This window comes from Lepidochelys kempii, chromosome 13 (assembly GCF_965140265.1).
Source record: "Lepidochelys kempii isolate rLepKem1 chromosome 13, rLepKem1.hap2, whole genome shotgun sequence".
Lineage (NCBI taxonomy): Eukaryota > Metazoa > Chordata > Testudines > Cheloniidae > Lepidochelys > Lepidochelys kempii.
The window spans coordinates 35,964,183-36,108,361 of NC_133268.1; the positions used below are offsets into that span (position 1 = coordinate 35,964,183).

The 144,179-nt window shown below is 43.1% G+C and overlaps 7 protein-coding genes and 3 pseudogenes across 7 annotated transcripts in view; 8 read left to right on the plus strand and 2 right to left on the minus strand.

Annotated features, from left to right (window-relative positions):
• Positions 1-1,294, minus strand: part of LOC140896628 (uncharacterized) — a 5,490-nt gene extending 4,196 nt beyond the window's left edge. Inside the window, 1 exon segment of the mRNA XM_073308540.1 lies at positions 1-1,294. This exon segment is cut by the window's left edge and continues 115 nt beyond it. Within this exon segment, the coding sequence (XP_073164641.1) occupies positions 1-888 (888 nt within the window). The 5' untranslated portion in view covers positions 889-1,294.
• A 5,856-nt stretch (positions 1,295-7,150) lies between these two features.
• On the plus strand, positions 7,151-8,128 carry LOC140896742 (olfactory receptor 1M1-like). Its single transcript, XM_073308790.1, has one exon. It carries the CDS (start codon positions 7,151-7,153, stop codon positions 8,126-8,128), a length of 978 nt encoding a protein of 325 aa, XP_073164891.1.
• Positions 8,129-12,354: 4,226 nt separating this feature from the next.
• LOC140896629 (olfactory receptor 11L1-like) lies at positions 12,355-19,279 on the plus strand (annotated as a pseudogene).
• Positions 19,280-23,251: 3,972 nt separating this feature from the next.
• On the plus strand, positions 23,252-24,208 carry LOC140896743 (olfactory receptor 6N1-like). Its single transcript, XM_073308791.1, has one exon. The coding sequence runs from the start codon at positions 23,252-23,254 to the stop codon at positions 24,206-24,208; it is 957 nt and encodes a 318-aa protein (XP_073164892.1).
• Positions 24,209-27,867: 3,659 nt separating this feature from the next.
• Positions 27,868-28,828, plus strand: LOC140897378 (olfactory receptor 5V1-like). The gene has a single exon (XM_073309944.1). The coding sequence runs from the start codon at positions 27,868-27,870 to the stop codon at positions 28,750-28,752; it is 885 nt and encodes a 294-aa protein (XP_073166045.1). The 3' UTR covers positions 28,753-28,828.
• A 23,502-nt stretch (positions 28,829-52,330) lies between these two features.
• LOC140896744 (olfactory receptor 6N1-like) lies at positions 52,331-53,287 on the plus strand. The gene has a single exon (XM_073308792.1). It carries the CDS (start codon positions 52,331-52,333, stop codon positions 53,285-53,287), a length of 957 nt encoding a protein of 318 aa, XP_073164893.1.
• Positions 53,288-57,171: 3,884 nt separating this feature from the next.
• Positions 57,172-69,797, minus strand: LOC140896745 (olfactory receptor 5AP2-like; annotated as a pseudogene).
• A 20,392-nt stretch (positions 69,798-90,189) lies between these two features.
• Positions 90,190-91,125, plus strand: LOC140896746 (olfactory receptor 11A1-like). Its single transcript, XM_073308795.1, has one exon. It carries the CDS (start codon positions 90,190-90,192, stop codon positions 91,123-91,125), a length of 936 nt encoding a protein of 311 aa, XP_073164896.1.
• Positions 91,126-98,759: 7,634 nt separating this feature from the next.
• LOC140896747 (olfactory receptor 11A1-like) lies at positions 98,760-99,706 on the plus strand (annotated as a pseudogene).
• Positions 99,707-112,262: 12,556 nt separating this feature from the next.
• LOC140896748 (olfactory receptor 11A1-like) lies at positions 112,263-113,210 on the plus strand. Its single transcript, XM_073308796.1, has one exon. The coding sequence runs from the start codon at positions 112,263-112,265 to the stop codon at positions 113,208-113,210; it is 948 nt and encodes a 315-aa protein (XP_073164897.1).
• The last annotated feature ends 30,969 nt before the right edge of the window (positions 113,211-144,179 follow it).

Consider the following 144,179-nt stretch of genomic DNA (forward strand, 5'->3'; position numbering starts at 1 on the left):
CAAATAAATTACCTGATCTAGGCACAGCTGCAACTTGGATGGGGAAGCACGATGACCCTTATTAGCTAATGCAGTAAGCAAAACAACAGAGTCAATTAAACATGCGTTATAATCTGAGGCAGCGATTAGCAAATCATCCACATACTGAACCAGGACAGACGAACTAGGCAAAACAATGTCTTTTAAATCCTCGGTGAGAATCCGGGAAAAAATAGTAGGGGATCCTGAGAACCCCTGGGGAAGACGCGTCCATGTTAGCTGCTGACCCTTCCAGGTAAATGCGAATAAATATTGAGAATCAGGGTGCAAAGGAATACTGAAAAATGCTGCACACAAATCTATGACAGTAAAGCAAGTGGCTGACTGAGGAATTAGCGTTAGAATAGTGCTCGGATCAGGGACAACTGGATGGGGGGCTATAACATAACCATTTATAGCCCGAAGATCCTGAACAAATCGATAGACTGGACGCCCGTCTGGTCCCGGTTTAGGCTTCCTTACTGGAAGAATGGGAGTATTACAGGGCGAACTGCAAGGGACTAAAACCCCCTGAGTTAAATAACTGTCAATAAGGAGTGAGATGCCTTCTTCCGCCTCCCTCGGCAAGGGGTATTGTTTTACGGACGGAGGCGGTCCTCCCCCTGTTTTCAGACTCACTGGAACTGCTGATTTAAGAAGACCCACATCAGTAGGATTTGTGCTCCACAAAGCGTGGGGAACACTGGACAATTCAGAGGGCACACCAGGAATAGGGGTAACCGATGTCATAAGAGAAGCAACCGCCGAGTCCGGGACGGACATGCGGAGCCCCTCGGGGGCGCAATATATATGTGCCCCCAATTTGCCCAGCACATCCCGCCCGAGGAGGTTTGCGGGGCCCTCCGGCATTACAACAAATCTATGTGATAGCTTTAAAGAACCAAGCTCGATAGGGACAGGGTAGGATAAAGGGGCTGGGCAGGGATTACCTTCTATACCCTGCACCCAAACCTTGGTATCGGACAGAGAGCCCGGAACAAAAGTTAAAGTGGAGAGAGTGGCCCCAGTATCTACTAGAAAAGGCACAAGGTGTTCCCCAACCTTTAAATAAATTTGTGACTGTAATCCCAAGTCCCATTCCAACTCTCCCAAAGTTCCCAAAACCTCCGCCTCTAGTCACTGGGGGTTAACAAGGTTCTGGGGGGCGTTAGGGGGAAAAGAAGGATTAGCCTCTACCTGGCTCTTCCAAGGAGCCCCTCGGGGAAGCAGGGGACACTCCCTCCTCCAGTGCCCTGGTTGTTTACAATAATTACAATTCCCCTCCCTCATTCTATCCCAACCTCCCCCTCCTCCTGTCCCCCATCCATGCCCCCTTCCCCTCATCTCTCCGCGCCCTCGCCAGTGCTGGTTTCCCGAAGGAGCCTGCAAGGCAGCAGCTAACATACTTACTTCCTCCTTCTTCTGTTTACGTTTTTCCCGTGCTTTTTCCTCGTCCCTGCCGTTAAACACAAAGGTGGCCAGGCGGACAACCTCCTGGAGGGGTTTTCCTGGCCAATCGGGCACATGCTTAGAAAAATATTTTTTTATATCTGATGCTGCCTGATCAACATAAAAGGAGACCATCATAGGACGGTTTTCCTCTGCCTCAGGGTTTATACCGCCCCCATATACACGAACTTGCTTGGACAACCGGGCCAAAAAGGCGGGGGGTGCTCAGTAAGCTCTTGCCGACATTCGCGGATTTTAGACCAGTTAGCCGTTTTACTACCAGCTTTACGTACAGCTTCTAAAAGGCCGTTTCTACCCGCCTTTAAAAGGCCCATCGGAGTAGGCACGTTAGGATTCCAATTGGGATCAGTCAGGGGCCAAGAAGCCTGGGTACTATCCTCCCCTGCCCAGCGCCTATTAGCATCCAGAATGGAATATTTCTCGTCAGGGGTAAAAAGTGTGTCCAGGATTACCTGGACATCTCCCCATGTAGGATTAAATGCGGTAAATACAGACCGAATGGTTTGCAGAACCTTCTCTGGATCGTCACGCAGGCGAGGCATCTGCTGTTGCCATGTTACTAAATCGCCTGGGCCAAAAGGGCGGTGAACATAGGGAAAAGCAAACCGTTCACTTCCGTCCGTATTATGAGTAACAAGGGGTTGCTGAATGGGGGAGCTTGCAGAGTAACCGGTGGGTCAATGGTGGGCCCGCACGGGCAGGGGGGTGGCGAGCAAGGAGATGATAGGCATAAGTCAGAAAGCCGAGGGTAAGCCGGGGGAGGGGCAGAAACAGGCCGGGGAGGAGAAGAAACAGGCATAGCACAGAGCGGGGCTGAAGACCCCTGAGATAGATAGGAAAAGGAGGAGGAAAGAGGACGTCCTTTCGCACGCGCATAAGCCCAGTTGTCCCATACATACCACTAATCCATTTGGGCTGGAGCTTTGTCCTCCAGCCTTCTTCTAAGCGTTGTTAATGTATCCCCAGCAAAGGACCCATCCGGTGGCCATTCAACAGATGTTTGAGTTGTTAGTGCTGGCCACTCAACCTTACATAAAATAACAGCTTTCTTCCTGCCTAACCCATGGGTGCCAGAGATATTCCCCCAATTCTCGAGAATTTCAGCTAAAGGGGTCCCCTTACTTACACTCTGCCCAGAACCCATAATGGGCTACCAAAAGAACACAAAATGTGCCACCTTATCGCCTAAGCGACGGCTCACACCCCCGCCCCCCCTCGGAGTTCTCAAAGGTGAACTCACCCTGTGCCGGCTGGAGCTGTCCGAGAGGAGGAGTGTAGTCTCGCTTGTTGGGGCGAGCCTAGAGTCCCTTCGTGGTCGCCAAAACTGTTACGAATTACACCTGGTAGGACACGCACACAAGTGCTATGAATTACACCTGGTAGGACACGCACACAAGTGCTACGAATTACACCTGGTAGGACACGCACACAAATGCTACGAATTACACCTGGTAGGACACGCACATAAGTGCTACGAATTATACCTGTTAGGATACGCACACCAGTGCTGCGAATTATACCTGATAGGTCACGCACAGTTCGAATCTAGGCTGAGGCACAGAAACAAAGTCCACAACTGCAGAGTTCCCAAAAGACACTAAGTTTATTACGCTCGAGCGTGGTGCCCCCCTGCTAGCCAGGAGGGGACCCTGAATGCAAATTATGCAAAGGTTATATATCTTTTAGCAAAGCATATTGCCCTCGTGCATCGGAAACCTTAGCCAATAAACAAACCCTTGTCTTATCTACCACCTATCCCTGCTTGGTGCATTCCTCATGCTATACCAGTATGTTAATTACACAGCATGGTCCTAAATCTATGCATCAGTAACTTTTATTATCAGGATGGGAGGCCTCACATCAAGGCCAAGAGACAGGGAGTTAGAGACTGACAAAAACCAGATACTGGGAGTCAAGGCAGGCTGGAGACAAGGAGGAGGATTTTCACAGGGATTCAATATCTAAGGATTACTCCTCCTGGTGTATGATGTGCTGGCATTTAAACAATGGTGGGCCCCAAACCAAAATGGAGTCACATGTGCTAACTTTTCCTTAACAGGTTAGTAATAAGACTGTCCTTGTACCATTGTTTTTCCTTTCCAAAAACAAATATTAACTTTCCTCTATGCAATAATTTCAGATTCCCAGCAGCAGAAATATCAGGGGAGATTACATCATCTCATAGGAAGGAGAAATTACCACCCAGGAGAGACATTAATTGCTGTGAAAGGGAATAATAACAAAATATACCAAGAAGCAATGTAAGATCCGACATCCAGATAGGAACCCAAAGCTCAGTTTACTGAGATAATTGAAGTGTATCAATAGTAGAAGAGAGTGGAAAAGACTACAATCTTACCTCAGAAAATCTGAAGGAAGGGTTAGGGTCAGGGTGCAGCTGGCAATAGGTCAACAGTGTGACAGGTAAAGCAGCACAGTAAAAATGAAAGAATCTGATTTAGAAAAGAAAAATACCTGCTCAGGTCCCCCCATATAGGGAAGAATAGGATTTTGCTTGTTCAATCCAGGAGGGAAGTAAATAAAGGTAGATGAGTCATAGCAAAACATGCCTAAGAAAGAGCAATGAATGGCTCTCAGATTTAGAACAGAAAAATGGCCATGCTGGGTCAGACCAAAGGTCCATCTACCCCAATATCATGTCTTCCAACAGTGGCCAATGCCAGGTGCTTCACAGGGAATGAACAGAACAGTTGATCATCAAGTGACCCAATCCCTCTCACCTATTTCCAGCTTTTGGCAAACAGAAACTAGGGACACCATCTCTGTCCATCCTAGCTAACAGCCATTGATGGATCTATCCTTCAGGAATTTTTCTAGTTTATTGGCTCCTTTTGTGTGTATTTTTCACCACATGAGTTTTATTGCTTGTTAAAATTTTGAAACAAAAATATAGTCTCACTTCTCTGTGCATGTGTGTTTTTCTGCATTTCCATTTTTCTGTCATGCACTTATGTTGTACCAGGGTCAATGTACCATTGCTGTAGACATAGTGCATATGGGTGCATCATGAATCAATGGATGAAGAGATCAGAAGCTAGGATATATTAAGAATTGATATATTAAGATTTACCAAGAAGGCCACATTTGGAGTATTGCGTCCAGTTTTGGGCCCCCCACTACAGAAAGGATGTGGACAAATTGGAGAGTCCAGCGGAGGGCAACGAAAATGATCAGGGGGCTGGGGCACATGACTTACAAGGAGAGGCTGAGGGAACTGGGCTTGTTTAGTCTGCAGAAGAGAGGAGTGAGGGGGGATGTGATAGCAGCCTTCAACTACCTGAAGGGGGTTCCAAAGTGGATGGAGCTCGACTGTTCTCAGTGGTGGCAGCTGTCAGAACAAGGAGCAATGGTCTCAAGTTGCAGTGGGGCAGGTCAAGGCTGGATATTAGGAAACAATATTTCACTAGGACGGTGTTGAAGGACTAGAATGGGTTACCTAGGGAGGTGGTGGAATCTCCATCCTTAGAGATTTTTAAGGCCCAGCTTGAGAACACTCTGGCTGGGATGATTTAGTTGGGGTTGGTCCTGCTTTGAGCAGGGGTGTCATAAATATAAAGGGAAGGGTAAACCCCTTTAAAATCCCTCCTGGCTAGAGGAAAAATCCTCTCATCTGTAAAGGGTTAAGAAGCTAGGATAACCTCGCTGGCACCTGACCAAAATGACCAATGAGGAGACAAGATACTTTCAAAAGCTGGGAGGAGGGAGAAAATCAAAGGGTCTGGGTCTGTCTGTGTGATGCTTTTGCCAGGGACAGAACAGGAATGGAGTCTTAGAATTTAGTAAGTAATCTAGCTAGATATGCGTTAGATTATGATTTCTTTAAATGGCCCAGAAATTAAGTTGTGCTGAATAGAATGACTATTCCTGTCCGTGTGTCTTTTTTGTAACTTAAAGTTTTGCCTAGAGGGCTTCACTATGTTTTGAATCTAATTACCCTGTAAGGTATTTACCATCCTGATTTTACAGAGATGATTCTTTTTTACTTCTATTAAAAGTCTTCTTGTAAGGAAACTGAATGCTTTTTTCATTGTTCTAAGATCCAAGGGTTTGGGTCTGTGGTCACCTATGCAAATTGGTGAGGATTTTTACCAAACCTTCCCCAGGAAGTGGGGTGCAAGGGTTGGGAGGATTTTGGGGGGAAAGACGTTTCCAAACAACGTTTTCCCAATAAACCCAGATAAACGTTTGGTGGTGGCAGTGGAAGTCCAAGGGCAAAGGGTAAAATAGTTTGTACCTTGGGGAAGTTTTAACCTAAACTGGTAAAAGTAAGCTTAGGTGGTTTTCATGCAGGTCCCCACATCTGTACCCTAGAGTTCAGAGTGGGGAAGGAACCTTGACAAGGGCATTGAACTAGATGACCTCCTGAGGTCTCTTCCAACCTTAATCTTCTATGATTCTATTATTCTAAGTGTGTAGGAGAAAAAGCAGGAAGAGATTTCAGAGTTTTTGTCTCTGATACCTTTGCTTTAATAGCAAGGATCTGCTACTTCTCTTTAAACATATATGTATTTTATTGCTCATAAAATTTGGAAAAATAAACAACCTCTCTCTCTCTCTCCATATATTCATCTCATTCTGTCTATATATCTCTGTAATTCTCCAGCTTTTCATTTTTCTACAGGCACATTCTTCCTTCTGGATAAAAATGACTCTCTAATTTCTCTCTTGATGAGTTTTCATTTTTATTTCCCTTACATTTCTTTATATGGGGTTGGATTCTGATCTCAGTTGCACTTTTGTAAATCCATATGAAGCTGATGCAATTTACCCTGGAGTAACTGAGATCAGGAAACAGCCTGTGATGTGTGTTTAGGGGTTTTTTTGTGCATCTTTGTCTGTTTCTCAGCTCCATCTATCAAATGGTGCAAATTTTTCTTTGAATCTACTGTGCTAGAGGACAGCTGGATAGACCTTCAGACAAACCACAGCCTCTTTGGTGTTTCAGTTTGTGTCTTACGGGGTATATCTATACTACATCTGGGCAATGTAATTCCCTGCTCTGGTAGACCTACACACACTAGCTTTGATTGAGCTATTGTGCTAAAAATTGCAGTGTAGCCTCAGTGGCACAGCCTAGCTGTCCGAGCCCGATCCCACCGGCAGTCCCAGGTACGTACACAGGTGGCTATCCCAAGCCGCTGCCTCTAGTGCCATGTTCTCACTGCTCATTTTCTCCTGCTAACTTGATCAAAGCTAGTCCATGTGTGTCTATCCAAGCTGGGAATTACACCTCCCTGCTGCAGGGGAGTCGTACCCGCGGTTGAACTCTAAACATCTTTCATTTCCAATCTATTGATTTTTGTCATATCTTCTAGATTTGTTGATGTGACACTGATGTGATAAAGATACTTCAAAATCCGAACTTAAAAGTCTCTATTTAGAGTTCAAGAGAGCTTATGGGTCTCAGATGGGACATTTCTGTAGTTCAATAGGGTTCCATGCTCTTGGTTCACCTATATTGGAAGCTCAACTTCTTAATGATATGAGTCTTCCTCTGTTTATTGACAACTTCATTTTTCCAGTGGAGAGATGCAGTGGCATGAGGTTAACTACTCCAGCTTTCAACCATGTAACTGACAGCACAACCTCACTGCGTGTACTCCATCAAGATATAATGGTTTTGTGTTTCTAGATACATATTATGGAGAAAGCGGAAGGAAGAAATGAAACCCTGATCATGGAATTCATCCTCTTAGGATTTGGGAATGCCCCCGAACTGCAGACCCTTCTCTTTCTGCTGTTTCTAGTGATCTACATTGTGACTATGGTCGGGAACATCCTCATCATTATCCTAGTTGTGGCTGATCAGCACCTTCACACTCCCATGTACTTCTTCCTGGGGAACTTGGCCTGCTTGGAGATCTGCTACACCTCCACCATCCTGCCCAGGCTGCTGGCCAGTCTCCTGACTGGGGATGGAACCATTTCTGTTAAGTGCTGCCTTGTGCAAACATATTTTTTTGCTATCATAGCAACAACAGAAAATCTGCTGCTCGCAGCAATGTCTTACGATCGGTATTTAGCAATATGCAATCCACTCCGCTATGCTGCTCTGATGAATGGCAGGGTTTGTTTCCAGCTAGTGGCAGGGTCCTGGGTATATAGTTTTCTGGTCAATGGCACACTAAATTATTTCTTGTTCCCATTAACATTCTGTGGTTCCAAAGAAATTGACCATTTCTTTTGTGATTTTTCACCCATGATAAAGCTGTCTTGTGGTGACACCCAGACTCTGCAACTGGCGACATTTACTGTCTCTACCATTGGGACACTTGTGCCTTTGCTACTGACCCTGACATCCTACATTTATATCATCACGGCCATTCTGAGAATCCCTTCCACCACAGGGAGACAAAAGGCCTTTTCCACCTGCTCCTCCCACCTCACTGTGGTGACAATTTTATACATGAGCGTGATTACTGTCTATGTGTTTCCAACAAGCAACACTCCCAAGGTCCTACACAAAATATTCTCTCTCTTCTACACAGTCCTGACTCCCATGATCAACCCTGTTATCTACAGCCTGAGAAACAAGGAGGTCAAAGAGTCCCTGAGAAAAACTATTCTGAAACAGGTTGCTTTCAGAAACAGACATAGAAGCTTAAAGGAAAAAATTTAGCCTATAGTAAAATAGAGATGAACTGATACAGTTTCTTAGACATGGCCCATTTCATTCCTTCAGAAAAGGGTTACCCCTTATTCATCTTTCTTTCTTTCTTTCTTTCTTTCTTTCTTTCTTTCTTTCTTTCTTTCTGTGACTCTGCTACATTTTGAGCATTCATCTTTCATACAATTAATGCACATTTCTTTATAGAAAACTTGATACTGTAAGAGACATTCTTTTTGAAAAGACAAACGTTTCAGTAGAGCACTCTGCTTCAGTCATCCGTACATGAACACTAGGGCTCAAATTCTGCAAGGAACTTAATATCTTTTGAGTGCTTCTGGGTCTCTTCCACACACCATTGATGCCAATGACATTAATTCTCCAGTGATTAGGATCATCTCTTGTCAATTATGCCTCTGAAAAGTAGGTAAACAATGTTGCCGCTGCTGTGACTGAAGAGCTTTGATTAGGTAGTATTCTCTGCAGATCTGTAGCTGGGTAAACAAAACATGAAAGTCTGTGGAGGGTTGGGAGTCTCAGTGTCCTGCCATGTAAAATGTCCTGCCTATTCATCCATCTTTGCATGGTGAAGGCAACATTAACATATCTATTTCTATATTGATACTGACATCAATATAGACATCGATACATATATATAAAATGCTAACAGAAAATGTCTGGCCAAAATTTTCAAAGCTCATAAGACCTGATTTCCCTCCCCCACCCAAATAAAAAGAAATGAATGAATTAAAACGAACGGGAAATGAGCACCCAAAAGCACTAGGCAACTTTGCCAATCTCAGCCTAAATAGTGTCACATGGGCCTCCCTTGCCACACACGGTAACACCCTATACACATATAAATATTTACCACCAAGGTTTGACCAAAAAACTGAATTAAAGAATAAATTCTCACGGAGTCTTCCTGACTCTTTTTCCTGGTACTTTTTTCATAGTAAGTCTCAGGGCAGATCGGCACGAGGGGGAAAAGCTGATCCAAGCGACGCAATTTGAGTTACATTAGTAGCATAACTCAAGTCAACATAGCTTAGATCTACTTACCACAGGATCCACACTGCCCTGGGTTGATGGGAGAAACTGTCCCATCAACTCCTCTTAGGCTATGTCTACACTACTGCGGTAAGTCGACCTACGCTACGCAACTCCAGCTACTGACTGAAAATCTCCAGTCGACTTACCTTACTCTTCTCATCGGGGGTAGAGTACAGGGATCGACTGGAGAGCAATCTGCACTTGATTTGGCGGGTCTTTACTAGACTCGCTAAATCGACCACCAGTGGATCAGTCTCAGAGCTTCAGTCCCTGACGTAGTGTAGACCTGCCCTTACTCATTCCGGTGGAGTACCGGAGTTGATGTCTGAGCGATCGGCAGTTGATTTAGTGGGTCTTCAGTAGACCCGCTAAATCGACCCCCGGTGAATCGATCGCCACGGCGTCAATCCCGGCTGTAGTGGAGGCCATCATCATCACCACTAGCATCTCTCTTTCTCTTGGAAAAGAGAAAGGTTTTATTGTTTGTTTGTTTGTTTCCTTCTTTTGTGGAGAATTTCAGCTGAAAATGTTAAGTTTTCAGCAGTTTTTAGCTAAAAATGTTTGGTTCTTTGTTGCCAAAACCAAAATATATGGGATTTTTTGTGGACTTCTCTGAACAGTCATTTTTTCTGCTAAAAACAAAAAAAACAAAAAAACCTGCCAGGCTCTAGATGCTGATTGAATAGATAGCAAATGTTGCAATTGTAATTCATAATTATTGTTAGGGGACTTATTCCTTCACTCACTTACTTCTCTGGTCCTTCTCGCATGAACAGAGAGCAACAATACCCAAAGTCCAAAGGTGCAAACAATTCGATGTTTATTGGGGTGAACTTCCAGCAAGCATGAATCCAGTTTCCTTCCTTAGTGTCCCCCTTCTCAACTCTGACACCACAGAGCCTTACACCTGTGTCCCTGTTCCCATTCCTACCCTTAGCCAAACATGATTTCAATTTCCCCACCCCCATTCCCTGTTCCCATTTCCCCCTTTAGCAAAACATGATTCCAATTTCCTTACCCCCATTCCCTGTTCCCATTTCCCCCTTTAGCAAAACATGATTCCAATTTTCTTACCCCCATTCCCTGTTCCCATCTCCCCCACCCACACACCCACCCCCTCACTTCCTGATTGACTGCAGACTATATAGTAAAACTTGAGTTCGGCTTTGCTATACCTTAACCAATCATTTTCCTGAAATTTAACTAACCAATCCTAACATATTGTAACATGATTATGTAACCAATTATATCCCACCACCTTAATTAGTTTACACCCAGCAAAATTAATTATACAGCAGACAGGAACAATCACAGAACCAGACAGAGATTATGCAGGCAAACAATAGCAAAGTGGGAACTATAATGACAAAACAATACAGAAGTGAGGATTTCACATCCCAGCTAGTGAGAAGTGAGTTCTTGCCAGACAGGATGCTATCAAACTAAGTTTCCTTTTACATTTTCTAGGCACTTCCCTTTCTCTGGAGGCCATGGGCACTATTAGGACAGGATTGTATTCCTAACAGCCAAATAGCACCTTCTTTCAGTGTGACTAGTTTGGAATGTGAGGCTGTGACCGTTCGCTTCCCAGCTTACGGCTGCCTCTGCTGCTTAGCCAAAGGCCTTGGCCTAAGAACAGGGCCTCAGACTGTCACAGTAAGAGAAGGACCCTGCACAGGCAGACAGTGATTTTGATTCTTTCTTGTATACCTGTATAACTAGCCAAGTGATAAGAATACACCTAAATTCTTTGAGTACAGGCCTTTACCGACAGGCCTGAATATCTATACCCTAACAATTATATGCTTAAATTTGCTCTCTATATTAATACCCTAACATATTTAATTTAAATAGCAAACTTACTGTTTTGGTCTCTGGAATTTTTCCCAGCTTTTGATGAAATTTGGTCCTCCAGTGCTAGGTATTATTTCTCATTAATCTAATCTAATCTAATCTAATCTAACCTAATCTATCTACCACTGTATTACCTTAGATCCTTTACCCTAGACAGCTACACCCTATTGTTTGTGTTGGGTAGAACTGTCTGAGAGGGGCTGGGAAGGGAGATGGGGAGGAGGTACTAGTTACCAGAAAAAGTTACCAGAAGCCTGATGTTCACTAGCATTCAGGCCCACCCATTTGGTGGTCCAGGTAAAGGATGCTCTCTGATCCTCTAAACCTCCAGCCCCCAAGAACACCACAACCCCTAATCGATCCCTCTAAACCCTAACCACAAGGTCACTGCCTCACGCACCCCTGAATCCAGAACCTATGTAATCACATTGATTCAGATATTAATGGAAATTAAAGCAGATTAAAAATTTCCATTTGGAACATTTTTATTACAGAAAATAATGTTGATTGAAATCAGAACTTGCCATGTGTATATGTCAATTTCATTGTATTTTTAAAAAAAAAGTAACCATAGAAGTTTAAAAGTGTAATTTAAAAATAAAAATGGAAACGAAATGTGCTGGTATGAGTCAATGAGACCTGTGCTCCCAGTTACACTTTAGGAGCTTCTGGGCCCCCTCCCCATTCATTTCGCTCTACCCCTCAGGAACGGGGCTAGACAGCAGTCTGACTCCGGCCATGGGGGCCACCCCAGCCCTGGGAGTGAGGGGCGGCGCCGCCCCGGCTTCCGAACCCCACAGGCAAAGCCCGGCGGGAACCTCAGACACTAAAACACCATCATCACACTCGGATGGGTATCGGAGGTTCTCTGATACAGATGCTACATTTCTTTAAAGTACTCATTAAAAATCAACTGTAACACATTACTGTATTTACTTGTAAGTTCTCGGGCAGTTCATAAGAGTCGCAAACAGTAGAGGGACATTGTAATTAACCTAAAACCAAGCACTGCAGACACTGAAAAGCTGAGCTAAGATTACATTGAAAAGAAAGCCACGTTTGTTCCAGTAAGAAATGTCCAGTTAGGCAACCGACCAGCGTTAAATCTAAACGAAACGATCCTTAAATCTAATCAGGATTGACTCAAAACAACAATTACCTATGTTTTCTTACTGAAATGAAAAACAGTTTAATACAATCTGGAAAAAAAGAAATATTTTGGGTGGATTTTTAGCGATTTTGAGTAGGTGCACAGACGATAGTTAAGGTTTATAAATAAGGTTTTTGAAAGGCGTAGTTTTTAAAATGTCGAAATAAAACTTGAAGGGCTCTGTGTAAGCTGGAAGTTTGTCTCTCTCACCAAGGGCAGTGGGACCAGTAACAGATATGCCCGGACCCGCCTTGTCTCTCTGAAACAAACCTGAGGCCGTGTCCGCACTGACGAGTTGACAGCAGCGTAGCGGAGCCCGCCGCTGAGCGGAGCGCTCCCGTAGCCAGGTTTTGCGGACGGAAGTGCGAGCATAGCGTCGGTGTCAGAGGCCCTCCGGTAACCAGCCCCGTGTGGCGATGGTGTTTCAGTCTCTGTGGTCACCAATCAGATGAAACGGAACGTTAAAGGCAGGTGTTTCTGTCCCCTTCCTGCTGCGAGCGCAACGGGGCCCGGCTCTGGAAGTCTCCATGAGCTGCGATCCGCGCGGCGTCCCCGGAGGCAGTTCCAGGAGGGCGGGGCGATTCCCCGCCCAGCCCGGCCAGGGGCCGCGTTGCCCTTTTCACTTGGCTCATTCCGAAGGCTTGGCCCGGAGCCGTGACACAAGGTTGTGTGAGCTGGGTACACGCTGGGAAAAGCCCTGAGTGGGGGGACTCAGGCAGGTGCAGAGAGGGGAGCGGAGCCCGGAGGCCCTCCAGCCTGGCTCGCTCCCTCCCTCCCCTCTCCACCTATTACCTTGTGTACCCCGCTGCGGCTGGGCTGAATCTCGCCCCAGGGGGCCCAGCCGAGGGACACCCCGTCTCTCTCTCGCTCTCCCGGGGGTCTCTCCCGGAGTCAGGGTCACCGTCCACTGACGGAAGAGGTGCCTGGAGGTTGCGGGGAGTCTCGCTTGCTCAAGCGGAGATGACCCCCGTCCAAGGCAGAGTGGCGCCTGCCGACACGCCCCGCTCCGGCGGGGTCTGTACACCAGCTACCTCGTCCCTGGAGCGCAGGGTCTCGCCTCTGCCCACACGGAGGGGAGCCCTCATTGCTCAGTGTATAACAGGGGGGTCGCATATAGCCTCCTGTACAACAAGAGCAAGAGCCTTGTGTCCAGCAAGTATAAATGGGACTGGTTCCCCCCGAGCTTTGTCTGTGGGTCCAGAAGCCACGGGTGGGCGCCGCCCCTCACTCCCAGACTGGGGTGGCCGCATGGCCGGAGTGAGACTGCTGTCCAGCCCCGTCCGCATGGGGCACAGAGAGAGGGGGGTTTGCTGAAGAAGCCCTTGCCCCTGTGATGATTGGGGTTGACCAGATGGCCTGATTTTATAGGGACAGGCCCGATTTTTGTGTCTTTTTCTTATATAGAGGCTCTTATTACCCCCACCCCTCCCGATTTTTCACACTTGCTATCTGGTCACCCTTATAGCGATCATACATCCCCCATATAGGAGGAGCAGCTGAGACATGCCCATATGATAACAGCAGGGGGTCCTGAGAAAGTCTGGCCTCTGGAAAATTCCTTCCTGAACCTAAACCTGGTGATCAGTCTCACCCTCAGCAGGTGAACAAGGCCCAGTCAGGCATCTGGAAAGGACTGACTGGGTCTACCCCAACTCGTACCCGATAGGGGTGGGGGGGGGGATTGTTAAAACTGTCCACACACACACAGTGCGGGGGCGGGGGGCAGGGTGGGGACGGACTGCTGAGAAGCTCCTCAGCTGTGATTGGGCGCACGGGTCAGGTCCCATGGTCTCTCACCCACCACATTTCAGTTTCAAAGTTCACATCTTTTTTATTTATTTATTTATTTACCTCTCTTCATTTCTTTTCCTTTGAGATTCAGAATAGGTGTCTAGTTTTCCTCTGAGGGCGACATGTGTTGGCGTTGTCGGTTGCTGCTCCATGGGGGGTGGAACGACCACGGAGGGAAGTAGCAGCAGTTTCGTCACATGGAAGGAACACGGGTGTTTATTCCGTCTGGGATCATAAATGAGCTAGTCCCTTTCCCTTCCCTCTCATCTCAAGTGCCCATCGCGGGCCAATGGTACTTGCTACCCTTCTCGTATGGGGGATGAACAATGCATCCAAAGAGACATTAACATTGTGTGGGAATGGATGCAGGACAAAATGATACAATTAAGGCAGTAAAACCAGGCATTATGGGTAGGGTCTCCTTCCATATATAGATTCTGAGTTAGGTAGGTTAAAGGAATCAGGATAGAAAATAGTCTTGTTGGACCATATCCTGATGCAAGAATCCAGAGTCCAAAGGTTGATGTCTGCAATTCAAGCTGCCCCCTTCATCCCCCGACTGGTGCCTCATCTTAGAGGTGGAAAACTTCCTCTGTCATTTTCTAAAGTTTAATGTCTGTTAATGTCTGTTCATCAGATTTGGAGATGGAAACCGATGTGATTACTTTTGAGGTCATTTTGGGAGTGATTTTAAAAAGGTATCGGGAGCCTAGTTGGATTTTTCAACAGCATTCTCTAGTTTTTCTTTAGTTTTTGGTGCCTTAGGGTGTTTCTGAAAATCCCCCTATGCACGTTAATACCTTTAAAAATGGCTATTTTTTGTTAACTGAAATCAGAACTTTGCTATGTGTGTATATATGTCAGTTTAACTTTTTAAATAAAAATAATTGATATAAAATAAAAATTAATGTATAATAATGTGTATACATAATATGATAAAATAAACCAAAATAAAATATCACCACTTTTACATGGCCTTCACTCAGTGTTTTGAATACATTATATCCTTGCTCAACATTTGTTTCATTTCAAATTACTTTTTTTCAAAAATGAAAATTTCACTAAAATTGTTTTTTTTTTAAATTTTCCCCCCAAATTTATTTAACAAAAAGTATTTTTCAGTGTGTTTAAGTTTGGGGTTTTCTTTCATTCTTTCACTGAATACCAAAAAATGAAAACATTTTGGTTATCCAGTTTTCCAAAATTCCATATTTTCATGGACAATTTTGATGTTTCCCTTTCAACATTTTTCATCCAGTGCTTGCTACAGTAAAATGCCTGTCATATATGATTGCTGAGAAAATGAATTAATTGTTGATTTTAATAAATCATTTTGAGGGAAAAAGGAATGTTTTATGGCTCCAACTCAGGATAGACTTTAAGGATGTGCTTAACTTTAAATATGTGCTTTAAGTCCTTTCTAAGCAAATTCAGTGACTATTTAAATCAAGAGGAGTTTTGCTAAGATTTCACCCATTAACTCCAACAGGACTTCAGAACATGATTAAAGTCAAGTCCATAGTAACTTGTGTCTTGAATGTAATCATGATTTTTTTTTTAAATCAGGATCTATGTACTTTATGCTAATTATCTTATTTTCTTCTCCTAACGGGATAATGCTAAAGACACTGAATAGACAATGATAACTTCTCTGAGTAATTTTTAAACCAGCCTAGCAAAGATTTTATATTGTTTAGGTTGGTTTAAAAACTTTAAAGCAATTATTTTTTTCTCTATTGAATTCTATAGGCTTCTAGAGTTTTGTTTTTTAAGAGAAACTTTACTAGTTTTATCTCTAGGCTTTTAGTTTAAATGTTCAGGGGCTTTTTATTTATCTTATTAGTGATTGCTCGTTACGGAATCATTTATAATTATTAAGATGCAGAGGAAATTTCATTATAAGCCGTAACATGGGATTCTCAAATGGGGCCCTAAAGAATTTAGGCTCGCTACTGCTACAGAAATTAAATGGGAATTAGGGGTAAAATTTTCAAAAGCACCCCTAAGCAGCTTAACATTCTAAATCCCATTTTCAAAAGTCACCTAGGCACTCAGACACACATTTTAAGGGTATGTAGGGTGCCTAGTGTGGTTTTCAAAAGCACCTATATCCCTAACATCTATTGATTTAAAATACCTTTATAATACCTCAATACCTTTAAAACTCTGGCCCTTCGCCTAAGTCTTATTGACAGTCAATAGTACTAAGGTTCCTAAGTCCATTGGGCTATTTAAAAATTTGAGTGTAAAGTAGATGCAAAAATATTACCATTGCTGCTGGAGAATAGAAACATCCAGTCTGGAATTTCCCCCCACAACTTTTAAATCCCTTTGCAAAGGAAGGAGAGAGCAAGGCTCATATACCTATATAGAATTCAGTGCTTTCCGTCTGGATGTTTTGACTGGAAGGTCTGTCAAAATATTATTTTAGACTGATACAATTTCAGTCTTGAAAGCAAATTAGATGCCATTGATATTATTTTTACTAATATGCATTTGTGCTGGGCTAATAAAATGTTGTGCATATTGAAACTGAGAGAGAGAGAGAGAGAGAGAGAGAGAGATCAGCTGCTTTAAGAAATTTTTGTAAACACAAGATGATCTGGACAATGAATAAAATAAACAACAATATTTTTCCCACCAGTGCAACCAAACATATCTTTGTGTTTCATGGTGTTCACATCAGGTATCCCCATCAGAGCTAATTCTGTGGCTGAATTTTAGAAAGAACAGAACATTTGTATGATCTGTTATAATATTTTCTGCAATTCCAGCTGTGCCTTTGATAGTGATGTATCCTGTGGAAACCCTGCATTTGAAGAACACTTCCTTGTCAGGTTAAAAAGTGAAACATCAGCGAACCAGATTAGACTGTATTTTATTTTATTTTACTTGGGCTGTGCTGTGATATTAATTCCTGGCATCAGAAGTGTAATCTCATTTTAGCAGCCCCTTTGTTCTCTAATATATCAGGACTCCCATTGGATGGGTTTAATCCTCCATCCCCATGGAAATTTTTTCATTTTTCATTGAAAAAGCCAAAACCTGAAAATTGTTTCTTTGGTGGAGAGTGGATGTTCTGGGATTTTCAGCAACTGAATGCAAACCTATTTGTCAATGTACTAAATATTTTCAGCCAAAGGCTGCTCAAAATTGAAACATGTTCATATTTAAAAAAAAAAAAAAGTTTGGGGTTTACAGATTTCAGACGAAATTTGGTGAAAATCATATACTTTCCATGAAGACTTTCAGTTACTCCAAACCCCAGTATTCCATTACAAAATCTTAATCAGTCCTAATCCAAAGGGAAATGAAGCCGTTTTCTGATTTTTTGAAGTGTAGTGGCGTTTCCAGAGACACACAGTTTTTCTTTGCTCTGTTAGTGAAGAAGATAGGTACTCACATCTTAAATAACATATCACAGTAGTCCTGATACCAAGCAACCTGGACAATTTCCTGGAGGCTTGATCAAGTAACAGAAAATTATAGAATTGTAGGGCTGGAAGGGAGCTCAAGAAGTTTTCAAGTCCAGACCACCTGGAAACCAAGGAAACCTGGACCATCCCTGAGAGCTATTTGTCTAACCTTTTCTTAACCATCTCTAATGATGGGGATTCTATGAAGAGAGGGCATAGATTTTTGAACATTTCTGCAATTAAACTGATGACATTTCAGTTCACTGCGATATTCAACTTATATTGCAGAGTTTGTTAGTTTTCATCTAGTTCGACAATGAATTGACTTAAAAGTTGAGTTTATCTTTAAAATATATTAACAAGTTTGCTTCATTTCCCCTAGATACATCCCAGGGCAAATGCTAACTGTAGAAATCAAACGTCCATTGAGGAATTTGTCCTCCTGGGATTTGGGAATCTCCCTGAACTTCAGATTCTTCTCTGCTTCCTGTTTCTAGTGATCTACATGGTGACCATGGCTGGAAATATCCTCATTGTTGTGCTAGATGTGGCTGATCAGCGCCTTCACACCCCTATGTACTTCCTCCTGGGGAACTTGTCCTGCTTGGAGATCTGCTACACCTCCAGCATCCTGCCCTGGGTGCTGGCCAGTCTCCTCACGGGGGACAGAACCATTTCTGTTAGTGGCTGCATGACACAATTTTATTGTTTTGGTATCCTAGCAGCCACAGAATACTATCTGCTAGCAGTGATGTCTTACGATTGGTATCTAGTGATCTGCAATCCACTCTGTTATGCCACTCTGATGAACGGCAGTGTTTGTTTCCAGCTAGCGGCTTGTTCCTGGACAAGTGGCTTTCTGAGCAGTACCACAGTAATCATTTTAATGACTAAAATAAAGTTTTGTGGCTCCAATGAAATTGACTATTTCTTTTGTGATTCCACACCCATCATAAGACTATCCTCTACTGTTCCCCAGTTTCTAGAACTCACCATTTTCATGGTCTCCTGCGTCAGGTGACTAGTCCCATTTCTATTCACATTGGCATCCTACGTTTGCATCATCAACACCATCCTGAGAATTCCTTCCACCACCGGGAGGCAAAAGGCATTTTCTACCTGCTCCTCTCACATTGTCACTGTCACAACATTTTATGGGACTCTGATTATTGGCTGCATGGTTCCAATTGCCCACCATTCAAAGGACTTATACAAGGTATTTTCTGTCTTCTAAACAGTCCTGACCCACATGGTCAACCCCCTCATCTACAGTCTGAGGAACAAAGAGGTCAAAGAGGCCCCGAGAAGGGCTGTCAGTAAGTTTCTGGCTTTTGCAAGACTTCAGACTGTAAAATTAACAGATCTCTGTCAGTGACCAGAGCAGGAGATTCTGGAAGACTGGCACCTCTCCCCAATCAGCTAATTTTGATCTTTGCAGTTGTAAAATAAGATTGAGATTTTTAAAAGGGACTTTAGGGGTTAGGAGCACTGTATTCCATGCTTTGATTTTCCAGAAACTTTTGGAGGGTTACTTAGGGTGATATCTCAAAGGAGTTGAAGGGAGTTAAACACCTACATTGGAGTTAATCACCAAAGGGATTTAATCACCTAAATTGGAAGTTGGGAGTCACCTAATTCCTTCACATTTCTTTGAAAATCCTGCCCTAAAACTTTGGCAGACACGGATTTCACTGAATTTTAGGACTGATACTTGCTGCTGCTGCCTTTAGGGAGCAGTATTCGTATGGTATGCTTTGGCTGATATTTTTCTTTTCCAGGTGATGGAGGATAATTTGGGGAGAGGGGAGAAGGAAGGGGGAAACAATGATTGCATGAGTGAGAAAAATAAATCTGAATTCAAATGCAATGTTAACTGTTGTAGATGCCTGTGGAATTACATCATGCTTCTCTTTGCAAATCTAATAATAAAACAGGGCAACTGCATAAAAGTTTGGGTCAATATTTTTTTGGTCTTTGAGTCATATTTTAAGGTCAGAAGGGACTCTGATCTAGTCTTCATGACACAGGCCAAAGAACGTGACCAGCCATCTATGTTTCCCACTCCCTCCTATCTGGACTTTTCAGAGTCTCTGATTACCCTAGATTTACTGAGCTGGTCAGTGGAGATGCACTGATTCACAGAAACTCTGGACTCTTTCTTTTAAGGCATATTTCAACATTGTGGGCCTGATTCAACACTGGCTTACTTAGTCTCTATATATGCTACTTTTCATTTGAATCAAAGCCTTCTGGTAGAGGAAATTCTTTCCAGCAGTTTATAGATAGACCCATTGTGACTGAGATTTCCAAAGAAACTAGGAAGACTTTCTAAAGAACCGGTAAATAACAGGCCACTAAATTTCACCCAGTTACCCCTGTGTTGAGGCCAATAACTTACAGATTTATAAATTACCAATTTATAAATTTATAAATTTACCGATGAAGTGGGTATTCACCCACGAAAGCTTATGCTCCAATACATCTGTTAGTCTATAAGGTGTCACAGGACTCTTTGCTGCTTTTACAGATCCAGACTAACACAGCCCACCCCTCTGATACTTATAAATGTATAGATTCCGGGGCTAGAAAGGACGGTTGTGATCATCTACTCTGACTTTTTGTCAGTCACTTGCTGGTTTTAACTGGAGTAAATGGTGGATTCTGTGTAACTTGAAATCTTTAAATCATGATTTGAAGACTTTAGTAACTTAGCCAGAGGTTATGGGCCTCTTACAGGAGCGGGCTGCTGAGCATCTCTGGTCTGTGATGTGCAGGAGGTCAGACTAGATGATCATGATGATCTCTTCTGTCCTCAAAGTCTGTGAGTCTAAGACTCTACTTGGCTCTCTCACACATTCACTGTGTGTCTTGGAGATGCTGTTGAATCTCCCCTTGCCTCAGTTTCCCTTGTGCATAATGATGCACTTGGATGCTGGGAGAATAAATCCATGAATGTGTGTGACACTCCCTGATGCCACATTGATGGGCATATTAGAGCCTAGATAACGAAAAATGTGAAGTCACTAAGATGTGTGTGTGTAGACATTTGTGTCTCCATAGCAGTCTGGGACCTGAGGCTAGGCTTTTCACGAGTGTCTACATGATTTAAGAGCACAGGTCCACTTGAAAGTCAGCGGCATCTCGGAAAATCCCAACCATGAACTGTACACTGAGTACATGAACAGGTGTCACACCCTCCCTTTCTCTGGCCACCCTGAAGACATGGGTGAGGGACTCCACTCTTTTTTTTTAAAGAGTCTCCTAAACAGCGATTGGGTGGGAAAATCTGCAATAGGTTTCTTGTAAGCATCTCTTCTTGGACTGTGGCACCATAATTGGAGGTGACCAGTGACCTCATCACCTGCATGTAGTAAGGAAGGCCATTTCCTTGGAGGATAGAAATTTGCCTCCATTCACTCTGGTGTTTGTACCGTCGACAGTGCTAGCATGTTATTGAGTTTTCCTTCTCATTAATCAATGTTAGCATCAAGGGAGATGTCGCCTTCCCACAGAAAGGATAAAAGTGAAATCTTGAGAGGGTCTCTCTTGTAGGAACTGGGCACAAGGCAAATAGCACCATATAGAACACTCGGAGTAGATCTCTTTCCTGGCACTGTTAAAGAACGTGAAGCAGATGATGGTAGAAGATAAACTGCAGAACCAGTATCCTGGTCTCTGAATCACTGGGAAAAGGGGCAGTATCTGAAAATCCGCCTCACTTAGAACAGATTTAAAGGTAAAACATTTCCACCATTTCTGTTTCAATTAAATCATGGGATTTTGAAGTGGCAAACATGAGCTTCTCTGCACCGTACTCCGGCCACCTCACCGTGGTGGTGGGGAAGAATGGTCTTTAACGGGCTAGGAATATTCAATGTGCTGTGTCAAAACTATGTCTTATCATGCTTCTTCTTCTCCGGAATCACTGGGAATGTTGATGAATGTGAATAATTGACTGATCTGAATAATTCCATAGACCAGATTAAAATGAGGAGTAATTCCATTATTATATGAAACAGAATTAAAAGAACATACACAATTCAAGAAGGTCTGAAAAAATAGAGAAGAGTTCAGAGATAGATAGATAGATAGATAGATAAATGTGTATGGGGATAGGTCTTTCTTTCTTTCCCCATACACCTCATCTATCTATCTATCTATCTATCTATCTATCTATCTATCTATCTATCTATCTAACCATTTCCATATACCTTTCTCCTCCCCCTTTTTCTCTCTCTTTCTGTCGTCACTATAGACTTACTGCAGAGTCCAAATATTTTTTTTTAATCCAGAACATTGAGCTGAAAACTCTAGCTATAATCGCAGACTTGGTGTAATCCCATTTAAATCAATACAATAGGTTCTCTCATTTAAATCAGTGTGAATCAGGGGTGACTAATTTCTCCTTGCATTCACACTGGAAGTAATGGAGTTATTCTCAGGGCAGTGGCCAAGAATTTCAAAATTGTCTAACCATTTTGTGGTACCTAAATATTAAGAAGGCTGAACTGAGACAACTCAAAGATGCACTTTCTGAAAACCGGATGCCTTGAACATATTTCAGGCAGAACATCCAAAATCTATGGTCCCTTCTTGACCACGGTATGGAGACACAACCAAATCAAAATCCTAAAATTCTCCCACCATAGTAAGAGGAAGATCCTATAGTTGGACAGGAATATAGGAATGGATCCAGAATGGAGGAGTTCAGTGGTCCATATAATCAATAGCCTCTATTTGACAGTGGTCAGTATCAAATGCTTCTGAGGAAGCAAAGGAATTATATAACACATTTCTTTATTATCCCAGACAGATATTCATTGCTTTATGCCCTGAAACAAAGGTATTTATTTTGTTTATGAAACTATAGATTATGTAATGTACCTGGACATATTCTGATTATTCAAATCAAAATCCAAGTCTTGTGTTGATATTAAGACTGGTCCAAAACTTTCCATCCAAAGTTTTCTGTAAAATTGAGATTTTGATAAAACAAGGGCTTTCACCAAAAGGCTCTGCTTTCCTGCAAAATTCTTTCATTTTTACATGAAATGCCAAGAATACAAAATAAGAGAGAACACTTTCAGGCAAAAACAGGAAATGTTTTTTTGGTGTTGAAAAATGTTCAGTAATTTTCAGTCAATTCAGTGGCCAAAGCAAAAATAACTGACAAATATTTTTTTAAAAATGTTTTGAGGTTTTAACTTTTTTTTTCAACTAAAAATCAGCATTTCCTTGGGAGAAAATGTCTGTTGACATTGTGAGGGATGGGACACTGAACAAAACACTCCTCTGATCTTCTTCAGTGTGTTCCATTTTATAATGCCTAAGTATAATGATGTTCAACACTTCAAAAATGGTGACGAGAAAAACAAATATATTAAAAGGGAGAGATAGGGAGATAAAGAAAGAAATCAGGATTGAGAGGACAACTCTTAGAAGAATTGTGTCTGACCCTCCTTTAAAGAATGGGTGACATTAGGGGTTATTAGTTCATAATGGTAAATGTTTATCTTATGAAACAAGAAAAAAAACATGATAAGTAGTGAAGCCTCAGCCTAGGAAATTATTTCTGCTGTAAAATATTTGGAGTTTAGGGTACCACTGAGGATTTATAAAATTAAACTTTCAGAGTTCTGTCAGGGGTATGGATTGGTAGAGAATTTGTTGATCTCTTGGAGAAGGTGGGAAACTAGAATGTGCATGATCCAAAACAGAAGGTCAGAGATGCACCAGCGATATGGACACATCACCAGAAGGGGAAGTAGAGGACTCAGCATTTGTGCAATGAAATAGAAACAGTACATTGAAAAGTACCCTGATGTTCTTCAACTGCCAGTTCAGTTTGTTTTCTCTTTCAAGGTAGAACCCATGGCAGACACAGAACTAGGAAACAAAACGGCTGTCAAGGAATTCATCCTCCTGGGATTTGGAAAACTCTCTGAACTGAAGAGCTTTCTCTTCCTGCTCTTTCTACTGATCTACATTGTGACCCTGGCTGGGAACATCCTCATTGCAGCATTAGTTATGGTTAATCAGTGCCTTCACACCCCCATGTACTTCTTCCTGGGGATTTTGTCCTGCTTGGAGACCTGCTACACCTCCAACATTCTGCCCAGGGTGCTGGCCAGTCTCCTGACTGGGGACAGAACCATTTCTGTTAGTGGTTGTTTTGTACAGTATTATTTCTTTGGTGGCCTGGCAGCTACAGAATGTTACCTCTTATCTGTGATGTCTTATGATCGGTATTTAGCTATATGTAAACCACTGCATTATGGAACTGTTATGAATGGCAAGTTTTGCCTCCAGTTAGCAGCAGGATCTTGCATCATTGCCTTTGTGGTTGTCACCATATTAATATGTTTGATGTCACAATTAACTTTTTGTGGCCCCAGTAAAATTGACCATTTCTTCTGTGACTTTACCCCAGTGGTCCAACTGTCCTGCAGTGATACCTACTTGATAGAACTTGTTGCTTTCTGTTTTGCTTCCATAGATATCTTTCCCCCATTTCTATTAACTCTGACATCCTATATCTGTATCATAGCCACTGTCGTAAGAATCCCATCCACTACTGGGAAGCAAAGGGCATTTTCCACCTGCTCCTCTCACCTGATTGTAGTTACAACCTTCTACGGGACCCTAATCATGGTGTATGTCGTACCAAAAACACATACACTGAGAAACCTGAACAAAGTGTTCGCTGTCTTCTACACAGTCCTGACTCCAATGCTCAACCCCCTCATCTACAGCCTGAGAAACAAAGAGGTCAAGGAGGCTTTGAGGAAATCTCTCAATCGATTTGTGGCTTTTGTGAGAATTTGGTGACACTGAGCTAACTCATTTAGGTTACACTAAAACGTGATACCCTGAGCTGTGTTTTTGAATCTGAAAGGCAATCAATCAATGTCTTGTTCCCTATCATAGTCTTGGCAATTTTGGTTCACTCTTAAGAAACCACTGAAATAAGCACCATCTCTGTCTGCGGCTTTCAGGATGGTGTTTTCAGGAAGATCACCGATGGATTGTAGTTTCTGTACGAGTTTTCTCATGAAGTTGATAGATTTCCACTCCATACGGCTAAATTCAGTGCCTTGCATGACAGATTTCAGAGGAGCAGCCGTGTTAGTCTGTATTCTCAGAGTAAATGTGGGAAGATAAAAACACAAAAGAGTAAAGTTCAGAGAGAGAGAGAGAAGCAACCAGCTTTACCATAAAAGTTATTTATTGAACAATAGTGATAACTACACAAGGAGGGCTAAACCAACATAACATACATTATTAAAGGTTAATACCTGAGGTAGAAAGGAAAACAGAGAGAAAGAGTACTTGTGGCACCTTAGAGACTAACAATTTTATTTGAGCATAAGCTTTCATGATCTACAGCTCACTTCATCGGATGCATTCAGTGGAAAATACAGTGGGGAGATTTATATACATAGAGAATATGAAACAATGGGTGTTACCATACACACTGTAACGAGAGTGATCACTTAAGATGCCCCATCATCTCAGGCATTGGCACCCTGACAGCAGGATTGTCTGGCTATGTAGACTCCCTCCTCAGGCCCTATGCTACTAGCACTCCCAGCTGTCTTCGAGACACCATTGACTTCCTGAGGAAACTACAATCCATTGGTGATCTTCCTGAAAACTTCATCCTGGCCACTATGGATGTAGAAGCCCTCCACATCTACATTCCACACAAAGATGGACTACAAACCGTCAGGAACAGTATCCCCAATAATGTCACAGCAAACTTGGTGGCTGAACTTTGTGACTTTGTCCTCACCCATAACTATTTCACATTTGGGGACAATGTATACCTTCAAATCAGCAGCACTGCTATGGGTACCCGCATGGCCCCACAGTATGCCAACATTTTTATGGCTGACTTAGAACAATGCTTCCTCAGCTCTCATCCCCTAATGCCCCTACTCTACTTGCGCTACATTGATGACATCTTCATCATCTGGACCCATGCAAAAGAAGCCCTTGAGGAATTCCACCATGATTTCAACAATTTCCATCCCACCATCAACCTCAGCCTGGACCAGTCCACACAAGAGATCCACTTCCTGGATACTACAGTGCTAATAAGCGATGGTCACATAAACACTACCTTATACCGGAAACCTACTGACCGCTATTCCTACCTACATGCCTCCAGCTTTCATCCAGACCACACCACATGATCCATTGTCTACAGCCAAGCTCTACGATACAACCGCATTTGCTCCAACCCCTCAGACAGAGACAAACACCTACATGATCTCTATCAAGCATTCTTACAACTACAATACCCACCTGCTGAAGTGAAGAAACAGATTGACAGAGCCAGAAGTGTACCCAGAAGTCACCGACTACAGGACAGGCCCAACAAACAAAAGAACAGAACACCACAAGCCATCACCTTCAGCCCCCAACTAAAACCTCTCCAACGCATCAGCAAGGATCTACAACCAATCCTGAAGGACGACCCATCACTCTCACAGATCTTGGGAGCCAGGCCAGTCCTTGCTTGCAGACAGCCCCCCAACCTGAAGCAAATACTCACCAGCAACCACACACCACACAACAGAACCACTAACCCAGGAACCTATCCTTGCAACAAAGCCCGTTGCCAACTGTGTCCACAGATCTATTCAGGGGACACCATCATAGGGCCTAATAACATCAGCCACACTATCAGAGGTTCATTCACCTGCACATCTACCAATGTGATAGATGCCATCATGTGCCAGCAATGCCCCTCTGCCATGTACATTGGTCAAACTGGACAGTCTCTACGTAAAAGAATAAATGGACACAAATCAGATGTCAAGAATTATAACATTCAAAAACCAGTCGGAGAACACTTCAGTCTCTCTGGTCACTCGATTACAGACCTAAAAGTTGCAATTCTTCAACAAAAAAACTTCAAAAACAGACTCCAAGGAGAGACTGCTGAATTGGAATTAAATTGCAAACTGGATACAATTAACTTCAGCTTGAATAGAGACTGGGAGTGGATGGGTCATTACAGAAAGTAAAACTATTTCCCCATGTTTATTCCCCCCCCCCACACACTGTTCCTCAGACGTTCTTGTCAGCTGCTGGAAATGGCCCACCTTGATTATCACTACAAAAGGGTTTCCCCCCCTCCCTCTTCTGCTGGTAGTAGCTCACCTTAAGTGATCACCCTCGTTACAGTGTGTATGGTAACACCCATTGTTTCATGTTCTCTATGTATATAAATCTCCCCACTGTATTTTCCACTGAATGCATCCAGTGATGTGAGCTGTAGCTCACGAAAGCTTATGCTCAAATAAATTTGTTAGTCTCTAAGGTGCCACAAGTACTCCTTTTCTTTTTGCGAATATAGACTAGCATGGCTGCTACTCTGAAACCAGAGAGAAAGAGGGTGATCTCACCCATTCCATGAGGTTTGAACTGGTCAGGATTCCCAGGTGATGGTGGTAGCTCTGGGTCCTGAGTACTGGAGACAGGCAGTGCCCCCAGCACGATCAGTCAGGAGAAGATGGAGTCCCATGGAACTGATGCATAGTTTGGATCTAAGCATCAGAACACTTACTTGGGCATAGGTAGGGGTTTTAGTAGAGAAAATACAATGATTCAAGGGAGAACACTAGATTTGTTTATGGGTAAACTGATGACTTAAGGGTTTTCTTTAGGCTAGATAATAGAAGCTGATCAGTCTTGGCTATGGGTGGTGTTTTCTTCCAGGGAGCTTACAATGCAATTAGGCTGCTTTAGTATTTTGGATATCAGTCAAGGATTTATTACTAGAATTGGTCTGATAATTGCTGAGCTGGGTGTGTGCAGGTGTCGGTTCATTAACATCTGGAGCAGAGAGTCCCATGATGCAGTGCATCCCAATTTTTCTGATCCCAGAGTTCAGTGCGGTTCTCTGTTTTCCATTCTGTATGCAAATTGAAATGTCTCCCTGTCCCATCTTTCATGCAGATGAGGCTAGGGGAGTTGTCTCTGTTTTCCATTCTGTATACAAATGGAGATGTCTTAATCTTTTCACCCTTGTCAGGAGGGGTCTAGGTTTGTCTCCCATCCAGCCTTCATTGCTCTCTGCAAACCTTTTCTCTGATCGATTTTGGTTCAACAAGAGACTGGTGGTGGTGGGGGGTGTCTTTCATGAGTCAGACAGGCTACATACTACATCCTGGTTTCCCAAAAACACAGAGCTGACTGGTATAACCCCATGGAAAATGTTGACTTTTCACTGAAAAAGTCACAACCTGAAAATTGTTTTTTGGTGGAGGTGGGTGTTTTGTTTTTTGAGGAACTGAATGCAAACATATTTCTCAAAGCACTAAATATTTTCAGCCAAAAGCTGCTCAAAACCAAAACGTGTTCTGATTTTAAAAAAAGTTTTGGATTTATAGATTTCAGATGAAATTTGGTGAAAAGCATATAGTTGAGTTTATCTTTAAAATATATTAATGAATTTGCTTCATTCCTAGGTACATCCCATGGCAAATGCTGACTGTAGAAATCAAAGGTCCATGGAGAAATTTGTACTCCTGGGATTTGGGAATCTCCCTGAACTTCAGATTCTTCTCTGTCTGCTGTTTCTAGCAATCTACATGGTGACCATGGCCGGGAACATCCTCATTGTTGTGCTAGATGTGGCTGATCAGCACCTTCACACCCCCATGTACTTCTTCCTGGGGAACTTGTCCTGCTTGGAGACCTGTTATACCTCCACCATCCTGCCCAGTGTGCTGGCCAGTCTCCTCACGGGGGACAGAACCATTTCTGTTAGTGGCTGCATCACACAATTTTATTGTTTTGGTATCCTAGCAGCCACAGAATACTATCTGCTAGCAGTGATGTCTTATGATCGGTATCTAACAATCTGCAATCCACTCCGTTATGCCACTCTGATGAACGGCAGTATTTGTTTCCAGCTAGCGGCTTGTTCCTGGACAAGTGGCTTTCTGGGCAGCATCATAGTAATCATTTTAATGACTAAAATAAAGTTTTGTGACTCCAATGAAATTGACCATTTCTTTTATGATTCCTTACCCACCATAAAACTGTCCTTTAGTGATACCCAGCTTCTAGAACTCACGATTTTCACGCTCTCCTCTGTCGGGTCACTGGTCCCATTTCTATTCACATTGGCGTCCTACGTTTGCATCTTCAACACCATCCTGAGAATTCCTTCCACCACTGGGAGTCAAAAGGCATTTTCTACCTGCTCCTCTCACATTGTCACTGTCACAACATTTTATGGGACTCTGATTATTGGCTACATGGTTCCAACTGCCCACCGTTCAAAGGACTTACACAAGATATTCTCTGTCTTCTACTCTGTCCTGCCCCCACGGTCAACCCCCTCATCTACAGTCTGAGGAACAAAGAGGTCAAAGAGGCCCCGAGAAGGGCTGTCAGTAAGTTTCTGGCTTTTGCAAGACTTCAGACTGTAAAATTAACAGATCTCTATCAGTGACCTACAGCAGGAGATTCTGGAAGACTGGCACCTCTCCCCAATCAGCTAATTTTGATCTTTGCAGTTGTAAAATAAGATTGAGATTTTTAAAAGGGACTTTAGGGGTTAGGAGCACTGTATTCCATGCTTGAATTTTCCAGAAACTTTGGAGGGTTACTTAGGGTGATATTTCAAAGCAGTTGAAGTGAGTTAAACACCTAAACTTCACTGGAAGTTGTGTCACCTAATTCCTTCACATTTCTTTGAAAATCCTGCCCTAAAACTTTGGCAGACACAGATTTCACTGAATTTTAGGACTCATACTTGCTGCTGCTTCCTTTAGGGAGCAGTGTTTGTATGATACGTTTTGGCTGATATTTTTCTTTTCCAGGTGATGGAGGATAATTTGGGGAGAGGGGAGCAGGCAGGGGGAAACAATGATTGCATGAGTGAGAAAAATAACTCTGAATTCAAATGCAATGTTAACTGTTGTATGTGCCTGTGAGATTACATATTTTTTTTCCTTTTCAAATCTAATAATAAATAATAATAAAATAGAGCAACTGCATAAAAGTGTGTGTCAATATTTTTTTGGTCTTTGAGTCATATTTTAAGGTCAGAAGGGACTCTCATCTAGTCTGCATGACACAGGCCAAAGAACTTGACTTGCCATCTATGTTTCCCACTCCCTTCTATCTGGACTTTTCAGTGTCTCTGATTACCCTAGATTTACTGAGCTGGCCAATGGAGATACACTGATTCACAGAAACTGGTGCTCTGGACTCTTTCTTTTAAGGCGTATTTCAACATTGTGGGCCTGATTCAACACTGGGTTAGTTAGTCTCTATATATGCTATTTTACATTAGAATCAAAGCCTTCTGGTAGGGGAAATTCTTTCTAGCAGCTTATAGATAGATCCTGTTAGGCAAGAGTTCAAATTCAGTTAGCAGCTGAGACAGAAACCCACATAACTAACATGCAGGAACACTGGAAGCCCAAGGACACTGGCAGCTGTAAACACTTGATAAACTTGTATGGTCAAATGTCTGCCCAGTAACTTGGCTCTTAGAACAGAACAAACCCTGCCTTCACAGCCCTCCGGATATCTGTAAACACTCACCCCTCCTCCACTCCATCCCTTCACTTTAAGGTAGTCATAGATAATTGATGTAATTAAAATAGTTTTATGTGTATGTCCTGCTCCTGTCAATGTCATGTTAAATGCTTTCTTTCTCTCTGAAACCATGTTTGTCTCTGTAAGTATAAGATATGTGCAAATGGAGTGATAAGAAAAAGTATATAATTGGTCACTGTGGTACTACACTTTTGAAGCTGTTCTGTCAGTCTTCCCGGTACCGTGAATAAACCCCTTCAGTATTATCTGTGCCTGCCTGATTCCTGGGGAAAAGAATCTCCTTGCTTCACAGTTTGGCATAGCGAGCAGGGTGTGATCGGGAATCCTCAGAGAGTTTCTCACAACCAGGGATAGAGGTGAGTATCCTTTTACTTACCACCTCTAGTGCACACCTTGGTTTGGGACTCCCCGAGACACCCCTTAGCACCTTTTTTTTTTAATATGAACCACATATAGGATGCACAGAGAAGAGGATGGAACAGGATTTTGTTTGTGGCCAGGGTTTTCGGGTTGCAGGGATCACTGTAAGTGAAGGCTGCAGTACAAGTACTGAGCACCAGAGTGTTCTTCAGTAGTGCTGCGTACAAGAGTGTGCTCAGTCAGTTCCCCTGAAATGCCGCTTGAGTGGGTTTCAGGAAGCTGGGTAATAATGTTGTATGACTGGCTCCAGGGTGTATCAATGATACCCTCTAAAGGAGGGAGAATCTTTGATTTTATAAAACATGGGACAGTTCAAAAGACTATGGCAAAGGATGGATGGAATGAGGGTATGAGTATGAAGGATAGCATGTTGTGGTGGTCTGGTCAGATGAAAGGAAAGTTAGAGAAAGGAATTGTGATACTGTATTGTGAATATGAAAGAAAGTTACGGGAATTGGAAACGCTCCAAAAGACTCTTACATCAGAGCTGAACAAAAAGACAGATTTAAACCACAGATTAAGTGACCTTCAAGCAGAGAACAACATTCTAAAAGCAAAAATAAAAGAAAGCAGCTCCTCTGCATGCCAGATTGCTGCTAGCATACAACAGAAGGGTAATTTTACTGACCCTGGTTCAAGCAGTGAGACTGATAAAGACCAAAACTAAATCAATTGGAAACACCTTGAAAAACAAATCCAGTATTGGAACCTGGCACACATGGGGAAAAACTGGGATAATTGGCCTCCTTTTAACCCAGACTTAAGTGACAGCACTCCCCTGACCCCTCTTCAAGTAACCACGCGGTGGTCAGGGCCAGAAGATAACAGAGTGGCTCATAATACTTATAAGTACACTCCTCTCAGCACAGAGAAAATGAGGGGCTTACTGAAAGATCTCCCTGATTTAAAGCCCAAAGATCCAAATTTGGTATTTTGGAAAAAAAAAAGTTAGATGGTTACCACGTATACATTACATCCCTGGGATCTTCAGATCCTAACTAAGGCTAAATGCCCTCACCTTTCATGGGTCAAGGTCCCCTCAGAAGAGCACTGGAATGGTACTTGGGCCTCTGTCAAATTTGTATCAGAAAGTGACATGACTCGTGCCTGCACTGATTTTAAGGAAGCTGTCCAAAATGCCTTGGGGAATGGAGCCGGTAATTGGGGACTAATCGTGGGATGTGTACAAGGCAAGTACGAACCTGCTGCTCAATATTGTGAGCGGACATGGGAAATGTATTTAAGTAATGCAGGCACTGGCGATCCAAAGAAAACTGATCAGGCATTTCTAAAAATGTTAAAGGAAGGTTTTAACTCCCACCTGCAAATAGCCCTAACTTGGGAGTGAATCCAGGCTCTGATTATGAATCCATCTGTATGTGGGCCTCTGAATGTGAAGCCAGTCAAGCTAAATATATAAAGAGCAAGGCTACTCGCATTCCTGTGGTAACAGCAAAAAGTAAATTATCCTGTTATAATTGTGGGTTTCTCGTGCATACCCAGCAGAACTGCAGGTGCAAGATCCAAAAGTCCAGTCAGGGACAGAATCATGGTCAGCTGAATCCCTGCAGTACCTCACTGCCCTTTCAATCTGGTCCTGATCCTGCCCCCACCGCCTCCCCTACCTTACAGTGTTTTGTATGTGGGGAGACCAGACACTGGGCAGCTGGATGCCCAAGCCGAGTAGCCCTGGGCAACCATCCCCAACAGGTATCTCAACCAGCTGCTAACCCTTACTAACACCTAAGAAAAGAGCAAATGGCCAGGCTTTTAAATTCCATGACCTGCTAGGATCCAGCAGCCCCCTTACTCATCAGTACTGCTGATGCAGATATAAATCTCTTGAGGCCACACCTACAAGCCTGGATAAGGGGCCAGTCATGCACAATTCTTGTGGACACGGGAGCATCTGTTTCCATTACTGACCTCCCCCTCCCCACTACTAAACAGTATTTTACTATTTCAGGGGTAGGAGGTGCACAACTTATGTCTTATAGACTGTTCTTGCAGAATCTAATCTTCTGGGCTCAGTCTTTTTATGTAGCTCCAAATGCAGAGGGGACTATTTTGGGCACGGACGCCCTCTGCAATGCAGTGACTCTTAACCTTTCTCAGAGTACAGGTGCCTTTGCTGATAAACTTCTGCATATGCATACAGTTCCTCTCCATAATGATAACTCTCTCACTTCTGTTGCAGCTGCCAAATCCATGGCTCTCACTTGGGACACCTCTAACGCTTTTCAAGAATTATGTTCCAGGTTCCCCTCTGTTTGGGCAGAAAATAAGCTGTCTTGCATTTTGGTGCCAGCTCATCGCTGCCCACCCATACAGGTTACCAGTCAACTCCCTCCACCTACCAAGCAATACCCTCTCAAACCTGAGGCTGTGGACATGGTAGGTGACATTGTTCACTCTTTACTTCAGCAAGGTATATTGGTTCCTTGTGGGAGTGCACCCTCGTAAACCCGCACATTACAATTGCACACTTTAATCTTCTTAATCCTGCTACTTTGATGCCGACTAAGGGGAACCTCATCAGTGCCCTCTTTCTGAGGATACTATTGTTAAGGAACCAACTGGGTAGCTCAACCACCTGCTGCCCTTCTTCCCATGAGGGCAACCCCTCTCGCTAGTAGAGGAAGTAAAGGAGGACTTGTGGCACCTTAGAGACTAGCCAATTTATTTGAGCTTAAGCTTTCGTGAGCTACAGCTCACTTCATTGGATGCATACTGTGGAAAGTGTAGAAGATCTTTTAATATACACACAAAACATGAAAAAATACCTCCTCCCACCCCACTCTCCTGCTGGTAATAGCTTATCTAAAGTGATCACTCTCCTTAAAATGTGTATGATAATCAAGGTGGGCCATTTCCAGCACAAATCCAGGGTTTAACAAGAATGTCAGAGGACGGAGGGGGTGGGGGTAGGAAAAAACAAGGGGAAATAGGTTACCTTGCATTATGACTTAGCCACTCCCAGTCTCTATTCAAGCATAAGTTAATTGTATCCAATTTGCAAATGAATTCCAATTCAGCAGTTTCTCGCTGGAGTCTGGATTTGAAGTTTTTTTGTTGTAATATGGCAACTTTCATGTCTGTGATTGCGTGACCAGAGAGATTGAAGTGTTCTCCGACCGGTTTATGAATGTTATAATTCTTGACATCTGATTTGTGTCCATTTATTCTTTTACGTAGAGACTGTCCAGTTTGACCAATGTACATGGCAGAGGGGCATTGCTGGCACAGGATGGCATATATCACATTGGTGGATGTGCAGGTGAACGAGCCTCTGATAGTGTGGCTGATGTTATTAGGCCCTGTGATGGTGTCCCCTGAATAGATATGTGGGCACAGTTGGCAATGGGCTTTGTTGCAAGGATAGGTTCCTGGGTTAGTGGTTCTGTTGTGTGGTCATAGAATCATAGAATCATAGAATATCAGGGTTGGAAGGGACCCCAGAAGGTCATCTAGTCCAACCCCCCGCTCGAAGCAGGACCAATTCCCAGTTAAATCATCCCAGCCAGGGCTTTGTCAAGCCTGACCTTAAAAACCTCTAAGGAAGGAGATTCTATCACCTCCCTAGGTAACTCATTCCAGTGTTTCACCATCCTCTTAGTGAAAAAGTTTTTCCTAATATCCAATCTAAACCTCCCCCATTGCAACTTGACACCATTACTCCTCGTTCTGTCATCCGCTACCATTGAGAACAGTCTAGAGCCATCCTCTTTGGAACCCCCTTTCAGGTAGTTGAAAGCAGCTATCAAATCCCCCCTCATTCTTCTCTTCTGCAGGCTAAACAATCCCAGCTCCCTCAGCCTCTCCTCATAAGTCATGTGTTCCAGACCCCTAATCATTTTTGTTGCCCTTCGCTGGACTCTCTCCAATTTATCCACATCCTTCTTGAAGTGTGGGGCCCAAAACTGGACACAGTACTCCAGATGAGGCCTCACCAATGTCGAATAGAGGGGAACGATCACGTCCCTCGATCTGCTCGCTATGCCCCTACTTATACATCCCAAAATGCCATTGGCCTTCTTGGCAACAAGGGCACACTGCTGACTCATATCCAGCTTCTCGTCCACTGTCACCCCTAGGTCCTTTTCCGCAGAACTGCTGCCTAGCCATTCGGTCCCTAGTCTGTAGCTGTGCATTGGGTTCTTCCGTCCTAAGTGCAGGACCCTGCACTTATCCTTATTGAAACTCATCAGATTTCTTTTGGCCCAATCCTCCAATTTGTCTAGGTCCTTCTGTATCCTATCCCTCCCCTCCAGCGTATCTACCACTCCTCCCAGTTTAGTATCATCCGCAAATTTGCTGAGAGTGCAATCCACACCATCCTCCAGATCATTTATGAAGATATTGAACAAAACCGGCCCCAGGACCGACCCTTGGGGCACTCCACTTGATACCGGCTGCCAACTAGACATGGAGCCATTGATCACTACCCGTTGAGCCCGACAATCTAGCCAGCTTTCTACCCACCTTATAGTGCATTCATCCAGCCCATACTTCCTTAACTTGCTGACAAGAATACTGTGGGAGACCGTGTCAAAAGCTTTGCTAAAGTCAAGAAACAATACATCCACTGCTTTCCCTTCATCCACAGAACCAGTAATCTCATCATAAAAGGTGATTAGATTAGTCAGGCATGATCTTCCCTTGGTGAATCCATGCTGGCTGTTCCTGTTCACTTTCCTCTCATGCAAGTGCTTCAGGATTGATTCTTTGAGGACCTGCTCCATGATTTTTCCAGGGACTGAGGTGAGGCTGATTGGCCTGTAGTTCCCAGGATCCTTCTTCTTCCCTTTTTTAAAGATTGGCACTACATTAGCCTTTTTCCAGTCATCCGGGACTTCCCCCGGTTCGCCACGAGTTTTCAAAGATAATGGCCAATGGCTCTGCAGTCACAGCCGCCAATTCCTTCAGCACTCTCGGATGCAACTCGTCCGGCCCCATGGACTTGTGCACGTCCAGCTTTTCTAAATAGTCCCTAACCACCTCTATCTCCACAGAGGGCTGGCCATCTCTTCCCCATTTTGTGATGCCCAGCGCAGCAGTCTGGGAGCTTACCTTGTTAGTGAAAACAGAGGCAAAAAAAGCATTGAGTACATTAGCTTTTTCCACATCCTCTGTCACTAGGTTGCCTCCCTCATTCAGTAAGGGGCCCACACATTCCTTGGCTTTCTTCTTGTTGCCAACATACCTGAAGAAACCCTTCTTGTTACTCTTGACATCTCTTGCTAGCTGCAGCTCCAGGTGCAATTTGGCCCTCCTGATATCATTCCTACATGCCCGAGCAATATTTTTATACTCTTCCCTGGTCATATGTCCAACCTTACACTTCTTGTAAGCTTCTTTTTTATGTTTAAGATCCGCTAGGGTTTCACCATTAAGCCAAGCTGGTCGCCTGCCATATTTACTATCCTTTCGACTCATTGGGATGGTTTGTCCCTGTAACGTCAACAGGGATTCCTTGAAATACAGCCAGCTCTCCTGGACTCCTTTCCCCTCCATGTTAGTCCCCCAGGGGATCCTGGCCATCCGTTCCCTGAGGGAGTCGAAGTCTGCTTTCCTGAAGTCCAGGGTCCGTATCCTGCTGCTTACCTTTCTTCCCTGCGTCAGGATCCTGAACTCAACCAACTCATGGTCACTGCCTCCCAGATTCCCATCCACTTTTGCTTCCCCCACTAATTCTACCTGGTTTGTGAGCAGCAGGTCAAGAAAAGCGCCCCCCCTAGTTGGCTCCTCTAGCACTTGCGCCAGGAAATTGTCCCCTACGCTTTCCAAAAACGTCCTGGATTGTCTATTCACCGCTGTATTGCTCTCCCAGCAGATATCAGGAAAATTAAAGTCACCCATGAGAATCAGGGCATGCGATCTAGTAGCTTCCGTGAGCTGCCGGAAGAAAGCCTCATCTACCTCATCCCCCTGGTCCGGTGGTCTATAGCAGACTCCCACCACTACATCACTCTTGTTGCACACACTTCTAAATTTAATCCAGAGACACTCAGGTTTTTCTGCAGTTTCGTACCGGAGCTCTGAGCAGTCATACTGCTCCCTTACATACAGTGCTACTCCCCCACCTTTTCTGCCCTGCCTGTCCTTCCTGAACAGTTTATAACCATCCATGACAGTACTCCAGTCATGTGAGTTATCCCACCAAGTCTCTGTTATTCCGATTATGTCATAGTTCCTTGACATCACCAGGACCTCCAGTTCTCCCTGCTTGTTTCCAAGGCTTTGTGCATTTGTATATAAGCACTTGAGATAACCTGTTGATCGCCCCTCATTCCCAGTCTGAGGCTGGAGCCCTCCCCTCAGAGGCATTCCTGCCTGTGCTTCCTCCCGGTATCCTGCTTTCCCACTTACCTCAGGGTTTTGGTCTCCTTCCCCCTGTGAACCTAGTTTAAAGCCCTCCTCACTAGGTTAGCCAGCCTGCTGGCAAAGATGCTCTTCCCTCTCTTTGTAAGATGGAGCCCGTCTCTGCCCAGCACTCCTCCTTCATGGAACACCATCCCATGGTCAAAGAAACCAAAGCCTTCTCTCCGACATCATCTGCGTAGCCATTCGTTGACTTCCACGATTCGACGCTCCCTACCTAGGCCTTTTCCTTCCACGGGGAGGATGGACGAGAACACCACTTGCGCCTCCAACTCCTTTATCCTTCTTCCTAGAGCCACATAGTCCGCAGTGATCCACTCAAGGTCATTCTTGGCAGTATCATTGGTGCCCACGTGGAGAAGCAGGAAGGGGTAGCGATCTGAGGGCCTGATGAGTCTCGGCAGTCTCTCCATCACATCGCGAATCTTAGCCCCTGGCAAGCAACAGACTTCTCGGTTTTCCTGGTCAGGGTGGCAGATAGATGACTCAGTCCCCTGGAGGAGAGAGTCCCCGACCACCACCACCCGCCTTCTCCTCTTGGGAGTGGTGGTCGTGGAACCCCCAACCTCAGGACATAGCATCTCATGCCTTCCAACCAGCGGAGTCTCCTTCTGCTTTCTCGCCCCAGACATATCATCTGGTCCACTCTCCGCAACGATACCTGTGGAGAGAACATAAAAGCGGTTAGTTACCTGTGTCTGTGTTACTGGAACCCGGACATTCCGCTTACCTCTTCTGGAGGTCACATGTTGCCAAGCTTCTTCACTGGCCTCTTGGCTTCTCTGTGCAACCTGCTCTATATATTTAGAGCTTTGTGCCCCTAGAAGCCTATCCTGAGTTTTGTCCAGAAAATCCTCAGTTTCTCGTATGCAATGCAGGGTTGTTATCTGTTGCTCCAGACCTTCAATCTTCTCTTCCAATATGAAGACCAGCTTGCACTTTGTACAGACAAAGTCGCTTCTGTCCTGTGGAAGAAAGACAAACATGGCACATCCAGTGCAGGTCACAACAGCTGAACCCCCCCCTTCCATATCACCTTCCTACTACGAGCTTCCTCAGAGCAGTTTGCAAGACGTAAGCCTCACTGGGCTCACTCCAGGCGAACTCCCAGGCAAACTCCTGCTGTGAGCTGCTCTGCTGTCCCCCGCTGCTCAGCTGGTTCGCGAAGCTCTGGCTATTTTTAAACAGCCAGGCTTCCCTGATGCAAACAAACAGACACCCTACTGCCCGCCCCCTGCAGGCTAGCAGCCAATCAGACACTCACTCAGGCTCTCACACTGCCCTCTCAGCAAACACACGCTCAGATACTTCCTCAGCAAGCAAACAAACAAACACACACACACTCGGATACTTACCAGTCCCAGGCAAACTCCTGCTGTGAGCTGCTCTGCTGGTATGTGGTTGCTGGTGAGTATTTGCTTCAGGTTGGGGGGCTGTCTGAAGGCAAGGACTGGCCTGTCTCCCAAGATTTGTGAGAGTGTTGGCTCATCCTTCAGGATAGGTTGTAGATCCTTAATAATGCGTTGGAGGGGTTTTAGTTGGGGGCTGAAGGTGACGGCTAGTGGCGTTCTGTTATTTTCTTTGTTAGGCCTGTTCTGTAGTAGATGACTTCTGGGAACTCTTCTGGCTCTATCAATCTGTTTCTTCACTTCCGCAGGTGGGTATTGTAGTTGTAAGAATGCTTGATAGAGATCTTGTAGGTGTTTGTCTCTGTCTGAGGGGTTGGAGCAAATGCGGTTGTATCGCAGAGCTTGGCTGTAGATGATGGATCGTGTGGTGTGGTCAGGGTGAAAGCTGGAAGCATGTAGGTAGGAATAGCGGTCAGTAGGTTTCCGGTATAGGGTGGTGTTTATGTGACCATCGTTTATTAGCACTGTAGTGTCCAGGAAGTGGATCTCTTGTGTGGACTGGACCAGGCTGAGGTTGATGGTGGGATGGAAATTGTAGAAATCATGGTGGAATTCCTCAAGGGCTTCTTTTCCATGGGTCCAGATGATGAAGATGTCATCAATATAGCTCAAGTAGAGTAGGGGCCTTAGGGGACGAGAGCTGAGGAAGCGTTGTTCTAAGTCAGCCATAAAAATGTTGGCATACTGTGGGGCCATGCGGGATCCCATAGCAGTGCCGCTGATTTGAAGGTATACATTGTCCCCAAATGTAAAATAGTTATGGGTAAGGACAAAGTCACAAAGTTCAGCCACCAGGTTAGCCGTGACATTGTCGGGGATAGTGTTCTTGACAGCTTGTAGTCCATCTTTGTGTGGAATGTTGGTGTAGAGGGCTTCTACCTCCATAGTGGCCAGGATGGTGTTATCAGGAAGATCACCGATGGATTGTAGTTTCCTCAGGAAGTCAGTGGTGTCTCGAAGGTAGCTGGGAGTGCTGGTAGCGTAGGGCCTGAGGAGGGAGTCTACATAGCTGACAATCCTGCTGTCAGGGTGCCAATGCCTGAGATGATGGGGTGCCCAGGATTTCCAGGTTTATGGATCTTGGGTAGTAGATAGAATATCCCAGGTCGGGGTTCCAGAGGTGTATCTATGCAGATTTGATCTTGTGCTTTTTCAGGGAGTTTCTTGAGCAAATGCTGTAGTTTCTTTTGGTAACTCTCAGTGGGATCAGAGGGTAACGGCTTGTAGAAAGTGGTGTTGGAGAGCTGCCGAGCAGCCTCTTGTTCATATTCCGACCTATTCATGATGACAACAGCACCTCCTTTGTCAGCCTTTTTGATTATGATGTCAGAGTTGTTTCTGAGGCTGTGGATGGAATTGTGTTCCACACGGCTGAGGTTATGGGGCAAGTGATGCTGCTTTTCCACAATTTCAGCCCATGCACATCGGTGGAAGCACTCTATGTAGAAGTCCAGTCTGCTGTTTCGACCTTCAGGAGGAGTCCACCTAGAAGTCCTTCTTTTTGTAGTGTTGGTAGGGAGGTTTCTGTGGATTAGTATGTTGTTCAGAGGTATGTTGAAAATATTCCTTGAGTCGTAGACGTCGAAAATACAATTCTAGGTCACCACAGAACTGTATCATGTTCGTGGGGGTGGAGGGGCGGAAGGAGAGGCCCCGAGATAGGACAGCTGCTTCTGCTGGGCTGAGAGTATAGTTGGATAGGTTAACAATATTGCTGGGTGGGTTGAGGGAACCATTGCTGTGGCCCCTTGTGGCATGTAGTAGTTTAGAAAGTTTAGTGTCCTTTTTCTTTTGTAGAGAAGCAAAGTGTGCGTTGTAAATGGCTTGTCTAGTTTTAGTAAAGTCCAGCCACGAGGAAGTTTGTGTGGAAGGTTGTTTTTTATGAGAGTATCCATTTTTGAAAGCTCATTCTTATGGTCCTCCTTGATTATCATACACATTGTAAGGAGAGTGGTCACTTTAGATAAGCTATTACCAGCAGGAGAGTGGGTTTGTGTGTGTGTGTGTGGGTGGGGGTGGGGTGAGAAAACCTGGATTTGTGCCGGAAATGGCCCAACTTGATTGTCATACACATTGTAAGGAGAGTGATCACTTTAGATAAGCTATTACCAGCAGGAGAGTGGGGTGGGAGGAGGTATTTTTTCATGCTTTGTGTGTATATAAAAAGATCTTCTACCCTTTCCACAGTATGCATCCGATGAAGTGAGCTGTAGCTCACGAAAGCTTATGCTCAAATAAATTGGTTAATCTCTAAGGTGCCACAAGTACTCCTTTTCTTTTTGCGAATACAGACTAACACGGCTGTTACTCTGAAACCAGCTAGTACTGGAGTTTCACTTTGAACTCATTACTGTAATGACTATGTCACTGGGGGAAGGATGTGTAGTCCCAGCTCCCCTCTCCTGATCTCTGACACTGCACAGGAATATATCAAAGGCCTAAATGAAGTCTTGCACCCCCTAAAACTAACTGTCCAAGACCGACAAGAAGCCCGGAACCCTCCAGAGACCTCCTCCTGGATGGACGTACAGAGGGCGCTCCGGTGGCTGGACGAGTTAATTCCTGACGACGACCAGCAGGAGGCACCGCCGGGTGAGTCCCAACCTTTACACCACAACAAAACACTTTTGGATGATGCCCTTATGGTCTCTGTTCAGTTTAAATATGTTTTATCCAATTTTTTGGCACCCTTGCAAAATGTATGCTCAGAGCACCACAGCTTCCTGCAATGGCTGCAGGATCAGCTACAGTTTCTAATGCACCAGTATGTTATTCGGGCCCACACAGCCAAAAGACAAAAATGTAGCATGTTAGGTGATATTGGAGGATTCTTTAGAAGCACCAATTCTATACTAAATACCCTTAACCTAAACTCTGAAAGGTCATACAATTCTTGGGTCAAAAGCCAAACCACCCAAGCCCTTAGATATACAAACACAGATTTATCCTATGCTCTTACTGAAATTGATGTAGCAATAAAGGATTTTTACCAAATCATTGAAAAGACCTCAGACTCTATAGTCATTCTGGCCAAGTCACAAGCTAAAGGCTGTGCTTGTGATATGTTAGCTCATGACCTATTTAATATTGCAAAAGAAGACATGCTAGATGTATGCCTGGGTTTCCCCCCTTCCCATACCCTTTCTTCCCTTACCCTTGCCCACATTGCAAGCATTTCCACTCAACTCATTGTGGCCTCTTTACTTCCTCCAGACTCACCCTTCTCCTTTAATTTCCTCCTTGTGTATCCCTCTGTTATTCCTACTCATGTGTTTCCTTCTTCTTTCTGTTTCAAGTGTATTGGATACGTAACTAACAATACAGTGTACGGAGTAGGACTGTCTGGATACCTGGCACCATCTCCCCATAATACCACACTAATGACAACATCAGACTGCTGCATAGAGACGGATAACTATATCATGTGTTCCTGTTCTACTCTCCGTCCTTTAACATCATCCACTTCTATCATCCTTCCTCTTATAGATGCTGAAGCTGCTGTGCAAGTATCCACCACTCAGTGGTGTTTTAGCACTGCTGCATCCCAATATATATATGGACCCCTGCAGTGCCAGGCAAACGCTTCCATGTGCATGCAGATTACTGACTCCTTTACCCTAGGTGATGTGCACCTCCCCGGCAGTGTGTTCACTGGAATGACAACAGCTCCACAATCCACTGTGACTGAGATTTCCAAAGCAACTAGGAAGACTTTCTAAAGAACCGGGAAATAACAGGCCATTAAATTTCACCCAGTTACCCCTGTGTTGAGCCCAATAATTTATAATTTATAGATTCCAAGGCCAGAAAGGACTGTTGCGATCATCTAGTCTGACTTCTTATATAGCCCAGGTCAGAGAACATCCTCAAAATAATTTCTAGAGCAGATCTTTTAGAAAAACAAACAAACATGCAATCTTGATTTAAAATTGTGATGGGGAATCCAAAACCACGGTTGGCAAATTTATCCAATGGTTAGTTAATCTCACTGTTAAAAATGTGTAACTTATTTCCTGTCTGAATTTGTCTAGCTTAAACTTCCAGCCATTGGATCGTGTTAGAACTTTCTCTGCTAGATTGAAGAGCTAACTATTACATATTTGTTCCCTATGTAGATACTTATAGACTATAACCAAGTGTCTCCTTAACCTTCTCTTTGTTCATCTAAATGGATTGAACTCCTTGAGTCTACCATGACAAGGCAGGTTTTCAAAATGTTTAATCGTTCTCATGGATTTTCTCTGAACCCTTTCCAATTGATCAATATCCTTCTGGAATTGTGGGCACCAGAACTGGACACAGGATTCCAGCAGCAGTTGCACAAGTGTCAAATACAAAGGAAAAATAACCTCTCTACCCTGACTCAGGATTCCCCTGTTTATGCATCCCATGATCACATTAGCTTTCTTGGCCACAGCAGTACACTGGGAGCTCATGTCCCCCATCCTGTAAATAAGGCCCACATTCTTTGTTCCTAGATGTATATGTTTTCATTTAGCTGCATTACAACACAGATTCTTTGCTGGCACCCAGTTTACCAATGATCCAGATGTCTCTGAACATATGACCTGTCCTCTTCATTATTTACCACTTTCCCAGTTTTTGTGTCATCCTCACATTTGATCAGTGATGGCTTATGTTTTCTTCCAGCTCTTTGATAAAAATGTTAAATAGTGTAGGGCCAAGAAACTATCCCTGCAGGACCACACTGAGAACACACATACTCAGTGATGAGTCCCTGTTTATACATTTTGAGACCTACCACTCACCCGCTTTTTAAAACATTTAATGTGTGCCATGTTAACTTTATTATTCAAGTTTTTTTAATCAAAATATTGTTTAGTCAAATGCCTTACCTCACTCTAAGTATATTTGGTCAACACTCTTACCTTTATCAACCAAACTTGTAATCTCATCAAAGAAAGATAGTTAGTGCAACAGGATCTGTTTTCCATAAACCCATGTTGATTGGCATTAGTTACATTGCCTTTCTTTAATTTTTTTGCATTTGACTAAAGCATAACTTGTGTTTAACTAAGTCATATCTTCCAAAAATGCATCCAAGATGTTAAGGGATGGAAAATCCAGCACTTTCCTTGTTTTTTTTTTCTTTTTGCAATGGTTAACGTCCTTCATTGCTAGAAATTGTGCCTTATTTTTCATTTGAATTTGTCTGGCTTCAGCTTCTAACCATTAGTCTTGTTCTGTCTGTCTCCACTATATTAATGAGCCCCTTAGTAACTCTTGTTGTCTCCCCAGAAATGTACTTATATATGGTATTCAAGTAATCTCGCAGTCTTCTATTTTATTAGCTAAACAGACTATTCTCCTTAAGTCTCTCACTTCTAGGCATTTTCTCCAGCACTTCAAACTTCTTCTTTTCCATATACTTATCTAATCCCTTGACCCCTCTGAAATGAGACCAGGAACTTGCAGGCATGACCACAGAATCATACGGACCATATGGTCAATGATAATATGAAAGATGATAGAAACCATCATAGGGCCCCACAGCAAAAATCACCTCTCGAGTGAATGAATGCCACTGTGACAAAAAGATATTCTGAAATGTTGCTAAAACTAGATCTGGGCGAATAACTGATTTTTCATTTCTCAGAAATAATTTTTAAAAATCAGTTTTGGTCAAAGGGCATCAAAAAATGCCAGAAAATGTTGCATAGAAAATGTCAATAGTAATTTAGTTTTGAGTCAAACATAATGTGTCTTTCGTTTCATTTCATTTCTGGGATCTTTTTAACACAAAGGAAAGGAAATGAAGGATGCCTTTCACAATACAGTTGGCAGTGGTGACACTGCACTCTTTAGAGCTTTTAGCCCAGTGGTGAGGGCACTCACCTGGCATGTAGGAGACTAAGGTTCAATACCCCCTATGCCTGGGGAGAAAGGATTTGAACTTTGATGGCTCACAGTACTGCAGAGTGCTCCAGCCACTGATCTATGGGTTACTCATATATGTTGCACAGGGATTCTTTCCTGCAAAGTAACCAAGCCAATCCAAAAATGTGTAATGCAATTTATAATCAATGCAATGAGATTTAGCAGAAGCTGGGCATGGGAGACGTCCACCATGACAATCTGTTCCATGGCATGCAGGAGGTGCTGGGAGGTAGGAGGAGGAGCAGGGATGGGGCATGCTTGGGGAAGGGGGTGGAAAGAGGAGGAGAAGAGGTGGGGAGGGGATGGGGGCTTGGGGAGAAATTGAGCTCCCCAGAGGTAGAGAGGAAGTTGGCATCTATGGCCCAGAGGGTATCTCAACCATGCCCACCTCACTTTAGTAGAACAGCACTGAGATGAATGTATAATAAAACCAGATTAAGTGTATTAACAAAGAACAGACATTTCAGGGATCCTGAGATCATAGACACAGAAAATGGTTACAAATAAAACAAAACATATAATCATGCCTTCTCATGACTAAAATGTAACTCAACAGGTTATAATGCTTGTCAAAGACATTTTTCTCACCTACAGCTGCTTCATAGCGTCACCAACCCACATGGCTGAGGAACGGCTTTTCCTAGACGCAAAGAGCGCTGACCTCTTTTCCCCCTCAGTGATGGATAACAAGATGCCCTTTTGTTTCTCCTTATATTCACCAAAGTTAATTTTCTTTGTCTCAAGAGTTAGGATGACCCCCTGGGTTCTGACTCTAGTGTGTCCTCTGGTGTTTTAGTGCCATGCGGTTTCCTCAACCTCCTGATAACTGGGGTTTACAAATGAAATGCCCATTGTCTCTAGCGCATCCTGCTTGATTTATGATCGAGACGCAGGCAAATCAACATTCCTTTGTCCAGGACAAGCATGTTTCCCAACTCTTCCTCCAAAACACATTACAGGAACATATTTCCAGCACACATTGATTATTCTTTACACACCATCCATCCATACATAATGCAATGATATTAATGGCCAACATGTCACCATCTTTCATTTGATACTTCACATGACATTCTTTATACATAAATATTATCACATAAGAACATAAAAACAGCCATACTGGGGGAGAACAATGGTCTATCTAGCCCAGTATTATGTCTTCCAACAGTGACTGGTGCCAGATGCTTCAGAGGGAATGAACAGAACAGGATAATTATCGAGTGATCCATCCCAGTTTCTGGCAATTGGAGGCTAGAGACACAAAGAGCATGGGGTTGTGTTCCAGACCATCCTGGCTAATAGCCATAGATGACCTATCCTCCATCAGCTTATCTAATCCCAGTTATATTTTTGGCCTTCACAACATCCCCTGGCAATGAGTTCCACAGGTTGACTGCATTGTGCGAGGAACTACTTCCTTATGTTTGTTTTAAACTGGCTGCCTACTATTTTCATTGGGTGACCCCTGGGTCTCGTGTTATGCGAAGAGGTAATAATGACAGCAAAGTGTTAGGTGTAGTGAGTATGTCAGGACTAATATGAGTCGCTGCACAGTGGGTCCTCTGCAAGTTGGCACTGAGGGGCTCTTAGCACCCCAAGAATATACTGCACTTGGCCAGTCTGGAGGTAAGAGAGACATGACAAAGTTGAGAAGTCAACTTACAACTTTCCCACTGGATGCAGATAGTGAGACCCACCTTGGTCAAGGCAGTTCTTTAGGGACCTTAAAATCACACATGAAACCAGCTAGATGCCCTCCATTCCTCCCGCACACCACCATACTGTGAACTCAGATCAAACTGGAGTGCAGAAACTCTCAGTCAAAATGAAGAGTGGATGGTTCTCAGTTTAAATCAAGACAGTGAGACTTGAGATACTCAGGCATCTTACCCTATGACTGGAGAACTGTAAATATAGAACCTATATTTAAGAAAAGGGGGGGGGGAGAAATAATTCAGGAAACTACAGGCCTGTTAGTTTGATCTCAATTGTTTGTAAGCTCTTAGAACAAATATTGAAAGAGAGGGTAATTAAAGTCATAGAGGTAAATTGTAAATGGAATCAAATACACTATGGTTTTACTAAAAACTTCCAGCCTGAATGTCCTCTCTCATCCTTCCCAGGGTGGAACAGAAGATACAATGTGTGGGATTTTCATGAGTTTCTACGTGATTTAAGAGCACAGGTCCATTTGAAAGTCAGCGGCATCTCGGAAAATCCCAACCATTCACTGGTATCTTACACTGAGTACATAACCAGGTGTCACACCCTCCCTTTCTCTGGCCACCCTGAAGACATGGGTGAGGGACTCCACTCTGTTTTTTTAAAGAGTCTCCTAAACAGCGATTGGGTGGGAAAATCTGCAATAGGTTTCTTGTAAGCATCTCTTCTTGGACTGTGGCACCATAATTGGAGGTGACCAGTGACCTCATCACCTGCATGTAGTAAGGAAGGCCATTTCCTTGGAGGATAGAAATTTGCCTCCATTCACTCTGGTGTTTGTACCGTCGACAGTGCTAGCATGTTATTGAGTTTTCCTTCTCATTAATCAATGTAAGCATCAAGGGAGATGTCGCCTTCCCACAGAAAGGATAAAAGTGAAATCTTGAGAGAGTCTCTCTTGTAGGAACTGGGCACAAGGCAAATAGCACCATATAGAACACTCGGAGTAGATCTCTTTCCTGGCACTGTTAAAGAACGTGAAGCAGATGATGGTAGAAGATAAACTGCAGAACCAGTATCCTGGTCTCTGAATCACTGGGAAAAGGGGCAGTATCTGAAAATCCGCCTCACTTAGAACAGATTTAAAGGTAAAACATTTCCACCATTTCTGTTTCAATTAAATCATGGGATTTTAAAGTAGCAAATGTGAGCTAAGGCTTCCCTACACGCTACTCCAGCCACTTCACTGGGGTGGTGGGGAAAATGATCTTAAACAGGCTAGGTATATTCAATGTGCTGTGTCAAAACTATGTCTTATCATGCTTCTTCTTTTCCAGAATCACTGGGAATGTTGATGAATGTGAATAATTGACTGATCTGAATAATTCCATAGACCAGACTAAAATGAGGAATAATTCTATTATTATATGAAATTGAATTAAAAGAAGATACACATACTAAGAAGGTCAGAAAAAAATACAGAAGGGTTCAGAGATAGATAGATAGACAGATATAAAGATAGATAGATGTGTATGGGGCTAGATTCTTTCTTTCTTTCTTTCTTTCTTTCTTTCTTTCTTTCTTTCTTTCTTTCTTTCTTTCTTTCTTTCTTTCTTTCTTTCTTTCTTTCTTTCTCTCCTTCCCCATCTATCTATCTATCTATCTATCTATCTATCTATCTATCTATCTATCTATCTATCTATCTATCTAACAATTTTCATACACCTCTCTCCTCCCCCATTTTTCTCTGTCTGTCTTTATTTCTCTCATCACTATAGACTCCCTGCAGAGACTCTCTCTCTCTCTCTCTCTCTCTCTTAAATCCAGAACATTGAGCTGAAAACTCTAGCTGTAATAGCAGACTTGGTGTAATCCCATATAAATCAATATGTGAGGTTCTCTCATTTAAATCAGTATGAATCAGGAGTGACTCATTTCTGCTTGCATTCACACTGGAAGTAATCACGTTCTCAGGGCAGTGGCCAAGAATTTCAAAAATTTCTAACCATTTTGTGGTACCTAAGTTTTAAGGAGATTGAACTGAGACAACTTGAAGATGCACATTCTGAAAACCAGGTGCCCTTAACATATTTCAGGCAGAACACCCAAATTCTCTGGTCCCTTCTGGATATCTTGACCATGGTATGGAGACACAACCCTGAATTTCTACAGAAAAAAGAAAAAGAGATACAGTAACTCCTCACTTATTGTCTTCCTGGTTAACATTGTTTCATTGTTACATTGATGATCTATTATGGAACATGCTGGTTTAAAGTTGCGCAATGCTCCCTTATAACATTGTTTGGCAGCTGCCTCCATTGTCCACTGCTTGCAGGGAGAGCAGCCATTGGAGGTGGTGGAGGCTCGGAGCCAGGGTGGGCCGGCAGCCACCCTATCAGCTCCCCTAAGTTCGCTGTGTGGCAGCCGCCCAGCAGGCTACCAATTGCTGGCAATTCAGGTGTCCCACCCCGCACTGTCCTGTGCTGCTCCTGCCCTCTGCCTTGGAGCTGCTCCCCGGAGCCTCCTGCTGCCGTGCAGAGGGTGGAGGGGAAGAGTGGTGCTAATGTCAGGGTGTCCCCCTCCCTTCACTCCTGCTCCCCCCGCTCCTGTACCTTATCTCCACACAGCGTGGGGTGGGGGGGCGGGAGGAGAGGGGAGGACTCAGGAGGGAGGGAGCTTGCTGTCTCAATTTGCTTATCTACTTAAAAAGGCAATGTACTTCGCGTGGGGTCAGCGTACTTTAAGGGGAAATACGTCTCTCTCTCTCACACACAGGGTGTGTGTCTCTTTCTTTCTCTGACATGCTGACTCTCCTCCTTCCATTCCTGCTGCCTTGTAGAGTGTGAGGCTACATTAACAACAAAGTGTTAACTCTTGAGGGCTCAGCCGAGTGCTAGTTCATCATTTAGCAGCAAGACATCCCCTGGGAAATATCCCACCCTCTTCCACCCTCTTACTTCACCACCTCAACCAAGCTTCACAATCAGCACGGCTGTGTACAGTATTAAATTGTTTGTTTAAAACTTATACTGTATATATGTGTGTGTGTGTGTGTACATATATATATGCACACAAAAAAATCCCTGGAACCTAATCGCCCCTATTTACATTAATTCTTATGGGGAAATTGGATTCGCTTAACATTGTTTCGCTTAAAGTAGCATTTTTCAAGAACAAAACTACAACGTTAAGCGAGGAGTTACTGTAAAGGGAAAAAGTAGAAAAGGGCTAACATATATTTGTCTCGGTTTTCTAAAAGATCTCCTCTAGTTCAAAGAGGAATGAATTCAGGAAAGTCCTATGCCTGTATGTCCAGACTGCACATAATTTCAGGCCCAGACATTGTAAGCAGTGCAGTCTGGATGCTCAAGTGCAGGCATGGAAACACTGAGACCTGGGTTTACAATGCACTGTAGATATATCTTATGAGATGCAAGGTCAGACTAGATCATCACCGTGATCCTTTCTAGTCATATAATCTATGAGTCAATGAACCCAAGTCTGATAAATATAAATCTGCAGAGACTGAAGAATTAGAAGGAGCAGACATGAGTTTGTTTATAACTCTTATGTGAGAAGAGAAGCTGTGGGCAGCTTCATATGTTACACTTCATAGTAACACCAAGCAACATTGTTGGTAGCTAAAAGGGGTCCAGACACACTCTGGACATGAAGATGTCACAGGCAGGAGGTCAAATGTCTTCATTAACACTTAAGTCCTAAAATTCTCCTACCATAATAAGAGGAAGATCCTATAGGTGACCAGGAACATAGGAATGGATCCAGAACGGAGCAGTTCAGTGGTCCATATAATCAGTAGCTTCTGTTTGATGGTGACCAGTATCAAATGCTCCTGGGGAAGCAACAGAATTATATAACACATTTCTTCATTGTCCCAGAGAGATATACATTGCTTTAAGACCCGAAAAAAAGGTATTTATTTCTCTTATGAAACTAGATTATCTAATGTACTTGGGCATATTCAGATGATTCAAATCAAAATCCAACTTTTGTGTTGATATTAAGACTGGTCCAAAATTTTCCATCCAAAGTTTTCTAGACTGGAAAACTGAGGTTTTGATAAAAAAACAGCTTTCTCCAAAAGGGTCTGCTTTCCTGCAAAAGTCTTTCACTTTTACTTGGAACACCAAGAACACAAAATAAGAGAGAAATGTTTGAGGCAAAACCAGAAAATATTTTGGTTTGGGGTTAAAAGATGTTCAGTAATTTTCAGCCAGTTCAGTGGCCAAAGCAAAAATAACTGACAAATGAATATATTTTTTTAAATGTTTTGATGTTTTAACTTTTTTTTCAACTAAAAACCAGCATTTCCTTGGGAGAAAGGATCAGTCAATTGTGAGAGACAGGACACTGAACAAAACACTCCTCTGATCTAGTATGACAGTTCCCATGTTCTATTTAATAATGCCTAAGTATAAAAATCATCAACTCTTCAAAAATGGTGAAGAGAGAAATCAGTGTATTAAAAGGGAGAGATAGGGAGATAAAGAAAGAGATCAGGATTGAGAAGTCAACTCTATAGCTTAGAAGAGTTGTGTCCGATACTTCTTTTAAAAATGGATGACATTAAGGGTTATTAGTATATAATGGTAAATGGTAAATTTATTGGTAACTGGTTAAAGGATAGGAAACAAAGTGTAGGTATAAATGGTCAGTTTTCAGAATGGAGAGAGGTAAATAGTGATGTCCTCCAGGGGTCTGTTCTGGGATGAGTCCTATTCAACATATTCATAAATCATCTGGAAAAAGAGGTAAAAAGTGAGGTGCCTAAATTTGCAGATGTTACAAAATTACTAAAGATAGTTAAGACAAAGGCAGACTGTGAAGAGCTACAAAAGGATCTCTCAAAACTGGGTGACCTGGGCAAGAAAATGGCAGATGAAATTTAATGTTGATAAATGGAAAGTAATGCACATTGGAAAGTATAATCCCAACTATACAGACAAAATGATGGGGGTCTAAATTAGCTGTTACCACTCAAGAAAGAGATCTTGGAGTCATTGTGGATAATTCTCTGAAAACATCCACTCAGTGTGCAGTGGTAGTCAAAAAAGGGAACAGAATGCTGGGAATAATTAAGAAAAGGATAGATAATAGGACAGAAAATAATGTTAGCTCTATATAAAACCTTGGGACGCCCACATCTTGAATACTGCGTGCAGATGTGGTCGTTCCATCTCAAAAAAGATATATTGGACTTGGAAAAAGTTCAGAGAAGGGCAAGAAAAATTATTAGGGGTATGGAACGGCTTCCGTATGAGGAGAGATTAATAAGACTGGGACTTTTCAGGTTGGAAAAGAGATGGCTAAGGTGAAATATGATTAAGGTCTATAAAATCATGACTGGTGTAGAGAAAGTAGATAATGTTGTTTACTACTTCTCATAATACAAGAATTAGAGGTCAACTAATGACAGGGCCGTCCCTACCCATACTCAAAGTATGCTGCTGAGTAGCGCACCAAGAAATTTGGGGCACCAAATTTCCTGGTGCCCTATGCAGCTGGGTGTTGCTCCAGCCCCCTGCTCTGCCTCTTCACCATGGCCTCCACCCCTGCTACATCCCAGCCCCACCTCTTCCCACCCCTGCGCTGCCCCAGCCTAGCCCCCACTCCCCTGAGGACTACAGCAGGGGTTGGACCTGCACTCACCAGCGGCAGTAAGTGGAGCAACCCAGCCCCAGCCCACTCCACGCTGCCGGTGTGTTGAGGGGCGCAGTTTCCCACCTGCCCCCCAAGCCTGCTCCTGCCCCCCCCAGGAGGCCTGCCCCCCCACAGCCCTCAGGGGGGCTGTGTAGGGCACCAAAATGGCTAGGGATGGCCCTGTCTAATGAATTAATAGGCAGTAGGTATAAAACAAAGAAAATGAAGCATTTCTTCACACAGTGCACAGTCAACCTGTGGAACTCCTTGCCAGACAATGTTGTGAAGGCCAAGACCATAACAGGGGTCAAAGAAGAACTATATAAATTCATGGAGGATAGGTCCATCAATGGCTATTAGCCAGGATGGGCAGGAATGGTTTCCCTAGCCTCTGTTTGCCAGAAGCTGGGAATGAGCAACAGGGGATGGATCACTTGATGATTACCTGTTCTGTTCATTCCCTTTGGGGAACCTGGCACTGGCCACTCTTGGAAGACAGGATAATGGGCTAGATGGACCTTTTGTCTGACCCAGTAGGGCCATTCTTATGTTCTTATTAATGTCTATTTCCTGAAACAAGGGGGAAAAAAAGCAAACATGATCAGAAGTGAAATCCCAGCCTAGGATATTGTTTCTGCTGTAAAATAATAGGAGTTTAGGGTACCACTGAGGATAAAAAAATGAAACTTTCAGAGTTCTGTCAGGGGTATGGATCAGTAGAGAATTTCTTTGATCTTTTCTTGGAGAAGGTGGGAAACAGGAATATACATGATCCAAAGCAGAAGGTCAGATGATGCATCAGCCATTCGGACAAATCACCACAAGGGGATATGCGGGACTAAGCCTTTGTGCAATGAAATAGAAGCAGTACATTGAAAAGTACCCTGATGTTTTTCAGCTGCCAGTTCAGTTTTCTCTTCCAAAGGTAGAACCCATGGCAGACACGGAACTAGGAAATGAAACGGCCGTCAAGCAATTTATCCTCCTGGGCTTTGGAGACCTCCCTGAACTGACGAGCTTTCTCTTCCTGCTCTTTCTACTGATCTACATTGTGACCCTGGCTGGAAACATCCTCATTGCAGCATTAGTTGTGGCTGATCAGTGCCTTCACACCCCCATGTACTTCTTCCTGGGGATTTTGTCCTGCTTAGAGACCTGCTACATCTCCACCATCCTGCCCAGGGTGCTGGCCAGTCTCCTGACTGGGGACAGAACCATTTCTGTTAGTGGTTGTTTTGTACAGTATTATTTCTTTGGTGGCCTGGCAGCTACAGAATGTTACCTCTTATCTGTGATGTCTTATGATCGGTATTTAGCTATATGTAAACCACTGCATTATGGAACTGTTATGAATGGCAAGTTTTGCCTCCAGTTAGCAGCAGGATCTTGCATCATTGCCTTTGTGGTTGTCACCATATTAATATGTTTGATGTCACAATTAACTTTTTGTGGCCCCAGTAAAATTGACCATTTCTTCTGTGACTTTACCCCAGTGGTCCAACTGTCCTGCAGTGATACCTACTTGATAGAACTTGTTGCTTTCTGTTTTGCTTCCATAGATATCTTTCCCCCATTTCTATTAACCCTGACATCCTATATCTGTATCATAGCCACTGTCGTAAGAATCCCATCCACTACTGGGAAGCAAAGGGCATTTTCCACCTGCTCCTCTCACCTGATTGTAGTTACAACCTTCTATGGGACCCTAATCATGGTGTATGTCGTACCAAAAACACATACACTGAGAAACCTGAACAAAGTGTTCGCTGTCTTCTACACAGTCCTGACTCCAATGCTCAACCCCCTCATCTACAGCCTGAGAAACAAAGAGGTCAAGGAGGCTTTGAGGAAATCTCTCAATCGATTTGTGGCTTTTGTGAGAATTTGGTGACACTGAGCTAACTCATTTAGGTTACACTAAAACGTGATACCCTGAGCTGTTTTTGAATCTGAAAGGCAATCAATCAATGTCTTGTTCCCTATCATAGTCTTGGCAATTTTGGTTCACTCCTAAGAAACCACTGAAATAAGCACCATCTCCATCTGCAGCTTTCATTTGTTCATAGATCCTTATATTTAAAAGCCAGAAGGAACCATTATGTGCATCTAATCTGACCTCCCATACAAACAAGGGCAGAGAGTCTCACTCAATGATCCCTGCATCCCAGGAACCTGGTGTGAAACTAGAGCATGGATCTGGAGCTGCTGTGTAATAATTTACTAATGTTGTATGTTGGCCTGGTTACTGACACTGTTTTCTGTATGACAATATGGGGTTAACTCAACAGGCGACTATTTAAAAAAAAAAACAGGCAGGATGGAAAAGGTAAGGCACCTTTCCACAAACCCTTCAGGGACAGTGCCAAAATTATTAACTTTGATGATTTTGGCTTGCTTTCCTATTGAGCCTACAGGACTGCTTTGATATGGCTCAAAGTCCTGTGAACACAGAAGATTGAAAGAACTGCAGCAGGCCCTAAGGATTCCTCTATCAATTGTGGGTAGTAATTTAAGGGGAATCAGAGTAATATACACAACACCACAGTGAGGGCATCTAAAGATGCTAGGTATTCCTAGGTCAACATCAGGCCTGGTGGGGCTTTAGAAAAGACACAACTGTATATATCCTAGATCCCATTGATTTACAATAGGACTTAAGCACATACATCACTTAGGTGTTTTGAACATTTTATCCATAGTCTATATCATTATTGCCTTTGCACATTGGAATACTACATACCCCAGCTATGTAGAAGCTACCATTTGCTGTGGGATGCTTCTTTGAAAGCATCTTCTTGTTGTCATCTCTTTCCCTGAAGAGAATTGGTTTGTTTTCTCCAGCTCTTGGGGATGAATAAGGTTATCTTTATATTTCTCACTACAAAACAAAGTAGACAATTGTTCTTCCCAACTAACCAAACAGAAATACCTAATCTAAAATACTTTAACATGGACCCAGTCTACCTCCATTTGGAATAATGTTGTGCATCAAAGCTTTTCTAGCAACAATTCCCACTCATCCTTATTTCACGAAAGACTATGTGGGGAGAACATGAAATATAATGATGAATCATGATTTTAATGCTTGGAAGGATATTTGTCTATGTTATAATGGTTGGATGGAATGAAAATGTAACAGTATGTACAATGTCAGTGATAACAGGCCAGATTCTGACCTAAGTTAGACTGTTGGAAACAGGAAGGAAAGGCTTTGACTTCAGAGTTCCATATTCAGCTGGAATTGAGATCAGAATCTGATCCTAAATGCACTTAAATTGGTGAGATGGTTGATCCTTTCCCATCCCTCACCCCCAACTGTCTCTCGTGCCCATTATAGAGTATAGCTGCCCCTTCCCTGTCCCTACTCTCTGCTGCCCCTAGTTTCCATTATACAGTATAGCCACCCCTTCCCCATCATTACGCTCTGTTGCTCCTTATCAACCATTCCAGGATAATAATTTAGGTGATCCCAAGTTGTCAAACTTTTTCAGGCACTCAGGCAAACTTTTCCATACCCCCATCAAATGTTTCACACCCCTCTTGGCATGCACTCTGGTCAATCAGTGCTAAGGTCATGGCATCAGTCCCACCCCAAGCATGTGTAGGGAGGTACAGGCAGGCCTTCGGGCAGCAATTTTTCCTCTCCCCAGGTCAGTCAAGATTGAGATGGGTCCAGGAATCATACTACTCAATGTATGCTGATACCTCTCCCCAAAAGCCAAGCATGTCAGGTGTTTGTTTTTATGTCTTGCCTGAACCATCCTGAATCACTCCCCCTCACCTCCACTGAGAAGCACCTGAATCAAAAACATTTGGGCAGAAAACCCCATTGTACAACAAGGCCAACATGATATGGGATTAATAAATTATACCATATGTGTCACACCCAGCATGTGTTCCCAACTCTCCTAAATTTCACTCCCATGATTTGGTCAATGGGCCAGGCTCTGTTCAGTGGGCAGTACATGAGATCTTGGTCCTATTGAAGTAAAAGCCAAGACACAACTTCACCTGTCAATTTTAGCAGAAGAAAGGACCCCTACGAGGCTGTAGAATTTCACTAAGTGATTCCTATGTCAAACACAGAGTATATCCGTGAAGAGATCTCTCATCATGCAATAACTTTCCTACTAACAGCTAGATTTGGCTAAGGATTTGAAGCTGGTGTTTCCCGACCTCAAAACAAGAGCCTTGTATATAGATCAGTGGTTTTCAATTTTTTTTCATTTGCAGACCACTAAAAAAATTCAAATGGAGGTGTGACCCCTTTTGAAAATCTTAGATATAGTCTGCAGACCCCGAGAGGTCCACAAACTACTGGTTGAAAACCATTGATTTAGATCATCATGCCACTTGCTAAATGCTTACTGAAGTCTAAGCTGGCTTGAGCTGGTGGATTGTAATGTGAAGAAAAGAGGGAAGATTTTATGTTTGTGTTGTGTGTGTCATTTTGTTTTGCTTGTTGACCTTTGATCAGTCTTGATTTCTCTGCTGCCAAAACTGATATCTGAAAATGAATGCTCATAACTGCAGATATTATGAGAAGTGTATTAACTGAAAGGAAAGACAGACACAATAAATAAGACTGATACTTTGCTTTGTTTTTGTTTCATTATAATGGAAATATTAGTCAAAATATTAAAATGCTACATAGACAACCACCATGGACATTTTCATAAAAATAAAGGGAAGGGTAACCACCTTTCTGTATACAATGCTATAAAATCCCTCCTGGCCAGAGGCAAAGTCCTTTTACCTGTAAAGGGTTAAGAAACTCAGGTAACCTGGCTGGCACCTGACCCAAAATGACCAATGAGGGGACAAGATACTTTCAAATCTGGAGGGGGGGGAAAGGCTTTTGTCTGTCTGTGTGATACCTTTGCTGGGAACTGTTCAAGCCTCCCCAGGAAAGGGGGTGTAAGCACTTGGGGGGATATTTTGGGGGAAGAGGAACTCCAAGTGGTCCTTTCCCTGTTCTTTGTCTAAATCACTTGGTGGTGGCAGCATACTGTTCAAGGACAAGGCAAAGTTTGTACCTTGGGAAAGTTTTTAACCTAAGCTGGTAAAAATAAGCTTAGGGGGTCTTTCATGTGGGTCCCCACATCTGTACCCTAGAATTCAGAGTGGGGAGGAAACCCTGACAGACAGCCATCGGTAAATGATGTTTTCACCGAGTTATATATTTTAGCACCTTCAACCCTAGAATGGATCTTGTCTGTTGCAATCTTGGTCAGATTTATCTACTCCATTTCAGATCCTCCACATGGTGGGATTCATTATTTAGCCTCCTTTGCACCCCTGAGACACCCACTACCCCCCACAACCCACCCCATGCATCCCACAAGTGCGAAGTGAAGCAAACACCTGTCCTAAAGTCGATGCAGTTGTCTGAGAACTCAATACATCCCAACATTCTTTTATGATGGTGCCGGATGGTTTGAGTGTTCATCAACCTAGTTGCAGCCCAACCAGACTTTTTAAACCATAGGGATTAATTCTCATTTAATGAATCCCATCTGATGTCTTGTGATCACCATGGAGCAGCCAATCAGCTGGTTGAACCAGCATAGCTCCATTTACTTCTACAGAGACGGTGCTGAGAATTTTGTGCAATGAGTTTACTGAGAGCTTTTCTGAAGGCCTCCTTGACCTCATTGTTTTTCAGGCTGTAGATGAGGGGGTCGGCCAGAGCTAGATGTGTCCTAAATAGTGCTTCCTGGCTAATAAATCCAGACTGATTTATTCCAATGCATTAAAACACGTGAATGCAAGATACTAAGAGCAAACTTTTCTCAGGGCCTCCTTGACCTCTCTGTTTCTCGGGCTGTAGATGTGGGGGTTGGCCAGGGGAGCAAGGATGGTGTAGAAGATGGAGAACACTTTGCTCAGCTCTCTCAGTGTACTGTTTTTTGGCATCACATAGACGATAATTATGGTGCCATAAAAAATTGTGACCACGTCAAGGTGAGAGGAGCAAGTGGAAAAGGCCTTTTGCCTCCTGCTGGTGGAAGGGATCCTAAGAATGGTGATCATGATGCAAACACAGGATGTCATGGTTAAAAGAAACGGGATCAGGGTTTCAGTGGAAGAAAGTATCTGAGTCACCAGGGTGGTCATAGAATCATAGAATCATAGAATCATAGAATATCAGGGTTGGAAGGGACCCCAGAAGGTCATCTAGTCCAACCCCCTGCTCAAAGCAGGACCAATTCCCAGTTAAATCATCCCAGCCAGGGCTTTGTCAAGCCTGACCTTAAAAACCTCTAAGGAAGGAGATTCTACCACCTCCCTAGGTAACACATTCCAGTGTTTTACCACCCTCCTAGTGAAAAAGTTTTTCCTAATATCCAACCTAAACCTCCCCCACTGCAACTTGAGACCATTACTCCTTGTCCTGTCCTCTTCCACCACTGAGAATAGTCTAGAACCATCCTCTCTGGAACTACCTCTCAGGTAGTTGAAAGCAGCTATCAAATCCCCCCTCATTCTACTCTTCTGCAGACTAAACAATCCCAGTTCCCTCAACCTCTCCTCATAAGTCATGTGTTCCAGACCCCTAATCATTTTTGTTGCCCTTCGCTGGACTCTCTCCAATTTATCCACATCCTTCTTGTAGTGTGGGACCCAAAACTGGACACAGTACTCCAGATGAGGCCTCACCAATGTCGAATAGAGGGGAACAATCACGTCCTTCGATCTGCTCGCTATGCCCCTACTTATACATCCCAAAATGCCATTGGCCTTCTTGGCAACAAGGGCACACTGCTGGCTCATATCCAGCTTCTCGTCCACTGACACCCCTAGGTCCTTTTCCGCAGAACTGCTGCCTAGCCATTCGGTCCCTAGTCTGTAGCTGTGCATTGGGTTCTTCTGTCCTAAGTGCAGAACCCTGCACTTATCCTTATTGAACCTCATCAGATTTCTTTTGGCCAAATCCTCCAATTTGTCTAGGTCCCTCTGTATCCTATCCCTGCCCTCCAGCATATCTACCACTCCTCCCAGTTTAGTATCATCCGCAAATTTGCTGAGAGTGCAGTCCACACCATCCTCCAGATCATTTATGAAGATATTGAACAAAACCGGCCCCAGGACCGACCCTTGGGGTACTCCACTTGATACCGGCTGCCAACTAGATATGGAGCCATTGATCACTACCCGTTGAGCCCGACAATCTAGCCAACTTTCCACCCACCTTATAGTGCATTCATCGAGTCCATACTTCCTTAACTTGCTGACAAGAATACTGTGGGAGACCGTGACAAAAGCTTTGCTAAAGTCAAGGAACAACACATCCACTGCTTTCCCCTCATCCACAGAGCCAGTTATCTCGTCATAGAAGGCAATTAGAATAGTCAGGCATGCCTTGCCCTTGGTGAATCCATGCTGACTGTTCCTGATCACTTTCCTCTCCTCTAAGTGCTTCAGAATTGATTCCTTGAGGACCTGCTCCATGATTTTTCTGGGGACTGAGGTGAGGCTGACTGGCCTGTAGTTCTCAGGATCCTTCTTCTTCCCTTTTTTAAAGATGGGCACTACATTAGCCTTTTTCCAGTCGTCCGGGACTTCCCCCGATCGCCATGAGTTTTCAAAGATAATGGCCAATGGCTCTGCAATCACAGCCGCCAGTTCCTTTAGCACTCTCGGATGCAACTCATCCGGCCCCATGGACTTGTGCACGTCCAGCTTTTCTAAATAGTCCCTAACCACCTCTTTCTCCACAGAGGGCTGGCCATCTTTTCCCCATGCTGTGTTGCCCAGCGCAGCAGTCTGGGAGCTGACCTTGTTCGTGAAGACAGAGCCAAAAAAAGCATTGAGTACATTAGCTTTTTCCACATCCTCTGTCACTAGGTTGCCTCCCTCATTCAGTAAGGGGCCCACACTTTCCTTGGCTTTCTTCTTGTTGCCAACATACCTGAAGAAGCCCTTCTTGTTACTCTTAACATCTCTTGCTAGCTGCAGCTCCAGGTGCGATTTGGCCCTCCTAATTTCATTCCTACATGCCCGAGCAATATTTTTATACTCTTCCCTGGTCATTTGTCCAATTTTCCACTTCTTGAAAGCTTCTTTTTTATGCTTAATATCTGCTAGGATTTCACCGTTATGCCAAGCTGGTCGCCTGCCATACTTACTATTCTTTCGACACATCGGAATGGTTTGTCCCTGTAACATCAATAGGGATTCTTTGAAATACAGCCAGCTTTCCTGGACTCCTTTCCCCTTCATGTTAGTCCCCCAGGGGATCCTACCCATCCATTCCCTGAGGGAGTCGAAGTCTGCTTTCCTGAAGTCCAGGGTCCGTATCCTGCTGCTTACCTTTCTTCCCTATGTCAGGATCCTGAACTCAACCAACACATGGTCACTGCCTCCCAGATTCCCATCCACTTTTGCTTCCCAGGTCAGGCTGATGTCACTTTTGCTTCCCAGGTCAGGCTGATCCCACTTTTGCTTCCCAGGTCAGGCTGATGTCACTGCAGGAGAGTTTAATCATTGGGGTGAAATCGCAAAAGAAATGGTCAATTTCATTTGGGCCACAGAAAGTTAATTGTGATACCAAAAATGTTATTATTGTACTGCCCAGAAATCCACTGATCCAAGACCCAGATGCCAGCCAGAGGCAGTTCCTACCATTCATGTGGATGGCATAATGCAGTGGTTTGCATATCGCCAGATACCGATCATAAGACATCGTTGCTAGGAGGTAACATTCTGTAGCTGCCAGGAAACCAAAAAAATGAAGTTGCGTGATGCAGTCACTAACAGAAATGTTTCTGTCCCCGGTCAGCAGACTGGCCAGCATCCTGGGCAGGATGATGGAACTGTAGCAGGTCTCTGGCAGGACAAGTTCCCCAGGAAGAAGTACATGGGGGTATGAAGGTGTCGATTAGCCACAACTAGGGCAATGATGAGAATGTTCCCACCATGGTCACAATGTAGATCACTAGGAACAGGAGGAAGAGAAGAACTTGCAGTTCAGGGAGATTCTCCAATCCCAGAAGGATGAATTCTCTGATGAACATCTGATTTCCCCACTTCCTTTCCTCCTTTCCATGCAGCTATCTCAATAAAGAAAAGTAATAACAATATACAAATATACCAGAATAACTAGAATCAGTATTCAGCCAGTTCACCTTAAAATGTCCAAGAAGCAAACTCAGTCTCCTGCCCCACTCTTCGAGGACTAAGTTAATGATCATTTTAAAACATTGTAAGGAAACAAGAATATAACAATTGCCACACCACATCAGAAGATAGTTTCTTATCATCTTGTACGTTGTCTCCATCAGTAGCCAGAAGCTGATGCTATAGGTGAGTGTGTAAAAGAAGCAGTGAGAGGCAAAAAGGCATCCTTTAAAAAGTGAAAGTTAAATGTTAGTGAAGAAAATAAAAAGGACAGAGCATAATGGAGGTCCTGGTGAAGGCAAGGAATTATGATGTGATTGGAATAACAGAGACTTGGTGGGATAACTCACATGACTGGAGTACTGTCATGGATGGTTATAAACTGTTCAGGAAGGACAGGAGGGCAGAAAAGGTGGGGGAGTAGCACTGTATGTAAGGGAGCAGTATGACTGCTCAGAGCTCTGGTATGAAACTGCAGAAAAACCTGAGTGTCTCTGGATTAAGTTTAGAAGTGTCTATTAGAATGTCTATTCGACATTGGTGAGGCCTCATCTGGAGTACTGTATCCAGTTTTGGGCCCCACACTTCAAGAAGGATGTGGATAAATTGGAGAGAGTCCAGCGAAGGGCAACAAAAATGATTAGAATCATAGAATCATAGAATCATAGAATATCAGGGTTGGAAGGGACCCCAGAAGGTCATCTAGTCCAACCCCCTGCTCAAAGCAGGACCAATTCCCAGTTAAATCATCCCAGCCAGGGCTTTGTCAAGCCTGACCTTAAAAACCTCTAAGGAAGGAGATTCTACCACCTCCCTAGGTAACGCATTCCAGTGTTTCACCACCCTCTTAGTGAAAAAGTTTTCCCTAATATCCAATCTAAACCTCCCCCACTGCAACTTGAGTCCATTACTCCTCGTTCTGTCATCTGCTACCATTGAGAACAGTCTAGAGCCATCCTCTTTGGAACCCCCTTTCAGGTAGTTGAAAGCAGCTATCAAATCCCCCCTCATTCTTCTCTTCTGCAGGCTAAACAATCCCAGCTCCCTCAGCCTCTCCTCATAACTCATGTGTTCCAGTCCCCTAATCATTTCTGTTGCCCTTCGCTGGACTCTCTCCAATTTATCCACATCCTTCTTGAAGTGTGGGGCCCAAAACTGGACACAGTACTCCAGATGAGGCCTCACCAATGTCGAATAGAGGGGAACGATCAGGTCCCTCGATCTGCTCGCTATGCCCCTACTTATACATCCCAAAATGCCATTGGCCTTCTTGGCAACAAGGGCACACTGCTGACTCATATCCAGCTTCTCGTCCACTGTCACCCCTAGGTCCTTTTCTGCAGAACTGCTGCCTAGCCATTCGGTCCCTAGTCTGTAGCTGTGCATTGGGTTCTTCCGTCCTAAGTGCAGGACCCTGCACTTATCCTTATTGAACCTCATCAGATTCCTTTTGGCCCAATCTTCCAATTGGTCTAGGTCCTTCTGTATCCTATCCCTCCCCTCCAGCGTATCTACCACTCCTCCCAGTTTAGTATCATCCGCAAATTTGCTGAGAGTGCAATCCACACCATCCTCCAGATCATTTATGAAGATATTGAACAAAACCGGCCCCAGGACCGACCCTTGGGGCACTCCACTTGATACCGGCTGCCAACTAGACATGGAGCCATTGATCACTACCCGTTGAGCCCGACAATTTAGCCAGTTTTCTACCCACCTTATAGTGCATTCATCCAGCCCATACTTCCTTAACTTGCTGACAAGAATACTATGAGAGACCGTGTCAAAAGCTTTGCTAAAGTCAAGAAACAATACATCCACTGCTTTCCCTTCATCCACAGAACCAGGGGACTGGAACACATGAGTTATGAGGAGAGGCTGAGGGAGCTGGGATTGTTTAGCCTGCAGAAGAGAAGAATGAGGGGGGATTTGATAGCTGCTTTCAACTACCTGAAAGGGGGTTCCAAAGAGGATGGCTCTAGACTGTTCTCAATGGTAGCAGATGACAGAACGAGGAGTAATGGTCTCAAGTTGCAGTGGGGGAGGTTTAGATTGGATATTAGGAAAAACTTTTTCACTAAGAGGGTGGTGAAACACTGGAATGAGTTACCTAGGGAGGTGGTAGAATCTCCTTCCTTGGAGGTTTTTAAGGTCAGGCTTGACAAAGCCCTGGCTGGGATGATTTAACTGGGAATTGGTCCTGCTTTGAGCAGGGGGTTGGACTAGATGACCTTCTGGGGTCCCTTCCAACCCTGATATTCTATGATTCTATGATAAGTGTGAGCAACAAGAATGATGTAGTGGTGGGAGTCTGCTATAGACCACTGGACCAGGGGGATGAGGTGGATGAGGCTTTCTTCCGGCAACTCGCAGAAGCTACTAGATCGCATGCCCTGGTTCTCATGGGCGACTTTAATCATCCTGATATCTGCTGGGAGAGCACTACAGCGGTGCACAGACAATCCAGGAAGTTTTTGGAAAATGTAGGGGACAATTTCCTGGTGCAAGTGCAGGAGGAGCCAACTACGGGGGAGCTTTTCTTGACCTGCTGCTCACAAACCAGGAAGAATTAGTAGGGGAAACAAAAGTGGGTAGGAATCTGGGAGGCAGTGACCATGAGTTGGTCGAGTTCAGGATCCTGACACAGGGAAGAAAGGTAAGCAGCAGAATACGGACCGTGGACTTCAGGAAAGCAGACTTCGACTCCCTTAGGGAACTGATGGTAGGATCCCCTGGGGGAATAACATGAGGGGGAAAGGAGTCCAGGAAAGCTGGCTGTATTTCAAAGAATCCCTATTGAGGTTACGGGGACAAACCATCCCGATGTGTCGAAAGAATAGTAAATATGGCAGGCGACCAGCTTGGCTTAACAGTGAAATCCTTGAGGATATTAAACATAAAAAAGAAGCTTTCAAGAAGTGGAAAATTGGACAAATGACCAGGGAAGAGTATAAAAATGCTGCTCGGGCACTACAAGAAGAATGTGGAAAAATTGGAGAGAATCCAGCGAAGGGCAACAAAAATGATTAGGGGTCTGGAACACATGACTTATGAGGAGAGGCTGAGGGAACTGGGATTGTTTAGTCTGCAGAAGAGTAGAATGAGGGGGGATTTGATAGCTGCTTTCAACTACCTGAGAGGTGGTTCCAAAGAAGATGGTTCTAGACTATTCTCAGTGGTGGAAGAAGACAGAACAAGGAGTAATGGTCTTAAGTTGCAGTGGGGGAGGTTTAGGTTGAATATTAGGAAAAACTTTGTCACTAGGAGGGTGGTGAAACACTGGAATGCATTACCTAGGGAGGTGGTAGAATCTCCTTCCTTAGAAGTTTTTAAGGTCAGGCTTGACAAAGCCCTGGCTGGGATGATTTAATTGGGGATTGGTCTTGCTTTGAGGACTAGATGACTTCCTGAGGTCCCTTCCAACCCTGATATTCTATGATTCTATGAGTCTATGATTAAACTCTGACAAGTGAAGTGGAAAAATATAATTAGGAAGGCCAAAAAAGAATTTGAAGAACAGCTAGCGAAAGTCTCAAAACGTAATAGCAAAAATATGTTTAAGTATATCAGAAGCAGGAAGCCTGCTAAACAACCAGTGGGGCCACTGAACAATCAAGATGGTAAAGGAGCACTAAAGGACATTAAGGCCATTGCGGAGAAAATAAATGACTTCTTTGCATCGGTCTTTATGGCTCAGGATGTGAGGGAGATTTCCAAACTTGATCCATTCTTTTTAGGTGACAAATCTCAGGAACTGTCCCAGACTGAGGTGTCATTAGAGGAGGTTTTGGAACAAATTGATAAAATAAAGAGTAAAAGTCATCAGGATCAGATGGTAGTCACCCAGGAGTTCTGAAGAAACTCAAATGTGAACTTGCAGAACTACGAACTGTGGTTTGTAACCTATCATTTAAATCATTTCTGTACCAAATGACTGGAGGATAGCGAATGTGATGCCAATTTTTAAAAAGGGCTCAAGAGGTGATCCTGGCAATTACAGGCCAGTAAGCCTGACTTTCCAATTGGTCGAAAGTATAGTAAACAAAAAACAGAATTGTCAGACACACAGATGAACATAACTTGTTGGGGAAGAGTCAACATGGTTTTTGTAAAGGGAAATCATGCCTCTCCAATCTGCTAGAATTATTTGAAGGGGGTCAACAAGCTTGTGGACAAGGGGGATCCAGTGGATATAGTGTATGTCAAGGTTCCTTCCCCACTCTGAACTCTAGGGTACAGATGTTGGGACCTGCATGAAAACCTCCTAAGCTTATTTTTACCAGCTTAGGTTAAAACTTCCCCAAGGTACAAACTATTTTCCTTTTTCCCTTGGACTTTATTGCTGCCACCACCAAGCATCTAACAGATATATAACCGGGAAAGAGCCCGCTTGGAAAAGTCTTTCCCCCCAAAATCCTCCCCAAACCCTACACCCCCTTTTCCTGGGGAAGCCTAGATAAAAATCCTCACCAATTTACATAGGTGACCACAGACCTAAACCCTTGGATCTTAAGAACAATGAAAGAGGCAATCAGGTTCTTAAAAGAAGAATTTTCATAGAAGAAAAAGTAAAAGAATCACCTCTATAAAATCAGGATGGTAAATACATTACAGGGTAATTAGATTCAAAACATAGAGAATCCCTCTAGGCAAAACCTTAAGTTACAAAAAAGACACAAAAACAGGAATATCCATTCCATTCAGCTCAGCTTATTTTCTCAGCCATTTAAACAAACAGAATCTAACGCATCTCGAGCTAGATTACTTACTAAATTCTAAGACTCCATTCCTTTCTGTTCCCGGCAAATGTATCACACACACAGAGAGAGACTTTGTTTCTCTCTCCCTCCAGCTTTTGAAAGTATCTTGTTTCCTCATTGGTCATTTTGGTCAGGTTCCAGCGAGGTTATCCTAGCTTCTTAACCGTTTACAGGTGAAAGGGTTTTTCCTCTGGCCAGGAGGGATTTTAAAGGTGTTTACCCTTCCCTTTATATTTATGACAATGTACTTAGATTTTCAGAAAGCTTTTGACACGATCCCTCACCAAAGGCTCTTAAACAAAGTAAGGTGTAATGGGATAAGAGAGAAGGTCCTCTCAAGGATTTATAACTGGTTAAAAGATAGAAAACAAAGGGTAGGTATAAATGGTCAGTTTTCAGAATGGAGAGATGTAAATAATGATGTCCCTCCGGGGTTTGTTCTGGGACCAGTCTTATTCAACATATTCATAAATGATCTGGAAAAGGGGTAAATAGTGAGGTGAAAATTTTGCAGATGATACAAAACTACTCAAGATATTTAAGTCCAAAGCAGACTGTGAAGTGTTACAAAGGGATCTCACAAAACTGGGTGACTGAGAAACAATATGGCAGATTTCAGAGTAGCAGCCATGTTAGTCTGTATTCGCAAAAAGAAAAGGAGTACTTGTGGCACTTTAGAGACTAACAAATTTATTTGAGCATAAGCTTTTGTGAGCTACAGCTCATTTCATTGGATGCATTCAGTGGAAAATACAGTGGGGAGATTTATATACATAGAGAACATGAAACAATGTGTGTTACCATACACACTGTAACGAGAGTGATCACTCAAGGTGAGCTATTAACAGCAGGAGAGCGTGGGGGGGAACCTTTGGTAGTGATAATCAAGGTGGGCCATTTCCAGCAGTTGACAAGAACATCTGAGGAACAGTGGGGGGAGGGGGTGGAGGGGGAGAATAAACATGGGGAAATAGTTTTACTTTCTGTAATGACCCATCCACTCCCAGTCTCTATTCAAGCCGAAGTTAATTGTATCCAGTTTGCAAATTAATTCCAATTCAGCAGTCTCTCCTTGGAGTCTGTTTTTGAAGTTTTTTTGTTGAAGAATTGCAACTTTTAGATCTGTAATCGAGTGACCAAAGAGATTGAAGTGTTCTCCGACTGGTTTTTGAATGTTATAATTCTTGACATCTGATTTGTGTCCATTTATTATTTTAAGTAGAGACGGTCCAATTTGACCAATGTACATGGCAGAGGGGCATTGCTGGCACATGATGGCATCTATCACATTGGTAGATGTGCAGGTGAGCGAGCCTCTGATAGTGTGGCTGATGTGATTAGGCCTATGATGGTGTCCCCTGAACAGATATGTGGACACAGTTGGCAACGGGCTTTGTTGCAAGGATAGGTTCCTGGGTTAGTGGTTCTGTTGTGTGGTGTGTGGTTGCTGGTGAGTATTTGCTTCAGGTTGGGGGGCTGTCTGTAAGCAAGGACTGGCCTGTCTCCCAAGATCTGTGAGAGTGATGGGTCGTCCTTCAGGATAGGTTGTAGATCCTTGATGATGCTTTGGAGAGGTTTTAGTTGGGGGCTGAAGCTGATGGTTAGTGGCGTTCTGTTATTTTCTTTGTTGGGCCTGTCCTGTAGTAGGTGACTTCTGGGTACACTTCTGGCGCTGTCAATCTGTTTCTCTACTTCAGCAGGTGGGTACTGTAGTTGTAAGAATGCTTGATAGAGATCTTGTAGGTGTTTGTCTCTGTCTGAGGGGTTGGAGCAAATGCGGTTGTATCGTAGAGCTTGGTTGTAGACAATGGATCGTGTGGTGTGATCTGGGTGAAAGCTGGAGGCATGTAGGTAGGAATAGCAGTCAGTAGGTTTCTGGTTTAGGGTGGTGTTTATGTGACCATCGCTTATTAGCACTGTAGTGTCCAGGAAGTGGATCTCTTGTGTGGACTGGTCCAGGCTGAGGTTGATGGTGGGATGGAAATTATTGAAATCATGGTGGAATTCCTCAAGGGCTTCTTTTGCATGGGTCCAGATGATGAAGATGTCATCAATGTAGCGCAAGTAGAGTAGGGGCATTAGGGGACGAGAGCTGAGGAAGCGTTGTTCTAAGTCAGCCATAAAAATGTTGGCATACTGTGGGGCCATGCGGGTACCCATAGCAGTGCTGCTGATTTGAAGGTATACATTGTCCCCAAATGTGAAATATTTCAGAGTATCAGCCGTGTTAGTCTGTATTCGCAAAAAGAAAAGGAGTACTTGTGGCACCTTAGAGACTAACCAATTTATTTGAGCATAAGCTTTCGTGAGCTACAGCATCCGATGAAGTGAGTAGCTCTAGCTCATGAAAGCTTATGCTCAGATAAATTGGTTAGTCTCTAAGGTGTCACAAGTACTCCTTTTCTAAATGTGAAATAGTTATGGATGAGGACAAAGTCACAAAGTTCAGCCACCAAGTTTGCCATGACATTATCAGGGATACTGTTCCTGAGGGCTTGTAGTCCATCTTTGTGTGGAATGTTGGTGTGGAGGGCTTCTACATCCATAGTGGCCAGGATGGTGTTGTCAGGAAGATCACCAATGGATTGTAGTTTCTTCAGGAAGTCAGTGGTGTCTCGAAGATATCTGGGAGTGCTGGTAGCGTAGGGCCTGAGGAGGGAGTCTCCATAGCCTGGCAATCCTGCTGTCAGGGTGCTAATGCCTGAGATGAGTGATTGGTGAAGGCTCCAGGCACAAGGCTCCAGGATTTCCAGGTGCCAAATTGGAATTAATTTGCAAACTGGATACAATTAACTTAGGCTTGAATAAAGACTGGGAGTGGATGGGTCATTACACAAAGTAAAACTATTTCCCCATGTTTATTCCCCCCCTCCACCTCCCACTGTTCCTCAGACATTCTTGTCAACTGCTGGAAATGGCCAACCTTGATTATCACTACAAAAGGTTCCCCCCACGCCGCTCTCCTGCTGGTAATAGCTCACCGTAAGTGATCAGTCTCATTACAGTGTGTATGGTAACATCCATGGTTTCAAGTTCTCTGTGTATATAAATCTCCCCACTGTATTTTCCACTGAATGCATCCGATGAAGTGAGCTGTAGCTCACAAAAGCTTATGCTCAAATAAATTTGTTAGTCTCTAAGGTGCCACAAGTCCTCCTTTTCTTTTTGTGAATATGGCAGATGAAATTCAATGTAATGCTCATTGGAAAACATAATTCCCACTGTACATATTAAATGATGGGATCTAAATTAGCTTTTGCCACTCTAGAAAGAGAGCTTGGAGTCATTGTGGATAGTTGTCTGAAAACATACATTCAGTGTGCCGCAGCAGTCCAAAAAGCTAACAGAATGTTGGGAATTATTAGGAAAGGGATATATAATAAGACAGAAAATATTATTTTGCTGCTATATAAATCCATGGTTTGCCCACATCTTGAATACTGCGTAAAGATGTGTTCGCCTCATTTCAAAAAAGATATATTGGAATTGGAAAAGGTTCAGAAAACGGCATAAAAAATTATTAGGCATATGGAACACTTTCCATATGAGGAAAGATTAATAAGTCTGGGACTTTACAGCTTGGAAAATAGACGACTAAGGGGGGGATATGATAGGAGTCCATAAAATCATGACTAGTGTAGAGAAAGTAAATAAGGAAGTGTTATATACTCTTTCTCATAACACAAGAACTAGGGGTCACCAAATGAAATTAATAGGCAGCAAGTTTAAAAAAAAGCAAATGAAGTATTTATTCACACAACAGACAGTCAACCTGAAGAACTCTTTGTCAGAGGATGTTGTGTAGGCCAAGACTATAAGAGCATTCAAAAAAGAACTAGATAAATTCATGGAGGATAGGTCCATCAATGGCTTTTAGCCAGGATGGGGAGGGATGGTGTCCCTAACCTCTGTTTGTCAGAAGCTGGGAATGGGCTACAGGGGATGGATCACTAGATGATTCCCTGTTCTGTTCATTCCCTCTGGGGCACCTGGCATTGGCACTGTCAGAAGATACTGGGCTAGATGGACATTTGGTCTGACCCAGTATGACCGTTTTTATGTTCTTATGTAGGATCCTTAAGAGGACAATTACGAGAGATAGGTACCCAACTCCCATTGATTTTCAATTGAGTTGGATGCCTAACTAACGTTGAAAATCCCAGCCCATGTTAGGGAAAGTTTATCCCCAAACCCTGGCAGTTACTTGATGACCTATGACTTGAAGAATGGAAGCTGATATTCTTTGTACATTTTCAGCTAACTTGTGTATTTGTGGATAACCTTTGTACCCATAGAAATGGATTATCTTTTTCTGTCTCCTACTGTCCCTTTACTTCGGCAGTGAGTTTCCACAGGCTCTATCCACATTGTGTAAAAATTATTTCCTTCATAAATCCTAAATGAGCTAAATACAACGTTCAGTGGCAACGCTTTACGAAAAAGAGTGAATAGAAGTTCATGGCTGATCTATTTGATACCATCCCTTATTTTACTTACCTTTTCTTGTTCCCTCTTTGTCATTTTGGCAGGGATTGTCAGAGGAGCCGAAGGCAGCTATACAACCAAATTCCACTGAATTTCAAAGGGTTGCCTAACTCCCCTAGATTCCTTAGAACGTCCTTACCATTCTTCTTAAATTAAGAGTAAAATTTATATTTGATTTGGGATGCTGAATCCTATTTTCCAAAGTACCTAAGACACTTAGAAAACTGATTTCTATTTAAGAGTCTAAGTATTTAAGAGCCTAAGTCCTGTGTTCAAACTTGTTTTAGGGCCAGATTTTTAAAGGTATTTAGGTGCCTAGTGGGATTTTCAAAGGCATCTGGGTGCCAAACACCCAATGAAATCAATGAGTTTTCGGCGCCTAGATGCTTTAGGCACCTAAATACTTTAAAAAATTTGTCGCTAAGGCACTTTTGAAAATGGGACTTTGGCTTCTAAATACTTTTGAAAATGTTATGAGGCTCCTCACAAAAAAGAGGCTTACAAGAAGTGGAATATTGGACAAATGACCAGGGATGAGTATATAAATATTGCTCGGGCATGTAGGAATGAAATCAGGAAGGCTAAATCACACCTGGAGTTGCAGCTAGCGAGGGATGTTAAGAGTAACAAGGTATGTTGGCAACAAGAAGAAAGCCAAGAAAAGTGTGGGCCCCTTACTGAATGAGGGAGGCAACCTAGTGACAGAGGATGTGGAAAAAGCTAATGTACTCAATGCTTTTTTTGCCTCTGTCTTCACGAACAAGGTCAGCTCCCAGACTACTGCACTGGGCAGCACAGCATGGGGAGGAGGTGGCCAGCCCTCTGTGAAGGAAGAAGCAGTTCGGGACTGTTTAAAAAAACTGGACATGCACAAGTCCATGGGGCCGGATGCGTTGCTTCCGAGAGTGCTAAAGGAATTGGTGGATGTGATTGCAGAGCCACTGGCCATTATCTTTGAAAACTCATGGCGATCGGGGGAAGTCCCGGACGACTGGAAAAAGGCTAATGTAGTGCCAATCTTTAAAAAAAGGGAAGAAGGAGGATCCTGGGAACTACAGGCCGGTCAGCCTCACCTCAGTCCCCGGAAAAATCATGGAGCATGTCCTCAAGGAATCAATTCTGAAGCACTTAGAGGAGAGGAAAGTGATCAGGAACAGTCAGCATGGATTCACAAAGGGTAAGTCATGCCTGACTAATCTAATCGCCTTCTATGATGAGATTACTGGTTCTGTGGATGAAGGGAAAGCAGTGGATGTATTGTTTCTTGACTTTAGCAAAGCTTTTGACATGGTCTCCCACAGTATTCTTGTCAGCAAGTTAAGGAAGTATGGGGTGGATGAATGCACTATAAGGTGGGTAGAAAGTTGGCTAGATTGTCGGGCTCAACAGGTAGTGATCAATGGCTCCATGTCTAGTTGGCAGCCAGTATCTAGTGGAGTGCCCCAAGGGTCGGTCCTGGGGCCGGTTTTGTTCAATATCTTCATTAATGATCTGGAGGATGGTGTGGATTGCACCCTCAGCAAGTTTGTGGATGACACTAAACTGGGAGGAGTGGTAGATATGCTGCAGGGTAGGGATAGGATACAGAGGGCTCTAGACAAATTGGAGGATTGGGCCAAAAGAAATCTGATGAGTCCTGCACTTAGGACAGAAGAATCCAATGCACCGCTACAGACTAGGGACCGAATGGCTCAGCAGCAGTTCTGCAGAGAAGGACCTAGGGGTTACAGTGGACGAGAAGCTGGATATGAATCAACAGTGTGCCCTTGTTGCCAAGAAGGCCAATGGTATTTTGGGGTGTATAAGTAGGGGCATTGCCAGCAGATCGAGGGACCTGATAGTTCGCCTCTATTCGACATTGGTGGGGCCTCATCTGGAGTACTGTGTCCAGTTTTAGCCGCACACTACAAGAAGGATGTGGAGAAATTGGAGAGAGTCCAGCGAAGGGCAGCAAAAATGATTAGGGGTCTGGAACACATGACTTATGAGGAGAGGCTGAGGGAACTGGGATTGTTTAGTCTACGGAAGAGAAGAATGAGGGGGGATTTGATAGTTGCTTTTAACTACCTGAAAGGTGGTTCTAAAAAGGATGGATCTAGACTATTCTCATTGATAGCAGATGACGGGACAAGGAATAATGGTCTCAAGTTGCAGTGCGGGAGATTTAGGTTGGACATTAGGAAAAACTTTTTCACTAGGAGGGTGGTGAAACACTGGAATGCGTTACCTAGGGAGGTGGTGGAATTCCCTTCCTTAGAAGTTTTTAAGGTCAGGCTTGACAAAGCCCTGGCTGGGATGATTTAGTTGGGATTGGTCCTGCTTTGGGTAGGGGGTTGGACTAGATGACCTCCAGAGGCCCCCTCCAACTCTGATATTATATGATTCTATGATTCCTAAATCTTCCTAATCTTCTCAATCTCTTTTGTTTTGTTCTTAAAGCCAAAATGTGTTCTCTCTCCTTAACCCATGTCTGACTGCTTTATTGACACACTTAGTGAATTCCTGTTGGTGATGTACCTTCTTCAAAACAAACAAACTTTCCAAAATCATAGATTTTCAACAGAGTTCAGTAGCAAAACAGGAAAAGGAAACTCAAGACTGAATTGGGGGACAGGTGCGGGAGAAAGAAAAACTGAAAAGACAAAGAAAAAAATAACATTATTTTGAATAATAAGGGCTTGTCTGCATAAGAAAGTTTTACCAGTTACACTGGGATAATTATACTCCTATAGTTAAACCAATATACTTATACTGGTACCACTCCCTGTGTGGATACTCTTATTCAGGCCAGTCAGCCTCACCTCAGTCCCTGGAAAAATCATGGAGAAGGTCCTCAAGGAATCAATTCTGAAGCACTTAGAGGAGAGGAAAGTGATCAGGAACAGTCAGCATGGATTCACCAAGGGCAAGTCATGCCTGACTAATCTAATTGCCTTCTATGACGAGATAACTGGCTCTGTGGATGAGGGGAAAGCGGTGGACGTGTTGTTCCTTGATTTTAGCAAAGCTTTTGACATGGTCTCCCACAGTATTCTTGCCATCAGGTTAAAGAAGTATGGGCTGGATGAATGGACTATAAGGTGGATAGAAAGTTGGCTAGATCGTCGGGCTCAATGGGTAGTGATCAATGGCTCCATGTCTAGTTGGCAGCTGGTATCAAGTGGAGTGCCCCAAGGGTCGGTCCTGGGGCCAGTTTTGTTCAATATCTTTATAAATGATCTGGAGGATGGTGTGGATTGCACCCTCAGCAAGTCTGCAGATGACACTAAACTGGGAGGAGAGGTAGATATGCTGGAGGGTAGGGATAGGATACAGAAGGCCCTAGACAAATTAGAGGATTGGGCCAAAAGAAATCTAATGAGGTTCAACAAGGACAAGTGCAGAATCCTGCACTTAGGATGGAAGAATCCCATGCACTGCTACAGACTAGGGACCGAATGGCTCGGCAGCAGTTCTGCAGAAAAGGACCTAGGGGTTACAGTGGACGAGAAGCTGGATATGAGTCAACAGTGTGCCCTTGTTGCCAAGAAGGCCAATGGTATTTTGGGGTGTATAAGTAGGGGCATTGCCAGCAGATCGAGGGACCTGATCGTTCCCCTCTATTCAACATTGGTGAGGCCTCATCTGGAGTACTGTGTCCAGTTTTGGGCCCCACACTACAAGAAGGATGTGGAAAAATTGGAAAGAGTTCAGCAGAGGGCAACAAAAAATGATTAGGGGACTGGAACACATGACTTATGAGGAGAGGCTGAGGGAACTGGGATTGTTTAGTCTGTGGAAGAGAAGAAAGAGGGGGGATTTGATAGCTGCTTTCAACTACCTGAAAGGGGGTTCCAAAGAGGATGGATCTAGATTGTTCTCAGTGGTAGCAGATGACAGAAGAAGGAGTAATGGTCTCAAGTTGCAGTGGGGGAGGTTTAGGTTGGATATTAGGAAAAACTTTTTCACTAGGAGGGTGGTGAAACACTGGAATGCGTTACCTAGGGAGGTGGTGGAATCTTCTTCCTTAGATATTTTTAAGGTCAGGCTTGACAAAGCCCTGGCTGGGATGATTTAGTTGGGGATTGGTCCTGCTTTGAGCAGGGGGTTGGACTTGATGACCTCCAGCGGTCCCTTCCAACCCTGATATTCTATGATTCTATGATGCCTCATTCCCCCATAGACACCGGTGCCGAAAGGAAATTCCCCTGGAGATCAGTATGCCAGTCAATGGCTTCAGCCCTGATGTTTACACTGATTTATCAGGGCATGTATAATTAACTCCCCAAATCCCTGCAATTTCAAAGGAATTGTTAACTCTCAAGGGGGACCCCGAAGCAGAAAGACCTGGGGGAGGCTGTTTTCTCTTATGAGCCCTACAAGAACCTAGAGCTGGAGGCATTTCACTTAATGCACAGAGTCAAGCTCCACTGGAAGCCTGGAGACATCCTGCAGAGTGAGTGAGGGCATGTGAAGAGACTAAGAGGAGGAGTTAGATCCCACTCCCCAGACCCAGTCACCTTCAGCGGAGAGGCCACTCCTCACTGCCCAGAGTCCCCCTGGAGACCCACTCCTGCTCATACATCCCAGAATTATGTTTGCTTTTTTGCAATAGCGTTACACTGTTGACTCATATTTAGCTTGTGGTCCACTATGACCCCCAGATCCCTTTCCACAGTACTCCTTCCTAGGCAGTCATTTTTCATTTTGTGTGTGTGCACCTGATTGTTCCTTCCTAAGTGGAGTACTTTACATTTCTCCTTATTGAATTTCATCCTATTTACTTCAGACCATTTCTCCATTTTGTCCATATCATTTTGAATTTTAATCCTATCCTCCAAAGCACTTGCAACCCCTCCCAGCTTGGTATCGTCCACAAACTTTATAAGTGTACTCTCTAGGCCATTATCTAAATCATTGATGAAGGCTATTTAACAGAATTGGACCCAGGACCGATCCCTCTGGGACCCCACTTGATATGCTCTTCCATCTTGACTGTGAACCACTGATGATTCTGGGAATGGTATTCAAATCAGTTATGCACTCACCTTATAGTAGTTCTATCTAAGTTGTATTTCCCTAGTTTGTTTATGAGAAAGTCATGCATGACTGTATCAAAAGCCTTACTAAAGTCAAGATACACCACATCTACAACTTCCCACAATCCAGAAGGCTTGTTACCCTGTTAAAGAAAGCTATTAGGTTGGTTTGATAAAAAATTTTCTTGAGAAATCTATGTGGACTGTTACTCATCACCTTATTATCGTCTAAATGTTTTCTTGGTTATTCACTCCTTTATCTTTCTGAGTATTGAAGTTAAACAGACTGATCTGTAATTCCCTGGGTTGTCCTTATTTCCCTTTTTATAGATGGGCACTATATTTGCCCTTTTCCACTCCTTTGGAATCTCTCCCATGTTCAGTGACTTTTCAAAGGTAATCATTAATGGGTCAGATACCTGCTCAGTCAGCTTGAATATTCTAGGATATATTTCATCAGACCCTGGCAACTTGAAGACATCTAACTTATCTAAGTAATTTTTAATTTGTTTTTTTCAATGGCCTTGATGTTTACACTGTTTTGACAAAGAGTATGGTGTTAATTCTTCCATGAATTGAAAAGTGATCATTATCAACTGCCTCCAGGGAGATCTGGGCAGCAGCAAGAGCCAGCCAGAGGCTGCTTTTCCCTATAAACCCTGTAAAAATGGAGCAGGGGTATGAATCAGCCCAGAGCAGCCCATCCTATCCCTGCAATGTAGTTATCTCTGCAGAGTGAATGAGATTGTCTAAGATAGCAGAGTGATGATGGAAATCAGCTCCCATTCTCTACTCCCAGTCTCTATCAATGGAGAGATTGTTACTTCGTGTTGAGGATTAAAAGTAAGTTGGATCATTTCTAGGCAAAGCCCTGGAAATTTTATGAAGGAAAACTTGACCTATTGGGAAGAAGAGCAACCTGATCTGCCCCGCAGGAATGCAATTTGCAGGGGCAGTCACCTTTCGATATCACAGCCCATTCTCCCCTGAGCTGAAGCCTTATAGAGACTGGCTGGGAATATTGAGTTACAACAGCTCACTTTGGAGCAAAGACCCAGCACAGAATTCACCTGCAGTTCCACAGTAACACACATCCACTGGGCTGTAGTTTGGGGGTGGATTGTGTTCCCATTTTATCTCTTTCCCCTTTCCTCACCTCAGCAAGGCCCCTCCCCCTCTCTCTCTGACATCTCATAATTCTCTCAGGCATCTTTCCTTACTTTCTCAGCTCTTTCTCAGGCCTGTCTTCGGACCGTCCCAAATGGAGGAGCTAAGATTTTTCATGCTCTTCTGAGCCCAGCCACATAAGGTCTGGGTTGTCTCCTGTTCTCACTTCTGTGATTGCTGAGGGCTCTGAACACCATTCAGGTGGGCATCCAGGCACTCCTAGGACCAGCGCACTGTAATGATGAGTTGAAAACTTTAAAAGTTAGGAAGCAGGGAAGCCACGCTTTGTCTCTTTCCCATAATCAAGCAATTAGGGCACTCTCCTTAGAGGTGGGAATCCCTCTGTTCAAACCCTTTATATGTACTAAGTATAAAAGAACAACACAGCATGTCTATGCCTATGAGTGTTATTTGCTTCACAATGGCCATGTGCCCCCTGAGAGCGCTGAATGCTAAACCAGAAGGCTCATGCTCTGGTGTGGACTTATGGGAGAGGGTTATTCAAGCGCTGAGGGAATCTTGAAGGGTCAGTAGGGACCTTAGGGGCTGGACAGAAGGTGCCAGCATTCAGAAAGGCAAGTTACATGGTCTGCACTCTGAGAGTGGGCCGAGGGACCCCAAAAGCTGGGGTGGTGGCTGAACTCCAGTCAGGTCCAGGGGCTTGGATTCCCCTCAAAGCAGGCCGGTGGGCAGCTCGCAGAGGGTGCCTGACGATATCTGTGGCAGGTGGTTAGAACTACAGTTGTGAGGGCCATATAAAAATGAATAAATACACACAATTACACTAGAGAAGTTACCAATGTACAAGAGAGATCAGCTTCTCTGCTACATGAAACAGGCCAACAATTAACTACAGGAGGGGAAAAAATTGCTGTGAAGGAACCCAGTCACTGGATCCCTGGGAATTTTAAGCTTCGTGGGTCTGGACAAAGCCTTGGCACTGTCCCGGCCTGGGGGATCCTCCATCTAAGACTCCTGTGAAAAGATATGGCTATTTCCTGCCATGTCTTTGGGAGACCATATTGAATTAAGTTTAAGTATCTTTGGAGTCCATTGTATGAAATTAATAAATTATATATTCTTGTGGGCTGGGCTTGTTTGTAACCTCTTGAGGGGTGGAGGGGAGATGTGACAGATGTGAGACCTGGGGGTTCAAAGGACTGTATTGAACAATGGGCTGTACAAGAATGGACTTTGGGGACTGTCAGGGTTCCTTCCCCACTCTGAACTCTGGGGTACAGCTGTGGGGACCCGCATGCAAGACCCCGTAAACTTATTTTTACCAGATTAGGTTAAAAACTTTCCCAAGGCACAAATTCCGCCTTGTCCTTGAACAGTATGTTGCTACCACGAAGTGATTTAGACAAAGAATCAGGGAAAGGACTACTTGAAGTTCCTGTTCCCCCAAAATATTCCCCCAAGCCCTTACACCCCCTTTCCTCAGGAGGCTTGAGAATAATATCCTAACCAATTGGTTACAAAGTGAACACAGACCCAAAATCTAGGAATCCAAGCCTTTGTTATTTGGATGCTAGGACTGGGATTTCCAAGAAGCCTATGGGAGACTGGGACCTCTTTTCATTTCCTTCCTCTGCCACCGATTTCTTGTATGACCTTTGGCAAGTCACTGTCACTGGGATTTTCCAAGGGGCCCAAGAGGGTAGGCTTCCTGGAAAATGAGGCCACATCCAAAGGTCACTGAAGTAGGGCTGATTGAAAATTTTGCTACTTTACTGTTTGTTGAATGAAAATTGGGCTTTTGCCTGAATTAAATTTTGTTCATGAAAAGTGTTTGGTTTCCAAGGATTTAAAACCTGGTCCTATCTCCCTTCCTCCCACTACCCCCTGGGTATTTACACTTACAATAAACCTTTTTCCTTGTATCATCCTTTGTTTACCGGATTATTTTTAAGGCATTGAAATTCAGTGGGGTTTGGGCCCTTTAGACCTCTTTGAAAATCCCCGCTGACTCTCCACAATGGAGCCTCATCTTAGAGCCCATTGGAAGCTGGAGCTGGTGTACAAGATGGTGTTAGAGAGCTTATTCCTTCATTCTCCCACTTCCCTGGTCCTTCTCGCATGAACAGAGAGCAACAATACCCGAAGTCCACAGGTGCAAACAATTAGATGTTTATTGGGGTGAACTTCCAGCAAGCTTAAATCCAAGTTCCTTTTTCCTTATTTTCGAATCCCAACTTACTTCCTGTTTGCCCCTAATTTATATAGTAATATTCTTAGCTATACCTTAACCAATCATTCTACTGAAATTTAACTAACCAATGCTAACATATTGTAACATGATTAGCTAACCAATTATATCCTACCACCTGGATTAGTTTACACCCAGCAAAATTAATTATACTGCAGACAGAAACAATCACAGAACCAGACAGAGACCATGCCAATAAACAATAGCAAAGTGGGAACTATAATGACAAAACAATACAGAAGTGAGGATTTCACAACTACATCTATAAAGACATAAGGGTTTCCCAGCTGTGTCTATTGATAAGTGAGTTCTTACCAGACAAAAAACTATCAACCTAAATTTCCTTTTACATCTTCTAGGCTCTTTCATAGAATCATAGAATCATAGAATATCAGGGTTGGAAGGGACCCCAGAAGATCATCTAGTCCAACCCCCTGCTCAAAGCAGGACCAATTCCCAGTTAAATCATCCCAGCCAGGGCTTTGTCAAGCCTGACCTTAAAAACCTCCAAGGAAGGAGATTCTACCACCTCCCTAGGTAACGCATTCCAGTGTTTCACCACCCTCTTAGTGAAAAAGTTTTTCCTAATATCCAATCTAAACCTCCCCCACTGCAACTTGAGACCATTACTCCTCGTTCTGTCATCTGCTACCATTGAGAACAGTCTAGAGCCATCCTCTTTGGAACCCCCTTTCAGGTAGTTGAAAGCAGCTATCAAATCCCCCCTCATTCTTCTCTTCTGCAGGCTAAACAATCCTAGCTCCCTCAGCCTCTCCTCATAACTCATGTGTTCCAGTCCCCTAATCATTTTTGTTGCCCTTCGCTGGACTCTCTCCAATTTATCCACATCCTTCTTGAAGTGTGGGGCCCAAAACTGGACACAGTACTCCAGATGAGGCCTCACCAATGTCGAATAGAGGGGAACGATCACGTCCCTCGATCTGCTCGCTATGCCCCTACTTATACATCCCAAAATGCCATTGGCCTTCTTGGCAACAAGGGCACACTGCTGACTCATATCCAGCTTCTCGTCCACTGTCACCCCTAGGTCCTTTTCCGCAGAACTGCTGCCTAGCCATTCGGTCCCTAGTCTGTAGCTGTGCATTGGGTTCTTCTGTCCTAAGTGCAGGACCCTGCACTTATCCTTATTGAACCTCATCAGATTCCTTTTCCTTTCTCTGGAGGTGATAGATCGGATCACTTTCCTAACAGCCCCATATTGACTAGTTTGGAATATGAGGATGTGACCGGTCGCTTCCCAGCTTATGGCTGCCTCTGCTGCTTAGCCAAAGGCATTGGCCTAAGAACAGGGCCTCAGATTGTCACAGTGAGAGAAGGCCCTTACACAGATTATTTCCTGTATACCTCTATTACTAGCTAAATGATAAAAATATACCTACAATCTTAGAGTATAGGCCTTTACAGACAGGCCTGAATATCTATATCCTAACAGATGGATACCCACTCCATAATTTGTGTGTCTTGTAGACAGACCCTGGCACCTAGTTGCATTGAAGATACTGCTTTTGACCTCTTTAGCACTATGTGACGTGGGATCAGCCTATCTGAGAGCCCACCTCTCCCCCCATGACCAACTGCAATAGCTGTGAACAACAGAAATTCTCATTCTAGATATCCCTGAGTGTAGCAGGGAGGAGGTGGCTGGAGGGGGCTCTCCGCAAAAGCGTGGGAGCTATGGAATATCCTCCACTCCTGGTCTGAAATAACCCCATGATATATCAACATCTAGGGTGCTCTCAAAGGCCACTTTGTTTAGCCAGCTGTTTAAGGAGCATTGAGATGAGAGGGCTGAGACATTTCTTGTTCTATTGGGGTAACATTAGTATCTTATGCTGAGAGGTGATGTTTGGGAGGAGCATTTGAGGGAGGCTGAGATAAGAAAATTGGATTACAATAATTTGAATTGGGAAAGATGACTCTATCAGACCATCCATCCCGTTCTCCCACACTTTGGCATGCAAGCAGAGTCCATGATATGAATGCACCGCATTTCAGACATTGAAATGACTTTGGCACTGCAGTGGTGGGGCTATGGAGTATGCTACCAGAGAGATAGACAGGAATTAGTTCCAAACTCAGAAAGCAGAAGTTTGCTGATACTGTTGCTGTCACGGTTCCCTCCCCACTCTGAACTCTAGGGTACAGATGTGGGGACCTGCATGAAAACCTCCTAAGCTTACTTTTACCAGCTAAGGTTTAAATTTCCCCAAGGTACAAACTATTTTACCCTTTGCCCTTGGACTGCCACTGCCACCACCAAATGTTTATTTGGGTTATTTTATTAGGAAAGCGTTGTTTGGAAATGTCTTTCCCCCAGAATCCTCCCAACCCTTGCACCCCACTTCCTGGGGAAGGTTTGGTAAAAATCCTCTCCAATTTGCATAGGTGAACACAGACCCAAACCCTTGGAGCTTAAGAACAATGAAAAAAGCATTCCGTTTTTGAAAAGAAGAATTTTAATAGAAGTAACAACAAAAAAGAAGTAACAATAAAAAGAATCACCTCTGTAAAATCAGGATGGTAAATACCTTACAGGGTAATTAGATTCAAAACATAGAGAATCCCTCTAGGCAAAACCTTAAGTTACAAAAAAGACACACAGACAGGAATATCCATTCTATTCAGCAAAACTTAATTTCTCAGCCATTTAAAGAAATCGTAATCTAACGCATCTCTAGCTAGATTACTTACTAAATTCTAAGACTCCATTCCTGTTCTGTCCCCGGCAAAAGCATCACACAGACAGACCCTTTGTTTTTCCCTCCCCTCAGCTTTTGAAAGTATCTTGTCTCCTCATTGGTCATTTTGGTCAGGTGTCAGCGAGACTATCCTAGCTTCTTAACCCTTTACAATTGAGAGGATTTTTTCCTCTGGCCAGGAGGGATTTTAAAGGGGTTTACCCTTCCCTTTATATTTATGACAGTTGCAGAACAGGCAAGTTTGTTTGAGCTCCAGGAAGTTGTCAGAGGCAAGCAGGAGAAATAGAACTGTGATTTTAGCTCTAGCTCCTCCTAGGAGTCCTGCCAAGCCCACTTGTCACATGATTGTGTTAATCATAGAGTCGTAAATTCTAAGGCCTTAAGGGACAATTGTTATAATCTGGTCTGACTTCCTGTATAACACAGAACATATGCTTTGCCTGAAATAATTCCTCTTTGAACTAGAGCATACCTTTCAGGAAAACATCCAATCTTGATTTTAAAATGGCCAGGGATGAAGTGTCTGCCATGATTCCTTGTAAATTATACCAATAGTTAACTACCCTCACTAGCAAAAAGGTAAATAAAAATCACTCCCCCAGCTATACCCTCTGGACATTTCAACCCATGTCCTCTAACACCACAAGTGGAAGGACAGACTGCTATTCTAGAGAACCAACAAAAAATGATTTAACAGGGCTGAGTGAAATTTCACCCTGGGTTTACAAGCCAGTTCTCTAATGCCTGAGCTATGGAAACTTTGCATAGCACCATAAGTTTTACATGATGTTTCAAGGGGCGAGATACTAGATGCAAAACCAGGAGACCTGGGTTCTGTTGCTTGGCTTTTACCACCCACTATTTCTCTATTTCTGTTGAAAGTTTTGGGGGCAGGGACAATCTCTCCCTGTGTGTGTGTGTGTGCAGTGTCCCACACAGTGCCACCCCCAGTCTCTATTTCACAGATTCATAGAAGGTAAGGCCAGAAAGGAGCATTCTGATTATCTAGTTTGACCTCTTGTAGAACACAGGCCAGACAGCTGCCCTAAAATAATTCCTAGGTCATTTGTGGCCTTAAAGCATCACCATAGTCAACTATTAACAGCCCTTCTGCTTTTTGTCCTTTCTTCTGGTGCTGACCTGGATATTATGTGACAGTGTCAGATGACTCCCCCTTGTCTCCTGACTATCAGAAGCCTGCATCCCAAGAAAGGGGGAAAAATTCATAGGCAGGAGTTGTAGACCAAGCTGGATGAGCAAGCATCTCAGAGAGGTGATTGAGAAAAAGCAGAAAGCATACAAGGAGTGGAAGATGGGAGGGTTCAGGAAGGAAAGCTACCTTATTGAGGTCAGAACATGTAGGGAGAAAGTGAGAAAGGCTAAAAGTCAAGTAGAGTTGGACCTTGCAAAGGGAATTAAAAACAATAGTAAAAGGTTCTATAGCCATATAAATAAGAAGAAAACAAAGAAAGAAGAAGTGGGACTGCTTTAAACTCTGAGGATGGAGTGGAGGTTAAGGATAATCTAGGCATGGCCCAATATCTACACAAATACTTTGCCTCAGTCTTTAATGAGGCTAATGAGGAGTTTAGGGGTAATGGCAGGATGACAAATGGGAATGAGAATATGGAGGTAGATATTACCACATCCAAGGTAGAAGCCAAACTCGAACAGCTTAATGGGACTAAATCAGGGGGCCCAAATAATCTTCATCCAAGAATATTAAAAGGAACTGGCACATGAAATTGCAAGCCCATTAGCAAGAATTTTTAATGAATCTGTAAACTCAGGGGTTGTACCATATGACTGGAGAATTGCTAAAATAGTTCCTATTTTTAAGAAAGGAAAAAAAGGTGATCTGGGTAACTACAGGCCTGTTAGTTTGACACCTGTAGTATGCAAGGTCTTGGAAAAAAAATTGAAGGAGAAAGTAGTTAAGGACATTGAGGTCAATGGAATTTGGGACGAAATACAACATGGTTTTACAAAAGGTAGATCATGCCAAACCAACCTGATCTCCTTCTTTGAGAAGGGAACAGATTTTTTAGACAAAGGAAACACAGTGGATCTAATTTACCTAGATTTCGGTAAGGCATTTGATATGGTTCCACATGGGGAATTATTAGTTAAATTGGAAAATATGGGGATCAATATGAAAATTGAAATGTGGCTAAGGAACTGGTTAAAGGGGAGACTACAACGGGTCATACTGAAAGGTGAACTGTCAGGTTGGAGGGAGGTTACTAGTGGAGTTCCTCAGGGATCAGTTTTGGGATCAATCTTATTTAATCTTTTTATTACTGACCTCGGCACAAAAAGTGGGTGTGCTAATAAAGTTTGCAGATGACACAAAGCTGGGAGGTATTGCCAATACATAGAAGGACTGGGATATCATACAGGAAGGTCTGGATGACCTTGTAAACTGGAGTAATAGTAACAGGTTGAAATTTAATAGTGAAAAGTGCAAGGTCATGCATTTAGGGATTAATAACAAGAATTTTTGTTATAAGATCGAGACTAATCAGTTGGAAGTAACAGAGGAGGAGAAGGACCTTAGGGTATTGGTTGATCACAGGATGACTATGAACTGCAAATGTCATATGGCCGTGAAAAAAGCTAATGCGGTCTTGGGATGCATTAGGCGAGGTATTTCCAGTAGAAATAAGGAGGTGTTAGTACCATTATACAAGGTACTGGTGAGACCTCATCTGGAATACTGTGTGCAGTTCTGGTCTCCCATGTTTAAGAAGGATGAATTCAAACTGGAACAGGTACAGAGAAGGGCAAACTAGGATGATCCGAGGAATGGAAAACCTGTTTTATGAAAGGAGAGTCAAAGAGCCTGGCTTGTTTAGCCTAACCAAAAGAAGGCTGAGGGGAGATATGGTTGCGCTCTATAAATATATCAGAGGGATAAATACCAGGGAGGGAGAGGAATTATTTAAGCTCAGTATCAATGTGGACACAAGAACAAATGGATATAAACTGGCCATCAGGAAATTTAGACTTGAAATTAGATGAAGGTTTCTAACTATCAGAGGAGTGAAGTCCTGGAACATCCTTCCAAGGGGAGCTGTGGGGGCAAAAGACATATCTGGCTTCAAGACTAAACTTGATACATTTATGGAGGGGATGGTGTGATGGGATAGCCTAATTTTTGGCAATTAATTGATCTTTGACTATTAGCGGTAAATATCCCCATTGGCCTGTGATGGGATGTTAGATGGGGTGGTATCTGAATTACTACAGAGAATTCTTTCCTTGGTGTCTGGCTGGTGAGTCTTGCCCACATGCTCAGGGTTTAGCTGATTGCCATACTCGGGGTCGGGAAGGAATTTTCATCCTGGGCAGATTGGCAGAGGCCCTGGGTTTTTTTTCCTTCCTCTGAAGTGTGGGGTACAGATCACTTGCTGGAGGATTCTCTGCATCTTGAAGTCTTTAAACCATGATTTGAGGACTTCAATAGCTCAGACATAAGTTAGGGGTTTATTACAGGAGTGGGTGGGTGAGATTCTGTGGCCTGCATTGTGCAGGAGGTCAGACTAGACAATCATAATGGTCCCTTCTGACCTTAAAGTCTATGACTCTATGTCTCCCCCAACCAAATCTACACCCCAAAAAAGGAAATAAATCCAACCTAAAAAATTCAAAACCAGTACCCCCCCCCAAAACAAAGAGCTGGTTTTGTTTTTAACCCAAAAAGGGAGAAGAGCCAGATAATTAAATCTATGAGGGACTTAGCTATTCCTGTACATTTTATGTCAAAGTTGCCCAGATACTACGGTGAGGGGCTGTAATATAAATCCCTGTGATACACACTGAAATCTTTGCAAATCAAGGGACAAGGTTCTCAGTCGGTGTGGTCCCACAGCCAGAGTGCTACATTTTGACGGAGGAAGCCTGGGGGCTACTCCCAGCTATGCCAATGTCCTGTTTCATGACACTATGGGAAACACACCCCTTCGCTGGGCCTTTGTATAATGGGGATAATGATACTGGCTACGCTGTGTAATGTGCTTTGAGATCTATGGATGGCAAATGGTCTCTTAGAGATAGACATTATAATTAAAGGCATGGCAACTTATTTCCCATTTTCTTGGTCTCTTGATGCATGCATAGCACATGTGGGAAAAGGGAGATTTCTTTTGGGATTTGAATGCTGCTGGCATTGGCTTTGGAGCTACACTGTTCTAGCAAACACCACAGGGCTAATTCCCTTGTGAAGGAAACTCTAAATGCTCACCAGCAGGAAGGCTCAGGGGAGATCCCAGCAGCAGGAAGGGCCAGCGGAGGCTGCTGTACCTGATAAACCCTGCAAGAATCCAGAGCAGGAGTCGTATAAGGGTTTGTGCGGTGCAAAGAATCATGCTGGGCGCAGGAGAGACCCAACCCAACAGCAACGTGTAAGAGTCTCTGGAGGAACTGAGAGGGCAAATCTGACAGCGAGACCAGACCCTGGCATCGTTGATGAAGAGGTCGCTGCTTTATGCTGAGGATTAAAAGTGAGTGTTATCAGTCTCAGGGCAAACCCCCAATCTCTTCCTTGGATAGAGTCCTTAATCTGAAAGACACTCTTCTTGGGCAGTGTCCTCACTCCCTGGGAGCTTTGCCTGAGTGAGGACTTTAGCATTTCACCTTGATGTACTACTTGGGAAACTGATGAAACTTAAAAGATCTCTCTATCCACAGACACACCTACCTATCTCTTTATCAAGCCCTTTACACAGCCATCTATATCTCTAGCCTTACACATCTATTTATCCCTCTGTTGAACCTCTTAAACAATCCCCCTATATATCCCTGTCTCTAATCCCTTATAATCCCTCTATCTATCTACCCCTTACACATCTCTCTCTCTCTCTCTCTCTCTCTCTCTCTCTCTCCCCTTAAACATCTATCTACTCCGTAAACACCCCTCTGTCTGTCTAGCCATCATCATCATCATCTGTCCACCCCATCATCTTACATATCCCTCTGTCTATCTGTCCTTCACTCTCCTGCTCTTTAGCCATCTCTCTCTCTCCCCCTAACATCTCATCTTGTTCTCAGGGAATTTTCCACCTCAGTTTCTCAGTGGCCTCTCCTGACTTTCTTGTGGGGCCAATTCCTATGCACTTCCTCAGACCAATCTTGGGAGATGACACAAGTCAGCCACTGAGTATCTTCAGCCTGGATTGCAGAGGCAGTTGAGGGCATACAGTATTTCTTGGGATATACTGAGCACCACACAGGAATGGGGTGTTGTTACCTTAGATTTATCTATTCCCAGTTAGTAGTACAACAATAAGGAATAAAACCAGCCTGAATTCTTTAAAGTTTGAGCCTCCAGGGTGGTGATGGATTATTGAGTTTACTGGAGCACTGGAAATGGCACAATGAGTGAAAAAATTAAAGCTTTATTTAGAATAAACGGGTTAGCTAAAGCGAGCAGGTATTTCAGTATAGCCACACACTGTATTTTATACGCACTCACTAAGATGAAATGATGCCATTCCGAGGTGATGCTTTCTTTCACCGTATCTTGATGGACAATGGGCATGTCTAATTTAAAATTAGCCTACTACTCTTCATGTAATCACTTATAATCATGCCCCTTGATTAACTAACTTTCAGTCTGCCTATTGCCATATCTGTATTTCTGCTACCATAATTAAATATTTCCTAGTTTCTCATTGGCTTTTTAATGTTAAACATTGCCTTAATTAACATCTGTGTAATAGCCATATGAAGAGCTACCAATATTGATAGCATTTTCAAAAATACCAGCATTAATTTAAAAGACTTGTAAAAGCCAATTAGGACCAAAACCTGCTTACACCATGACCAGGGGTTCCACCCTAAGATGTTTCTAACATACCTCTGAATTGTCTCCCTTCACTTTATTCATATTTTAGGAAGCCTTCCTTGGCTATTGTCATACCTGTTTTTTTTTAGGAAAGAGTTTTGGATCTGCTTACATTTCAGTGTATTTTTGTAGAACATAAACAACCATAATTTCTATAGACCACCAAGGAAATTGGCATTGCATTGAATAGCAACTGGAAATCCTTACAGATTAAGAAGCATTGGGTCTCCTGTGATTATGACACTCGCCTGTCAATGGGTGACTTGGGGCTTGTACACACTAGTGCTTACTTTGATATAATTTATGTCGCTCAGGGATGCGAATAAGCCACCCCCCTGAGCATTGTAAGTTACACCAACCTAAGTGCATAGGCAGCACATAATGGGAGCTACGGGAGGCTAAGCCTCCCTAAACCTCCACTAATGCTCCCTGCCAGGGTTGAGCCACAGCAGGGTTCATAGCCTCCAGGTGGCTGGGGCTCAGGGAGGCTTGGGCAGGCCGGCGCTGGGGACGGCTGAGGTGGGCAGGTGGGCCGGGGCTCAGCACAGCTTGGGTGGGCCGGGACTTGGGGTGGCTTGGGCAGGTGTGCTGGAGCTCCTCTGGCTGTGGGTTGGGGCGGGGGGTTGGGGCTCCTCTGGCCCCTGTGAGTGAGTGTGGTGGGGGTGGGTCCTAGGTGGAAGGGGCAGGGCAGGGGGCTAGCCTCCTCAAAAGGGGGGGTCATGCGGCACCCATGCCTAAGAACCGATGTGGACAACGCTATGTCAGCAGGAGAAGCTCTTCTGCCGACATAGCTACCACTGCCTGGGGAGGTGGTATAGAGCATCTGCACTCTAGCAACTCAACAGCAGTGCAGCTACAGTACAGCAGCGTTGCTGCAGCGATTTTAGTGTAGACTAGCCCTTGGTTTCTCTTCTCTGCTCTACCACAGACTTCCTGCATAGCCTTGAGCAAGTCAGTCTGGGCCAGATTTTCAAAGGTATTTAGTCACCTAATGGGATTTTAAGAGCATTTAGCTGCCTAAAACCCATTTAAATCCATTTAATTTAATGTAACTTATTAATTAATAATAAATATAAATAAATTAATGAATTTAAATCAAGTTTCCCAGAGGCTTTTGAAACTCCCACAACTCACATAAATATGTTTGAAATCTGGCCTCAGAAGCTTTTCTGGAAAATATGTTTTAACCATACACAATAAGTTGAGCTCAGTGCAGGGCTAACTGGGGACATTCTTTGCCATGTGTCCTAATGAACATCAGACATGATGATATAATGATCCCTTTTGGCCTTTAATCCTATGAGTGTACAGTGCTTACTTACATTTATTTTTATTACAAATACTTACACTGTAAAAAACAAAATAAATAGTATTTTTCAATTCACCTAATACAAGTACTGTAGTGCAATCTCTTTATCACGAAAGTGCAACTTACAAATGTAGAATTATGTACAAAAAGTAACTGTATTAAAAAATAAAACAATATGAGACTTTAGAATCTACAAGCCCATTCAGTCCTACTTCTTGTTTAGTTAATTGCTCAGACAAGCAAGTTTGTTTACATTTGCAGGAGATAATGCTGCTTGCTTCTTGATCATGTCATCTGAAACTGAGAACAAGTGTTCTCCTGGCACTGTTGTAGCCTGTATCACAAGATATTTACATGCCAGATGTGCTAAAGATTCATATGTCCCTTCATGCTTCAACCACCATTCGAGAGGACATTTGTCCATTCTGCTGACAGGTTCTGCTCAGTTATGATCCAAAGCAGTGTGGACCGACACATGTTCATTTTCATCATCTGAGTCAGATGCCACCAGCAGAAAGTTGATTTTCTTTTTTGATGGTTTGGGTCTGTAGTTTCCACACTGGAATGTTGCTCTTTTAAGACTTCTGAAAGCATGTTCCACACCTTGTCCCTCTCAGATTTTGGAAGGCACTTCAGACTCTTAAACATTGGGTCTAGTGCTGTATCTATCCTTAGAAATCTCACACTGGTACCTGCTTTGCGTTTTGTGAAATCTGCAGAGAAAGTGTTCTTAAAATGAACATGTGCTGGGTCATCTTCTGAGACTGCCATAACATGAAATCTATGGTAGAATGCAGGTAAAATAGAACTGGAGACAAACAATTCTCCCCCAAGGAGTTCAGTCACAAATTTAATTAACACATTATTTTTTTAACGAGTGTCATCAGCATGGAAGTATGTCCTCTGGAATGGTGGCCAAAGCATTAAGGGGTATACAGATGTTTAGCATATCTGGCATGTAAATACCGTACAACGCCAGCTATAAAAGTCTCATGCAAATGGCTGTTCTCACTTTCTGGTGACATTGTAAATAAGTGGGGAGTATTGTCTCCCATAAATGTAAACAAACTTGTTTGTCTTAGCAATTGGCTGAACAATAAGTAGGACTGAGTGGACTTGTAAGCTGTAAAGTTTTGCATCATTTTGTTTTTGAGTTCAGTTATGTAACAAAAAAATTCTACATTTGTAAGTTGCACATTTACAGTAAAGAGATTGCACTATGCTACTTGTATGAGGTGAATTGAAAAATACTGTTTCTTTTGTTTATCATTTTATAGTGTAAATATTTGGAATAAAAATAATAATAGAAAGTGAGCACTGTACACTTTGTATTCTGTGTTGTCATTGAAATCAATATATTTGAAAATGTAGAAAAACATCCAAAACTTTTAAAACATTTTAACTGGTATTCTATTGTTTAACATTGCGATTAAAACGGCGATTAATCATGATTAATTTTTTTTGAGTTAACTGTGATTAATTGACAGCCCTAGTAGAAACGTGATAAATTAACAGTTTTGCAGCTATTTGGGTGTGCTGGAGGGGAATCTATATCCTAATACCCTATGCTAGCGGTTCTCAATCTTTCCAGACTACTGTAACACTTTCAAGAGTCTGATTTGTCTTGCATACCCCAAGTTTCATCTCACTAAAAAATACTTGCTTGCAAAATCAGACATAAAAATACAAAAGTGTCACAGCACACTATTTCTGAAAAATTGCTGACTTTCTCATTTTGTTTGTTTGAATCATAGAATCATAGAATCATAGAATATCAGGGTTGGAAGGGACCTCAGGAGGTCATCTAGTCCAACCCCCTACTCAAAAGCAGGACCAATCCCCAATTAAATCATCCCAGCCAGGGCTTTGTCAAGCCTGACCTTAAAAACTTCTAAGGAAGGAGATTCTACCACCTCCCTAGGTAACGCATTCCAGTGTTTCACCACCCTCCTAGTGAAAAAGTTTTTCCTAATATCCAACCTAAACCTCCCCCACTGCAACTTGAGACCATTACTCCTTGTCCATGTAGTTTGCACTGACTTCACTAGTTTCTTATTTAGCCTGTTGTAAAGCTAGGCAAATATCTAGATCACTTGCTTTTTCTCAATCACCAGTTACATTACACAGATAATGGCGAAAGTGGAAACCTACACACACCTCATGGAGAAAGGAGAAGGGGGAAATAAAACGTCTGTCACAGAATTCATCCTGATGGGATTTGGGAATCTTCCTGGAATGCAAATTCTTTTCTTCCTGCTGTTTCTAGGGATCTATATAGTCACCATGGCTGCAAACACTCTCATTGTAGTGCTAGTTGTGTTTGATCAGCACCTTCACACCCCCATGTACTTCTTCCTGGGAAATTTGTCCTGCTTGGAGATCTGTTGCAACTCAACCATCCTTCCCAGGATGCTGACTGGGGACAGGACCCTTTCTGTTACAGGCTGCATTGTGAAGTTTTATTTGTTTGGTTTCCTAGTGACCACTGAGTGTTATCTGCTAGCTGCGATGTCTTATGATCGATACTTAGCGATATGTAAACCTCTGCACTATGTCACTCGTATGAATGGCAGGTTCTGTATCCAACTAGCAGCTGGATCGTGGCTAAGTTCATTCATAGTTCTTAACATATTAATGTGTTTGGTGTCACAATTAGCCTTCTGTGGCCCTAATGAAATTGATCATTTCTTTTGTGACCTCACCCCAGTGATCAATCTCTCCTGCAGCGACACCAGTCTGGTGACCCTGGCGACCCTCATATTGTCCTCCATAGACACTGTTCCCCCATTTATGTTGACCCTGACATCCTATGTTTATATCATCTCCACCATCCTGAGAATCCCTTCCACCTCTGGGAGGCAAAAGGCCTTTTCCACCTGCTCCTCCCACCTTATTGTGGTTACAATTTTCTATGGGACCTTAATGATTGTCTACATGTCACCAAATACTGGTGCACTCAGAGCCCCAAACAAAGTGTTTTCTGTCTTCTACACGGTCTTGACACCCCTGATCAATCCTCTCATCTACAGCTTGAGAAACAAAGAGGTCAAGGAGTCCCTGAGGAAATTTCTGCGGAAGTATAGGATGTTCCCATGAATTCAGATAAATTGATTGAAATGGGATTATATCAAATCATTAGTCAGAAAGGAACCATCTACATGGTCCAAGTTCTTATCAGTTAAATCATCCTGAGTTTTAGGATGAAGATACAAAGGATTTTTTAAGAGTTGTATTTATTTAGGTAAACAATGGCAGATCCTCAACCGGTGTCAATGTCTAGAGGGACATTCATTTCTACAGTGCGATGCCATTTAAACCAGACAATGATCTTCCTCTAAATATATTTTTAAAAATCTCATCCTGAGCTCAAACTATCTTTGCCTAAATAAAAAATACAGTTCAAGTGCATGATGGGAGATTAAAGCATTCTTTTTTTATTCCCAGTATTGTTTCAGTCTCTACTTCTGGCTGCCCAGGGTTCTTGTTTTGCAAGGAGATACAGGAAGAGTGAGGAAAGTGTATAACCCTAGTGTGAATGGGAGAGATGTTCAAAGGTGGGGTTGGCAGCTCAGCATCCAATCTTTGTTGAAAGTCAGTGGGAGCTGAGCTCCTAAGTTTGTTAAGATGTCTTGAAAACTCCAGCCTATATCTTCAGAGATTTGTAGACATTAATCATCAGTTAAGTTTGAGGACTTTCAAAGAAGATATAAGAAACAAAGCCAACACCCACTGAAGTCAACAGAATGGTTCCCATTGGTCTCCACAGGTCTAAATCAGGCTATTCATCTTCAGTTCATCATCACCTTTCCAACTGCAAAATAAATATAAAGTAAAAATTTACCAGTTGGCTTGATCATATACTGTTGAGTATTCTGTGATAATACATTTTATTTTCTGTTTTCCTCTTGAATTTTTTAAGTACTTGTTCATACATTTTCCGAACACTTCTTAGGTTGTTTGAGCTATAACTATGAGAACTTCCTAATCTATATTGATTATATTTCCCATTTATTATTTCACTCAGACAAATGTTTTGAATGTCTCCAGTGAAACAAAGGTGGGATCTGTTTAATAGAGATGGTAGATAATTTTTTCCCCTATGAAAATGTTCTTTTTCTTTCAGGATTTGTTCAAAACCCTCAGTCTGAAAACTGTTGATTTTAAATGGGCTCTAGTTCCGATTATTCATCCACTATGTTTAATATCTTCAGAAATCCATTTTTCCTAAGAAAAACAAACCAGTTAACAAGTGACCAGCTGGTCCAGTCAAAAGATGGTTTCAGAGTAGCAGCCGTGTTAGTCTGTATTCGCAAAAAGAAAAGGAGGACTTGTGGCACCTTAGAGACTAACAAATTTATTTGAGCATAAGCTTTCATGAGCTACAGCTCACTTCATCGGATGCATTCAGTGGAAAATACAGTGGCGAGATTTATATACATAGAGAACATGAAACAATGGGTGTTACCATACACACTGTAACCAGAGTGATCACTTAAGGTGAGATATTACCATCAGGAGAGCGGGGGTGGGGGGAACCTTTTGTAGTGATAATCAAGGTGGGCCATTTCCAGCAGTTGACAAGAACGTCTGAGGAACAGTAGGGGTGGAGGGGGGGAACAAACATGGGGAAATAGTTTTACGCTGTGTAATGACCCATCCACTCCCAGTCTCTATTCAAGCCTAAGTTAATTGTATCCAGTTTGCAAATTAATTCCAATTCAGCAGTCTCTCCTTGGAGTCTGGTTTTGAAGTTTTCTTGTTGAAGAATTGCAACTTTTAGGTCTGTAATCGAGTGACCAAAGAGATTGAATTAAAAGAGGGTGATCTGAATGGGAAAAATGTGTTAACTTCAGGGAAACTCCAGCAGGAACCATCTCTCTATTGATGATCAATTATTGAGGAACCCCTCAGACCCTAGGATTTTCAAGGCAGATGTGAGCATGACGTATGCATGGGTATTTTTAGGAATTTTATATGCTTAGATAATCATAACCTTGCTGATAACTTTAGTAAAATGGATAAGGCAGACTAGACATTGTTCTTGTGAATGGCTTATGTTACTTTCCTTGGTCTTTGTGTGTTCTTGGAGACTAGATCTGAGACAAATGACAGAGTTACCTTTCAATGTGAGCTTGAAACTGTAGCCAACAGAGACAGAACCATGGTAATATAATACAAAATTACTTAATAGTAAATTAATGTAATTAACTATACATAGTTAGTTAAATTCACTTGAAATAAAATAAAAGGCTACAGATCCCACCAGTCAGTGCTCATTTCTTGGGTCCAGAAGCTGCGCTCTACCATCTACCACTGCTCTGTGACTGCTACCAACAACGTTGAATTGATTTGCACTCTGTCCCACAGCAATCTGTCCTCCATGAAATTGTTACATTTCCCTGCTGCTGCGTTTCTTCTTGCGGCTCTCCAAATATTGGAGGATCATGCTGTGATGTTGCACCCTATTATGCTTTATAGAAATATGCTTATGAATGTAAATATGATATAACTGGAATATGTTTTATGCTACATATGCCATGTAACATATCTCTGAAAAGGTTATGATATACTGGATATATTCATCCCATTTGTATGCATATATCATTTTTGTATTCAAAATTATGAATATTGGCTGTGTACTTGTTTGATTTTAAGTAGCCTCAGTGAAGTATTTGGTCAGCTTCTTGAAAAAAGACTATTCTCAGTAAGTGCCCAATCAAGAAACACTTAAGCTGACAATAGACTTTGATAGATGCCAGTCCACATCTGAGCTTTCCTGGGAATGTTCCTGTAGAGAACTAAGTCATGCATGGACATGTGACTTGCCCAGATGATTCCAAAACTCCATCTTGTCGAGGGGATTCTACACAGGGGCAGGGAGGGATTTCCACCCACAAGAGAAAAAGTATATAAAGCCCTGGGAGACCCCTCCATTTTGTCTTCTGCTGGCTCAAGAGGTAGCCTCTCCACCCCCAAAGGATACATGAAAGAAACTGGAACAATGCTGGTGCACTCAGAACCATGAGCCCAAAGTTGGTCTAATGCTTAGATGTCAGTGATTTCAGCTCTGCAGATTATGACAAGACTCCCAATGGAGTAAAAATTAGCTCTGTTATTACACTATGGAGGAAGAGGGAGTCAAAGTGGTGCTTAGGACCCTCAGAAGGGGCCCAAACTACCAGGTACGTATACTTACCCCCAGGTTCTCTTAAATTCCCTAGACTTTGGAACCCATGTCCTTGCCTAGCAAGTGCTACTTGGTTGAGGGTGAGTCCCTCTGTCATAAAATGCCAAGTACAGTTTTACTGTCCTTGATTCACATAACCAGGATAACAACTTTATTACTCCTTCCCCAACAACAAAGAGACTGGGGATCCCACAGAAGCCAAACTGACCATTTGGGCAAGCAGTCCATCATGCTAGGCAGGGTGGGTGTGCCCATGCAAACGAGATCAGCACCTGAAGTCCTTTTACACAGCTCATCACCTGTCAGGGTAGAGCTCACTCTGACTCTGCTTACGCTTGGAATCATTTAAAGCCTACTTTTTCGTATTTAATAAAATAACTTTTTACTTATTAATTAACCCAGATTATGTATTAATACCAGGGGTGTGGGCGGAACAGCTGGGTGGGACACCTGTACATATCTCTCTATCAGTGTTCTAGAGGGCGAACAATTTATGAGTTTACCCTGTATAAAGCTTATATAGGGTAAACTTATAAATTGTATAAGCTTCATACAGGGTAACATGGATTTATTTGGGGTATGGACCCCATTGGGAGTTGGATATCTGAGTGCTGGAGACAGGAACACTTCTTAAGCTGTTTTCGGTTAAGCCTGCAGCTTTTGTGGGATGTAGTTCAGACCTGGGTCTGTGTTTGTAGCAGGCTAGTGTGTCTGGCTCAAACCAGGCAGGGCACTGAAGTCCCAAGCTGGCAGGGAAAACAAGCTCAGAGGTAGTCTAAGCACATCAGGTGGCAGTCCCAAAGGGGTTTCTGTGATCCAACCCATCACACGTGCATCCTCTGTTTGCAACAGTCTTGACAATAGTGCAGAGCTGTGCAGTTTCCACGCTTCTGTCAGAGAGAGAGAAGGGTCATGCAAGATTGTTGTATTTTTAAGAAAGGTGCAAAAATGATGGGATATGGAGGGCATTATGGGATGGAGAAATTGAATGGTGGGAAGTCGACTCTTGCTCCCACTCACCCCTGCCTGACTCATTTCTGCCCCATAATGCATTGCCAAAACTTCCCAAAAGACAGTGAGCTGGATGATGGTGAGTTGAACACCAGGATACCTACTCATGGTGTACTGCATTGTGGATTGACACAAGCAATCCTGGTGTGTACGCAAGGAGCCAAGCATGCATGCACACAAGTGACATAGTATCTGTAAAGGATTTATGACGAAGTAACTTGCATCAACCAAAGTTTGTAGTGTAGACATAGTCCCTCAAAGAGTTCCTAGAGCAGGTCTTTTAGAAAAACATCCAATCTTGATTTAAAAATTTCCAGTGATAGAGAATCCATCATGACTTTGGTGAATTTTTCCAGTGTTTAATTACCTTCACATCTTTCACTCCCCCAACCACAGTCCTTGGGCATTTCAAACCTCGGTGAGGGCACAAGGCCTTCTAAAAAAAAGCAAGAAACTTCAGTGAGATTAGCACACATAACCTGGGATTTACAAGTGCTGGCCTCCAATGCCTGAGTTTTGAAGACTTTTTAAATGTCTTGAATCTTACACAGTGCTCCATTGGGTAAGGCACTGGACAGTGAATCAAGAGATCTGGATTCTGTTTGCTGCTCTGACCTGAAGTGCGGTCTTGGACAAACCATTGTATCTGTCCCTTCCCACTCCCCTTGGTCTATGTCAAGTGCAAGTTTTTGGGACAGGGACAGACACTTCCTCTTTGTGTGTGTAGCACCCATTACAATGGGGCCCCCCATCTCTATTTGAGTCCTTAAGGAGTCACCAACATAAAATAATCACAGCCCTTGTGTTTTTGGTAATTTTTGCTGGGCAATATAAAATCACTCCCCTTTCTATCCCCAAACCCACAACCAAATCCCAACTCAGGGAAAAAGGAATGAATACAGTCTAAAAAATCAAAAATGAAAAATTTCAACCCAAAGCAGAGGGTTTTGTTTTCACACCAAAAAGTAACACGAGACAGAGACTCCATTAAATCTACAAGGGACTTTGCTATGCTTATTGATGTGATGTTGAAGTTACCCAGATTTAATTTTTTTATTAAAGTTAATGTTTAAAATCAAATTTACACAAGTTAAGAGGGAAGGCACTGTACATCTGGGGTCGGGCTTGGGTTATGGGGGATTGCAAGTATCAGTTACAAGGTTCACGAGGTACATACATATCACATAACTCCAGCATAGATCCAGATTGGGGTGTGGGAGTTTTTAAAGTGTCAGTGGATAAATGGGCTTGGGTACGCCACCCATGGCATGTATTAGGAGTACAGTCAGGACTGGTGTAGAGAATAAGTTCCTGAGTGGAGAATAACTACAGTGATGGGCAGTGATACAAATCCCTCAGATACACACTGAAATCTTTGAATGGTAATAGACAAAAGCTCTCAATCTTTGTGGCCCAGCAGCGAGGGCCGACATATTGGTGCAGGAACCCTGGAAGCTATTTCCATGTATGCCAGTGGCTGTTTCATGACTCTTTGGAAATTGTGTCCATTCTCTGTGCCTCAGTTTCCTCATCAGTCAATTGGGTATAAGTATGCTGGCCATACTGTGTTGTGTGCTTTGAGATCCATGGATGGAAAACAGCCTGTTAGAACTAGATATTATTATTAAAGGCATGGAAACTTATTCCCCATTCTCTTGAGTTCTTGACATACACAGAGCACATGGGGGAAAAGGAAAATTTCCTTTGGAATGAGAATGCCGGAAGCGTCAGGTTTGGTGTTACACTGTTTTAACAAAACAGCACGTTGTTAATACTTTCCCTATGAAGGTAATTCTAAGTGATCACCAGCAGGAGGCCCAAAGGAGCTCCCAGCAGCAGAGGTGGATGGGGGAGGCTACTTTCCCCAATAAAGGATGCAAGAATCCAGAGCAGGAGACATTAAGGATTTGTGTCATGCAGACTGGCACACTGAGCAGCAGGAGAGAGACCCATCCCAACAGCAACATGCAGCTATCTCTCCAAGAACCGAAAGGACAAGACTGACTGTGAGGCTAGACCCAGGCACCGTCAATGGAATGGTTGTTGCTTCATGATGAGGATTAAAGGTGAGTGAGATCAGTCTCAGGGCAAACCCGCAATCTCTTCCTCAGAGGACACTCCTCTTGGTTAGTGTCTTTGCTCACTGGATCTTTGCCTGATAAGGACTTTAGAATGTGATGGTGATTTATTGCTAGAGAAATTGATGAAAGACAAAGGAGATCTGTCTACCACCTCCCCACCCCCATCTCTCTCTCTAATAAGCCATTATGTATCCTTCTAAGCCCTTATATTTATCCCTATATCAAGCCTCTTCTACAGTCTCTCTTTTTATCTCTCCCTCTACCAAACCCCTTTCACATCCCTCTATTTTTTTATTTAGACACCTCTAAATCTCCGTTGAGTCCCTTACACATTTATCTACCTATCTCCTTAAACTTCTGACTGTTCCCATACAAACTCCTCCATCTATCCATCAATCACCTTACACATCCTTCTATCTGTCTGTTTCCCTATCCTGGACATCACTTCAGTTTCTCAAAGACCTTTCTCCTCCTTTCTCCTCAGTTTCTCAACTGTTTCTCAGCTGCCTACTCAGCCCTTCCTGCAGTGCAGATTCCTATGTGCCTGCCCACCCCAGACCTGTGAGATTCTACGTATCTTCTGTTGAGTGTCTTCGGCATGGATTTCAGAGGGAGCAGAGGGCCTGCAGCACTTCCTGGGAGGGTCTGAGCACCACACAGGAAAGGGCTCTACATGTGAAATGCATGGAGACTGGAAATCCTTACAGATTAAGTAGTGGCACCAGTGGGACAAACTTTCTCTGGCCATTTAATGCTCCATCTTAGCTTTCAAGAGGAAGGGTAGTCCAATGGTTAGGGCACTACGTTGTCCTTTGGTTTCTAGACTAGACTTGGGTTCTATTCTCTGCTCTACCACCACCTTCCTGTATAGCCTTGAGGAAGTCACCCCGGGCCAGAATTTTAAAGGTATTTCGGTGCCTACTTGGATTTTCAAAAGTAGTTACCTGCCTAACACTCATTCAGATCAATGAGTTTTAGTTGCCTGGATGCCTTTGTAAATCCCACTAGATCCCGAAATACCTTTAAATATCTGGCTCTGGATGCTTTTTCTGAAAATATGTTTTTTGCCAAACACAATTAATTGAGCTCAATGCAGAACTAACTGGGGACATTCTTTGGTGTGTGTTATAGGGGATGTCAGATGAGATGAGCTAATAGTCCCTTTTGGCCTATAATTCCATGAATTGATGAATGAAAAAAGTTGAGAACTGGTGTAGAAAAAATGAGAAATTCACTGTGTTGCTGCTCTTTGGCTGGGATAGTGGGGAAATTCTATTCCTAGCTCTGTGCAACACCTGGGTGAGAAGCCGTTCCTCAGCTGGGAGGGAATATAAACCCTGGTCTTCATTGGCACCCTGAATTTATAATTAATCAGATAGAGGGAAACCACACCATTGTACAGCAAACTCCTTAACAAATCAGTACTTTTTCTCAATCCTTAGTTGCATCACATGGAGAAAGGGGAAGGGGGAAATCAAACATCTATCACAGAATTCATCCTGCTGGGATTCGGGAATCTTCCTGGACTGCAAATTCTGTTCTTCTTGCTGTTTCTAGGGATCTATATAGTCACCATGGCTGTGAACATGCTCATTGTAGTGCTAGTTGTGTTTGATCAGCACCTTCACACCCCCATGTACTTCTTTCTGGGAAACTTGTCCTGCTTGGAGACCTGCTACACCTCCACCATCCTGCCCAGGATGCTGGCCACTTTCCTGACTGGGGACAGAACCATTTCTGTTATGGGCTGCGTGGTTCAGTTTTATTGGTTTGCTTTCCTAGCAACTGCTGAATGTTATATGTTAGCCATTATGTCTTATGATTGGTAGTTAGCTACATGTAAACCCCTGCGTATGCAACACTTATGAATGGCAGGTTCTGTATGCAGCTAGCAGCTGGATCGTGGCTAAGTTCATTCATAGTTCTTAACATATTAATGTGTTTGGTGTCACAATTAGCCTTCTGTGGCCCTAATGAAATTGATCATTTCTTTTGTGATCTCAGCCCAGTGACTAATCTCTCCTGCAGTGACACTTGTCTGGTTACCCTGGCGACCCTCATCTTCTCGTCCATAAACATTGGTTTTCCATATTTTTTGACCCTGGCATCTTATGTTTATATCATCTCCACCATCCTGAGAATCCCTTCCACCACTGGGAAACAAAAGGCCTTTTCTACCTGCTCCTCCCATCTTATTGTGGTTACATTTTTCTATGGGACCCTAATAACTGTCTACATATTACCAAACACTGGGGCCCTGAGAGCCCCAAATAAAGTGTTTTCATTCTTCTACACAGTCTTGACACCCGTGATCAATCCCCTCATCTACAGCCTGAGAAACAAAGAGGTCAAGGAAGCCCTGAGGAGAGCTCTGCAGAAATGTCTGGTATTCCTATGAATTCAGAGAAATTGATTGAAATGGGAATAAATCATTTAATTAGTCTGAAAGGAACCATCTAAGTCAGGCTTTTTCAAACTGTGATCCACGGACCCTTGGGGGTCCATGAGGGTACCCCAGGGGGTCTGCGGGCCCCACTTATCAACTCCTTCCCCTCTCTCCCAGCACCTCCTGCGTGCCAGGAAACAGCTGTTCAGCTGCACTGGGATTTGGTTCCTACTTTTCCTATGCTGTTTTGAAAATCCCTGCCTCTGTCTTTATGGATTTGTTTACATTAGCCCTCAGTTGAGTTTCAGAGTTTTCAAAGAAGATTTGAGGGACTAGTCCAACTCCCACTGAAATCAAGGGAAAGATTCCCATTGACCTTAAAGGGCTCTGCATCAGGGCATCACAGCCTTTCCCACAACAAAACAAATGAACTAAAGAATTACCAGCTGGCATGACCGGGAACTGTTCAGTATTAAGTGGCAATAAATGTGGTGGTTTCTTTCTGTTTTCCCCTTGAGTGTTTTTAAATAATTCTTCAAACATTTTCTGAATACTTGTAAGGTGATTTGAGATATAGTAATAAGAACCGTTCTGTTCTGGATTTATTAGATTTCCCTGTTAATTCTTCCAATCTTTTGAAAATGTTCTGAAAGTCTCACATTAAACAAAGGCAGGGGTCTGTTTAGGAGAAGTAATGGATGATATATATATCCATCATCTTCAATCGCCATAAGTATATATACAATATATATTGCTAATAGAAAATTTAAAAAAAAACAGGATTTTTTCCAAAAAACTGAAAACCTTCAGTCTGAAAAATGCTGGCTTTAAGTGGGCTCTGGTTCAAACTACTCATTCACTGTGTGTAATCTCTTCAGAATCTACTTTTCCTAAGAAAATCAAACCAGCTTACAAGTGACCAACCAGCCCAGTAAAAAAAAGCTATGTATTCAGTTATTATATAATAGATTGGGGTTGTTTTTCCCCTTCTCACTTTTTCCCCCATGTATTTTAAATAATATTTCTAAATCTTTTGACCTTGTCAGAAGCCTATTGCATTTGTGACAGCCTGTTGTCTGTGTTCCTTGGATTCTCCATTAATCTTTGCAAAATATCCCATATTGTTGAGATATCCTTGGTTTACAAGCCCCAGTGCTCTAATACTTGAGCTATGGAGAGTGTATGTGACCCCTCATGTCTTACACTGGGCTCCAGCGAGTAAAGCACTGGGCTAGAAATAAGAACACCTGTTTTCTGTTATTTATTCTGATCTCAGGTGGGGTCTCAGCCAAGCCATTGGCCTCTCTTTTCTCAGCACCACTTTTGTCTATTTCAATTGGAAATGTTTTGGAGCAGGGAGTTTCTCTCCCCGTGTGTGTGTAGCATGCAGCGCAATGAGGATCCCAACTCTATTTGAGTCCTTAAGGAGTCACCATAGTCAATTGTAACACCCCTTGTGCTTTTGGTGATTGCTACAGGGGCTGACCAGGACATTACCTAGGGAGGTGGTGGAATCTCCATTCTTAGAGGTTTTTAAGGCCTGGCTTGACAAAGCCCTGGCTGGGATGATTTAGTTGTGGTAGGTCCTGCTTTGAGCAGGAGGTTGGACTAGATGCCTCCTGAGGTCCCTTCCAGCCCTGATCTTCCATGATTCTATAGTATTTAACAATGTAAAATGACTCCGCCTTCTACTCCCAAAATCCAACCAAATCCCCACCCAGAAAAAGAGAATGAATATAATAGAAAAAATCAATACGAAAAACTCCACCCCAAAGCAGAGGGTTTCGTCCCCACCCCACCAAAAAAGAGGAAATTAAATCAGAGTTTGCATTAAATCAAGAAAGGATTTTGCTATTACAGTTGATTTTATGCTGAATTTGCTCAGATGCTACAGGAATGGGCAGCAACACAAATCCCTGTGACATATAACAGAAAACTTTGAATGTTAACAGACAAAGGCTCCCAGTCTGTGTGGTCCAGCAGCCATGGTGATACACTTTGACTGTGGAAGCCTGTAAGCTACACCCAGCTATGCCAATGTCATGTTTCACAACCCTTTGGAATCACTTCCTTTCCCCTTGCTTCAGTTTCCAGATCTGTATAATAGGGATAAAGATACTGCCATGTGGTATAAAGTGCTTTGAGATCTATGGATAGCCATATGTTATTAATAAAGATATGGAAAATTATTTGCCATTCTCTGGGGCTCTTGGGACAGATACAGCACATGGGGGGAAAGGGGAGATTTCCTCTGGAATTAGAATACTCGTGGCATCAGCTTTAGTGTGACACTGGTTTAACTAACAATACAGTGTTAATTCCCCTATGAAGGTAATTGTAAAAGATAACTGGCAGCAGGGCCCAAGGAATATCCCAGAAGCAGGAAGGGCCAGGGGGAGGCTGCTGTACATGATAAACCCTGCAAGGATCTAGTCATATAACAATTTGTGTGATGCAAACAATCATGCTGGGCTACAGGAGAGAGAGACATCCCCCAGCCACATATAGGTATCTCACGAGCAGAGGACAAACCTCACTCTAAGACCAAACCCAGTCACCGTCAATGGAGAAGTCACTCCTTCATGCTGAGGATTAAAGGCGAGTGTTACCAGCATCAAACTCTTCCTCAGACTTTACCTCACTTAGAAGAACACTCCTATTAGACAGGGTCCTCACTTCCTGGCAGCTTCGCCTGAATAAGGACTTAAGCATCTCATCATGATACTGCGAGAGAAATGGATGAAACACAAAGAAGCTCTATGTGTCAAGCCCCTTATCTATCTATCTATCTATCTATCTATCTATCTATCTATCTATCTATCTATCTATCTATCTATCGAGGAAAATTACTCATCGATCTCTGTCTACTTATTTATCGGTTCATCTCTCTGTTGAGTTCTTTAAAGATCTATCTAACCTTTAAACAAGTATCTGTCTCTGTGACCAAAACCTCGCTCTATCCACTCTTCTCCTTACACATCCCTCTATCTGTATATCCTTCTTTTACCTTCTCTCTGTCTGTCTCTCTTTCTGCTGGCAGCCCATTGTTTTCTCAGGGTTCACCTGCCCCACCCAGTCCAGGGAGATACTACATGTCTCTTGTTGAGAATCTTCTCCCTGGATTACAATGGGAGTTGAAGCCCCTCAGCATTTCTTGTGGGGTGCATGTTAGAAATGCACTGGCATTCCTTACAGCTTGGGAAGCAGTGACACCTGCATAACGAACTTTGCCTGGCCATTTGCTGCTCCAACCTTGCACTCAAGAGCAAGGATAGTCCAATGATTGGCACACTATGGTGATGTTTGGGAGACCTGACTTATGTTTTCTGCTCTGCCACCGCATCCATGTGTAGTCCAATCAAGTCACTCTGGGCCTGATTTTTAAAGGTATTTGGGTGCTTAGTGAGTTGGGAGCTAGGCACTAACTGCTTTTGAAAATGGCACTAGGCACAAAATGCCTTTAAAAATCTGGCTTTTTCTGTCTCTGCTTCAGCTCTCCACCCATAAAATGTGGATAACAGCATTGCTGTACCTCACTGAGATATTATAAGGTGTGCTGCTGTAATGGGGTTATGTAAGAACCTCACAAGGGTACACTTTCCTTTCTTCCCCCTGCTATATCCCTTTAGAGCTCCTGACGTTACTGAACAGAGAGTGTGGCCCTGTGTACTAAGTTAGTACTGCTCTTTTTGCTACTCAGAGCTGATCTGTAGTTACACCCCAACAGAGTCATGACAGTCAAGGAATTGCTGAGAGCTATTAATTGGTTATATGTTTTTACAGCTCCTAGAAGGACCTAATCCCATGGGATCACCACAAACACATATAGCCAGGAATTAATCAGTAACCTTTAATAGTTGATCAATAGTTCACAATTCATGACCAATAATAAGAGGGTTTAGTTTTCCTTGATCGGTCACTAAGGCAATAAGAATGAGAGGAATCTGCATGTGTGACTGATTGGGGGATTTCCTTTGTGCATTGGGCAGGAACCTCTATACAGTCTCTTGCTTCTGTGCTGCTGATCAGTATCCCACCCTCATTTAAGGCACTAGCTAGATACAATTACATTCATGTCCTATAGCGTCTGTCCGTATGGCCCTATCTCCCATCAAATAAGTTTAGGAGCAACTCAGAATAAGCTCCCCCTGTGATGCCATGGTTAAAAGACCAGATGTGATCTTTGGATGGACAAACAGAAGAATAATGAGCAGGAAAGAGTAACCACCTCTCTATACAGCACTGGTGAGACAGGCAATGGAATACTGCATCCAGTTCTGGGGTCCACATTTTAAGAAGAATGTTGCAAGATCACAGATGATCGTAAATCAAAGAGACACAAAAATTATGCCAGGGCTGGAGAAAATGTTTCACAGTGAGAAACGGTTCAAAGAGCCCAACTGTTTAGCTTATCAAAAATAAGACTGAGAGCTGACTTGGTTACAGGGAATAGGGAGGAAGGAGAAGGTACTAAAGGGCTCTTGAAATTAGTGGACAAAGGAAGGACAAAAACCAATGGCTGCAAGTGAAAGTCAGACTAATTTAAATTAGAATTGAACACACTTTTTTAAAAGTGAGGGTGATTAACCTGTGGGCAAACTCCGAAGGACAGTTGTGGATTCCCTGTCTCTTGATGCCGTCCAATCAAGATGGCAGGTCACATTTTTAAAGGCATCGAGATGGCTAAAACCCATTGAAGCTGCTAATTCTTGGGAGCCTAGATTCTTTTAAATTCCTACTAAGTTGCTAAATAGCCTTAAAGATCTGGCTCTGGACGCTTTTCTAGAAGATCTCCGTTAGCCAAACACAGGTTATTGAGTTCAATGTGGGAGAAACTGTGGGAAACCACGGTGTGTGTTATACAGGATCTAATAGCCCTTTTGAGCAACAAAATCTATTAATCCAGTGGTCCCCAATGCGGTGCCCATGGGTGCCATGGTGCTCGCTGGGGCATTTATGTACGCCCACCATCAGGGCCGGCGCCAAGGAAAGAAGAGTAGAGGAGCACATCCGCCGAGGAACCTACCACCAAAATGCCACCGGAGGCCACCGGAGGAGAAGCGTCGCCATCAAAATGCCACCCAGTTTCATTGTACAGCATCCGCCCTAACTAATTATTACTTTTCCTCTATCACGAGATATGTCACATGGAGAGAGGAGAAAGAGGAAACCGATGTACATCTCATGGAGAAAGGAGAAGGGGAAAATCAAAAGTCTATCTCCGAATTCATCCTGCTGGGATTCAGGAACCTCCCTGAACTCCACATTCTTTTCTTCTTGCTGTTTTTAGTGATCTACATAGTCACCATGGATGTGAACATGCTCATTGGGGCACTAGTTGTGGCTGATCAGCACCGTCACACCCCCATGTACTTCTTCCTGGGGAATTTGTCCGGCTTGGAAATCTGCTACACCTCCACCCCAGAATGCTGGCGAATCTCCTGACCGGAAACAGGACCATTTCTGTTAGCCAGTGCATCATACAGTTTTACTGCTTTGCTCTGCTACTGACCACTGAGTGTTACCTGCTAGCTGTGAAGTCTTTTGATTGCTTCTTAGCATATGTAACCTGCTGCACTATGTCACCCATATGAATGGCAGGTTCTGTATCCAGCTAGCAGCTGGATCTTGGGTAAGTTTATTCATACTTATTACCATATTAATATCTTTGGTGTTGCAATTAGCATTCTGTGGCCCTAATGAAATTGATCTTTTTTTTTTGTCATCTCACCCCAGTCATTAAACTCTCCTGCCGCAACATCAGTCTGGTTACCCTGGTGACCCTCATGTTCTTCTCAATAGACACTGTCCCCCCATTTCTTTTGACCCTGACATCTTATGTTTATATCATCTCCACCATCCTGAGAATCTACCCCTGGAAGGCAAAAGGCCTTTTCTACTTGCTCCTCCCACCTTATTGTGGTTACAATTTTCTATGTGACCCTAATGACTGTCTACATATTATCAAACACCAGAGCCCTAAACAAGCACTCAGAGCCCTACACAAAGTGTTTTCTGTCCTTTACATCACTGGTTCTCAAAGCTGGTTCACCACTTGTTCAGGGAAAGCCCCTGGCGGGCCTTGACTGTTTGTTTATCTGCCACGTCCACAGGTTTGGACAATCACGGCTCCCACTGGCCGCTGTTCGCCACTCCTGGTCAGTGGGGGCTGCGGGAAGTGGCGCAGGCCTAGGGAAGTGCTGGCCACACTTTCCGCAGCCCCCATTGTCCTGGAGCAGCGAACCAGGGCCAGTGGGAGCCGCGATCGGATGAACCTGTGGGCGCGGCAGGCAAACAAACTGGCCTGGCCTGCCAAGGGCTTTCCCTAAAAAAGCAGTGGACCACTGCTTTACACTGTCTTGACTCCCCAGCTCAATCTCCTCATCTACAGCCTGAGAAACAAAGAGGTCAAGGAGGCCCTGAGGAGAGCTCTCCAGAAAGGTAGGATTTAGAGAGGGTAATTGATATGGCAATAAATCAGTTCTGGTCTGAAATGACCCATTTAGGTGGCCCAAGTCCTTGTCAGCCCTCCTGAGTTATAGCAAGGAGATACTCAGCATTTTTTACATTTGCATCTCCTATTTAGTTGTATTTATTTAGGTAAATTGGGCAGATCCTCAGCAGGTGTAAATTGACACAGCTGCATTGGTTGTTATTCCCTATCTTATCTCAGTCTCTCTAAACCAGTGGTTCTCCCATTGCAATGAGAAATAGGAAAAATGGGGACAGTGGGAAGCCATGGTGTGAATGAGAGATCCATCTTTAAACCTTAATTTCATTGTTTTGACATTAAACACATAACAAAATGAAACATCTATAAATACATGCCCAAGATGAATATAGTATATAAATAACCAAATTCAATGTTTGTTATTTTCTAAACCTGGAACCAAACAAGTAAACAGCTAAAAACCTGAACCCGCAGAGGTCATCCAGGGCATCAACTATTAAAGTGACTAAATAGGTAAACGTGTGAGAACATATCCTCTGAGTATCAAAGACTAATAAATACTAAACTGCAAAAGTATGCAACAGTTTCATGTGTGACCAGATATCTTCATATGTTTTCCAAGTGTTTCTATAAGACAGAGTCATTTTTTCCATTAATGCCATCATGGAGAGCTCACTAAGCAAGTCTGTGTAGGATGGAGAAATTGCATATTTCCATTTTCTCAAAATAACTCTTTTGGTCACTAAAATAATTACTGCCTGGTAATATCAACTCCTCCAGCACCCCCAAAATACACAAACTTGCAGAAGGAAAAACTTAAAGTTTTTGTGAGAGCACTAACTCATAGAATCATAGGACTGGAAGAGACCTTGAGAGGTCCACTCATGGCAGGACTATTTAGACCATCCCTGACAGTTGTTTGTCTAACCTGCTCTTAAAAATCTACAGTGATGGAGATTCCTCAACCTCCCTAGGCAATTTATTCCAGTGCTCAACCACCCTGACAGGTAGGACGTTCCAGGAAACATGCATTTTTGACAGGTGTAGAGGACATGTGGAAGGTTGTCATGGGGCTCTTGGCACCTCCAACTTTCATTGTGTGGTGCCAATCTAGCTTTAAACCAACATTCTGGAGTCCAGCAGCACCTGTTTAATATTTTGTTCTAGAACAATTGCAAGGATAAAGAACCTGAAGAATCAGTTTTCTCTTGTGATAGTATGGCTAGGTTACTTTTCCCATTTTTTCTTTGAGACTGAGATTGAGAGGGTAATGCAAAGCAGTAAGCCACCTATAAGTCATTCCTATAAAAGGACTTTTGTTTCCGTATTTCTTAACATGCTCTTAAAGGTGATAGCATAGAAACAGACCAATTCCCCTCTATCCTTGCATGAATCCTTGAGCTTAGCCACTGAAGGAAGGAACTGTGTGACAGTGGTAGCTGATATTTGTTGCATATGCAATCAAAGGAGGCCAGTCTATCATCTTGTATTATATCTTGAATTTTTGTTAATACTTTTTCTATCCAAATTGTTTTAAGTGCGGATTGATCCTGATGCATGGGCTAGCCCATAGTGTTATGAGAAGAGAATGTGTAAAAACAGATGCTATGATCATCTTAAAACACTGTATGATGGCCCATGTAGATGTAAAGATTGGATTTTTCTTTAAGGGAGTCAATATCTCTTAAGATTTATAATAGAAGAGAGGGAATCAAATGACATAGCTAAGATTTTTCAGTCTCAAACCAGGCCAGTGTTTATACGAAGCTACTGGAGTGGAACGGCCTTACAACAGGACACATTTGGAATGCTATATTATATAGATACAAATCTGTCAACATCATTAACCTTTATTCTGAACACAGTTATACGTTTGGCCAATACACTATCCCATGGAAATGAGTTCCACAGGTTAATTTTGCATTGTATAAAAAAAGTGTTTCCTCTTGTTGTATTAAACCTGCTGCCTATGAATTTCATCAGGTGACCTCTGTTTTTGTATTGTGAGAAAAGTTAGATAAGACTTCTCTATTCACTTTTCCACACTATACTCAATGACTCCCAGATCTCTTTCCTGAGGAGTGCCAGCTAATTTAGAACCCATCATTATGTATACATACTTTGGACTATTTTCCCACTATGCATTACTTTACACTTATAATATTAAAATATTAAATATTAAATTTCATCTTTCGTTTTGTTACCCAGCCAACCAATTTTGTGAGATCTCCCTGTAATTTTTTACAGTCAGCTTTGGAAATAGCTATCTGCTATAGTACTATAGTTCTTTATTATCTGCAAACTTTGTTTTTTATCATCTGCTATAGCTATCTGCTATAGTTTTTTATCATCTGCAAACTTTGCCACTTTACTATTTACTCCCTTTTCCAGATCATTAATTAATATGTTGGCTAGCATACAGATCCTTGTGGGTGCCTGCTGTTTATCTGTCTCATTGTGAAAACGAACCATTTATTCCTACCTTCTGTTTCCTGTCTTTTAATCTGTCATTGATCCATGAGAGGACCTCCCCTTTTATACCATGACTGCTTATTTTGCTTAAGAGTCTCTGCTGAGGGATCTTGTCAAAGGTTTTCTGAAATTCCAGGTACCCTATATCAACAGAATCACCCTTATCCACATGCTTGTTGACACCCTCAAAGAATTCTAATAGATTGGTGAGGCATGATTTCCCTTTACAATAGGTGTACAGACTCTTCTCCAACAAATCATGTTCACCTATATATCTGATAATTCTGTTCTCTACTATAATTTCAACCAGTTTTCCTGGTATTGAAGGTAGGCTTACCAGCCTGTCATTACCAGGGTCACCCCATTTTTGAAAATTGGTATTGCATTTCCTACCTTCCAGTCATCTTGTACAGAGGCTGATTTCACACAGTTAGCGATCTGCAATTTCATATCTGAGGTGCTACAGAATTTGTGGATGAATCCCATCTGATCCTGGTTACTTATTCCTGTTTCATTTATCAATTTGTTCTAAAACCTTTTCTACTGACACATCAGTGTGGGAACTTATTTCAGATATGTTGCCCAAAAAAGAATGTCTGATGATGGGGATCTTCCCCCACATCCTCTGCAGTGAAGATCAGCACAAAAAGTTCATTGAGGTTCTCTGCAATGGCCTTGTTTTCCTTGAGTGCTCCTTTAACATCTTGGTCATCTAATGTCCCCACTGCCTTTTGGGCAGGCTTCCTGCTTCTGATCTACATATATATATAGTTTGTTTGTTTGTTTTCTTCTTCAGCATTTGCTTTTCAAATTCTTTTATGACCTGGTTATGATACATTTACACTTAATCTGACAGATTTTGTGCTACTTCCCACTATTCTTACTGGCACTGGACTTCCAAATTTTACAGGATGCCTTTTTTGCATCCAATGATCTCCATTACTCTGCTGTTTAGCCACGTTGGCATTCTTTTGGTCCTCTTATTGTCCTTTCTGATTTAGGATATACATTTAATCTTAATCTCTATTATGCTATTTTTAAATACTTCCCATTCTGCTTGCAGGCCACTTGTATTTTCTGATTTTGTTGCCTCTCTAAGCTTCATTAGCAATTCACCATCCCTGTCACCATGTTCGTCAGACGGTCAGTAGTATATTCCCACTTCTATACACTTATTCTTGAAGCATGTAATTTCTATCCATAGAGATTCTATGATACGCTGGTAGATACGCTGGAGGGTAGGGATAGGATACAGAGGGACCTAGACAAATCAGAGGATTGGGCCAAAAGAAATCTGATGAGGTTAAACAAGGACAAGTGCAGAGTCCTGCACTTAGGACGGAAGAATCCCATGTACCGCTAAGACTAGGGACCAAATGGCTCGGCAGCAGTTCTGCAGAAAAGGACCTAGGGGTTACAGTGGATGAGAAGCTGGATATGAGTCAACAGTGTGCCCTTGTTGCCAAGAAGGCCAATGGCATTTTGGGACGTATATGTAGGGGCATTGCCAGCAGATCGAGGGACCTGATTGTTCCCCTCTATTCAACATTGGTGAGGCCTCATCTGGAGTACTGTGTCCAGTTTTGGGCCCCACACTACAAGAAGGTTGTGGAAAAATTGGAAAGAGTCCAGCGGAGGGCAACAAAAATGATTAGGGGACTGGAACACATGACTTATGAGGAGAGACTGAGGGAACTGGGATTGTTTAGTCTACGGAAGAGAAGAATGAGGGGGGATTTGATAGCTGCTTTCAACTACTTGAAAGGGGGTTCCAAAGAGGATGGATCTAGACTGTTCTCAGTGGTAGCAGATGACAGAACAAGGAGTAAAGGTCTCAAGTTGCAGTGAGGGAGGTTTAGGTTGGATATTAGGAAAAACTTTTTCACTAGGATGGTGGTGAAACACTGGAATGCGTTACCTAGGGAGGTGGTGGAATCTCCTTCCTTTGAAGTTTTTAAGGTCAGACTTGACAAAGCCCCGGCTGGGATGATTTAGTTGGTTGATTGATCCTGCTTTGTGCAGGGGGTTGGACTAGATGACCTCCTGAGGTCCCTTCCAACTCTGATATTCTATGATTCTATGATTGATTCTATGAGTTGAATCCATTTAAGATTTTTACATGATTTGACTCCATGCTTTAAACATATAATGTCACTCCCAGTCCCAGTGTAATCTACTCTGCCATTCCTACATATTTTATACCCTGGTACTACGTGTCCCATTGATTATCCTCATTCCTCCAACTTTCTACCAACAACATGATGCCTATTATATCAATACCCCCACTTGAAGCCATGCATTCCTTTTCACCCATCTTAGTAATTAGACTTCTAGCCTTGGTATATAAGCACTTCTACATTGTATCAATATTCAGTTGATTACCTTCAAGTGTGGTTTTTAAATATGACTCTATTACTAGAGACTGTTCCTCATTACCACCTGCCTCTACTTTGCCTATTCTCTATACAAGGATATGGCATCCCCCTTTAATTAATTCATCCCAGGGGGACCCCTTCACCCCATTCCTATGCCATCAGCTTTGGTGTTATTCTCTTTTAACAAATGATACACAGTGTTAATTTTCCTATGACAATAATTTTAAGTGATCACCAGCAGGGGGCCCAAGGGAGATCCCAGCAGCAGAGGTGGCCAAGGGGAGGCTGCTTTCCCCAATAAAGGGTGAAAGAATCCAGAGCAGGGGACATTATGGATTTGTGTCCTGTTGACAGGCATGCTGGGCAGCAGGAGAGAGACCCTGTCCCAACAGCAACACACAGCTATCTCCCTAGGAGCTGAAAGGACAAGATTGACTGTGAGGCCAGATCCAGTCACTATCGATAGAGAGATCACAGCTTCAAGCTGAGGATTAAAGGTGAGTGTAAGCAATCTCATGGCAAATCCTCAAACTCAGCCCTCACACTGAAGGACACTCCTCTTGGTCAGTGTCTTCACTCACTGGGAGCTTTACCTGAGTAAGGACCTTAGCATCTCATCATGATTTATTTCTAGAGAGATTGATGAAGGACAAGGAGATCTGCCTGCCACCCACTTGTCTATCGAGCTCTCTAATAAACCCTTTATTCATGCTTCTAATCCCTTATATCTATCCCTCTGTCAAGCCTCTGTCACAGTCTCTGTACTTGTTTTTTATCTATCCTTGTACCAACCCCCTTTCACATTCCTCTATCTATCTTTCTGCTTAGACATCTATGAATCTCCTGCTTTCCTAGAAAATATGTTTTAGCCATAAACAATTAATTGAGCTGAGTGCAGGTCTATCTAGGAACATTCTTTGGTGTGTTTTTGTAGTAGACATCTGACTACATGATTTCAGAGTACCTTTTGGCCAGTAAATTTATGAATTGCTGAATGAAAGAAGTTGAGAACAGGTGTAGGAAAGTCACAAATACACTGTGTTGTTGTTCTTTTGTTGGGATGCTGCTCTGTGGTGGAGAAATTCTATTCTTAGCTCTATGCAATACCTGGGTGAGAAGCAGTTCCTCATTCGGGTGAGATTATAAACTTTGATCTTAGCTGGCACGCTGAATTTGTAAGGAATCACATAGAGGGAAATCACAGCATTGTACAACAAACTCCTTAACTAATCATTACTTTTTCTCAATCACTAGTTGAATCAGATGAAGAATGGAGAAAGGAGAAGGGGAAAATCAAACGTCTATCTCCGAATTCATCCTGCTGGGATTCGGGAATCTCCCTGGACTGCAAATTCTGTTCTTCTTGCTGTTTCTAGGTATCTACATTGTCACCATGGCTGCGAACTTGGTCATTGTAGTGCTAGTTGTGGTTGATCAGCACCTTCACAGTCCCATGTACTTCTTCCTGGGGAACTTGTCCTGGTTGGAAATCTGCTACTCCTCAACCATCGTGCCCAGGATGATGGCCAGTTTCCTGACTGGGGACAGAACTGTTTCTGTTACCGGCTGCATGGTTCAGTTTTATTGGTTTGGTGTCCTATTGACTGTTGAGTGTTATCTGCTAGTTTCGATGTCTTATGATCGGTACTTAGCAATATGTAAACCCCTGCGCTATGCAACACTTATGAATGGCAGGTTCTGTATGCAGCTAGCAGCTGGATCTTGGCTAAGTTCATTCATCATTCTTGCTATAATAATATATTTGGTATCACAATTAGCCTTCTGTGGCCCTAATGAAATTGATAATTTCTTCTGTGATCTCACCCAAATGATTAACCTCTCCTGCAGTGACACCGGTCTGGTTAATCTGGCAACCCTCATCTTCTCTTCCACAAACATCATTCTACCATTTCTTTTGACCCTAGCATCTTATGTTTATATCATCTCCACCATCCTGAGAATCTCTTCCATCAATGGCAAGCAAAAGGCCTTTTCCACCTGCTCCTCCCATCTTATCATGGTCACAATTTATTATGGGACTCTAATAACTGTCTACATGTTACCAAACACTGGAGCACTCAGAAACCTGAACAAATTTGTTTCTGTCCTTTACACTGTCTTGACACCCCTGATCAATCCCCTCATCTACAGCCTGAAAAACAAAAAGGTCAAAGAGGCCCTGAGGAGAGCACGGCAGAAATGTTGGGTCTTCCAATAAACTCTGAGAAATTGATTGAAATCATAGAATCATATAATTATAGCACTGGATAGAACTATTTTATGAATGGTGAAATTGACATTTATTGATATTTACCAAGAAAATCTAGGCCTACCGAGAATAGCTATTTGTGATGTAACACAAAGTCTTTCTACTTTGTATTTACTAGATTCTCCATTAATTGTTTCAGTCTCAGGAAAATTTCCCTCTTTCTCAAATTAAACAAAAGCAGGGATCTGTTCAGTAGAACTGGTGAATGATTCCAATCACACATCCCACCCCACATACACACACCCCTTCTGTGGACAATTTCAAAACTTTTTTTTTCATTATTTATTCCAAAAAAGGAAAATGCCCAACCTGAAAAATGTTGGTTCTAAATGGGGGTTTACAATGGGTTTTGGTTCTGACTGCTCATCCTGCAGGAAAACAAACCAAGTAAAAAGTGACCACTTGGTCCAATGAAAACGCCGTCAGGTATTAAGTGATATTAACATGGTTTTCCCCTATTCCTTTTTTTGTGTATTTAAAAAAAATATTCTTAAGACTTTTGACCCTGCCAGAAGTCTCCATTCTGAGGATACTATGAAGAGGGTAAACCTCAGGAATGAAAATTAATAGGAATGAGGGCAAGATATATCCATTTTTCAAAGTGCGTTTGTAGCAGACTTTAACACCTGCCCATGCTTTTGAAAGCAGTATTGTAAGTAAAGTGGTGCTCGTTGGATTTGACACTTTGGTACCATGGATCAATTCCATGCAAAGGACACTGTAAGAGCCACTAAATTCATTATTGAACTTCATGGCCAGCTATGCTTATTAGGAGACAAAACAACACCAAGGGATAGACAATGAGACAGTAAATATCATAATGCCCCTATATAATCCATGGTACACACACACCTGGAATACTGCCTGCAGGTCTAGTTGCCCCATCTGAAAAAAAGATGTATTAGAATTGGAAAAGATACAGAGAAGGGGAACAAAAATGATTAGGGGTATGGGACAGCTTCCATATGAGGAGAATTAAAGAGACTGGTGTTCAGATTAGAAAAGAGATGACTAAGGGGTATGTTAGAGGTCCATAAAACCATTAATGGTGTGGCGATGGTGAATAAGGAAGTGTTAATTATCCCTTCACATAACACAATAATTTTACCCAATGAAATTAATAGGCAGCAGGTTTAAAACAAACAAAAGGAAGTATTTCTTCAGAAAACTCACAGTCAACCTGTGGAATTGTTGCCAGAGGATTTTGTGAAGGCCAAAAGAATAACTGGGTTCAAAAAAGAACTAGATAATTCCTTGGAGGATAGCTCCATCAATAGTTATTAGCCAGAATGGTCAGAAACACAATCCCATGCTCCATATGTTCCTAAATCTCTGACTGCCAGATACTGAGACTGTTGAATAGGGGACAGATCACTCAATAATTGCCCTGTTCTGTTCATTCCCTCTGAAACATCTTTCATGGGTCACTGTCAGAAGACATGATAGTAGGCTAGATGGACCAATGTTCTGTCATGGCATGGCCATTCTTATGTTCTTAGCGCCATTCTCAAATGACCAAGGGATTTGGGATCTTGGGATTTGGGAATGTCCCAGAACTGCATGTTCTTCTCTTCCTGCTGTTTCCAGTGATCTTTGTTATGACCATGACCGGCAACACCCTCATCATTGTGTTAGTTGTGGTGTATCAGCACCTTCACACCCCCATGTACTTCTTCCTGGGGAACTTGTCCTGCTTGGAGACCTGCTACAGCTCAGCCATCCTGCCCAGGATGCTGGCAAGTCTCCGGACTGGGGACAGAGCCATTTCTGTCAGGGGGTGCTTTGTACAATTTTATTGTTTTGGTTTCATGTTAGAAGCAGAATGTTACATTTTAGCCATGATGTCTTACGACGGATATTTAGCGATATGTGAACCTCTGCATTATGCAGCCCAAATGAATGCCAGGTTCTGCCTCCAGCTCATGACAGGCTGTTGGACAAGTGGACTCCTAGTTAGCACAATAGGAATGTTTCTGATGTCACTGTCAACTTTCTGACCATTGACCATTTCCTTTGTGAGTTAACCCCAGTGATTAAAGTCTCCTGTGGTGACACCAGCCTAGCTGATATGGTGAGTTCCCTCATCTCCTCTGTAGACACCCTGCCAGCATTTCTGCTCACCCTGACTTCCTATATTTGTATCATCTCCACCAACCTGAGAATCCATTCCACTAGCGGGAAGCAAAAAGCCTTTTCCACCTGCTCCTCCCACCTCACTGTCATTTCATTTTTCTATGGGATCCTCGTTATTGTCTATGTGCTACCCAACACCAATGAACTTAGAGACCTGCACAAAATGTTCTCTGTCTTCTACACCACCCTTACTCCCCTGGTCAATCTGCTCTTCAACAGCTTGAGAAACAAAGAGGTCAAGGAAGTCCTGAGAACAGCTCTCAGAAAAAGGATTGTATTTATAAAAACTGAGCGGGGTTTCATGACAGGAAGATAAATTAATCTGGGTTAACTCAAGGGAGAGAGACTAAATCTCCATGTGTTTTAGGTCTGGCCAATCAGGGTAATTAGCACTCAGTGGCCATCTTACTTTAAATGGGATAATGTCAATGAATCAAATAGAACCATGCAACAACCTGGTCTGATGAGTTTTTGGGCAACTGTATCTATCACTCAGTTTCCAGAGAGGTGCATTTACTTCTACATTTCGTGTTAAGACCAGGGCTAATTATTTTGGGGGTCATGCAGATATTGGTTCTTGGTGACAGAAATCATGTGTGGTGTGGATAAGGTTGCAGAGAGTGCAAGGTGGAAAATTCAGCCCAGGTCTGTAAATACTAAAAGTACATAATTTGGTGTACTTTGATATTAGCTTTTTTTAATGTGTATTGTTATTTGTTGGACATTGGGGTAGTTTGGCAGCAAAGAAATATCATTATATGTAAAAAAATGAGGAAATCATATTAAAAATTCTCTTCATTCATTCATTCATTCATTCATTCATTCATTCATTCATTCATAAATGATTAACTGAAAGGTCTCAAAATGGAATTGTAAATAGGGAATAATTTTCATCTATGACCTGGAGAACATAATATCATCACTGATAAAGTTTGTTGATGTCACAAAAATTGTGGAGGTGGTAAATAATGAAGTCGACAAGTCAGTGACACAGAGATATCTGGATCACTTAGTAAGCTGGGCACTAGCAAACAATAGGTGTTTTAATACAGATATATATATATAAAGTTATACATCTAAGAACAAAGAATGTAGACCATACTTACAGGATGGGGGATTCTATCATGGGAAGCAGTGACTCTGAAAAAAGGTCCAGGTGCCATGATGGGTAAACAGCAGAACACAAGCTCCCAGCTTTGATGCTGTGGAGACATTTTGGCCAAAAGGGGCTAATGCAATCTTTGGATGCATAAACAGGGAAATCTTGAGAAGGAAGAAAGAGGTTATTTTACCTCTGTTTTTTGCACCAGTGTGACCAGTGATGGAATATTGTGTCCATTTCTGGTGTCCACATTGAAAAAAGAATGTTGTTAAATTGGAGAGGATTCAAAGAAGAGCCACGAGAATGATTAAAGGATTAGAAAACCTGCCTTATAGTGATAATCTCTAGGAGCTCCATCTATTTATCTTAAGAAAGAGAATGATAAGGGGTGATTTGATCACAGTCTGTAAGTACCTGTAAAAGGAAAAAAATATTTGCTAATAGAGAGTTCTTCAATCTAGCAGGCATTCACCCAAGAGTTCCGAAAAAACTCAAATGTAATATTGTGGAACTATTAACTATGATTTGTAACCTGTCCTTTAAAGCAGATTCTGTACCCAGTGACTGGAAGATAGCTAAAGTAATGCCAATATTTAAAAAGGGCTCTAGAAGTGATCCCAGCAATTACAGTCTAACGTAAGTCTAATGTCAGTACCTGGCAAATTAGTTGAAACAACAGTAAAGAATAAAATTGTCAGACACATAGAAGAACATAAATTGTTGGGGAAAAGTCAACATGGTTTCTGTAAAGGGAAATCATGTCTTACTAATCTATTAGAGTTCTTTGAAAGGGTCAACAAAGATGTGGGCAAGGGGGATTCAGTGGACATAGTGTACTTAGATTTCCAGAAAGCCTTAGACAAGATCCCTCACCAAAGGCTCTTACGTGAATTAAGTTGTCATGGGATAAGAGGGAAGATTCTTTCATAGATTGAGAACTGGTCAAAAGACAGGGAACAAAGGGTAGGAATAAATGGTAAATTTTCAGAATGGAGAGGGGTAAATAGTGGTGTTCAACAAATCAGTCGTAGGACCAATCCAATTCAACTTATTCATAAATGATCTGGAGAAAGGAGTAAACAGTGAGGGGGCAAAGTTTGCAGATGATAATAAACTGCTCAAGATAGTTAAGACCAAAGTAGACTGTGAGGAACTTCATAAAGATCTCACAAAACTAAGTGATTGGGCAACAAAATGGCAAATGAAATTAAATGTGGATAAATGTAAAGTAATGCACATTGGAAAAAGTAACCCCAACTATGCATACAATATGATGGGGGCTAATTTAGCTACAACTAATCAGGAAAGAGATCTTGGCATCATCGTGGATAGTTCTCTGAAGATGTCCACGCAGTGTGCAATGGCAGTCAAAAAAGCAAACAGGATGTTAGGAATCATTAAAAAAGGGATAGAGAATAAGATGGAGAATATCATATTGCCCTTATATAAATCCATGGTACACCCACATCTTGAATACTGCATACAGATGTGGTCTCCTCACCTCAGAAAAGATATACTGGCATTAGAAAAGGTTCAGAGATGGGCAACTAAAATGATTAGGGGTTTGGAACAGGTCCCATATGAGGAGAGATTAAAGAGACTAGAACTTTTCAGCTTGGAAAAGAGGAGACTAAGGGGGGATATGATAGAGGTATATAAAATCATGAGTGGTGTGGAGAAAGTGAATAAGGAAAAGTTGTTTACTTGTTCCCATAATATAAGAACTAGGGGCCACCAAATGAAATTAACGGGCAGCAGATTTAAAACAAATAAAAGGAAGTTCTTCTTCACACAGCACACAGTCAACCTGTGGAACTCCTTGCCTGAGGAGGTTGTGAAGGCTAGGACTATAAGAGGGTTTAAAAGAGAACTAGATAAATTCATGGAGGTTACGTCCATTAATGGCTATTAGCCAGGATGGGTAAGGAATGGTGTCCCTAGCCTCTGTTTGTCAGACGGTGGAGATGGATGGCAGGAGAGAGATCACTTGATCATTACCTGTTAGGTTCACTCCCTCTGGGCAGCTGGCATTGGCCCCTGTTGGCACAGTATACTGGATCTGGATGGATCTTTGGTCTGACCAAGTATGGCCATTCTTATGTTCTTATAAAAATCCCATGGCTGGAAGTTGAATCTAGACAAATTAAGACAAAATAAATTGTAAATTTCTAATACTGTGGGTAATTAATCATTGGGACAACTTACGAGAGGTTCTGGTGGATTCTCTGTCACTGTCAATTTTTAAACAAGAATGGATGTTTTGTTTTGTTTTTTCCTAAGAGATCAGCTCTTGTTCAATAAGAAGTTATTTCAGGGAAGTCCTACGACGTTTATTACACAGGACATGTGACTACATAAATACCATGGTTCGCTTCTGTCCTTAGATTCTATGAATCCATAAATGGATTGGATGGATACTGGAACTAATGCTAACAGTTTACACTTCATTTCCAATACAGAATATGTCAACTCAACCATGGAAGAGCCAACTGCATTCTAATCACATTTACACTTAGGCTTGGAAGCATTCGATTTCTATTGGTAAATGTCCTAAACCTCAGTTTCACTGTACACACACAAACAGATAAAAAATATTTCCATCTATAATAGAGGAAATTTACAGGTATGCAAAGTATGAAAAATGCTGCTTGAGGACTCATTTGAGGATCTTTTCTTTGTGTATTTTGACATGTGACATTGACAATTTATGTTTTAATAGTTATAAAGGTTTAAAGCTATAGTCATAAACCTCAGAATTTACTGTCATTAGTTATATTCTGACCTCCTCTATTGTCAGACACCTGCCCCCCTAAATTTTCCACAACTGTGAATATGTAAATAAATAAAAATTGAAAAAGTGATTAAAATATCTGTCAAAATTATGAAAAATACAAATCAAATGCTGCCAAGCCTAATCAGACTGGTGTCAATCCAGAGTAACTCCTTGGGTTTAAGTGATATTGATCAAGATTAACTCAACCATAAATGAGACCAGAATCTGGTCTGCCAAGATGGGATATACAAAAAGGGCCAAGAGTCCTGTGGCACCTTATTGACTAAGGTATTGGAGCATAAGCTTTCATCGGTGAATAGCCACTTCGTAGGATGCATGTAGTGGAAATTTCCAGAGGCAGGTATAAATATGCAAGCAAGAATCAGGCTAGGAATAACAAGGTTAGTTCAATCAGGGAGGATGAGGCCCTCTTCTAGCAGTGGAGGTGTGAACACCAAGGGAGGAGAAACTGCTTTTGTAGCTGGCGAGCCAGTCACAGTCTGTGTTTAACCCTGAGCAGATGGTGTCCAATTTGCAAGTGAACTGAAGTTCAGCAGTTTCTCATTGAAGTCTGGTCCTGAAGTTCTTTTGCTGCGGGATGGCTGCCTTGAAATCTGCTATTGTGTGCCCAGGGAGGCTGAAGTGTTCTCCTACAGGGTTTTGTATATTGCCATTCCTAATATCTGATTTGTATCCTTTTATCCTTTTACGTAGGGACTGTCCAGTTTGGCCGATGTACATGGCAGAGGGGCATTGCTGGCACATGATGGCGTATATTACATTGGTGGACATGCAAGTGAATGCACCTGTGATGGTGTGGCTGATCGGGTTAGGTCCTGTGATGGTGTTGCTGGTGTAGATATGTGGGCAGAGTTGGCATCGAGGTTTGTTGCATGGATTGGTTCCTGAGTTAGAGTCAGTATGGTGCAGTGTGTAGTTGCTGATGCGAATATGCTTCAGGTTTGGGGGCTGTCTGTGGGCGAGGACTGGCCTGCCTCCCAAGGCCTGTGAAAGTGGGGGATCGTTGTCCAGGATGGGTTGTAGATCACTGATGATGCCTTGGAGATGAGATATAGTAATACGCTGATAAAACTTTCCCAGGTTTAATTCTACCTTCGATCCCTTCTCTGCTAAATCAGTGATAACTTTAATGTAGGCATGCAATGTGTGTGTAGGTGGATTGGATGGGGGGGGGAGTAGGAGCTTGTGGATTTAAGGAGTGGAGATGTTCAGGAATTTTTTGACAAAATGTTTTTCTTTTTTCCATCAAAAAACACTGATTTGCTGAAGCCAGAATCATTTGTTGGGGCGGGGGGTCAGTTTGAGGAATTTCCTTTTCAAAACAGAGAAAGAGGAAGGGCACAATTGAAATTCATCATTCAATTCATCCTCCTGGGATTCGGGAATCTCCATAAACTTGCAAGTTTTACTGTTTCTAGTGATCTATATCATTACCATGGCTCGGAACATCCTCATCATTGTGCTAGCTGTGGCTGATCGGCACTTTCACAACCCCATGTACTGCTTCCTGGGGAACTTGTCTACTTGGAGACCTGCTTTACCTCCACCATCCTGCCCAGGATGCTGGACAGTCTCTGATTGGGGATGGAACCATTTCTGTTGGGGGCTGTATTGTACAATTGTATTGCTTTGGTTGTCTGGTAACTGCAGAATGTGTCTCCTATCAGTGACATTTTATGATCCGTATTAAGAGATATGATACTGCCAAGAATGACCTTGAGCAGATCACTGTGGACTACGTGGCTCTGGGAAGAAGGATAAAGGAGTTTGAGGCGCAAGTGGTGTTCTCGTCCATCCTCCCCGTGGAAGGAAAAGGCCGGGGTAGAGACCGTCGAATCGTGGAAGTCAACGAATGGCTACATAGGTGGTGTCAGGGAGAAGGCTTTGGATTCTTTGACCATGGGATGGTGTTCCAAGAAGGAGGAGTGCTAGGCAGAGATGGGCTCCACCTAATGAAGAGAGGGAAGAGCATGTTCGCAAGCAGGCTGGCTAACCTAGTGAGGATGGCTTTAAACTAGGTTCACCGGGGGAAGGAGACCAAAGCCCTGAGGTAAGTGGGGAAGTGGGATACCGGGAGGAAGCATGAGCAGGAGCGCGAGCAGGAGCGTGTGAGAGGAGAGGGCTCCTGCCTCATACTGAGAAAGAGGGGCGATCAGCGGGTTATCTCAAGTGCCTATACACAAATGCAAGAAGCCTGGGAAAAAAGCAGGGAGAACTGGAAGTCCTGGCAAAGTCAAGGAATTATGATGTGATTGGAATAACAGAGACTTGGTGGGATAACCCTCAGCAAGTTTGCAGATGACACTAAACTGGGAGGAGAGGTAGACACTGGAGGGTAGGGATAGGATACTGTCATAAATATAAAGGGAAGGGTAAATCCCTTTAAAATCCCTCCTGGCCAGAGGAAAAATCCTCTCACCTATAAAGGGTTAAGAAGCTAAAGGTAACCTCGCTGGCACCTGACCAAAATGACCAATGAGGAGACAAGATACTTTCAAAAGCTGGGAGGAGGGAGAAAAACAAAGGGTCTGGGTCTGTCTGTGTGATGCTTTTGCCGGGGACAGAACAGGAATGGAGTCTTAGAACTTAGTAAAAAGAAAAGGAGTACTTGTGGCACCTTAGAGACTAACCAATTTATTTGAGCATAAGCTTTCGTGAGCTACAGCTCACTTCATCGGAGAAGTGCATCCGATGAAGTGAGCTGTAGCTCACGAAAGCTTATGCTCAAATAAATTGGTTAGTCTCTAAGGTGCCACAAGTACTCCTTTTCTTTTTGCGAATACAGACTAACATGGCTGTTACTCTGAAACCTTAGAACTTAGTAAGTAATCTAGCTAGGTATGTGTTAGATTATGATTTCTCTAAATGGCTGAGAAAATAGCTGTACTGAATAGAATGAATATTCCTGTCTGTGTGTCTTTTTTGTAACTTAAGGTTTTGCCTAGAGGGATTCTCTATGTTTTGAATCTAATTACCCTGTAAGGTATTTACCATCCTGATTTTACAGAGGTGATTCTTTTTGTTCTTCTATTAAAAGTCTTCTTGTAAGGAAACTGAATGCTTTTTCATTGTTCTAAGATCCAAGGGTTTGGGTCTGTGGTCACCTATGCAAATTGGTGAGGGTTTTTACCAAACCTTCCCCAGGAAGTGGGGTGCAAGGGTTGGGAGGATTTTGGGGGGAAAGACGTGTCCAAAATACGTTTTCTCAGGAACCCAGATAAAGTTTGGTGGTGGCAGTGGAAGTCCAGGGGCAAAGGGTAAAATAGTTTGTACCTTGGGGAAGTTTTAACCTAAGCTGGTAAAAGTAAGCTTAAGGTTTTCATGCAGGTCCCCACATCTGTACCCTAGAGTTCAGAGTGGGTAAGGAACCTTGACAGATACAGAGGGACCTAGACAAATTGGAGGATTGGGCCAAAAGAAATCTGATGAGGTTCAACAAGGACTCCGGCACTTAGGACTGAAGAATCCAATGCACCGCTACAGACTAGGGACCAAATGGCTCGGCAGCAGTTCTGCAGAAAAGGACCTAGGGGTAACAGTGGATGAGAAGCTGGATATGAGTCAACAGTGTGCCCTTGTTGCCAAGAAGGCCAATGGCATTTTGGGATGTATAAGTAGGGGCATTGCCAGCAGATCGAGGGACGTGACCATTCCCCTCTATTTGACATTAGTGAGGCCTCATCTGGAGTACTGTGTCCAGTTTTGGGCCCCACACTACAAGAAGGATGTGGAGAAATTGGAAAGAGTCCAGCGGAGGGCAACAAAAATGATTAGAGGACTGGAATACATGAGTTATGAGGAGAGGCTGAGGGAACTGGGGATGTTTAGTCTGCGGAAGAGAAGAATGAGGGGGGATTTGATAGCTGCTTTCAACTACCTGAAAGGGGGTTCCAAAGAGGATGGCTCTAGCCTGTTCTCAGTGGTAGCAGATGACAGAAGAAGGAGTAATGCTCTTAAGTTGCAGTGGGGGAGATTTAGGTTGGATATTAGGAAAAACTTTTTCACTATGAGGGTGGTGAAACACTGGAAGGTGTTACCTAGGGAGGTGGTGGAATCTCCTTCCTTTGAAGTTTTTAAGGTCAGGCTTGACAAAGTCCTGGCTGGGATGATTTAATTGGGGATCGGTCCTGCTTTGAGCAGGGGGTTGGACTAGATGACCTCCTGAGGTCCCTTCCAACCCTGATATTCTATGATTCTATGATTCTATGATATAGAAACCCTTCAATTATGCAGCCCTTATAAATAGCAGGTTTTCCCTCCAGCCATTCACCTAGTCTTGTATAAATGGATTTCCAGACTATATAATAATAACATGTTTTTTGTCACAATTAACTTTCTGCGGCCCCAATGAAATTGACCATCAAATTTGGCCTGAATAAAGACTGGGAGTGGTTGGGTCATTAGAAAACCTAAACCTAATTTCCCCCATACTAATTTCCCCCTACTGTTACTCACACCTTCTTGTCAGCTGTTTGATAAGGGCCACTCTCATTACCACTACAAAAGTTATTTTCCCTCCCTTGGTATCCTGATGTTAATTGAATTGTCTCGTTAGACTGACCTCAGACTTGCTAAGGCAACTCCTTATCTTTTCATATATTTATACCTGCTCCTGTATTTTCCACTCCATGCATCTGATGAAGTGGGTTGTAGCCCATGAAAGCTTATGCCCAAATAAATTTGTTAGTCTCTAAGGACTCGTCATTGTTTTTGCTGATACAGACTAACACAACTACCACTCTGAAACCTGTCACCATTTCCTTTGTGATTTTACCCCAATTATAAAATTCTCTCTAGATTTTCAACATCCCTTTAAAAATATGCACTCCAGCCAGAACTGTAGGCAGAATTCAAATATTGATGTCCCCAATGAAGTCTACAGATGGAAAATCACCTCTCTCCTATTCTCTGCTCTAATTTCTTTCCTGATGTATTTAGATTTCCTCATCAAATTTCCACATTCAGAACTTCCAATTTACATTGATTGCTACCAACTGCCTCATTTTTCCATTTAAAAATAATAATTTCTGCTTCCTTCATGTCACCACTGGACCATGATGGGGTTTCAGCCAGAGTGTTCATAGATACTATAACCCTCTGCAAACTGCATCTAATTTGCTACATCTGTTTTAACCCTCCATGGCCGAATGGGATCAGGAATCATAAGGAACTACGTACAGAATCACGGTGGACCAAATTCAGTAGTTTTAGAAGAAAGAAAGAAAGAAAGAAAGAAAGAAAGAAAGAAAGAAAGAAAGAAAGAAAGAAAGAAAGAAAGAAAGAAAGAAAGAAAGAAAGAAAGAAAGAAAGAAAGCACAATATTTGCAAACCAGTGTCTTATTTTTTTAGATTGGGATATTCAATTATATTCAAAGAGATATGAGCATTTAATTCCCTTAGGATCACTGCTTTGCTTACTTATTTTCCCAGCAGTTCTTGTCCGCACAATAATGCTTGACTTTCATCTCTGTAGGGAACACTTGGCTTGCTATTCACAGACCAGTAACCCTCACGTTGTTCGGACATTCTGCCCCAGGGGAGCCATCCAGAAAATGGAAATTGTTTTCCCCCTGTGGTGCGAATATGATAAAAAGGCCCATTTGTTCCACAGATTCAGCACAACCGTCCTGATATTCAAGTCAGTAAAAGATCACATATCTCTTCCTTTCTGAACAGACAGAAATTCCTACTATTTCTCCTCAGTGCCCTTTCATGCCAGCGATTGTTACTGTTTCCATTACAAGGAGGACCAAAACCTCCCTGGCTGAGCTCTAAGAGAACAGCATGAAAGAGTCACCAAGGGTAAGATTTTCAAACTGCTTCAGACTCCTTTGAAAAGCTTCTGACTCCACAAAGGCAAGTAGCCATAACAACCGATGCTTGTAAGACAACCTGGCTCAGTGAGTAGAGCACAGGGTTACAAATCAGTACAGCTGGGGTCTGTTCCCCGCTTCTGCCATGACTACCTGATGTAAGACCTTGGAAAATTTGTTTCCCCTTTCTCAGTTTTGTTTGTTTAGGCTGGCTCTTCAGGGCAGGGATTGTCTCTAGCACAATGGGGCCATAGGTGTTTCCATAGGTAAAATAATTGGATTTTCTTTCTTTCTTTCTTTCTTTCTTTCTTTCTTTCTTTCTTTCTTTCTTTCTTTCTTTCTTTCTTTCTTATCTGGCCTCCAACACAGTGAGCAGACTTACTCTTGGTTTGCAACAGCCTTGCTGAAGGCAGCATGTGGATAATGTCCTTCTCTCATATTGCCCTCTCATCAAGGCTTGTTTTCTTTCTGTTACACTTTCGTTTGAGAGAAGGGAGTGTGGGGGACTAAGGGAGGAGGATATGGGGGACAACATGCAAAGAGGGGCTGTCAGACAGACAGATCTGATGCATTCATTGCCTTCAGGAAGTTGATTCCATGGCCAAGATGTTCAATCATAGGAACCAAAAGAAACTACCCTGATATGTGGAATTAGATAACCCCCCAAACCTGAGAAAAGCTTATAGGCTGGGACTTTCAAAAAGGCCTAGGGGCTCTTGGTGCCAAGCCTCATATTGATAGTCATAGGGACATGGATGCCTAACTTCCAGCCCATAAACCATATTTAGCACCCAGCAGCTCCCTGGCTAAGTCACAGTTGCCCTACATCTGTTGGATCCACAGTAGAGTAGAAAGAGCAGCCCAATGCAGATGAGCTAGTGGGAAGCTCCTGTCTTCTCCCATTCCCCTGATCTCTTGACTAGCAGCTGTCTGCTGACAGCTCATGTAGTTTATTGTGTAGTGTAAGTGATAAGAGCTCGGGGTTCAGGATTAAACCCCGCTGAGAAGGCATGAAGGGGGGCTCTTATAGCTGCACAGAATAAGAATTAATGCACAAAAGAACATTATTTAAGTTGCAAAGTCAAATACTACACACAGCAGCTGGGAAATGCCAGGTTCTACAGCTTCTGTGTAACCTTACCTCTGCCCCCTTGTGCGTACGCATTATGATACACTCTTTCATTGCATGATCATATACTGTTTTGTTCCACAAGAGATCTGTCTTGTTCAGTGCATAGGATGGATGAACAAGGGGCAGAATTATGGCTGCATGGCAACTGTATACCACCAGGCTTGACTTTGCAACTTAAAAATGGACCCAGTTTGTAAACTGATCCAGATAACTCGATATCAGCGACCTGTCCTCTTCATTATTTACAATCCCCCTTTTTATGATTTTTGTATGTTAAACCCTGAGAATTCTTTTATAGGCTAGACAACAGCCTTTTACATTTTTTGTATCTATACATTTATTGTCCTACATATATTTCAGCTAAAAAAAGTTCCCTGTCCTTCAATTTAACCTGATGGGTGAAGGGAAAATGGTCTCTACAATGGAATGTGTGTAACATTTTTACCCTGTCTTTACTAATACAGACCAGGTGTCCAGGGAAAAGACCCTACAGACCAGGTGTCCAGAGAAAGGACCCCTCAAACTAATCAAAGTGTCTACAAATGTATGTTATAAAGAAAAGTGGATGGTTGATAAGGGACACTTGTAATTGCACAGGGGTTCTGCCATGGAGGAAAGTAATGACCCACTGAAAGATGTTTTTAACTCATTGAGAACTGTTGGTTGTCACAGTTCTTAGTCATAATGTCCAGGTTAGAGATTACATTTTACTCGCCACTCAGGTAAACTGAGAACCATAAAAGACAGTCTATCAGTAATTAGGAAAACAGAACACATGGTGGAGTTAAGCTTGGGAAAGGATTTTCCCCCCAGAAAGGGAGTTTGGTTGTCTCACAACCTATAAAACAAAAGTTAGAGTCGGTATGAATACTGTCAGCATTCCATCAGGTACAGAGAAAGGGCCCAAACTGACTTCTCTACATCATCTACAGGGGATGGTAAAGTGTCTATATTTTCTGTATTCTTCATAGTACTGTATTAAACTTTGATTAATAATCTTCTATTAATAATGCCATTTGAGCCTCTTATTTGACAATCTTGAAACATGCAACTTTTGTGTCATCTGAAAACTTTATGTTTTCTTCTAGGTCATTGATAAAAATGTTCAATAGCATATGAACAAGAATTGAGCCCTGCGGGATCCCATTAAAAACACACCTGTTTGATCATGATTCCCTGTTTATTGTAAGATTCTGATACCTCGGAGTCACTGCCTATGGTGCTAATCTTGAAATCCTTCCTTGAACAGAAGTTCTAACATGCCTGATTCTCCCCTCACCCATCCTGGTGTAAATCAGGAGTGAGTCTATGAGTCTGATTCCCCTCTCACTTACTCTAATTCTCCAATAACGCTACTGGAGTCAAGGGAGCTGATTCCCAACTCATGGCCCCTAGTGTGAAGCAGGAGTAACTCCATTGGAGTTAATGCACTTACACTAGTTGTGAGGGAAGAGTCTGACTCATTTGGGCTACAGAGAATGTTTAGCACAAAATCAAATAACAGGAGGCAGAGGACACTGTTGGGTATAAATAATACATCTCAGTGGTGTAAAGACACGGGGGAAATTTTGTTCTCAACTATACTGGTGTAAATCTGGAGTAAGTTCCTTAATGTCAATCTATGTAAGGCACCTCTATTGCCTGTTATCCACTGTAGGTGCCGAAAGGCTTTTAACAATCCCACTAGGTGCCTTAATACCTTTAAAAAACCAACCCCAGGTGACTTGTTTATTATCACATAGGGAGTTTATAGCAGAGGAAAGATCTGAACCTTGGTCTCCTGAAAAGTCTTAACCACTAGCCTGCAATTCCTGTGTGCTTAGAGTAGTCTGGAGTTGCCAGTATATCTGAGAGTGAGATGTGGTCTATTGTGTGATGAGATAATTTAAATCATTAAAGAGAGAAGGTGGGTCAGGTAATATCTTTTATTGGACCAACTTCGATTGGTGAAAGAGACATAGAGCTCTTCTTCTGATATTATGGGACCAACATGGCTACAACAACTCTGCAAATGTTAAAGTATTCAGACACACAAGCCAACAGCAGTAGAGTGAAGGCAAACTTAAAGGGTGTTCTTAACAAAGTGAGTGTGTAGAGGTATTTAGCAAAGAGGTGGAGTGATAACTGGTAGAGTTGGTCAGAAAATGGGATTTTCCAGTTCAAAGCTACCTTTCTTTTCAAAATTTAAGCTAATTAGAGAAAACGATATAAGCAATGGTCAAAGCTGAAACAACACATTTGGAAATTATCAAAACAAATCTTTCAACAGACACAAATGGAAAGTTTTTTTTGCAGATTTTCTGTTCAGGAACATTTCTGAGATTTCTACTGTTCATCCCAGTTCTGGATGGGAACATTTTTTCCATAACTTGAAAAATTTAGTGCAATGGGAAAACCATTTCCTGCATACCTCTGTAGTGGACTGCTAGTGTGGTCCAGGGAACCGAGCATTAGGTTAGGGGACAGTGTGTATGTCTACTCTGCAACGAAAACAACACAGCATCAAGTCTTAGAGTCTGGGACAATTGATGAGAACTCGCAGAGCTTGGGCTGTAGAACAAAACAGTTCAGTGTAGACATTCCCAGCTGGTCTAGAGCCCAGTCTCCAAGACCCTTACCCCTCAACAGGATTCAGAGATCGGGCTCCAGCCCAAGACTGAATGTCTACACTCCCACAGCCTGAGCCCAATGAATTTGAGTCAACTGAACAAGGCTCTCAGACTCAGCACCACCGACTTTGCAGTGTAGATGTAACCTGAGGCTCTAGTCCCATCTCTGTCAATGACTAAGGCAGCAGTTTTCAGACTTCATTGCAACCCGCTTCTGACAACAAAAATGACTACATTACCCCCGGAGGAGACATGTGGCCAGAGCTGGAGCCAGAGCCGGATCCCTGCTGCCCTGGGCAGATAACGGGGGTTGAAGCCCAAACTCTGCCACCCTGAGCTGTTTCTACACCAGAGTTATACTGCTTTAGCAATACTGATATAAACCAGCACACAAATCCACCCCAGTGTGGATGCAGTTATGCTGTACAATGGTGCTCTATATCAGTATCACTTATTACCCCATGGGAAGGGCAATAAGCTATGTCTCCGTGCCTCTATAGATCACAACTGAGAATGCCAAATTCAGGACAAACTGATGAGAAATAGGGCAGATTACCCCAAACTTGTGGTTTTACTCTCATTAGATTATACCAAGCCAGCAACAAAAGTGAACTTCTGTCTCACCACACTCGTTAACAAGAAGTCAAAAATGCAGTCTCCTTACATAGTCCAACCCTTGGCTCACCACCCAGCCACTGGATTTTATGATGCGTGGTTGCTGAAAACCAATTTTATCAGATATAGGGTGCTTCCAATCCCAAGAGATCAGCTACTTAGCCAGGTCAATATATAACTCCGATTTTACCTAATAATCATGCGGATGCCAATCCTTTTAGTAACCAAAAAAATAAACATTTAATAATATAAAAAAAGAAAGAAAAAAAGGTTGTTATTGAATGGTGAAATGATCATATACATACAAGTGATTTTCAGTATTCATAATTCAGGATTACAGCACTAATGGAATAAACTACTAGTTTACAAAAGTCTCTCTGGAATCACCCAAACAGATTGGGGGTCATGAGACGTTCTTTAGATCTTCCTTGGTAGAAATCTGGCCCAGGGAAATGAAGCAGGAAACAAAGAGAAAATGGAGATGTCTCAGGTGTTTGTTCATATCCTCTGCCATGTGAGTGGAAAATTACTGTTCCAAACACAGACATTGGCCCCTATTTTTGGAAAGTTACTGGAGCAAGATGGTGTCCAGGGTCACATGAGCATATCACATGTCCTTACATAGTTGGCTGACTCACAGGGGGTGGTCACTGGTGCTCAGTGTCTGAAGCATCCTCACGGAGAGCTATCTGGGTGGAATGAGTTTCTTCTATGATCCATTGTTAGAGTGAAGTGTCCTCAACGGGAAATCAACACATAGCTGTCTGGCCTTGCTATGAATCTATTTTTGAGGTGTCACCGAAGAACAGACACATCTGAGATACAAATACCTTGTCAATATTCATTACTTTAGCTATAAAGATGACACATAGATTTAACCAGGATAATAATATTTTATGAATTGTAACTTTTCCATTCAGACCTTACATCAGTTTGTATGTATGTGATGAAATCAACTTTTACTAATAAAATTCAAATAATTCTGAGCCTAAATATAAATGATTGTCATTGCCAGATGCCTAAGATTGGTAGAATGGAAAGAGTTTAGAGGAAAATTGTCTTGTCCTCGACTGAGTCACTTTGTCTAATACATGCATTTGATATCACTTTGGGTGAAATTCCCCAAGCTGGGGATTTTCAGTTAAAACACCCAACTCCTAATGCATCACAATGGAGTAAAGTGCCTAACTCCCTTAGGCCCTTTGGAAACTCCATCCCTTGTGCAGAGAGACAGCACAATTCCAATTATTATTATCGCTATATGACAATAGGCATATGAACATAGGCCAATTTCTGTTCATCATCAATAAGACTATAAAAGTAAACTATTGTTGTAATATGTGCCCAATTTATTAATAATAATGACAATAGGGTTGTGTTTGTATTATGATTGTTCCCCTTGCTTTCACCTAATGTATTAAGCAGGCATGCTAACAGAGATTTGTCTCTCTGCTGTCTTTTGCTAGTTGGGAACCCTGCTGTGAAAGAATAAAATCAGAAGCCTTTTTTTTCTGGGTGTTTCATTAGGTGAAGGATTTTCTTGGCCCTAAGCCCAGTCAGTGCCCTGGGTCCACAGGGACTTTTTAGAGCTTGGTTAAAAATTGCCTCCCTGCTAATTAAGGTAGGAAGTCACGGCAAGGAAACAGTGTAGCTTTGCATGTCCTGTAGGGTCTCATTAGACTAGATGAATGGGGTTCTTACCAGCTGGGCATCCCAGAGGCAAAGCTGGGAGCATCTTTGATGTGTCTGTAACTGCAATGACTGACACTCCCATCGCTTGTCATTTCACATCTAATCAACCTCTCAATGTGGGTCCCACATCCCTGGCCAGAGCCCGTAATTGAATTATGTGTGAAATCACCCTCCCCTTGTGCATCCCCTGTGATTTCAGTCGAGCTGGGTCATTCACAACGTTTTCAATGTACACAAGTACCAGGAAAGCCCCTTGGGAAGCTCTGCAACTGAACTAGCAGCTGAGAATTGCTGGGCAGGAATGGTCACAGGGAAAATCACTGGGACTGTGGCAGATTGAGCCAAAGAGCAATATTTTATTATGATAATTTATGGTTTGTATCATGATAGCACCTGCAGCCGCAGCCCACCTCAGGACTTTGTAAGGGCTCGGGAAACTGGAAGCTAACAAGTGCAATTTACAGAAGCACCTATGTGATTTAGGAGCATAAGGGACAGTTTTTAAAGGCATACAAGTGGGAGTTAGGGGCTTGGGCACTATTGAATATCCCTCTGGACAGCCAGCTGCTTTTTTAGGCACCTAAATACCGCTATGGGGCTCATAAATTCATGAACTTTAAGTCCAGAAGGAACCATCAGGATCATCTAGTCTGATCTCCTACCCATTGCAGGCCACAGAACCTCACCCACTCACTCCTCTCATAGACCCCTAACCTCCGTCTGAGATACTGAAGACCTCAAATAACGATTTAAAGACTTCAGGTTTCAGAGAATTCACCATTTACACTAGTTTAAACCAGCAAGTTACCCATGCACCATTCTGCAGAGGAAGGTGGAAGCCCCCAGGGGCTCTGCCAGTCTGACCTGGGGGAAATTCCTTCCTAGTCCCAAATAAGGTGGTCAGTTAGGTTTTTTTGGCCCCTACCGTTCTCCTTGGAAGGCTGTTCCAAACTTCATTCCTCTGGTGGATAGAAACCTTTATCTAATTTCAAGTCTAAACGTGTCCATTTGTTCTTGTGTCCACATTGGGGCTTAACTTAAATAACTCCTCTCCCTCCCTGATATTTTTCCTCTGATATATTTATAGAGAACAATCATATCTCCCCTCAGTCTTCTTTTAGTTAGGGTAAACAAGCCACGCTCTTTGAGCCTCCTCTCGCAAGGTAGGTTTTCCATTCCTCTGATCACCCTAGTAACCCTTCTCTGTACCTGTTCCAGTCTGAATTCATCTTTCTCAAACATGGGAGACCAGAATTGCTCAGTATTCCAGACGAGCTCTCATCAGTGCCTTACATAATATATTAACACTTTTCTGTCTCTACTGGAAATGTCTTTCCTGATACATCCTAGGACTGCATTAGCCCTTTTTCACAGCTGCATCACATTGGTGGCTCATAGTCATCCTGTGATCAACCAATATACCCAGGTCTTTCTCCTCCTCTGCCACTTCCAACGGATACGTCCCCAGTTTATAGCAAAAATTATTGTTGTTAGTTCCTAAATGCATGAACTTGCACTTTGCACTATTACATTTCATTCCATTTCTATTAATTCCAGTTTACAGGGATGCCCAGATCATGTTATATGATATTCTGGTCCTCCTCCAAATTGGCAATACCTAACATTTTTGTGTCATCAGCAAATGTTATTAGCACACTCCCACTTTTTGTGCCAAGGTCAGTAATAAAAATGTCAAATAAAATTGGTCCCAAGACCGATCCCTGAGGAACTCCACTAGTAACCTCCTTCAACCCTGATAGTTCACCTTTTGGTATGACCCATTGTAGTCTCCCCTTTAACCAGTTCTTTATCCACCTTTCAATTTTCATATTAATCCCCATCTTCTCCAATTTAACTAATAATTTCCCAGGTGGAATTGTATCAAATGCCTTACTGAAAGCCAGGTAGATTAGATCTACTACATTTCCTTTGTCTAAAAAATCCGTTATCTTCTCAAAGAAGGAGATCAGGTTGGTCCAGCATGATCAACCTTTTGTAAAACTGTGTTGCATTTTATCCCAATTACTGTTCACCTCTATGTTCTTAACTGCTTTGTCTTCCAAAATTTGTTCCAAGACCTTGCATACAATTGAGGTCAAACTAAAAGGTCTGCAGTTTGCTGGATCACTTTTTTCCCTTTCTTAAAAATAGGACCTATATTAGCAATTCTCCAGTCATAGGGTACGACCCCTGAAGTTTACAGATTCATTGATCTTTTGGGTTTCTTTGAGAATCCCAGCCAGAGAGATTGAAAACACCACAACTGTACAGGGCTCAATCCTGCAAATCCCTGAGATTTGAGGACATTTCCTATAGAAATTAGGTGCCCATCTCCCATTGAATCTTTAGAGAATTAATTTTTCAAGGCAATTTTCTATGGAAAAAAGACACTTTTCATGAAATATTTCCTTGAAAATCTAATTTTCTGTTCAAAAGAAGTTTCAGCAGAATTTTTTTGACCAGCCCATATATAATGAAATGAATTATTAGAGAAGGCCAAACTTTCTCAAGAGAAAGAAATAGTGAAACAATAAAATAGAAAATAAGGTTAAAAGCAGAGTAAGTGAAAGTCCACTTCTTCTCAGTGCATCCTTAACTGAGGATGTTATACAGGCCAGTGGCTTAAAAAGATGGTAAAAATATATATTTGGTGGTGAGAATGAATGGGAAGAGCACCTGAAGTGAACCAAGCTGGAGTATTTAGCGCTATCAACCAATGTGATTATCAAATGATGGTCAGGATTTTTTTCTTTCTTTCTGGTATATAGCAGAGATAGACCTGATACAAAATAAGAAAACACATTGGTTCAATTTTGACTTTTTAAAGTTTTATTATATATAATTTTACTTTTATTTTTGTATTCGAATTTGTGATATTTTATTTTTATGATATTTTAATTGCATTGTATAGAATTTTACATTATATTCCACTACAAGTTATGATATAACATAAAATTCATTTCTAAACAAAAGAAGATATTTCAAATAAAAAAATCAAAATGTTCCATCCTAATAAAGTGAAAATGGAATATTTCAACCATAGTGAATTGCATTTTTATTTGTTTGTTTATTTGGTTTTCTTTATGTTTTTGAACAAAGTTGTGTCAAAAACATAGAATCATAGGACTGGAAGGGACCTTGAGAGGTCATCTAGTCCAGTCCACTGCACTCAAGGCAGGACTAAGTATTATCTAGTCCATCCCTGACAGGTGTTTGTCTAAGCTGCTCTTAAAAATCTCCAGTGATGGAGACTCCACAACTTCCCTAGGCAATCTGTTCCAGTGCTTAACCACCCTGTCAGTTAGGAAGTTTTTCCTAGTGTCCAACCTAAACCTCCCTTGCTGCAGTTTAAGCCCATTGCTTCTTGTCCTATCCTCAGAAGTTAAGAAGAACAATTTTTCTCCCTCCTCCTTGTAACAACTCTTATGTACTTGAAAACTGTTATCATGTCCCCTCTCAATCTTCTTGGAGAGCTGGAACTCCAGCAACTAAAGGAAGTTACTAGATCACAGGCCCTGGTTCTCATGGGAGACGTCAATCACCCTGAAATCTGCTGGGAGAGCAATACAGTGGTGCACAGACAATCCAGGAAGTTTTTGGAAAGAGTAGGGGACAACTTTCTGGTGCAAGTGCTGGAGGAACCAACTAGGGGCAGAGCTCTTCTTGACCTGTTGTCACAAACCGGGAACAATTAGTAGGGGAAGCAAAACTGGATGGGTACCTAAGCAGCAGTGACCATGAGATGGTCAAGTTCAGGATCCTGACACAAGGAAGAAAGGACCCTGGACTTCAGAAAAGTAGACTTTGACTCCCTCAGGGAACTGATGGGCAGGATCTCCTGAGAGAATAACATGAGGGGGAAAGGAGTCCAGGAGAGCTGGCTGTATTTTAAAGAATCCTTATTCAGGTTACAGGAACAAACCCTCCCGAAGTGTAGAAAGAATAGTAAATATGGCAGGCGACCAGTTTGGCTTAACAGTGAAATCCTTGCTGATCTTAAACACAAAAAAGAAGCTCACAGGAAGTGGAAGATTGGACAAACGAGCAGGGAAGAGTATAAAAATATTGCTCGGGGATGCAGGAGTGAAATCAGGAAGGCCAAATTGCACCTGGAGATCAGGAAGGCCAAATCGCATCTGGAGTTGCAGCTAGCAAGAGATGTTAAGAGTAACAAGAAGGGTTTCTTCAGGTATGTTAGCAACAAGAAGAAAGTCAAGGAAACTTGTGCCCTTGTTGCCAAGAAGGCCAATGGCATTTTGGGATGTATAAGTAGGGGCATAGCGAGCAGATCAAGGGACGTGATCGTTCCCCTCTATTCGACATTGGTGAGGCCTCATCTGGAGTACTGTGTCCAGTTTTGGGCCCCACACTACAAGAAGGATGTGGATAAATTGGAGAGAGTCCAGCGAAGGGCAACAAAAATGATTAGGGGTCTGGAACACATGACTTATGAGGAGAGGCTGAGGGAGCTGGGATTGTTTAGCCTGCAGAAGAGAAGAATGAGGGGGGATTTGATAGCTGCTTTCAACTACCTGAAAGGGGGTTCCAAAGAGGATGGCTCTAGACTGTTCTCAATGGTAGCAGATGACAGAACAAGGAGTAATGGTCTCAAGTTGCAGTGAGGGAGGTTTAGGTTGGATATTAGGAAAAAACCTTTTCACTAGGATGGTGGTGAAACACTGGAATGCGTTACCTAGGGAGATGGTAGTATCTCCTTCCTTAGAGGTTTTTAAGGTCAGGCTTGACAAAGCCCTGGCTGGGATGATTTAACTGGGAATTGGTCCTGCTTTGAGCAGGGGGTTGGACTAGATGACCTTCTGGGGTCCCTTCCAACTCTGATATTCTATGATTCTATGATTCTATGAAAGTGTGGGCTCCTTACGGAATGAGGGAGACAACCTAGAGACAGAGGATGTGGAAAAAGCTAATGTACTCAATGCTTACTTTGCCTCTGTCTTCACGAACAAGATCAGCTCCCAGATTACTGCAGTAGGCAGCACAGCATGGGGAGGAGGTGACCAGCCCTCTGTGGAGAAAGAAGTGGTTCGGGACTATTTAGAAAAGCTGGACATGCACAAGTCCATGGGGCCGGATGCGCTGCATCCGAGAGAGCTAAAGGAGTCGGCGGATGTGCAGAGCCATTGGCCATTATCTTTGAAAACTCATGTTGATTGGGGAAGGTCCCGGATGAGTGGAAAAAGGCTAATGTAGTGCCCATCTCTAAAAAAGGGAAGAAGAAGGATCCTGGGAACTACAGGCCAGTCAGCCTCACCTCAGTCCCTGGAAAAATCATGGAGCAGGTCCTCAAGGAATCAATTCTGAAGCACTTAGAGGAGAGGAAAGTGATCAGGAACAGTCAGCATGGATTCACCAAGGGCAAGTCATGCCTGACTAATCTAACTGCCTTCTATGATGAGATAACTGGCTCTGTGGATGAGGGGAAAGCAGGGGACGTGTTGTTCCTTGACTTTAGCAAAGCTTTTCACACAGTCTCCCACAGTATTCTTGCCAGCAAGTTAAAGAAGTGTGGGCTGGATGAATGGACTATAAGGTGGATAGAATGTTGGCTAGATCGTCGAGCTCAATGGGTAGCGATCAATGGCTCCATGTCTAGTTGGCAGCCAGTATCAAGTGGAGTGCCCCAAGGGTCGGTCCTGGGGCTGGTTTTGTTCAATATCTTCATTAATGATCTGGAGAATGGTGTGGATTGCACCCTCAGAAAGTTTGCAGATGACACTTAACTGGGAGGAGAGGTAGATACACTGGAGGGTAGGGATAGGATACAGAGGGATGTAGACAAATTGGAGGATTGGGCCAAAAGAAATCTGATGAGGTTCAACAAGGACAAGTTGTTAAAAATAGCCAGAGCTTCGCGAACCAGCTGAGCGGCGGAGAACCAGCTGAGCAGCGGGGACAGCAGAGCAGCACACAGCAGGAGTTTGCCTGGGACTGGTAAGTATCCGAGTCTGTGTTTGTTTGCTTGCTGAGGAAGTATCCGAGCGTGTGTTTGCTGGGGGGGGCAGTGTGAGAGCCTGAGTGAGTGTCTGATTGGCTGCTAGCCTGCAGGGGGCGGGCAGTAGGGTGTCTGTTTGTTTGCGACAGGGAAGCCTGGCTGTTTAAAAATAGCCAGAGCTTCGCGAACCAGCTGAGCGGCGGGGACAGCAGAGCAGCACACAGCAGGAGTTTGCCTGGGAGTTCGCCTGGAGGGAGCCCAGTGAGGCTTACGTCGTGCAAACTGCTCTGAGGAAGCTCATAGTAGGAAGGTGATATGGAAGGGGGGGGTTCAGCTGTTGTGACCTGCACTGGATGTGCCATGTTTGTCTTTCTTCCACAGGACAGAAGCGACTTTGTCTGTACAAAGTGCAAGCTGGTCTCCATATTGGAAGAGAAGATTGAAGGTCTGGAGCAACAGATAACAACCCTGCGTTGCATACGGGAAACTGAGGATTTCCTGGACGAAACTCAGGATAGGCTTCTAGGGGCACAAAGCTCTACAGATATAGAGCAGGTTGCACAGAGGAGCCAAGAGACCAGTGAAGAAGCTTGGCAACATGTGACCTCCAGAAGAGGTAAGCGGAATGTCCGGGTTCCAGTAACACAGACACAGGTAACTAACCGCTTTCATGTTCTCTCCACAGGTATCGTTGCGGAGAGTGGACCAGATGATATGTCTGGGGCGAGAAAGCAGAAGGAGACTCCGCTGGTTGGAAGGCATGAGATGCGCTGTCCTGAGGTTGGGGGTTCCACGACCACCACCCCCAAGAGGAGAAGGCGGGTGGTGGTGGTCGGGGACTCTCTCCTCCGGGGGACTGAGTCATCTATCTGCCGCCCTGACCGGGAAAACCGAGAAGTCTGCTGCTTGCCAGGGGCTAAGATTCGTGATGTGACGGAGAGACTGCCGAGACTCATGAAGCCCTCGGATCGCTACCCCTTCCTGCTTCTCCACGTGGGCACCAATGATACTGCCAAGAATGACCTTGAGCGGATCACTGCGGACTATGTGGCTCTAGGAAGAAGAATAAAGGAGTTGGAGGCGCAAGTGGTGTTCTCGTCCATCCTCCCCGTGGAAGGAAAAGGCCTAGGTAGGGAGCGTCGAATCGTGGAAGTCAACGAATGGCTACGCAGATGGTGTCAGAGAGAAGGCTTTGGTTTCTTTGACCATGGGATGGTGTTCCATGAAGGAGGAGTGCTGGGTAGAGACGGGCTCCATCTTACGAAGAGAGGGAAGAGCATCTTTGCGAGCAGGCTGGCTAACCTAGTGAGGAGGGCTTTAAACTAGGTTCACCGGGGGAAGGAGACCAAAGCCCTGAGGTAAGTGGGAAAGCGGGATACCGGGAGGAAGCACAGGCAGGAATGTCTGTGAGGGGAGGGCTCCTGCCTCATACTGGCAATGAGGGGCGATCAACAGGTTATCTCAAGTGCTTATATACAAATGCACAAAGCCTTGGAAACAAGCAGGGAGAACTGGAGGTCCTGGTGATGTCAAGGAACTATGACGTGATCGGAATAACAGAGACTTGGTGGGATAACTCATATGACTGGAGTACTCTCATGGATGGTTATAAACTGTTCAGGAAGGACAGGCAGGGCAGAAAAGGTGGGGGAGTAGCACTGTATGTAAGGGAGCAGTATGACTGCTCAGAGCTCCAGTACGAAACTGCAGAAAAACCTGAGTGTCTCTGGATTAAGTTTAGAAGTGTGTGCAACAAGAGTGATGTAGTGGTGGGAGTCTGCTATAGACCACCGGACCAGGGGGATGAGGTGGATGAGGCTTTCTTCCGGCAGCTCACGGAAGCTACTAGATCGCATGCCCTGATTCTCATGGGTGACTTTAATTTTCCTGATATCTGCTGGGAGAGCAATACAGCGGTGCATAGACAATCCAGGAAGTTTTTGGAAAGCGTAGGGGACAATTTCCTGGCGCAAGTGCTAGAGGAGCCAACTAGGGGGGGTGCTTTTCTTGACCTGCTGCTCACAAACCGGGTAGAATTAGTGGGGGAAGCAAAAGTGGATGGGAATCTGGGAGGCAGTGACCATGAGTTGGTTGAGTTCAGGATCCTGACGCAGGGAACAAAGGTAAGCAGCAGGATACGGACCCTGGACTTCAGGAAAGCAGACTTCGAGTCCCTCAGGGAACGGATGGCCAGGATCCCCTGGGGGACTAACTTGAAGGGGAAAGGAGTCCAGGAGAGCTGGCTGTATTTCAAGGAATCCCTGTTGAGGTTACAGGGACAAACCATCCCGATGAGTCGAAAGAATAGTAAATATGGCAGGCGACCAACTTGGCTTAATGGTGAAATCCTAGCGGATCTTAAACATAAAAAAGAAGCTTACAAGAAGTGGAAGGTTGGACATATGACCAGGGAAGAGTATAAAAATATTGCTCGGGCATGTAGGAATGTTATCAGGAGGGCCAAATCGCACCTGGAGCTGCAGCTAGCCAGAGATGTCAAGAGTAACAAGAAGGGTTTCTTCAGGTATGTTGGCAACAAGAAGAAAGCCAAGGAATGTGTGGGCCCCTTACTGAATGAGGGAGGCAACCTAGTGACAGAGGATGTGGAAAAAGCTAATGTACTCAATGCTTTTTTTGCCTCTGTTTTCACTAACAAGGTCAGCTCCCAGACTGCTGCGCTGGGCATCACAAAATGCGGAAGAGATGGCCAGCCCTCTGTGGAGATAGAGGCGGTTAGGGACTATTTAGAAAAGCTGGACGTGCACAAGTCCATGGGGCCGGACGAGTTGCATCCGAGAGTGCTGAAGGAATTGGCGGCTGTGATTGAAGAGCCACTGGCCATTATCTTTGAAAACTCGTGGCGAACCGGGGAAGTCCCGGATGACTGGAAAAAGGCTAATGTAGTGCCAATCTTTAAAAAAGGGAAGAAGGAAGATCCTGGGAACTACAGGCCAGTCAGCCTCACCTCAGTCCCTGGAAAAATCATGGAGCAGGTCCTCAAAGAATCAATCCTGAAGCACTTGCATGAGAGGAAAGTGATCAGGAACAGCCAGCATGGATTCACCAAGGGAAGGTCATGCCTGACTAATCTAATCGCCTTTTATGATGAGATTACTGGTTCTGTGGATGAAGGGAAAGCAGTGGATGTATTGTTTCTTGACTTTAGCAAAGCTTTTGACACGGTCTCCCATAGTATTCTTGTCAGCAAGTTAAGGAAGTATGGGCTGGATGAATGCACTATAAGGTGGGTAGAAAGCTGGCTAAATTGTCGGGCTCAACGGGTAGTGATCAATGGCTCCATGTCTAGTTGGCAGCCGGTATCAAGTGGAGTGCCCCAAGGGTCGGTCCTGGGGCCGGTTTTATTCAATATCTTCATAAATGATCTGGAAGATGGTGTGGATTGCACTCTCAGAAAATTTGCGGATGATACTAAACTGGGAGGAGTGGTAGATACGCTGGAGGGGAGGGATAGGATACAGAAGGACCTAGACCAATTGGAAGATTGGGCCAAAAGGAATCTGATGAGGTTCAATAAGGATAAGTGCAGGGACGGAAGAACCCAATGCACAGCTACAGACTAGGGACCGAATGGCTAGGCAGCAGTTCTGCAGAAAAGGACCTAGGGGTGACAGTGGACGAGAAGCTGGATATGAGTCAGCAGTGTGCCCTTGTTGCCAAGAAGGCCAATGGCATTTTGGGATGTATAAGTAGGGGCATAGCGAGCAGATCGAGGGACGTGATCGTTCCCCTCTATTCGACATTGGTGAGGCCTCATCCGGAGTACTGTGTCCAGTTTTGGGCCCCACACTTCAAGAAGGATGTGGATAAATTGGAGAGAGTCCAGCGAAGGGCAACAAAAATGATTAGGGGACTGGAACACATGAGTTATGAGGAGAGGCTGAGGGAGCTGGGATTGTTTAGCCTGCAGAAGAGAAGAATGAGGGGGGATTTGATAGCTGCTTTCAACTACCTGAAAGGGGGTTCCAAAGAGGATGGCTCTAGACTGTTCTCAATGGTAGCAGATGACAGAACGAGGAGTAATGGTCTCAAGTTGCAGTGGGGGAGGTTTAGATTGGATATTAGGAAAAACTTTTTCACTAAGAGGGTGGTGAAACACTGGAATGCGTTACCTAGGGAGGTGGTAGAATCTCCTTCCTTAGAGGTTTTTAAGGTCAGGCTTGACAAAGCCCTGGCTGGGATGATTTAACTGGGAATTGGTCCTGCTTTGAGCAGGGGGTTGGACTAGATGACCTTCTGGGGTCCCTTCCAACCCTGATATTCTATGATTCTATGATTCTATGATTCTAAGTGCAGAGTCCTGCACTTAGGATGGAAGAATCCCCTGCACCGCTACAGACTAGGGACCGAATGGCTCAGCAGGAGTTCTGCAGATATGGACCTAGGGGTTACAGTGGACGAGAAGCTGGATATGAGTCAACAGTGTGCCCTTGTTGCCAAGAAGGCCAATGGCATTTTGGGATGTATAAGAAGGGGCATTGCCAGGAGATCGAAGGACGTGATCGTTCCCCTCAATTGGACATTGGTGAGGCCTCATCTGGAGTACTGTGTCCAGTTTTGGGCCCCACACTACAAGAAGGATGTGAAAAACTTGGAAAGCATCCAGCGGAGGGGAACAAAAATGATTAGGGGACTGGAACACATGACTTATGAGGAGAGGCTGAGGGAACTGGGATTGTTTAGTCTGCAGAAGAGAAGATTGAGGGGGGATTTGATAGCTGCTTTCAACTACTTGAAAGGGCGTTCCAAAGAGGATGGCTCTAGACTGCTCTCAGTGGTAGCAGATGACAGAACAAGGAGTAATGGTCTCAAGTTGCAGTGAGGGAGGTTTAGGTTGGATATTAGGAAAAAACTTTTTTACTAGGAGGGTGGTGAAGCACTGGAATGCGTTACCTAGCGAGGTGGTGGAATCTCCTTCCTTTGAAGTTTTTAAGGTCAGGCTTGACAAAGCCCTGGCTGGGATGATTTCACTGGGAATTGGTCCTGCTTTGAGCAGGGGGTTGGACTAGATGACCTTCTGGGGTCCCTTCCAACCCTGATATTCTATGATTCTATGATTCTAAGCCCCAACTAGGATGGTTTAGTTGGGGATTGTTCCTGCTTTGAGCAGGGGGTTGGACTAGATGACCTCCTGAGGTCCCTTCCAACCCTGATATTCTATGATTCTATGATTTTTTGATTGGAGTACAGTGGTCGACCGGAGATTGCTCCTCTGTCAATTTAGTGGGTCTTCATTAGACCCTCTAAATCGCACAGGACATGACATTTTTCACAGTCCTCATGGATGTAGCTAGGTCAACCTAATGTTTAGGTGTAGCCCAGGCTTGAGTGTGTAATCTTGGGAAAGTCCTTTCCCCTCCCAGTGCCTCTCCTCCTCCTCCCACCCTGTGTCTGCCTTGTCTATTTGGACTGTGAGTTCTTTGGGGCAGGGGCTGTCTCTCACTGTTTGTATGTACGATACTTAGTACAATGGAGCCCCAATCCCAGGTAGGGCTTCTAGGCACGACTATAATATACAATTTGTAATATAAAATAATCCAATCCCCCTCCACCACTGAACCCCTTAACGTCTTGTTCAGAGTTACAGAACACTTAAGAGTTACAAACAACCTCCATACCCGAGGTGTCTGTAACTCTGAAATTCTACTGTATACAATAATAATTGTGTTGGCCATGCAGAATTTTCCCCGTATGACTTTCTCGAGAAGAAACAGAACCTCAATAAATGACAAGACAAGCTATATTTTCATTGTCTTCCCGTGCTATTTTTAAAATGACAATTTTATCTCAGCATTGAAAAGCCTCTAAAATACACATGGAACATGGTGGCTTTTTTTGAAAGGCATGCACTGATTCACTGCTTTAGATGAGGGGGTTGATCGCGGTAGTCAGGACCATGTGAAAGGGAGGGAAGACTTTATTCAGCTCTCTCCAAGTGTCAGCTGTCGGTGACAGATACACAACGATCAAGGTCCCTTGGAAGATGGTCACCACAATCAGGTGAGAGGAGCAGGTGAAGAAATCCTTTTTCCTCCCGGTGGTGGTCTTGATTCTCAGGATGCTGATGATGGTATAAATGTAGGAGGCCACAGATAGCAGAAATGGGGTAATGTCCCTACAGACACCAACACAAAGGTAACCGGCCTAACCTGGTGTGTATCACTACAGGAGAGTTTTAACATGGCCAATAGGTCATTGCAGCATTGCAACATTTTCATCAAAGATCTGGAAGAAAATACAAAATCATTGCTGATAAAATTTATAGAAGACACAAAGATTTACAGAGTGGTAAATCAAGATGAGGAAAAAGGCAGTCACACAGAGTGATCTGAAGCTTTTAGTAAGTTGGGCCTAGTCAAACAGAATATATTTTAAAAGAGAAAAAGGCAAAGTTTTCCAATATGGAATCCCAGACATATGTACAGAATGGGAGACTCTATCCAGGAAAAAAGGAGTGAGAAGGATTTAGAGGTCATAGTGGACAAAGAACTGAACAAAATTTCCTAGTGCAATGATATGAAAAACAGGGCTAATGTGATCCTTGCATGTATAAACAGGGGAGTAATGAGGAGGTGAGGATTTTATTTGCATATACGGCATTGGCTGAGACTGGTACTGGAATACTGCAACCAGTTTTGCATCCTTAGAAAGCATGATGAAAAAATGGGAGGGTGAAGAAAGAAAGAAAGAAAGAAAGAAAGAAAGAAAGAAAGAAAGAAAGAAAGAAAGAAAGAAAGAAAGAAAGAAAGAAAGAAAGAAAAACTCTCACACACACACAAATGATCTATGGGTTGGAGAATATGCCCAACAGTGAGAGAGCTAGATAATTCAATCAAGATTGAGAGGGGAGTCGATCACAGGGAGAAATTACATTACATTCACTGGGAGAAAATACTGAGTATGAAAGTGTTCTTTAATCTAGTGGAGAAAGGCATAACAAGAACCAATGGCTGGAAACTGAAGCTGGAAAAATCCAGATTAGAAATTAGGCACACTTTCTGATGTTGATTAATCAGTGGAACAAACTACCAAGGAAGAGTGAGATTCTTCATCTCTT

Excerpts from the sequence above, each read along its gene's own strand:
- LOC140896743 (XM_073308791.1), top strand. The coding sequence starts at position 23,252 with ATGGCAGACACAGAACTAGGAAACAAAACGGCTGTCAAGGAATTCATC.
- LOC140896742 (XM_073308790.1), top strand. The coding sequence starts at position 7,151 with ATGGAGAAAGCGGAAGGAAGAAATGAAACCCTGATCATGGAATTCATC.
- LOC140897378 (XM_073309944.1), top strand. The coding sequence starts at position 27,868 with ATGGCAAATGCTGACTGTAGAAATCAAAGGTCCATGGAGAAATTTGTA.
- LOC140896744 (XM_073308792.1), top strand. The coding sequence starts at position 52,331 with ATGGCAGACACGGAACTAGGAAATGAAACGGCCGTCAAGCAATTTATC.
- LOC140896748 (XM_073308796.1), top strand. The coding sequence starts at position 112,263 with ATGGAGAAAGGAGAAGGGGAAAATCAAACGTCTATCTCCGAATTCATC.
- LOC140896746 (XM_073308795.1), top strand. The coding sequence starts at position 90,190 with ATGGAGAAAGGAGAAGGGGGAAATAAAACGTCTGTCACAGAATTCATC.